The 144,179-nt window shown below is 35.1% G+C and overlaps 5 protein-coding genes across 12 annotated transcripts in view; all 5 read left to right on the top strand.

Moving 5' to 3' along the window:
* The window catches only part of LOC125664393 (uncharacterized), a 161,732-nt gene extending 149,077 nt beyond the window's left edge, over window positions 1–12,655 (top strand). For all 3 annotated transcript variants that reach the window (XM_056151057.1, XM_056151064.1, XM_056151063.1), the window contains exon 14: window positions 11,870–12,655. In XM_056151057.1, coding sequence (XP_056007032.1) covers window positions 11,870–12,423 — 554 coding nt within the window. In that variant the 3' untranslated portion in view covers window positions 12,424–12,655. The remainder of the gene's footprint in view (window positions 1–11,869) is intronic.
* A 33,507-nt stretch (window positions 12,656–46,162) lies between these two features.
* On the top strand, window positions 46,163–109,764 carry LOC130050753 (uncharacterized). Of its 2 annotated transcripts, XM_056151110.1 has the most exons (14): window positions 46,163–46,424; window positions 48,634–48,726; window positions 48,984–49,055; window positions 50,096–50,135; window positions 50,550–50,618; window positions 53,022–53,090; window positions 54,112–54,206; window positions 59,851–59,961; window positions 60,470–60,544; window positions 62,174–62,287; window positions 65,000–65,104; window positions 65,246–65,689; window positions 66,854–66,940; window positions 108,959–109,764. In XM_056151110.1, exons 1-14 carry the CDS (start codon window positions 46,205–46,207, stop codon window positions 109,516–109,518), a joined length of 2,154 nt encoding a protein of 717 aa, XP_056007085.1. In that variant the 5' UTR covers window positions 46,163–46,204; the 3' UTR covers window positions 109,519–109,764. The 2 variants fall into 2 exon arrangements, with proteins under 2 accessions (XP_056007085.1, XP_056007087.1); XM_056151112.1 differs by lacking the exon at window positions 50,550–50,618 and having other exon boundaries at window positions 46,164–46,424.
* On the top strand, window positions 88,825–98,509 carry LOC125664401 (uncharacterized). 3 transcript variants are annotated; one of them, XM_056151459.1, is made up of 5 exons: window positions 88,825–88,901; window positions 93,302–93,552; window positions 94,707–94,823; window positions 95,726–95,789; window positions 98,020–98,507. In XM_056151459.1, exons 1-5 carry the CDS (start codon window positions 88,894–88,896, stop codon window positions 98,198–98,200), a joined length of 621 nt encoding a protein of 206 aa, XP_056007434.1. In that variant the 5' UTR covers window positions 88,825–88,893; the 3' UTR covers window positions 98,201–98,507. The 3 variants fall into 3 exon arrangements, with proteins under 3 accessions (XP_056007434.1, XP_056007439.1, XP_056007442.1); XM_056151464.1 differs by having other exon boundaries at window positions 88,873–88,952; window positions 98,020–98,509; XM_056151467.1 differs by lacking the exon at window positions 88,825–88,901 and adding an exon at window positions 89,049–89,149 and having other exon boundaries at window positions 98,020–98,509.
* LOC130050774 (uncharacterized) lies at window positions 98,586–105,125 on the top strand. The gene is made up of 2 exons (XM_056151316.1): window positions 98,586–103,514; window positions 105,015–105,125. The coding sequence occupies exon 1, from the start codon at window positions 98,598–98,600 to the stop codon at window positions 99,582–99,584; it is 987 nt and encodes a 328-aa protein (XP_056007291.1). The 5' UTR covers window positions 98,586–98,597; the 3' UTR covers window positions 99,585–103,514; window positions 105,015–105,125.
* A 12,694-nt stretch (window positions 109,765–122,458) lies between the features above and the next one.
* On the top strand, window positions 122,459–142,049 carry LOC125664403 (uncharacterized). Of its 3 annotated transcripts, none has more exons than XM_056151133.1 (9): window positions 122,459–122,534; window positions 124,587–124,837; window positions 128,724–128,840; window positions 129,716–129,779; window positions 130,868–130,942; window positions 131,484–131,572; window positions 137,389–137,880; window positions 138,220–138,306; window positions 141,440–142,049. In XM_056151133.1, exons 2-9 carry the CDS (start codon window positions 124,606–124,608, stop codon window positions 141,994–141,996), a joined length of 1,713 nt encoding a protein of 570 aa, XP_056007108.1. In that variant the 5' UTR covers window positions 122,459–122,534; window positions 124,587–124,605; the 3' UTR covers window positions 141,997–142,049. The 3 variants fall into 3 exon arrangements, with proteins under 3 accessions (XP_056007108.1, XP_056007111.1, XP_056007105.1); XM_056151136.1 differs by having other exon boundaries at window positions 122,464–122,585; XM_056151130.1 differs by lacking the exon at window positions 122,459–122,534 and adding an exon at window positions 123,238–123,548.
* The last annotated feature ends 2,130 nt before the right edge of the window (window positions 142,050–144,179 follow it).

Genomic DNA, 144,179 nt, shown 5'->3' with positions numbered 1-144,179 from the left:
TTATTAGTTTGCGTGTGTCACCACCATACTAACACCCACATTTTATTAACACCACATACCACCACTTGTACACCACACACTACCACTTATACGGTAAATAACACCTACTCCCCACTATTGCCACACCAGTTCCCATGACTTAGGGTTTCTTTAACACTACTCACACTATCACCTATGTAGGTCCTTAATTTTGCATTTCTTTCCATAATATTAATTAGAGATTGATTTAGCGTTATTAGTTTGCATGTTTCACCACCATAACACCACTCAAATTTTCGTTAACATCATATACCACCAATTATGTACCACATACCACCCCTCACATTCTCATGAACACGACTACTGGCACCGCAGTTGCCACCACTCATATTTACTTTAACAAGGATCCGTGTTTACCCTACTCTCAATTGTGTAATCATTATAAGATTGTTCATTATCTTCACTTTTTCATGAACAATTATGAGACTTCCTATATTTAAAAAAAGAAGAAGATAATTGATATAGTAAAAACCCAGATCTATAGAGAGAGCAAGTGCTCCGATAAAAGGAAGTTTAAAATGCATCTAATGCAGGATACTCTTTTTCATTTTCAAGAGTATGTTAGACATAATCAGATGGGGAAAGGGGGGTTTCTTTAGGTGTCAGAAGTTTGGCCTAACCCTTCCTTTGGTAACAGGAATATAAATATATACACTTTATACACCACCATACACCGTATATCGTTACCCCTTTACACACTGCTCGCAATAATTATGTAAATTAGATTTCCTTACATAACGTAGTGATGATCGGGAGAAAATAGAGGGGCGATTTCAAGGTCACAATATGAATTATGACCTTCGCGCAAATATAAAAATGTTGAGCGATTTGATACGAAATTGAAATAATATATTATTTGACAAGAATTTTTTTTCACGTATACGGCTTATCACTTGATAACACCTGTCAATATAACGACAACATATAGACATGAATTGTAAGATGTACGTCGTGACGTACTTTTTCGTTGTGATCTCATAGGGTGCGAAGTGCACAGATAGTTGTTTTCATAACTATAAAACTGTTCTGCTATATCCATAATAGAGTTTAGGTCCAAAGTACTTCTAGAGTAAAAATGAATTATATTTAAATATTTAGCGTAAAACTATATGGGATCCGGGTTCGAATAAGTCCCCACTTCCCCTTGCTTGTCGTAAGAGGCGACTAAATGGGGCGGTCTTTCGGTTGAGATCGCAAAAACCGAGGTCCCGTGTCACAGCAGGTGTGGCACGATAGAGATCCCTCCCTGCTCAAAGGCCGTAAGCGCCGAGCATAGGCCTAAATTTTGAAGTCCTTCACGGGCAGTAATGACGTCTCCTTATGAGTGAAACATTCTCCAGTTCAACAATAAAAAATCAATCAATCACATAAGATTCAATACAAAATAAAGGCCTAATGCAGAAAGATCTGACTCAAACCACACAATTTAGTGAACATATGCATAAACTCTTTGCATGTTATATAGAACTACCGAATTGCTGAGCTCATTGTTTACAAAACAAAGTCAAAGCGATTTTCAGAAAATAGCCGCGTTTCCGAGAAATGAAAACGAAAGTGCTGTGTTTCTAGGGACTTTATAAATTGTTGATTTGATAAATGTGTGTTCATTTAATAAATGTGTAAACTTTCAACCACTGTTCTTCTTTAGTGGGAGCCCATTTCTGCTATTCCGTAAGTCGTTAGGTATTCGCTCAGACATGGTGATGAAAGTGAAAACGCGAATTGTGTATTGCGTTTATATACTTATTGTGACGTCATAGAAAAGCAGGTTTTTCTACAACGTCAATAACACTCTAAATTAATTAAATTGTTTATTTAATAAACATGTCAACTTAAAACCTTGTGTTATTCTTTAGATTTAATACACAGGAATACATAGAAATACACAGGAATACACAGGATTTCACAGGATTTTATACCGATTTTCAGAAAAATACCTCCAGGTTCCTTTTCCAGGAACTCAAAGCGAAAGTACCGCATAATAGAGCTAAAATTAGACCAGCGGCAATAGGCCAGCCTATTAACCCGACACCCGGCCTACAACCCCTGCTGGGGTCCGCAAGTTGACCCCGTCCTAGATATTGAACCACTCCGTTGACCCCGACACCGCTTGACCAATCAAAAGCCACCCTTGCTTGACCTCATTTGCATAAAAAGTGCACTCAGTTGAACCCCCTATCGGGAGGCCTTATACTACTCCTATTGTAAAAGCACTGTTAGTATTTCTCTTTTAATTCACGATAATTATGGTGAGTGAAAAATTGAGCAGTAATTTTCCCTCTCCATTAAAAAGCTACAAAGTTTTTTTTACATGTAGAAGATATTTTCCCTTTAATCACACCTATGGTCATCCTTAATCTGCATAATTTTCTTTAAAGGAAAAATTAAGGGTTCAGTATTTTGATCCCCCCCCCCACCACACACACACAAAATGAAAAATTCAACCTATTTTCCATTGGAACAGAATGTATCAGGCAATGAGAACATACCAATAATCCCTGGGTTTTTTGTTTGTTTGTTGTTTTTTTTTTTTTTACGCTCACTTGAGCCAAAGACTCAATAATGTGAGCATTTCTTATCAAAACTTTCCATTGTTGTAAACTTTTCACATTTTCATCATCTTCTTCAGAACCAAACTTGGCACAAAGCATCCTTGGATGAAGGGGATTCAAGTTTATTCAAATGAGGGACAATGCCTTACTCCAAGGGGAAATAATTATAGCGAAATAGTTAAATACACTGACAAATTTTAAAATTGTTCTTCTCCAGAACCAGCAGGTTAATTTCAATCAAACTTGGAACAAATTATCCTTGAGTGAAGGGGATTCAAGTTTGTTCAGTTGAAGGGCTATGCCATCTTAAAACGGGAGATAATCACAAAAAATGCAACAATAGGGTGTATATTCATTGAAAAATCTTCTTCTCAAGAACCATGCACTGGGCCAGAAAAGTTCAAATGTACATGGAAGCTTCCGGACATTGTGCAGATTCAAGTTGTTAAATTCATGGCCCTTGGGGATAGAGTGGGGCCACAATAGGAAATCAAGGTTTCACATTAAAATATATAGGAAAAAGTCTTTATTGCAGATTCATGTTTGTAAAAATCATGGCCAACAGGGGTAGGTGGGGTGACAATAGGGGATCAAAATTTTACATGCAAATATGTAGGGGGAAATTTTTAAATATGGGCCAAGGTGACTCATGGGTCCCTTATTTTCATATTGCTTTACAAATTTCACATTGGTCAGGCATTCATGTCTTAATTATGGACATATTTCTAGTCCTAAAAGTTATAGTGGATCTAAGAGGGGTGGAGGATGTAAAATAGCTTGTGAACACTTTTCTGCATATATAGGGCTTATCCAATAGACTTGACAATTTGTATAATGTTTCAATGACATTTGCAGATGTGCATATTGTAGGGACAGTAGGACCCAATTGTTATCCTTAAAGTTATAGTGGATCTGAGGGGTGGAGGGTGTAAAATAGTTTGTGAACGCTTCTCCTACTATATGGCTTATCATAGTTCACAATGTCTATGTTCCTGCCCATGCTCTCTCCTGGATCTATACCATGCAGTACATCAAAGCGGCATTGGATTGATTTGAGTGGAAAAATTTTGTATTTCCATATCAATAATAGTAGTACAAAATTGGACTCTAGACTCTCTTTAAAGTGAGACAAAGACTCAGTTGCTAAAAGGTACAGCACTGGGGTCACAATGCTGAAAGGTTCAATTGCGGCAATATCCACCTCCAGTCGACCATTTTTAATATTTATACATTTGCCAATGTATTTCGGTATATGACAATACTAATGAAATTGACGTTCAATTTCATATAACATGAAGATGATCATGTGATCAGTCTTTCTTGTGTATGGATACAATCACCGCTTCAAAAGTCAGGTACTTTCACCTGGCTTCTTGCTTATGCAATGCAGTGGGGATTTAGAGGCCCTCTCCCTTTTCACCACAAATTTGAAAAAAATAAAAATAGTGCGAGTAAAATCCATATTGGCACCAAAATGGCTGGGTAATATGGCTAATACTCTACTTTCCCACCCCCTTCCTTTCAGAAATCCTGGATCCACCACTGCAATATGATATAGAAGGAAAAAATGCATCAGAATAGTTATACATAGTTTATTTTGTAAACAGACAAGAATTTCATCAAATTGAATTTTAAATAAAACAGAAACATTAAACAAACCATTCAGAGTTAGATCTATAGGACTTTATGATGATGATAACCTGTTGTTTCCAGGCAACAGCCATTACGGACATGACTCGGCATGGTCCATGTCAGGGCTCCTCTGCGAGTCTTCATTAAAATCCTACAATAGAAATCTCTCAAGTGAACAAAAACTATCTGTTAGTTCGTATTTATTTTTTCTTACACATCCAGGAGGTTAAAAAAAAAAGAGCAACCTACCTGCACTTCATCTGGATCTGTCCTACATGGCTACAAATACTATGTTTAGTGTTGTGTGATTGTTAATTCGGTCATCTGCTACATAAGTATAGCAGCTTGGTTTGGACACAAAGCAAACTGGAAATATTGATATAAGAAATGTTATTTTTGAGTGTTATTGGGATATGTCACGAAGTTCGTACGTGGTCAAATCTACTGTAATGCTCTTTGGATTTGATCACATGACTAACTTCATGTCATATCCAAATAACGCCCAAAAATGATATCTTATTTCTGAACAGCATGTCACCAGTATTTACCTTGGATTTCATCAAACCCTACTTCTCGGTTTTATAATTTTAGTTCGGGACTGCATTTTCCTGTACAAGTATTCATACAATAAATACATAATACATGATATCTCCCTTATTTAACATGATGTCTCCTTTGTTTAACATGATGTCTCCCTTGTTTAACATGATGTCTCTTTTGTGTTTAACATGATGTCTTTTTTGTTTAACATTATGTCTCCTTTGTTTAATATGATGTCTTGCTTGTTTAACATGATGTCTCCCTTGTTTAACATGATGTCTTTCTTGTTTAACATGATGTCTCCCTTGTTTATCATGATGTCTCCCTTGTTTATCATGATGTCTCCCTTGTTTAACATGATGTCTCCCTTGTTATACCCCCCGCAACAAGTTGTGTGGAGGGGGGGGGGGGGTATACTGGAATCGGGTTGTCCGTCCGTCTGTAGACGCAATGGTTTCCGGACTCTAAAGCATTATCCTTTCCACCTACCGTCACCATATCATACATATGGACTACCCATGAGATGAAGATGTTCCCTATCGATTTTGGGGTCAAAAGGTCAAAGGTCAAGCGCACTGGACATCGAAGTAGTAATATGGTTTCCGGGCTCTAAAGCGTTATCCTTTCCACCTACAGTCACCATATCATACATATGGACTACCCATGGGATGAAGATGTTCCCTATCGATTTTGGGGTCAAAAGGTCAAAGGTCAAATGCACTGGACATTGAAGTAGTAATATGGTTTCCAGGCTCTAAAGGGTTATCCTTTCCACCTACAGTCACCATATCATACATATGGACTACCCATGGGATGAAGATGTTCCCTATCGATTTTGGGGTCAAAAGGTCAAAGGTCAAGCGCACTGGACATCGAAGTAGCAATATGGTTTCCGGGCTCTAAAGCGTTATCCTTTCCACCTACAGTCACCATATCATACATATGGACTACCCATGGGATGAAGATGTTCCCTATATATTTTGGGGTCAAAAGGTCAAGCGCACTGGACATCGAAGTAGCAATATGGTTTCCAGGCTCTAAAGCGTTATCCTTTCCACCTACAGTCACCATATCATACATATGGACTACCCATGGGATGAAGATGTTCCCTATCAATTTTGGGGTCCAAAGGTCAAGTGCACTGGACATTGAAGTAGCAATATGGTTTCCGGGCTCTAAAGCGTTATCCTTTCCACCTACAGTCACCATATCATACATATGGACTACCCATGGGATGAAGATGTTCCCTATCAATTTTGGGGTCAAAGGTCATGCGCACTGGACATCAAAGTAGCAATATGGTTTCCATTTAAATTCTTTAATGGCTTTTTTCATCGCATGGAGATGCTGTGTTCCTAGATACCTTTTGGATCATAATACTGAAGTTTTACCTATTACCAACACCCTTTGGGAGATTGGGGTAAGCGGGGGGTATTCTTAGTGAGCATTGCTCACAGTACCTCTTGTTTAACATGATATCTCCCTTGTTTAACATGATGTCTCCCTTGTTTAACATGATATCTCCCTTGTTTATCATGATGTCTTGCTTGTTTAACATGATGTCTTGCTTGTTTAACATGATGTTTCCCTTGTTTAACATGATGTCTGCCTTGTTTATCATGATGTCTTGCTTGTTTAACATGAAGTCTCCCTTGTTTAACATGATGGCTTGCTTGTTTAACATGATGTCTCCCTTGTTTAACATGATATCTCCCTTGATTATCATGGTGTCTTCCTTGTCTAACATGATGTCTCCCTTGTTTATCATGATGTCTTGCTTGTTAAACATGATGTCTTCCTTGTTTAACATGATGTCTTGCTTGTTTAACATGATGTCTCGTTTGTTTAACATGATGTCTCCCTTGTTTATCATGATGTCTCCCTTGTTTAACATGATGTCTTGCTTGTTAAACATGATGTCTTGCTTGTTTAACATGATGTCTCCCTTGTTTAAAATGATGTCTCCTTTGTTTAACATGATGTCTCCCTTGTTTAACATGATGTCTCCCTTGTTTAACATGATGTCTCCCTTGTTTAACATGATGTTTCCCTTGTTTAAGATGATGTCTCCCTTGTTTAACATGATGTCTCCCTTGTTTATCATGATGTCTCCCTTGTTTAACATGATGTCTCCATTATTTAACATGATGTCTGCCTTGTTTATCATGATGTCTTGCTTGTTTAACATGATGTCTCCCTTGTTTATCATGATGTCTCCCTTGTTTAACATGATGTCTCGCTTGTTAAACATGATATCTTGCTTGTTTAACATGATGTCTCCCTTGTTTAACATGATGTCTTGCTTGTTAAACATGATGTCTTGCTTGTTTATCATGATGTCTCCCTTGTTTATCATGATGTCTCCCTTGTTTAACATGATGTCTTGCTTGTTAAACATGATGTCTTGCTTGTTTAACATGATGTCTCCCTTCTTTAAAATGATGTCTCCTTTGTTTAACATGATGTCTCCCTTGTTTATCATGATGTCTCCCTTGTTTATCATGATGTCTCCCTTGTTTAACATATCTCCCTTGTTTAACATGATGTCTCCCTTGTTTAACATGATGTCTCCCTTGTTAAACATGATGTCTTGCTTGTTTAACATGATGTCTCCCTTGTTTATCATGATGTCTTGCTTGTTAAACATGATGTCTTGTTTGTTTATCATGATGTCTCCCTTGTTTATCATGATGTCTCCGTTGTTTAACATGATGTCTCGCTTGTTAAACATGATATCTTGCTTGTTTAACATGATGTCTCCCTTGTTTAACATGATGTCTCCCTTGTTTAACATGATATCTCGCTTATATAACATGATGTCTCCCTTGTTTAACATGATGTCTCCCTTGTTTAACATGATATCTCCCTTGTTTATCATGATGTCTTGCTTGTTTAACATGATGTCTCCCTTGTTTAACATGATATCTCCCTTGATTATCATGGTGTCTCCCTTGTCTAACATGATGTCTCCCTTGTTTATCATGATGTCTTGCTTGTTAAACATGATGTCTTCCTTGTTTAACATGATGTCTTGCATGTTTAACATGATGTCTCGTTTGTTTAACATGATGTCTTGCTTTTTAAACATGATGTCTTGCTTGTTTAACATGATGTCTCCCTTGTTTAAAATGATGTCTCCTTTGTTTAACATGATGTCTCCCTTGTTTATCATGATGTCTCCCTTGTTTAACATATCTCCCTTGTTTATCATGATGTCTCCCTTGTTTATCATGATGTCTCCGTTGTTTAACATGATGTCTCGCTTGTTAAACATGATATCTTGCTTGTTTAACATGATGTCTCCCTTGTTTAACATGATGTCTTGCTTGTTAAACATGATGTCTTGCTTGTTTATCATGATGTCTCCCTTGTTTATCATGATGTCTCCCTTGTTTAACATGATGTCTTGCTTGTTAAACATGATGTCTTGCTTGTTTAACATGATTTCTCCCTTGTTTAAAATGATGTCTCCTTTGTTTAACATGATGTCTCGTTTGTTTAACATGATGTCTCCCTTGTTTAACATGATGTCTCCCTTGTTTAATATGATGTCTCCTTTGTTTATCATGATGTCTCCCTTGTTTAACATGATGTCTCCCTTGTTTAACATGATGTCTTGCTTGTTTAACATGTCTCCCTTGTTTAACATGTCTTGCTTGTTTAACATGATGTCTCGTTTGTTTAACATGATGTCTCCCTTGTTTATCATGATATCTCCCTTGTTTAGCATGATGTCTCCCTTGTTTAATATGATGTCTTGCTTTTTTAACATGATGTATCTCTTGTTTAACATAATGTCTCGCTTGTTAAACATATCTTGCTTGTTTAACATGATGTCTCCCTTGTTTAACATGATGTCTTGCTTGTTAAACATGATGTCTTGCTTGTTTATCATGATGTCTCCCTTGTTTATCATGATGTCTCCCTTGTTTAACATGATGTCTTGCTTGTTAAACATGATGTCTTGCTTGTTTAACATGATGTCTCCCTTGTTTAAAATGATGTCTCCTTTGTTTAACATGATGTCTCCCATGTTTAACATGATGTCTCCCTTGTTTAACATGATGTTTCCCTTGTTTAACATGATGTCTCCCTTGTTTAACATGATGTCTCCCTTGTTTAACATGATGTCTCGTTTGTTTAAGATGTTGTCTCCCTTGTTTAACATGATGTCTCGCTTGTTTAACATGTCTCCCTTGTTTAACATGTCTTGCTTGTTTAACATGATGTCTCGTTTGTTTAACATGATGTCTCCCTTGTTTATCATGATATCTCCCTTGTTTAGCATGATGTCTCCCTTGTTTAATATGATGTCTTGCTTTTTTAACATGATGTATCTCTTGTTTAACATGATATCTTGCTTGTTTAACATGATGTCTTGTTTGGATAACATGATGTCTCCCTTGTTTAACATGATGTCTCCCTTGTTTATCATGATGTCTTGCTTGTTTAACATGATGTCTTGCTTGTTAAAGATGATGTCTTGCTTGTTTATCATGATGTCTCCCTTGTTTATCATGATATCTCCCTTGTTTAACATGATGTCTTGCTTGTTAAACATGATGTCTTGTTTGTTTAACATGATGTCTCCCTTGTTTAAAATGATGTCTCCTTTGTTTAACATGATGTCTCCCTTGTTTAACATGATGTTTCCCTTATTTAACATGATGTCTCCCTTGTTTAACATGATGTCTCCCTTGTTTAATATGATGTCTCCTTTGTTTATCATGATGTCTCCCTTGTTTAACATGATGTCTTGCTTGTTTAACATGATGTCTCCCTTGTTTCACATGATGTCTCCCTTGTTTAACATGATGTCTCGTTTGTTTAACATGATGTCTCCCTTGTTTAACATGATGTCTCCCTTGTTTTACATGATGTCTTGCTTGTTTAACATGTCTCCCTTGTTTAACATGTCTTGCTTGTTTAACATGATGTCTCGTTTGTTTAACATGATGTTTCCCTTGTTTATCATGATATCTCCCTTGTTTAGCATGATGTCTCCCTTGTTTAATATGATGTCTTGCTTTTTTAACATGATGTATCTCTTGTTTAACATGATATCTTGTTTGTTTAACATGATGTCTCCTTTGTTTAACATGATGTCTCCCTTGTTTAACATGATGTTTCCCTTGTTTAACATGATTTCTCCCTTGTTTAACATGATGTCTCCCTTGTTTAACATGATGTTTCCCTTGTTTAAGATGCTGTCTCCCTTGTTTATCATGATGTCTTGCTTGTTAAACATGATGTCTTCCTTGTTTAACATGATGTCTTGCTTGTTTAACATTATGTCTCGTTTGTTTAACATAATGTCTCCCTTGTTTATCATGATGTCTCCCTTGTTTAACATGATGTCTTGCTTGTTAAACATGATGTCTTGCTTGTTTAACATTATGTCTCCCTTGTTTAAAATGGTGTCTCCTTTGTTTAACATGATGTCTCCCTTGTTTATCATGATGTCTCCCTTGTTTAACATATCTCCCTTGTTTATCATGATGTCTCCCTTGTTTATCATGATTTCTCCGTTGTTTAACATGATGTCTCGCTTGTTAAACATGATATCTTGCTTGTTTAACATGATGTCTCCCTTGTTTAACATTATGTCTTGCTTGTTTATCATGATGTCTCCCTTGTTTATCATGATGTCTCCCTTGTTTAACATGATGTCTTGCTTGTTAAACATGATGTCTTGCTTGTTTAACATGATGTCTCCCTTGTTTAAAATGATGTCTCCTTTGTTTAACATGATGTCTCCCTTGTTTAACATGATGTCTCCCTTGTTTAACATGATGTCTCCCTTGTTTAATATGATGTCTCCTTTGTTTATCATGATGTGTCCCTTGTTTAACATGATGTCTTGCTTGTTTAACATGATGTCTCCCTTGTTTTATCAACCAGAAAAATCTGAATGTTGAAAGAGATATCAAACATTTATTGACTTGTGCAAGGTGAAGATAACGAACAGTGATCAATCTCATAACTCCTATAAGCAATACAAAATAGATAGTTGGGCAAACACGGACCCCTGGACACACCAGAGGTGGAATCAGGTGCCTAAGAGGAGTAAGCATCCCCTGTTGACCAGTCACACCTACCGTGAGCCCCATATCCTGATCAGGTAAACGGAATTAACCGCAGTCAAAATCAGTGTGCCAAGAACGGCTTAACAATCGGTATGAAACACGTCAGACAGCATTTAACCCAATGCGAGGTTGTACTGATGAACTAGATCGTTATAACGACCATAGAATTTGCGAACTGCTGACTTCAATCGAGACTGTTGAAATCCCTGTACCATCAACTTGTTTGTCAGTAGCTTACCTCGATTTAAAAATTAATTTGTACAATACTAATTTTTTAATCAACAAATTCAATACTACTTTTTCTGCAGAAAATTCTGATAGATTTTTAATGGTTTACGAGGGATGAAATCATTGTTACCCTCAACTACATGCAATATTTTGTTTTACACTCAATGTCTTACATTTATTAATGGTATCTGTTAAAGAAAGCAAACCACTGGTTATAGAAAGTTAAACAAGCAAAAGGTTTTGATTGTGACTTAGCAAAAATAAAAGTCAAGCATAAACATTTCGTAACGGATTTCAAAACAAGATCGTAAACATACAAGTGAAATGAAAAAATGTATTGAATAGGAATAGTTTTCTTCTCATTTGAAATTTTGACTGTTCATAATAATGTTGACACAGAAGTCGCAATTAAGATCTATTGATTAATGATCCCGCATATTATTAATTAGTTCTTAATAGAACTATCTCACCTGTGCCAAAAAAAAAAATTCTTCTAAAGGGAGAAAACACAGTTGTCACTTTGCATGTGAGGGAGACATTACAAATTTTCTCCCTTCATGTGACAAGCCCTTGACCAATGGAATTGACTGTATTATTCTAAAGGATAACATTACCAAATAGTATTTAGACAGTGACTCATTTAAACACTTTAATACTCACAAATGTTGATTTTGCACTCATATTCCAGGCTACATTTTGGTAATTGCTATTTGTATGCATGGGTTGAATACTGCCCGTGGGCCTCTTGCCTAACTCTGTGTTAGGGTTAATTTCAAATTTTGATTTTTACAGAAGAGGGTGGCCGGAGTGAGTTACAGGATCTTTTGGAATATATGTGTACAGGACCAGCGAGGAAGATACTGTTTAATGTTGTGAAGATGTATGTGGATAATCCAGACAGTTATTTCAAAGATGAATCAAAAAAAGCTTTATTAAAATCAGCATTACCACCAGAGTTCCATTCAGCCCATGATTTTGAATCCGAATACAGACATTCTATCCCTGTTATGTACGCCATTCTACATGTGTCACTCAGTGAGAAACAACCAAAATCTGGTTGGGGTCAAAAGGTCAAGGACACAGACACTGGGGTAGGAGATGATGTAGAGAGAGTGTATCGAGCTCACACACTGAGTAGAGAAATTCAAAATGCAGAGAATATATCTGTAGATGGATATGTAAGGCTATTTGAAATGTTGATAGGAGCTGTAGAGAGACTAGATATAAAGGGGAAATGTAGCGAGGATTACAGGGAGATTGTGAAGAGATGGGGAAACATTCAGAGGAAGCTGTGGGTGAAGGATAAATTGACAACATTCACAAACTTTATCAAGAAATGGTCATAATGTTGATACATGTCACTTGTAAGTATTTTATTGAGAGAGTTTGATGTAGTGGGGTGATACAATAAATCTAACAGTGATTAATTACACAGGATCACTAAATGTCCAGTAACATACTCCAGCTACTGAGCTATCTGGTCACTGATGATCAAACCAGGCTGATGACCACAAGATAGCGTTGATACCGGTGCTTGTCATAAATGTAGAAGTGAAATCACAGATCTAACACCCCCCCCCCCCCAAAAAAAAACCCAACCCGGACCCTGAGTCTTAGTAGCATGATAAACAACCCACATACTGATACGTGTATTGATACTGTTGTGTGGTGATGCTGTGAACTCGTGTTTAGTACATTTGATCCACTTTTTTACAGCTGATTTTTTTCTTTATTAATTAGTCCCTGTATGAAGGCAGCTCTAATCATAAGTTTGCAATATATGTATATATGATTTTATTCAACTCTGATTGAAATTGATATCCTGTTGCCTGTCTGTTGTATGTGTGTTAACCTACTCTTCACACAATTACTTTTCACATTATATATGAATTTACTTTTCACCTTTTTAAAACCATATGAGTGACTACTTCTAAAGTTAGATTACTGAGTCAATATCTAAAGAGAATTCTATATAGTGAGTACTTCTAAAGTTGGATGTAAAGAGGATTCTATATAGTGACTACTAAAGTTGGATTACTGAGTCAGTATGTAAAGGGGATTCTATTTTGATGAAATCATGGTCAGTGATGCCTTCGCCAGCTTGGAGTGATTTAAAAATGTGTGCTATGCTGGGGCGAGTAGAACATCTGTACGATATATAGTGTGGACATGTTCTCCAGTTAAACCAGAATAATATATATATATATATGAGCATTTAATGAAGATAAATGAAATGGACCTTTGACAATTGTAAATGTTTTGTATAGTGTAGTTTTAATGGAGTTTAGTCCATGCTTTAGTGTCGGAAAGGTAATGATCATAATAAAGGTTTCCACATGATTTGTGTCAGTTTTCTCATCAACAACTTTACACTACAATTTGACAAACTATATCCAAGTATGTTAATGTTGTATATATTCTGATTTGTAGGAGAGGTGACAGACTGAGTAGACTCTAGAATTCAAAGCAAGCATTTTAGAATCTGTATATTCACAAGTAATTGATTACAGTTTATTCATGTGTATATAGTTGTCTAATGACTGACCTTGACTTTTTATTGGGGATTCTTTGAGTGTTCCAAGTTTGTGAGTTACAGCTCTGTATGTGTTACACAGGTGAGCATTGTGGCCTGTAGTCCTGGTGTTATTGTAGTTCATGGTGTGGGGTTTACTGTAGTTTGACGTAGATTTAATAGATACATATAACTATCTTAGAATAGAGCTTATTGTAGTTTAATGTGAATGTAGATTTAATGAGTCAGTGTGTGTTTGTTGTATGTCCAGATAGAATGTAATTAGGAACATGGTGGAGTCAATGATCACTTTCAGGTGCAAAGAAAGTAAATTTAATCCAGGGGAAATAAAATGGGGTAACACTGATAAATGCAAGTTAATGATGTGTGTCCTCCAAAATGGACCTGTTATTTTCATATTACATGTATCTTTATCATGTATTTAAATATTTATAATCAGTGAGTTTTTATACTGAAAGTGACAATTGCCATCCATTACCAGTAATCTTATTTCAGAACCTTGAAAGTTGTTGGATCCTGTGTTCGAACCTTTTTTGTATTATGGATTTAAAAATTTGTGTAAATCAAACTTGTTTAAAGATATGTATATTTTGATTTTTCATAAATTGTCCAGGTGTAATCAACCTTTATTTTTATTTATATTTTTTGTCATGAATATGATCATATTCTAAAATTAAAGAAAACTAGTTCTAATTGTAACGGGGACCGTTACATATGTTACCCAAACCTCCTCCAATTAAAAACTGATGTCATTGTAAACCTATAGCAAAAATTCAATTTATTTTAGCCTTTAATTACACGTAGTACGTTTAATATGGTCATTTCAGTACCAACAAATGAAACAAAGTAATGGACGTGCATACACGCGCACGTGTGTATGATTCTGCACTTTTGTTGATGTCATTCAACAGGCATTTGTATCATATACCCACAGTATGAATTTCATAACGTTTCCATCAAATATAAGGAAGTTATAGTGATTTTAAAATCGTCCAATCAGAATTCAGAACACGTGCATGCACGTGCTGAGCAGTAGTTCTAATCAGGAGCAATTTGGAAGGAATACCAAGACACATATAGAACCTAAAAATCAAAAGAATTTGATTAAAAACAAAAACGTTATCGTCCTTTAAAAAAATAAGTTTTTAAAGACGATGCACGCGCATGCGCGTTTGCGTTGACATTTTTCATTACACTAATATATAGATTTTCATATTATCTACCTATGCTGTGAATATCAACTCATTCGCTTCTTTCATAAGAGAGTTACAGACGTCTTAGTATTATCCAATCAAAATGAAGCGCACGTGTATGCGCGTGCAGATTGGTAATTTTCACCATACAGATCAGTTAAGGATCTCAATACCTACCTATGATACGAATATCAAACCATTTCGATGAACAACAAAGAAGTTAGACTGATTACAAAGTTAGTATATGAAAAATTGTGATGCACGTGCATGCGCATGCACGCGCGTGCAGACAAAATGAATATCATTTTTCACATCTACAAATGATATACTATCATCCTACCAAAGTTTCATATCGATCCCGTGTGAATTTCGATTTCGTAAATTTTGTACCAAAATTGCAATGCACGTGCACGCGCGTGCATGCACGTGGGAAAAAAAAGACTATCGTTCTGCACATCTACAAACGCTATATTATCATCCTGGAAAGTTTCATATTGATCCCTTTTGTACTTTCTGAGAACACTCCCGGACAAAAAAGTCCGGAGAAAAATAAGAATAACTAGACACCCATTACTAGTAATGAGTAGGTCTTCCGTTAGACCACTTCCGCTAAAGAGCTTTCTATTCCTACGAAAACCATTTAAATGTATCAGAAAATGTGCCTTGACAATGAATGAGAAATGTATTATCAAATTTTTTACTCCTTTCTCGTAACTTCCGGTGACGACCGGAAGTACTATTCAGATGCTTTTTCCTATAAATGACAGCGACTCTTTACTGTCTATATTCCCTGAAAATTTCACTTCTCTATCTGAAAGAGTTCTCAACAAAAAGAAGTAGACTAAAGAAAGAAAAAGTAGTAGGTTACTACCGACCGGAAGTCAATTTTGAAAAACAAAATTATCAAAACTCTAGAAGTTGATACTTTTTAACACATGTGAAAATCATATGAATTACTTCAAATATAAGCGAGATTTATAGAGACAAAGAGACGAAAAGTAAAAAGGTATTTTATCAAGAAACCGGAAGTAATTGTTTTGACTACCGACAGAGTCAATATTCTTTTGACACTTTCAAAGAGAGTTAATAAACTAGTATAGGTTTCAATTTAAAAGAAGAAGTTTGAAATTTGCGATTCTTTCCATCACTTCCGGTGAAGACAGGAAGTGACGGTCGACATGTTCAACCCCCCTACTGCACGCTTACAAACGGAAATTGATCATCCCTGAATATTTGATGAACCTATATTTTACCTTTTCCAAGAAAAATATTGGACAATCGGCCATATTTTCCGACCGGAAGTAAATTTTGTAAAAACGAAAATAATTATAGCAAGGTCATTTCATCAGACATTATTCCTGAAAATTTCAAGAAAATATATCTAGCCATCTCTGAGAAATCACTAGAAGAAATCGGAAATTCGAAAAAAAAAATACTTCTGGTATAGACCGGAAGTGACGGACGAAAAAATTGAATGTATATGTACACTGGACTAATGTTGGTTGATCAACTCTACAAGTTTCAAGCGTCTATCTATATTCATTATTCAAAAACTGAAAAAACAAGGTCTGAATATGTCCACCCCATATCTCACGACCGGAAGTGAATTTTACAAAAATATTTAAATATACTCTAGACATTTATAGTGTCTATAACATATGTAAAATTCAAATCATTAACTTGTTTTATGACCGAGATTTATGGCACTGAAAAATGAGAGAATGAATAGTCTTTCTTTAATATAACCGGAAGTTGGAGATTCAACTTCCGGTGGGGTCAGCATTTTTTTGAGAATCAGAACGAGACCTAATAAACCAATATAAGTTTCAATTTGAAAGAAAAAAGTTTGAAATTTATCCGGTGACGACCGGAAGTGACGGCCGACATTTTTAACCCCCTACTGCACGCCTACAAAGTGAAATCTATTTACTCTGATAATTTGATGACTTTATCTTTTACCGTTTCTGAGAAAAACGCTCGACAACGAAAACAGCTAATAAGCCGTATCTGCCGACCGGAAGTAAAATTTACAAAAATATTTGACGTTACTTTAGACATTTATAGTGACTATAATATATGTAAAACTCAACTCATTAACTGGTTTCATGACCGAGATTTATGGCACGGAAAAATGAGAGAATGAATGGTCTTTCTTTGATATAACCGGAAGTTGGAGATTCAACTTCCGGTGGGATCAACATCTTTTGAGAATTAGAACAAGACCTAGTAAACCGATATAGGTTTCAATTTGAAAGAAAAAAGTTTGAAATTGATGATTTATTTAATTACTTCCGGTGACGACCGGAAGTGACGGCGACAAAAAATATTACGTGCATGCACCATAGAGAAAATAGATCTATCATCCCTGAAAGTTTCATTAGATTATCTTTAGTGGTTTTCAAGTTTACCCCCGGAGAAAGTTTCTTTCAAAAACCGGAAAATCGGACGTATCTGACGAACGGAAGTGAATTTTGAAAAAATGAAAAAAATGCCTCGAGGTATCATCGTTCTCTATGACCTGTGAAAGTTTCAGGAAAATCCATCCAACTGTCTCGGAGACGAAAGGGAAAAAAAAAAAATAATAACTAGACACTCATTACTAGTATTGAGTAGGTCTTCCGTTTGAACACTTCCGGTACACAGATTTCTGTTCTTACGAGAATCATTCAAATATATCAGAGAATGTGCCTTTTCAAGACATGAGAGGACTGTTAATGAAGTTTTCACCCATTTCTCGTCACTTCCGGTGACGGCCGGAAGTAATATTCAGATGTGTTTTCCTATAAATGACAGCGACTCTTTACTGGCTATATTCCCTGAAAATTTCACATCTCTATCTGAAAGAGTTCTCAACAAAAAGAAGTAGACTAAAGAAAGAAAAAGTAGTAGGTTACTACCGACCGGAAGTCAATTTTGAAAAACAAAATTGTCAAAACTTTAGAAGTTGATACTTTTATTAAGACATGTGAAAATCATATGAAAGACTTCAAATATAAGCGAGATTTATGGGGACATAGAGACAAAAAGGAAAAAAGTATTTTATCAAGAAACCGGAAGTAGTCGTTTTGACTACCGACAGAGTCAATATTCTTTTGACACTTTGAAAGACAGTTAATAAACTAGTATAGGTTTCAATTTAAAGGAAAAAGTTTGAAATTTGCGATTCTTTCCATCACTTCCGGTGATGACAGGAAGTGACGGTCGACATGTTCAACCCCCTACTGCACGCTTACAAACGGAGATTGATCATCCCTGAATATTTGATGAACCTATATTTTTCCTTTTCCAAGAAAAATGCTGGACAAAATTCCTTTTGAGAAACAGAAAATCGGCCATATTTTCCGACCGGAAGTGAATTTTGTAAAAACGAAAATAATTATAGCAAGGTCATTTCATAAGACATTATTACTGAAAATTTCAAGAAAATCTATCCAGCCATCTCTGAGAAATCACTCGAAGAAATCGGAAAATCGACATTTTTTCAAATACTTCCGGTATAGACCGGAAGTGACGGACAAAAAATTGAATGTATGTGTACAATGGACTAATGTTAGTTGATCAACTCTACAAGTTTCAAGCGTCTATCTATATTCATTATTGAGAAACTGAAAAAACAAGGTTTGAATATGTCCACCCCATATCTCACGACCGGAAGTGAATTTTACAAAAATATTTGAATATACTCTAGACATTTATAGTGTCTATAACATACGTACAATTCAAATCATTAACTTGTTTCATGACCGAGATTTATGCCACTGAAAATTGTGAGAATGAATAGTCTTTCTTTGATATAACCGGAAGTTGGAGATTCTACTTCCGGTGGGGTCAACATTTTTTGAGAATTAGAACGAGACCTAGCAAACCGATATAGGTTTCAATTTGAAAGAAAAAAGTTTGAAATTTATGATTCATTAATCACTTCCGGTGACGACCGGAAGTGACGACCGATTTTCTTAACCCCCTACTGCACGCCTAAAAAGTGAGATCTATTAACTCTGAAATCAACTCTACAAGTTTCAAGCGTCTATCTATATTCATTATTTAGAAACTGAAAAAACAAGGTTTGAATATGTCCACCCCATATCTCACGATCGGAAGTGAATTTTACAAAACTATTTAAATTTACTCTAGACATTTATAGTGTCTATAACATAGGTAAAATTCGAATCATTAACTTGTTTTATGACCGAGATTTATGGCACTGAAAAATGAGAGAATGAATAGTCTTTCTTTGATATAACCGGAAGTTGGAGATTCAACTTCCGGTGGGGTCAATAGTTTTTGAGAATTAGAACGAGACCTAATAAACCGATATAGGTTTCAATTTAAAAAAAAAGTTTGAAATTTATGATATATTAATCACTTCCGGTGACGACCGGAAGTGACGGCCGACATTCTTAACCCCTACTGCACGCCTACAAAGTGAGATCTATTCACTCTGAAAATTTGGTGACTCTATCTTTTACCGTTTCTGAGAAAAAAGCTGGACAACGAAAACAGCTAATAGGCCGTATTTGCCGACAGGAAGTGAATTTTACAAAAATATTTGACGTTACTCTAGACATTTATAGTGACTATAATATATGTAAGAATCAACTCATTAACTAGTTTCATGACCGAGATTTATGGCACTGAAAAATGAGAGAATGAATAGTCGTTCTTTGACATAACCGGAAGTTGGAGATTCAACTTCAGGTGGGGTCAACATTTTTTGAGAATTAGAACAAGATATAGTAAACCAAAATAGGTTTCAATTTGGAAGAAAAAAGTTTGAAATTGATAATTCATTTAATCAATTCCGGTGACGACCGGAAGTGACGGCGACAAAAAACATTACTTGCATGCACCATAGAGAAAATAGATCTATCATCCCCGAAAGTTTCATTTGATTATTTTTAGTCGTTTTCAAGTTTACCCCCGGACAAAGTTGCTGACAAAAACCGGAAAATCGGACGAATCTCACGAACGGAAGTGAATTTTGAAAAAATGAAAAAAAGACCTCGAGGTACACTCTTTCTCTTCAATCTGTGAAAGTTTCAGGAAAATCCATCCAACGGTCTCGGAGACGAAAGGGGAAAAAAAAAAAAATAATAACTAGTAATCCTAATTGTTCGCGAACAATTAGAGGTCTTTCCACCTTTTCAGACATTGAAACAATGTCTCTGAATACAAAAAAATGTGTACTTTATATGCTTTAGATGGTATAAAAATTGCTTATTTTGAAATTTTCTAGATGACCTTGACCTTTGACCTTGACCTAATTTTCAAGGTCAAAGGTCAGGGATGTCACTTCAGTTGGTTCTGTCTTCCTACAACAAATACTTTAGGAGTTGTAAATTTCTACGCTAAATTTAAAATTTTTAAGGGCATTAATTCCCGTTAGGGATCAACGAATCATCAAAAACAGGAAGTCATCTTTTACAATTGATCAGGCAATAAGTTTAGTGAACATTTCGTGTTCATCCCATTTACGGTTTCCATACTGTAGTGATAACAATGGTTTTTACGCAAGTCGCTGTAAATCGAAGAAAGGTCAAAGTTCAGAGTCGTAATGCAATGCATTGACTTAAGTTGGTTCTTGACTTATTGTGCATATTATACCTAATCTGTACTTTATATGCTTTAGACGGTCTGAAAATTGCTTATTTTCAAAGTTTCTAGATGACCTTGACCTTTGACCTTGACCTAATTGTCAAGGTCAAAGGTCAGGGATGTCACTTCAGTTGGTCCTGTCTTCTTACGACAAATACTTTAGGAGTTGTAAATTTCTACGCGAAATCGAAAACTTTCAAGGGCATTAATTCCCGTTACGGATCGAGAAACCATCAAAAACGGAAGTCATCTTTTACAATTGGTCAGGCAATAAGTTTAGTGAACATTTCGTGTTCGTACCATTTACGGTTTCCATACTATAGTGATAACAATGGTTTTTACGCAAGTCGCTGTAAATCGAACAAAGGTCAAAGTTCAGAATGGTAATGATATGCGTTGACTTAAGTTGGTTCTTGACTACTTGTGCATAGTATACCTTATCTGTACTTTATATGCTTTAGACGGTATGAAAATTGCTTATTTTCAAAGTTTCTAGATGACCTTGACCTTTGGCCTTGACCTAATTGTCAAGGTCAAAGGTCAAGGATGTCACTTCAGTTGGTCCTGTCTTCCTACGACAAATATTTTAGGAGTTGTAAATTTCTACGCGAAAGCGAAAACTTTCAAGGGCATTAATTCCCGTTACGGATCGAGAAACCATCAAAAACAGGAAGTCATCTTTTACAATTGATCAGGCAATAAGTTTAGTGAACATTTCGTGTTCGTACCATTTACGGTTTCCATACTGTAGTGATAACAATGGTTTTTACGCAAGTCGCTGTGTATTCAAGAAAGGTCAAAGTTCAGAGTCGTAATGCAATGCGTTGGAATAAGTTGGTTTGTGACTACTTGTGCATACAACACTTTTTCTGTACTTTCAATGCTTTTAACTGTATGAAAAGTGCTTATTTTTAAAGTTTCCAGATGACCTTGACCTTTGATCTTGACCTGATTTTCAAGGTCAAAGGTCAAGTATTCCATTCCAGTTGATTCCGTCTTTCTACAACTTATATTTTAGGAGTTTTGAATTTTTCCGTAAAAATCGTAAACTTTCAGGGCCATTAACTCCCTTTAGGGATCACCGAAAACTTAAAAGTAAACACTACAACGCTTCAGCTTGATCGACTAAACAATTTAGTGAAAGTTTCATGCTCTTATCATTTACGGTTTTCGAGGTGAACCGATAACAAGGGTTTTTTGCGTAAAGTCCCATAAGTTCGTTAGGGGTCAAAGATCAAATACGCAGGGTGAGATCTGAGCATGTTTCGAGATGTCAAATATGATGGTCTAAATTGTTTTTCGATAAGTCTTAAAACGTCAAGAGCTTCTCGCGGCGGAAAGAAAAGAAGACAAATAATAATAATAATAATAATAATAATAATAAACAGAACAATAACAAAAGGTCTTTCCACAGAAAGGTGGAAAGACCTAATAAACAGTAGAATCACTAGAAGGTCTTCCGTTGGTAACGGAAGACCTTAATAATAAACAGTAGAATCACTAGAAGGTCTTCCGTTGGAAACGGAAAACCTTAATAACTAGAAACTCATTACTAGTAATGAGTAGGTCTTCCGTTAGACCACTTCCGCTAAAGAGCTTTCTATTCCTACGAAAATCATTTAAATGTATCAGAAAATGTGCCTTAACATTGAATGAGAAATGTATTATCGAATTTTTTACTCCTTTCTCGTAACTTCCGGTGACGACCGGAAGTACTTTTATGATGCGTTTTCCTATAAATGACAGCGACTCTTTACTGTCTATATTCCCTGAAAATTTCACGTCTCTATCTGAAAGAGTTCTCAACAAAAAGAAGTAGACTAAAGAAAGAAAAAGTAGTAGGTTACTACCGACCGGAAGTCAATTTTGAAAAACAAAATGATCCAAACTCTAGAAGTTGACGGTCGACATGTTCAACCCCCCTACTGCACGCCTACAAACGGAGATTGATCATCCCTGAATATTTGATGAACCTATATTTTACCTTTTCCAAGAAAAATGCTGGACAAAATTCCTTTTGAGATACAGAAAATCGGCCATATTATCCGACCGGAAGTGAATTTTGTAAAAACAAAAATAGTTATAGCAAGATCATTTCATAAGACATTATTCCTGAAAATTTCAAGAAAATCTATCCACCATCTCTGAGAAATCACTCGAAGAAATCGGAAAATCGACATTTTTCAAATACTTCCGGTATAGACCGGAAGTGACGGACGAAAAAAATTGAATGTATGTGTACAATGGACTAATGTTAGTTAATCAACTCTACAAGTTTCAAGCGTCTATCTATATTCATTATTCAGAAACTGAAAAAACAAGGTTTGAATATATCCACCCCATATCTCACGACCGGAAGTGAATTTTACAAAAATATTTAAATTTACTCTAGACATTTATAGTGTCTATAACATATGTAAATTTCAAATCATTAACATGTTTTATGACCGAGATTTATGGCACTGAAAAATGAGAGAATGAATAGTCTTTCTTTGATATAACCGGAAGTTGGAGATTCAACTTCCGGTGGGGTCAATAGTTTTTGAGAATTAGAACGAGACCTAATAAACCGATATAGGTTTCAATTTGAAAGAAACAAGTTTGAAATTTATGATTTATTAATCACTTCCGGTGACGACCGGAAGTGACGGCCGACATTCTTAACCCCCTACTGCACGCCTACAAAGTGAGATCTATTAACTCTGAAAATTTTGTGACTCTATCTTTTACCGTTTCTGAGAAAAAAGCTTGACAACGAAAACAGCTCATAAGCCGTATTTGCCGACTGGAAGTGAATTTTACAAAAATATTTGACGTTGCTCTAGACATTTATAGTGACTATAAAATATGTAAAACTCAACTCATTAACTAGTTTCATGACCGAGATTTATCGCACTGAAAAATGAGAGAATGAATAGACTTTCTTTGATATAACCGGAAGTTGGAGATTCAACTTTCGGTGGGATCAACATCTTTTGAGAATTAGAACGAGATATAGTAAACCAAAGTAGGTTTCAATTTGAAAGAAAAAAGTTTGAAATTGATGATTTATTTAATCACTTCCGGTGATGCACCATAGAGAAAATAGATCTATCATCCCTGAAAGTTTCATTCGATTATCTTTAGTGGTTTTCAAGTTTAACCCCGGACAAAGTTTCTTTCAAAAACCGGAAAATCGGACGTATCTGACGAACGGAAGTGAATTTTGAAAAAATGAAAGAAATGCCTCGAGGTACCATCGTTCCCTATAACCTGTGAAAGTTTCAGGAAAATCCATCCAACGGTCTCGGAGACGAAAGGGAAAAAATAATAATAATAATAACTAGATGCGATCTCGTTGCGAGCAACGAGTGGGTCTTCCGTCCAATTTTAGATGTGATGAGATAAGAATTTGACAGAGATTTTTGTTCATAAATAATGATACAAATATATTTTCTAAACGTACATTTTAGCTTCAGTAATGTTTTACAAATATTAATCATTTAAGTGTTATAAATTAAAGACTCTGCCCCTCTCTGCCACTAATTAAAGAGGTCAGCCTTTTTTCGAGAAAAAAGTTAATAATGTTATTTACTGCGATACAAATTCGACTGATCAGGCGAGTCATGTCGTCCGGAGGCCTATTTTTTTTTTTTATATATCATTCTAGATATATCTCGCAAAACTGAACAAATTTTGCTCTACATGTCCTATGGAAATTTTCTTGAGAAAAAAGTTATTGATTGCGACATTTATCAGATTGTTAAGGCGAGTCATAAGGCCCGTGGGCCTTTTTCTTGATGTCTCATTAAAAGCTTCTAGACTGAAATGTTATAGATTGCAACAATAACCCAACTGTTCAGGTGAACCATGAGACCCGCAAGCCTATTTCTTAACATCGGTAGTTAATGCTTGCGAAACTGAACAACTTTTGTTCTACATGTCTTGTCAAAAGTTTGTCGAGAAAAAAGTTATTAATGTTATTAATTGTGATACAAATTCCACTGTTCAGGCGAGCCATGACGCACGGAGGCCCTTTTTTTATATCATTAGATAGAACTTGCAAAACTGAACAACTTTTATTCTACATGTTTTATCAAAGTTTCGTGAGGAAAAAGTTAATCATTGTAACAGAAATTCAATGGTTCAGGCCAGCCATGAGGCCCATTGGCCCATTTCTAGATACGGCAAGAAGGACCTCAATAAACTGTACAACTTTTGTTATATATCTCTAAACAAAATATTTACGAGTATAAAGTTATGCGACATTTATCAGACTGTTAAGGCGAGTCATAAGGCCCGTGGGCCTTTTTCTTGATATCGTTTGAAAGATCTTGCAAAACTGAACAACTTTTGTTCCACATGTCTTATCAAAAGATTCTCGAGAAAAAAGTTAGTAATTGTGACACTAACAAACTGTTCAGTCGAGTCATGAGGTCCATTGGCCTTTTTCATGATGTTGTTGGAATTATCTTGCAAAACTGAACAACTTTTGTTCTAGATGTCTTATTAAAAGTTTCTTGACAAAAATGTTATAGATTGCAACAATAACCCAACTGTTCAGGTGAGCCATGAGACCCGCAGGCCTATTTCTTAACATCGCTAGTTAACGCTTGCGAAACTGAACAACTTTTGTTCTACATGTCTTATCAAAAGTTTCTCCAGAAAAAAGTTATTGATTTTGACACTAATCAAACTCTTCAGGCGAGCTATGAGGACCGTTGGCCTTTTTCATAATGCTGTTCGAAAGATCTTGCAAATCTGAACAATTTTTGTTATAGATGTCTTATTAAAAATTTCTTGACAAAAATGTTATAGATTGCAACAATAACCCAACTGTTCATGTGAACCATGAGACCCGCAGGCCTATTTCTTAACATCGTTAGTTAACCCTTGCGAAACTGAACAACTTTTGTTCAACATGTCTTGTCAAAAGTTTCTCGAGGAAAAAGTTATTAATGTTATTAATTGCGATACAAATTCGACTGTTCAGGCGAGCCATGACGCCCGGAGGTCTATTTTTAGATATCATTAAATAGAACTTGCAAAACTGAACAACTTTTATCCTACATGTCTTATCAAAAGTTTCGTGAGAAAAAAGTTAATCATTGTAACAGAAATTCAATGGTTCAGGCGAGCCATGAGGCCCATGGGCCCATTTCTTGATATGACACGAAAGATCTCAATAAACTGTGCAAGTTTTGTTATATATGTCTAAACAAAATATTTACGAGTAAAAAGTTATGATTCAAAACGTGGAAAAAAATTGGACACTTTTTAAAACTCCATTTTCGACCCCTACCGAGCTTCCATACTAGGCACTTCCGGAAATTTTGAAAACCCAGGTGCACAACTACAGCATGTCGTCTAACATCACTGAAAATTTCAGCACTCTAGCTTTTATCGTTTTTGAGTTTTTGTCTGGACAAAATGGTCATATGAAAATCGATAAAAGGGGGATAACTTCCAACCGGAAGTGATTTTTCAAAAATTGAAACGGCGGTACAAACTTCAAATGGCACCGCATCAATCCTAAAAATTTCAAGCAAATCGATCCAGCCATCTCCGAGAAATCTTCTGCACAAAAATCGGTAAGGAGAAAAAAAAAAAAAAGAATAATAACTAGATTCGATCTCGTTGCGAGCAACGAGTGGGTCTTCCGTCCAATTTTAGATGTGATGACATAAAAATTTGACTGAGATTTTCGTTCATAAATAATGATACAAATATATTGTCTAGACGTACAATTTAGCTTCGGTAGTGTTTTACAAATATTGATCATTTAAGTGTTATAAATTAAAGACTCTCTGCTACTCTCGGCCACTAATTAAAGGAGTCAGCCTTTTTTTGAGAAGAACGTTAATAATGTTATTTACTGCGATACAAATTCGACTGATCAGGTGAGTCATGTCGCCGAGAGGCCTAAATTTGATATCATTCTAGATATATCTCGCAAAACTGAACAAATTTTTTTCTACATGTCCTATGGAAATTTTCTTGAGAGAAAAGTTATTGATTGCGACATTTATCAGACTGTTAAGGCGAGTCATAAGGCCCCTGGGCCTTTTTCTTGATATCGTTTGAAAGATCTTGCAAAACTGAACAACTTTTGTTCCACATGTCTTATCAAAAGATTCTCGAGAAAAAAGTTAGTAATTGTGACACTAACTAACTGTTCAGGCGAGCCATGAGGCCCATGGGCCCATTTCTTGATACGGCACGAAAGATCTCAATAAACTGTACAACTTTTGTTAAAAATGTCTAAACAAAATATTCAGGAGTATAACGTTATGCGACATTTATCACTGTTAAGGCGAGTCATAAGGCCCGTGGGCCTTTTTCTTGATATCGTTTGAAAGATCTTGCAAAACTGAACAACTTTTGTTCTACATGTCTTATCAAAAGATTCTCGAGAAAAAAGTTAGTAATTGTGACACTGATGAAACTGTTCAGGCGAGTCATGAGGCCCGTTCGCCTTTTTCATGATGTTGTTCAAAAGATCTTGCAAAACTGAACAACTTTTGTTCTAGATGTCTTATTAAAAGTTTCTTGACAAAAATGTTATAGATTGCAACAATAACCCAACTGTTCTGGTGAGCCATGAGACCCACAGGCCTATTTCTTAACATCGTTAGTTAACGCTTGCAAAACTGAACAACTTTTGTTCTACATGTCTTGTCAAAAGTTTCTCGAGAAAAAAGTTATTAATGTTATTAATTGCGATACAAATTCGACTGTCCAGGCGAGCCATGACGCCCAGGAGCCTTTTTAAAGATATCTTTGAATAGATCTTGCGAAACTGAACAACTTTTATTCTTCATGTCTTATCAAAAGTTTCGTGAGAAAAAAGTTAATCATTGTAACAGAAACTCAATGGTTCAGGCGAGCCATGAGGCCTATGGGCCCATTTCTTGATATGACACGAAAGATCTCAATAAACTGTACAACTTTTGTTATATATGTCTAAGCAAAATATTTACGAGTAAAAAGTTATGATTTAGAACGTGGAGAAAAATGAGACACTTTTTAAAACTCCATTTTCGACCCCTACCGAGCTTCCATACTAGGCACTTCCGGAAATTTTGAAAAGCCAGGTGCACAACTACAACATGTCGTCTAACATCACTGAAAATTTCAGCACTCTAGCTTTTATCGTTTTTGAGTTTTTGTCTGGACAAAATGGACATCTGAAAATCGATAAAAGGGGGATAACTTCCAACCGGAAGTGATTTTTTGCAAAAATTGAAACGGCGGTACAAACTTCAAATGGCAACGCATCAATCCTGAAAATTTGAAGCAAATTGATCCAGCCATCTCCGAGAAATCTTCTGCACAAAAATCGGTAAGGAGAAAAAAAAAGAATAATAATAATAATAACTAGATTCGATCTCGTTGCGATCAACGAGTGGGTCTTCCGTCCAAATTTAGATTAGAATTTGACTGACATTTTCGTTCATAAATAATGATACAAATATATTGTCTAGACGTAGAATTTAGCTTCGGTAATGTTTTACAAATATTGATAATTTAAATGTTATAAATTAAAGACTCTCTCTTCCTCTTGGCAAACAATTAAAGGGGTCAGCTTTTTTTCGAGAAAAAAGTTAATAATGTTATTTACTGCGATACAGATTCGACTGATCAGGCGAGTCATGCGGCCCGGAGGCCTATTTTTTGATATCATTCTAGATATATCTCGCAAAACTGAACAAATTTTGTTCTACATGTCCTATGGAAATTTCCTTGAGAAAAAAGTTATTGATTGCGACATTTATCAGACTGTTAAGGCGAGTCATAAGGCCCGTGGGCCTTTTTCTTTATATCGTTTCAAAGATCTTGCAAACCTAAACAACTTTTGGTCTACATGTCTTATCAAAAGTTTCTCCAGAAAAAAGATATTAATTGTGACACTAATCAAACTGTTCAGGCGAGCCATGAGGCGTGTTTGCCTTTTTCATGATGTTGTTTGAAACATCTTGCAAAACAACTTTTGCTCTAGATGTCTCATTAAAAGTTTCTTGACTAAAATGTTATAGATTACAACAATAACCCAACTGTTCAGGTGAGCCATGAGACCCGTAGGCCTTATTCTTAACATCGTTAGTAACGCTTGCGAATCTGAACAATTTTTGTTCTACATATCTTATCAAAAGTTTCCCGAGAAAAAAGTTATTAATGTTATTAATTGTGATACAAATTCGACTGTTCAGGCGAGCCATGACGCCCGTAGGCCTATTTTTTGATATCATTAGATAGATCTTGCAAAACTGAACAACTTTTATTCTACATGTTTTATCAAAGTTTCGTGAGGAAAAAGTTAATCATTGTAACAGAAATTCAATGGTTCAGGCGAGCCATGAGGCCTATGGACCCATTTCTTGATATGACACGAAAGATCTCAATAAACTGTATAACTTTTGTTATATATGTCTAAGCAAAATATTTACGAGTAAATAATTATGATTTAAAACGTGGAGAAAAATGAGACACTTTTTAAAACTCCATTTTCGACCCCTACCGAACTTCCATACTAGGCACTTCCGGAAATTTTGAAAAGCCAGGTGCACAACTACAACATGTCGTCTAACATCACTGAAAATTTCAGCACTCTAGCTTTTATCGTTTTTGAGTTTTTGTCTGGACAAAATGGTCATCTGAAAATCGATAAAAGGGGGATAACTTCCAACTGGAAGTGATTTTTCAAAAATTGAAACGGCGGTACAAACTTCAAATGCCACCGCATCAATCCTGAAAATTTGAAGCAAATTGATCCAGCCATCTCCGAGAAATCTTCTGCACAAAAATCGGTAAGGAGAAAAAAAAAGAATAATAATAATAACTAGATTCGATCTCGTTGCGAGCAACGAGTGGGTCTTTCGTCCAAATTTAGATGTGATTAGATAAGAATTTGACTGACATTTTCGTTCATAAATAATGATAAGAATATATTGTCTAGACGTACAATTTAGCTTTGGTAATGTTTTACAAATATTGATCATTTAAATGTTATAAATTAAAGACTCTCTCTACCTCTCGGCAACTAATTAAAGGGGTCAGCTTTTTTTCGAGAAAAAAGTTAATAATGTTATTTACTGCGATACAGATTCAAAGGATCAGGCGAGTCATGCCGCCTGGAGGCCTATTTTTTTTTTTTTATATCATTCTAGATATATCTCGCAAAACTGAACAAATTTTGTTCTACATGTCCTATGGAAATTTTCTTAAGAAAAAAGTTATTAATTGCGACATTTATCAGACTGTTAAGGCGAGTCATAAGGCCCGTGGGCCTTTTTCTTGATATCGTTTGAAAGATCTTGCAAACCTGAACAACTTTTGGTCTACATGTTTTATCAAAAGTTTCTCCAGAAAAAAGCTATTGATTGTGACACTAATCAAACTCTTCAGGCGAGCCATGAGGCCCGTTCGCCTTTTTCATGATGTTGTTTGAAACATCTTGCAAAACTGAACAACTTTTGTTCTAGATGTCTCATTAAAAGTTTCTTGACTAAAATGTTATAGATTACAACAATAACCCAACTGTTCAGGTGAGCCATGAGACCCGCAGACCTTATTCTTAACATCGTTAGTAACGCTTGCGAATCTGAACAACTTTTGTTCTGCATGTCTTATCAAAAGTTTCTCGAGAAAAAAGTTATTAATGTTATCAATTGTGATACAAATTCGACTGTTCAGGCGAGCCATGACCCCCGCAGGCCTATTTCTTGATATCATTAGATAGATCTTGCAAAACTGAACAACTTTTATTCTACATGTTTCATCAAAGTTTCGTGAGGAAAAAGTTAATCATTGTAACAGAAATTCAATGGTTCAGGCGAGCCATGAAGCCCATGGACCCATTTCTTGATACGGCACGAAAGATCTCAATAAACTGTATAACTTTTGTTATATATGTCTAAGCAAAATATTTACGAGTAAATAATTATGATTTAAAACGTGGAGAAAAATGAGACACTTTTTAAAACTCCATTTTCGACCCCTACCGAGCTTCCATACTAGGCACTTCCGGAAATTTTGAAAAGCCAGGTGCACAACTACAACATGTCGTCTAACATCACTGAAAATTTCAGCACTCTAGCTTTTATCGTTTTTGAGTTTTTGTCTGGACAAAATGGACATCTGAAAATCGATAAAAGGGGGATAACTTCCAGCCGGAAGTGATTTTTCAAAAATTGAAACGGCGGTACAAACTTCAAATGCCACCGCATCAATCCTGAAAATTTGAAGCAAATTGATCCAGCCATCTCCGAGAAATCTTCTGCACAAAAATCGGTAAGGAGAAAAAAAAAGAATAATAATAATAACTAGACACGATCTCGTTGCGAGCAACGAGTAGGTCTTCCGTCCGATTTGTTGATGCACTCGGAGTTAAAAAAAAAAGAAGAAGACAAATGAGTCCCAATTTAGTTTCCGACTTTAAGACACTTTAGATATAATCAATTTTTCATATCATAAGCTTCTGAAGCAAAGTTGGGGTGAAATTCGTTTGAAATTCGACTCTCCAGGCGAGCCATAAGGCCCGCGGGCCTATTTCTTGATGTCATTTGTTAGCCCTCTATAGACTCAACAACTTTAGTTCTATATGTCTTTACAAAATATTTACCTGTAAAAAGTTATTGAGATCGACCGATATCGACAAAAAATCGACTCTACAGGCGAGCCATTAGGACCATAGGCTTATTTCTTGATATCAATCGATAGATCTCGATAAACTGAACAACTTTTGTTCAATATGTCCTTACAAAATATTTACCAGTTACAAGTTTTTGAAATCGACTGATATCGACAAAATTCGACTCTACAGGCGAGCCATGAGGCCCACAGACCCATTTTTTGATATTGATCGATAGGTTATGACACATTGAACAACTTTTGTTCAATAATGCTTTTCAAAAAATATGTCGTTTTAAAGATATGAGGCGTCAAATATTTACGATTTTGGCCCTTAAAATCTCTAATTACGTAACATATGACCTACTTTTTGATTTGATAAGATCAAGCTCCTTGAGATGAACATTTCCGCTTCTACAACTTATTATAAAATATAAATAGTTTCTGAGATATTCTCAAAAACATTTGGACCCTTCTGAACCCCTAATTTAAAGGGCCAGCCCGTTTTGCTTGATATCGTAAGAAAGGCCTTGTCATTTTAAACCTTTTTTGCTCAACAAGTATTTAGAAATTCTTTACCGTTCTCGAGTTATCTCTACAAGAAATATTTAGGGGCCAAACTGTAGCTCCCTAACATAGGGAAAAAACGAAATGTACATATTGTTTAGATTATCATTCTGAACAACTTTTGTTCAATAATGCTTTTCAAAATATTTGTCGTTTTCAAGATATGAGGCGTCAATTATTTATGATTTTGGCCCTTAAAATCCCTTATTACGTAACATATGACCTACTTTTTGATTTGATAAGAACAAGCTTGTTTAGATGAACATTTCCGCTTCAATGACTTATTACAAAATATTAATAGTTTCTGAGATATTCTCATAAACCTTTGGACCCTTCTGGGCCCCTAATTTAAAGGGTCAGCCTCTTTTGCTTGATATCGTAAGAAAGGTCATGACATTTCAAACATTTTTTGTTCAACAAGTATTTAGAAATTCTTTACCGTTCTCGATTTATTTCTAGAAGTAATTTTTAGGGGCCAAACTGTAGCTCCCTAACGGGGCCACATAGGGTAAAAACGAAATATGCATATTGTTCAGATCATCATTCTGAACAACTTTTGTTCTTTATTGCTTTTCAAAATATTTGTCGTTTTCGAGATACAAGGGGTAAAAAATTTATGGTTTTGGCCCTTAAAATCCCTTATTACGAAACATATGACCTAAATTTTTATATGAATAGATTTGGATTGTTGAGATGAACATTTTTTGTTCTTTGACTTTTACCAAAATATTAACGATTTCTGAGATATTTGATCTAGACTTTGAGCCCTTCTAGATCCCTAATTGAAGGGGCTAGCCCCTAAATCTTGATATTTTCGAAAAGATCTCGTAAATGTGCACAACTTTTGTTCTACATGTCTTAACAAAATATTTGCAAGAAAAAAGATATTGGAGATCAAAGGTCAAAAATCGCCGAAATCGGCGAAAAATTTTGGCATCCATTTTTTCAGGTCCAGGCGAGCGTTTAGGCAAATCGCCTCCGGTAAAATCGAATCCCCCACAAATCTTCTAAAATGTTTACTCTATCTTGTGTAGAAATTTCAAGACTCTAGCTTCAAAACTAACGGAGGAGATGTGTGGACAACAAGGCCCTTCAAAAAGTCACTAAAAGAGAGATAACTCCTGACCGGAAGTGACGTCAAGCACGAAATTTTGCAAGCAAAGTCTCGTCACCAAAAGACATCTTTCCTGAAAATTTCGTGAAAATCGATCGAGAAATGGCTGAGAAAAACGCGTGTACTACCAAGGAAAATAATAATAATAATAATGAAGAAGAAGAACGCGAACAATAATAGTAAGGTCTTCCGCAGGAGACGGAAGACCTTAATAATAAGAAAAGTGAAAAATCAACAATAGAATAATAGAAGGGTCTTCCGCTGAAGACGGAAGACCCTAATAATAAGAAAAGTGAAAAATCAACAATAGAATAATAGAAGGGTATTCCGCTGAAGACGGAAGACCCTAATAACTAGACACGATCTCGTTGCGAACAACGAGTAGGTCTTCCGTCCGATTTGTTGATGCACTCGGAGTAAAAAAAAAAAAAAAAAAGACAAATGAGTCCCAATTTAGTTTCCGACTTTAAGACACTTTAGATATAATCAATTTTTCATATCATAAGCTTCTGAAGCAAAGTTGCGGTGAAATTCGTTTGAAATTCGACTCTCCAGGCGAGCCATAAGGCCCGCGGGCCTATTTCTTGATGTCATTTGTTAGCCCTCTATAGACTCAACAACTTTAGTTCTATATGTCTTTACAAAATATTTACCTGTAAAAAGTTATTGAGATCGACCGATATCGACAAAAAATCGACTCTACAGGCGAGCCATTAGGACCATAGGCCTATTTCTTGATATCAATCGATAGATCTCGATAAACTGAACAACTTTTGTTCAATATGTCCTTACAAAATATTTACCAGTTACAAGTTTTTGAAATCGACTGATATCGACAAAAATCGAGTCTACAGGCGAGCCATGAGGCCCACAGACCCATTTTTTGATATTGATCGATAGGTTATGACACATTGAACAACTTTTGTTCAATAATGCTTTTCAAAAAATATGTCGTTTTAAAGATATGAGGCGTCAAATATTTACGATTTTGGCCCTTAAAATCTCTAATTACGTAACATATGACCTACTTTTTGATTTGATAAGATCAAGCTCGTTGAGATGAACATTTCCGCTTCTACAACTTATTATAAAATATTAATAGTTTCTGAGATATTCTCAAAAACATTTGGACCCTTCTGAACCCCTAATTTAAAGGGCCAGCCCGTTTTGCTTGATATCGTAAGAAAGGCCTTGTCATTTTAAACCTTTTTTGCTCAACAAGTATTTAGAAATTCTTTACCGTTCTCGAGTTATCTCTACAAGAAATATTTAGGGGCCAAACTGTAGCTCCCTAACGGGGCCACATAGGAAAAAAAACGAAATGTACATATTGTTTAGATTATCATTCTGAACAACTTTTGTTCAATAATGCTTTTCAAAATATTTGTCGTTTTCAAGATATGAGGCGTCAATTATTTATGATTTTGGCCCTTAAAATCCCTTATTACGTAACATATGACCTACTTTTTGATTTGATAACAACAAGCTCGTTTAGATGAAGATTTCCGCTTCAATGACTTATTACAAAATATTAATAGTTTCTGAGATATTCTCATAAACCTTTGGACCCTTCTGGGCCCCTAATTTAAAGGGTCAGCCCCTTTTGCTTGATATCGTAAGAAAGGTCATGACATTTCAAACATTTTTTGTTCAACAAGTATTTAGAAATTCTTTACCGTTCTCGAGTTATTTCTAGAAGTAATTTTTAGGGGCCAAACTGTAGCTCCCTAACGGGGCCACATAGGGTAAAAACGAAATATGCATATTGTTCAGATCATCATTCTGAACAACTTTTGTTCTTTATTCCTTTTCAAAATATTTGTCGTTTTCGAGATAGAAGGGGTAAAATATTTATGGTTTTGGCCCTTAAAATCCCTTATTACGAAACATATGACCTAAATTTTTATATGAATAGATTTGGATTGTTGAGATGAACATTTTTTGTTCTTTGACTTTTACCAAAATATTAACGATTTTTGAGATATTTGATCTAGACTTTGAGCCCTTCTAGATCCCTAATTGAAGGGGCTAGCCCCTAAATCTTGATATTTTCGAAAAGATCTCGTAAATGTGCACAACTTTTGTTCTACATGTCTTAACAAAATATTTGCAAGAAAAAAGATATTGGAGATCAAAGGTCAAAAATCGCCGAAATCGGCGAAAAATTTTGGCATCCATTTTTTCAGGTCCAGGCGAGCGTTTAGGCAAATCGCCTCCGGTAAAATCGAATCCCCCACAAATCTTCTAAAATGTTTACTCTATCTTGTGTAGAAATTTCAAGACTCTAGCTTCAAAACTAACGGAGGAGATGTGTGGACAACAAGGCCCTTCAAAAAGTCACTAAAAGAGAGATAACTCCTGACCGGAAGTGACGTCAAGCACGAAATTTTGCAAGCAAAGTCTCGTCACCAAAAGACATCTTTCCTGAAAATTTCGTGAAAATCGATCGAGAAATGGCTGAGAAAAACGCGTGTACTACCAAGGAAAATAATAATAATAATAATAATGAAGAAGAAGAACGCGAACAATAATAGTAAGGTCTTCCGCAAGAGACGGAAGACCTTAATAATAATAATGAAGAAGAAGAACGCGAACAATAATAGTAAGGTCTTCCGCAGGAGACGGAAGACCTTAATAATAATAATAATAAAAACAGTAGAATCACTAGAAGGTCTTCCGTTAGAAACGGAAGACCTTAATAATAACTAGATACTCATTACTAGTAATGAGTAGGTCTTCCGTTAGACCACTTCCAGTAAAGAGCTTTCTATTCCTACGAAAACCATTTAAATGTATCAGAAAATGTGCCTTAACAATGAATGAGAAATGTATTATCGAATTTTTTACTCCTTTCTCATAACTTCCGGTGACGACCGGAAGTACTATTCAGATGCGTTTTCCTATAAATGACATCGATTCTTTACTGTCTATATTCCCTGAAAATTTCACGTCTCTATCTTAAAGAGTTCTCAACAAAAACAAGTAGACTAAAGAAAGAAAAAGTAGCAATTTACTACCGACCGGAAGTCAATTTTGAAAAACAAAATTATCAAAACTCTAGAAGTTGATACTTTTATTAAGACATGTGAAAATCATATGAAAGACTTCAAATATAAACGAGATTTATGGGGACAAAGAGACGAAAAGTAAAAAGATATTTTATCAAGAAACCGGAAGTAGTCGTTTTGACCACCGACAGACTCAATATTATTTTGACACTTTGAAAGAGAGTTGATAAACTAGTATAGGTTTCAATTTAAAAGAAAATGTTTGAAATTTGCGATTCTTTCCATCACTTCCGATGACGACAGGAAGTGACGGTCGACATGTTCAACCCCCCACTGCACGCTTACAAACGGAGATTGATCATTCCTGAATATATGATGAACCTATATCTTACTTTTTCCAAGAAAAGTGCTGGACAAAATTCCTTTTGAGAAACAGAAAATCGGCCCTATTTTCCGACCGGAAGTGAATTTTGTAAAAGAAAACTACCTATAGGAAGGTCATTTCATAAGACATTATTCCTGAAAATTTCAAGAAAATATATCCAGCCATCTCTCAGAAATCACTCGAAGAAATTGGAAAATCGACATTTTTTCAAATACTTCCGGTATAGACCGGAAGTGACGGACAAAAAAATTGAATGTATGTGTACAATGGAATAATGTCAGTTGATCAACTCTACAAGTTTCAAGCGTTTATCTATGTTCATTATTGAGAAACTGAAAAAACAAGGTTTGAATATGTCCACCCTATATCTCACGACCGGAAGTGAATTTTTTCAAAAATATTTAAATTTACTTTAGACATTTATAGTGTCTATAACATATGTAAAATTCAAATCATTAACTTGTTTTATGACCGAGATTTATGGCACTTAAAAATGAGATAATGAATAGTCTTTCTTTGATATAACCGGAAGTTGGAGTTTCAACTTACGGTGGGGTCAACATTTTTTTGAGAATTAGAACCAGACCTAGTAAACCGATATAGGTTTCAGTTTGAAAGAAAAAAGTTTGAAATATATGATTCATTTAATCACTTCCGGTGACGACCGGAAGTGACGGCCGACATTCTTAACCCGCTACTGCACGCCTACAAAGTGAGATCTATTAACTCTGAAAATTTGGTGACTCTATCTTTTACCATTTCTGAGAAAAACGCTGGACAACGAAAACAGCTAATAAGCCGTATTTGCCGACCGGAAGTAAATTTTACAAAAATATTTGATGTTACTCTAGACATTTATAGTGACTATAATATATGTAAAACTCAACTCATTAACTAGTTTCATGACCGACATTTATGGCACTGAAAAATGAGAGAATGAATAGTCTTTCTTTGATATAACCGGAAGTTGGAGATTCAACTTCCGGTGGGGTCAACATTTCTTGAGAATTAGAACGAGATATAGTAAACCGAAATAGGTTTCAATTTGAAAGAAAAAAGTTTGAAATTCATGTTTCTTTTCATCACTTCCGGTGATGACTGGAAGTGACGGCCGACATTCTTAACCCCCTACTGCACGCCTACAAAGTGAGATCTATTAACTCTGAAAATTTGGTGACTCTATCTTTTACCGTTTCTGAGAAAAATGCTGGACAAGATGTCTTGTAAAAAGACGGAAATTGGACATATCTTGCGACCGGAAGTGAATTTTGAAAAAATGAAGAAAAAAAAACCTCGAGGTACCATCCTTCTCTATAATTTGTGAAAGTTTCAGGAAAATCCATCCAACGGTCTCGGAGACGAAAGGGAAAATAATAATAATAATAATAAACAGTAGAATCACTATAAGGTCTTCCGTTGGTAACGGAAGACCTTAATAATAAACAGTAGAATCACTAGAAGGTCTTCCGTTTCCAACGGAAGACCTTAATAATAAACAGTACAATCACTAGAAGGTCTTCCGTTGGAAACGGAAGACCTTAATAAACAGTAGAATCACTAGAAGGTCTTCCGTTGGAAACGGAAGACCTTAATAATAATAATAAACAGTAGAATCACTAGAAGGTCTTCCGTTGGAGACGGAAGACCTTAATAAACAGTAGAATCACTAGAAGGTCTTCCGTTGGAAACGGAAGACCTTAATAGTAATAAGAAGAAACAGAGTAAAAACAATATGTTCCCAAACTTTGTTTGGGGAACATAAATATGAAGAAAGTGTAGAGGTCAATATGACATTGGAATAACGAAGCTGTGATGAAACAACTTTGAACATGATTTATCATTCGGTCGCCTAAATTATTTCTATTTACGGTAATCATTCACTATATGTTGATTAAAAATATCTGAATATGTATAGTATCGATATAAATTGGTGGCAGGGGTAGTGGTTAATGTAAAATTTACCTTGATTTTTGTTGATACATGTTTACACCCCCCCCCCCAATAGATATTTTTCAGTTACACCATAACCAATTTTGATTATTTGTTTTAGTTACACAATGTGACTAAGCTTTTGAATACAATTTCTGATATTTTACAACTTATCGACTTTGTACATATGAAATTTTAGTCTCGTATGTCATTTAAACATAGTATGTAGCACATTTTACTAGTTACGAATCTGAGACTAACACAACATACTGTACTACATGTGTATATACTAAGTTGTGTGAAATGAGATATATAAAGTTTTGAAAAACAATTTTAGACTTATCTATACAATATTAATCCCTGTGTAAAATTAAGGCAGTGTTAGATTGATAAATGTGAATCTTCTATTGTAATATAAGATATATTAGCACAACAATCTGAATTTGATTTGAAGCGGGGGAGTATTTTAAATTTCCACATGGCATTGGAATGAAGTGTTTAAGCTATATTCGTATGTTTTGTTTTTGTTTTGTTAGAATTTCTTTTGGTGCCATACAGTGTTTGATTTATCAACATTGAGCTTCGTTTTGTGAATATTATAATTCCACATGATTTTGATGAATGCATTAGGAAACCTCTATGTGAAGGATTGCATTTAAGAGTTTGGGAAATAAATAATTTCATCATTACGTAGTTGGTTTGTTTTTGTTCTTGTGTATGCAAGTTATGAGATTGATCGCTGTTTGTTATCTTCACTTTTCATTGATCACTGTTCGTTATCTTCATGAATATTTGGTTTTTTTTTGGTCTACCTCTGAAGTCCGTAAGAAACGTGCCAGTATGCAAATTTTGAGATACATCCAATTCCCTGGAGAGAATTGTCACACATAGTCGTGAATCATCACCTGAATTCGACTGATACATACTTAGATATTTTATTGAAAGTAGATATTAATGGCAAACTGACAACTCAACTGTATGACAAACGGGATGATTTCAGCTTCTCCATCGTCAACTTCCCACATTTATGTAGCAATATTCCATTATCACCTGCATATGGTGTTTATATATCTCAACTGATTCGATATGCAAGAGCTTGTTCTGGGTATAGTCAGTTTTTAAATCGAGGTAAGCTACTGACAAACAAGTTGATGGTACAGGAATTTCAACAGTCTCGATTGAAGTCAGCATTTCGCAAATTCTATGGTCGTTATAACGATCTAGTTCGTCAATACAACCTCGCATTGGGTCAAATGCTGTCTGACGTGTTTCATACCGATTGTTAAGTCGTTCTTGGCACACTGATTTTGACTCCGGATAACTCCGTTTACCTGATCAGGATATGGGGCTCAAGGCGGGTGTGACCGGTCAACAGGGGATGCTTACTCCTCCTAGGCACCTGATCCCACCTCTGGTGTGTCCATGGGTCCGTGTTTGCCCAACTATCTATTTTGTATTGCTTGTAGGAGTTATGAGATTGATCACTGTTCGTTGTATTCACCTTGCATACACAAACTAAGTAGATGATTAGTATTCGGGGAGCAATTAAGTACATGGAATTCTTATTGTATCACTTTATTCCGTTGCTCCTACGTTTCATATCTATGGATATTACTTGCAAATATGATAATATTTTTATTCATTTCATTTTCCTCAATGGCAGTAGGCCCCCTTTGTTAAGGAGGTACTCTACATCGTCATAAAGGTCGACTTTCTTTTAAAATAGATGAAAACATAGATATTAACACTATCTGCCTATTCAATGTAAAAATCATCGCCTGGTTGAGTAGTTCAGTAGGTTAGCAGGTACACGACTGAATAGTAGATCGCGGGTTTGAGTCCAGCTGGCGTTTTAATTTTTTTTCCAGATTGCTTTCTGCTAAGACTGCATTTTTTAACTAAATAAAGTAATTTTGAAAGTTTGCGATTGTACATATCCATCACATGTCATGAGTATCAAACATTCTATAGAATGATCCAGTTTTCAGTTATGATACAAGTTATTGAAGCGTCCAGATAAAAATGGTCATTTTGCTTTTATCATTCACGTACGCACTGTATGCATATTTGATTATACTTTTTGCATACCCCTTTTAACTGTCATTGGCAGTCATAAATCAGGTACAACTAGATAATTCTAGGTTTTAATTTATTATACCTGAGACATATGCTGTGAGGGCGTGTGTGTATTTCATTATTATTATTATTCTAATACGCCCTGAAACTGGTGTTTATTCTTATCTAGGATATTTATGGTATCTTGTGTTTTCATGTTTTATATGTACAATCAGGATAGGTACAGCTTTTAATGTTTTATTTATTTTCTATGTATTATGTGTATAACATTCTGTTGTAAGGTATATATGCATACATAAAGCACCTTTCAGCGTACATAGCGTATGAAAAGGGTGCTATATAAATATGGTATTATTATTATTATGTCTACATACATATAGTCACTGGTAAATGAACACCTTGTTTGGATTGTATTTTACTCTCCAACATAGTGTTTACTCTTGAAATTGTTCATTTTGTCAAAATATGTCACTACAATAATATTCTTCCACAAGAACATGTATGAAAAGTTTCGCACATTACTTGATAATTTTTGGGCTTATTCTAATTTTTTCCCCTACAATTCATCATGAATATTGATATGGTGTACATTACTAAACGAATCCTCATTGATTAAAATGCAAGGACTTGTACTTAAGCCTAAGATATTTACTTATCACGTATCTTTAAAATTGTGTATGAACTTACTTAAAATTTGAAATTCAATTCTTTCAGCTTTAGGCAAATCATCTAGGAAAATATGTACGTAACTCCGTAGGCATCAACAAATGACAGTAAAACAGTTATCATTTTTTTTCAACCTACAAAAAATCTATTTGGTCTTACATGAGAAAAGGTGAAGACAAGAATCAGTGATCAATTTCATAACTCCTAAAAGGAATTGAAAATATCTTAATCAATTAAACGCATACATATTTGTGCACAGGACTCCAGATATCATTTTTGAATGATATTTCGGGTGTATTTTTGATAGAATATTAAACTTCAGTGGCTCTTATATAAATGGAATACACAAATTTCGCATAGAAACCGGTTTTGAAATGTCATATTACCGATCACAAGAGATGAATATGGTGTGGAAGTCAGTCTGCGACATTTTGAAAAAATCTGCACTCCGCTAAGAAATCCTATCGAACGAGCAACTACCAACTGAATAAAACGATCATTCTAAATCTACTGATGATTCTTGGATTAAATGTAATGCTAATTGGTGCGCAATAATTTCTTCACGCCGTTCAGTTGCATCGGTTTAACCTCACCATCTACGGATAAGACCGAAAAAACCGAGGCTCTGTGTCATAGCAGGTGTGGCACGATAACGATCCCTCCCTGTTTAATGCCCATAAGCACCGATCATAGGCCTAAATTTTGCAGCCCTTCACCGGCAATGGTGACACTTCCATATGAGAGAAAAATTCTCGAGAGGGACGTTAAACAATATTCAAATAATCCATCAACACCTATGTTCGAACGGAGGGTGTGGTGTTATATCGTTCTGTGTCGGCCCATTATCTTTAGAACGGAGGGTGTGGTGTTATATAATTCTGTGCCGGTCCATTATCTTCAGAACGAAAAAACCAAGACGAGGTTTCTGAATACCATTAGCTGCAAGAAAAGGTAAGAGAATATCGATGATAGTAAAAAGACGCTATTTTTAGCTCTTCTGAGCCATAGGCTCAAAGAGCTAATGCTATGGCCATTTGTGCGGTGTGCATAAACTTTTTAGAAAAAGGGCTATAACTCAAGAACTGCTTGGCCAATTTTTTTCAAATTTGTTACAGGGTATCATTGGCTCAGGGGCTTTCATACATACTAACTAGAGGGATATGACCCTTTAACAAGGGGAGATAATCAGGAAAATACAAACAAAAGTAATGGTTGCTAAAAAATCTTCTTCTCAAGAACCACTGGGCAGATTATCACCAAACTTACACATAAGGATGAGGATATGTTGTAGATTATAAATTGTTCAAGGCATTACCCTGGGGCAAAGGGCGTGGTCTCAAGGTCACTTCAAAGTTGACCTAAATCTATATATCCTTAAATCTTTGATATTTTAGTCACTATAAGAACTAGGATCATCAAATTTTGACAGTTGATGCATCTTAGGACCTTGTGTCAAGTTGTCTCAAAAGTAGGTCACGGTGACCTACTTTTTGAATTTTGCAGGTATTTATTTTAAAATTAATTTTGATGCATATCTTGGACACTTTGAAGCCTATGATCATCAAAACTTGTCAGTTGGTAGATCATGGGACCTTGAAATGCGTCAACTGAAAATTAGGTCACCGTGACCTACTTTCTAAATTTTATGGCTTATCATTTATAGATATATTTTAAGTTGTTATTTCAAATACCGAGAGGTTTAGAATCATCAAATCTTGTAAGTTGATGCATCTTGAGGCCTTGAAACATATTTATAAAAAAGTAGGTCACAGTGACCTACTTTTTGAATTTTGCAGATATTCAAATTTCACATTTTCAATTTTAGATGCATATTTTGGGCACTGTAAAACCTAGGATCATCAAATTTTGTCAGTTGATGCGTCTTCAGTCTTCGGTTTGTGTCGACCAAAAAGTAGGTCACCGTGACCTACTTTTGGTATTTGACAGCTAAATTACTATATTTCAGACACTATTTGACCTACAATCATCAAACTTTGTCAGTTGATGCATCTTGAGTCTTCGTAGTGTATCAATCAAAAAGTAGGTCACTGTGACCTACTTTTGGCATTTGAAAATTATATTTATATATTTCAGTCACTAATTGACCTACAATCATCAAACTTTGACAGTTGATGCATCTTGAGTCTACGGAGTGTGTCGACCAAAAAGTAGGTCACCTTGACCTACTTTTGGAATTTGAAAATTATATTTATATATTTCAGTCACTAATTGACCTACAATCATCAAACTTTGACAGTTGATGCATCTTGAGTCTACGGAGTGTGTCGACCAAAAAGTAGGTCACCTTGACCTACTTTTGGAATTTGACGGCTATATTTATATATTTCAGATACTATTTGACCTACAGTCATCAAACTTTGTCAGTTGTTGGGTCTTGCATGTTCAAAGGGTTTCGACCAAAAAGTAGGTCAACTTGACCTACTTTTGGAACTGGACGGCTATATTTATATATTTCAGATACTATTCGACCTACAGTCATCAAACTTTGTCAGTTGATGCGTCTTGCATGTTCAAAGGGTGTCAACCAAAAAATAGGTCACCTTGACCTACTTTTGGAATTGGACGGCTATATTTATATTCAGATACTATTTGACCTACAGTCATCAAACTTTGTCAGTTGTTGGGTCTTGCATGTTTGAAGGGTGTTAACGAAAAAGTAGGTCACCTTGACCTACTTTTGGAATTTGACGGCTATATTTATATATTTCAGATACTATTTGACCTACAGTCAACAAACTTTGTCAGTTGTTGGGTCTTGCATGTTCGGAGTTCGTTGACCAAAAAGTAGGTCACCATGACCTACGATTGGAATTTGAGTTATATTTCAATATTCAGATACTAATTGGCTTAAAATCATCAAACTTTGTCAGTTGATATTTCTTGGGTTCTCAAAATGTGTAAACCAAAAAGTAGGTCACATTGACCTACTTTTTTGAATTCTTAGGATTTAACTAAAGATTTAGAATACTAAGAGGCTAAGAATAGAAATGGTGGGGTTGTACAATTTATCAGAAGAGCGATTCTAGGCCCTTGGGCCTCTTGTATTGTTTAGAAACAGTCGGGTAAGTTTAGACTTAGAGTATGGGAATATGAGGAATTTCTCTTTGGTGCCCTGAGTGTCAGAAAATAAAGTCGGAATGGTCATTTAGATTTGGATATAAAAGAACAATTTAAATATCCAATGTGTGGAAAAATTATTGGAAACATATCGAAATATCTGATCATCGTTGACTGTTGCTTATGATTTGGAGCAGATGGTGGTGACAAACTGTATACACTGTACCTGAAGGTCAGATCAAGACGGAACAATGTTTGATTATGCTCTAACATGAATGGGGTTGGGGATTGGAAGAGGGTAGTTGTTTTTTATCATTATTATGCGCACTGTACACAGGAAACGTGCGTGCGATGCATGCACAAGTGCTACTTTATGGCATATGTGTTTAATCTTGTAACATAAAGTTTTAATTCTTTTTATCAATTACCCAAAGAAATGATGCTATTTTATTTTTATGATCGAATTTGGATCTGAACTCATGGAACGATAAGGCTTGGTGAAATATTTTTTTCAAATAGAGTCACGCCTTTTGAAAAAGGAATATAATGTGGGGATTGTCAATTGTGTTTTCATGGTTCTTTCGGATTTCCATGAAAAAATACCTACCAAAAACAGCGAAATGCTCTGGAAGTTTTAATCATATTAGTGAATATATAAGTCTTTCCACAACCGACTTGGTCAGTTATAATGAAATGATTGTCTCTTTGGCCTGGTTAAACGCCTTTACTTGGTCTTCGTCCATGTTTATGATTTAACGATATTCTCTTACCTTTTCTTCGTGAAACTAATTGTTTATGGTATTTGCATGAAAGACCTCGCTTCGGGATAAATAGTTGACTGCGACTATTTGTTTTCATCTATTTAATTCGTAGAAAGAATTCAATTTGTATTTTAAGATGTGATAAATCAATGACTTTGTAGGAAAACCACACTTTCAGTAGTTATAAACATTTTTCATATCATTCAACATGATGAACAGAATATCAAGAAATTTATTTTCTTTAATTCCCTCTTTTTCTTATTGAACAGTATTGAGTAATTTTAACTAGGTAAATGATGGGTTCAACTTTGTGCATAAATAATGAAGATTACGTGAATCGACAGAAAAGTGCATATATAGAATACGAGTGCAAGGTGAAGATAACGAACAATGATCAATCTCAGAACTCCTACAAGCAATACAAAATAGATAGTTGGGCAAACACAGACCCCTGGACACACCAGAGGTGGGATCAGGTGCCTAGGAGGAGTAAGCATCCCCTGTTGACCGGTCACACCCGCCGTGAGCAAGTAATTATACACAATGAATAATGCAAAAGTGTAATTGAACATCAATTTATTAGATATGTAAAGTTATTTCACCATTATGAATATAAAAGGCAAAAAAAAAAAAAAAAAACAAAAAACAAAAATTAAAATCATTTAATCTCTATATTTAGCAAAGGAACACTAAATTGAAATTTTATCCACTACATGTACGGATTTTCTAGTTTCTATTGTTACACACGAGGTACACGTGCTCTATCTGTCACTCAGGTAACGTTTGTTGTTTAAGAATTTGGTTGCAGCCCACGGGAAAAGTGTATTAAAATGCGTATTTTAAAAAACTGGAATTCTATGGCGAGTGTTTTTATTCTCAAACTTATGACAAATTGTCTTGAAAACAATATATCTTCTTTATCGCTATTTGCTTAAATTTCCAACTGAAAGTTTGAAAAAGTTTAAAATGTATGACTCGTTGTTTATAAGCTGCAATAATGTAGCCCTATCCGATTTGTTTTATTCTGACGTTTTCAGTCAGTTTTGTCTGCGTGTAGGAATTTTTGAATTGTTTAAAAATATCGCTGTTGACATAAGATTGTATTTCTAGTGTTGATTTGGTCATTTTTCATTGTACATACTCAATTGACCGACGTTAGAAAAGTGAATTTTACAGAAACTATGCATTTAAACGTGTAATGCGTAAATGGTTTACGAACTACATGTATTTGCTGCTAGCACTGAACATTATAGCTATTTGTAAAGAAGTGCTAAGGTCCACACCACTTTCAGCCGAGTGGCTACATAGAAGAGTTGATAAAATCAACTCCCAAAAAATAACTTTGTGGCAGTAATCCCACATTGTAGTATGAATCTCCCTAGAACCAGTGAAGCGATGAATTGAATATCAATTAATTGTTAAATGTTAATATCGTGTCTGCTGTATGAGATCTGTTTGAGGTTTTATTCATATTATACTATAAGCATTAAAGTGTTTCGACACTTCATGCATGGAGGTGCGTTTGATGCATGAGCTGATATGAATATGTATTTCTACTTTCGATTTAGAATACTTTGGGAATTTCTAACCCCTGGTTCGTCTGGTGTGTCCAATATGATTGTTTTGGTGACGTTATTGTGTATCTTTAGTTTACATACTTCACAATGTGTATCCTTCAGACACACCACCACATCGTGTTTGGAGACTTATAAACTGGACAGAACAAACATGGATAAAATAACATGCACGGGTGAACATGTCGTTAATCACTGCATTCCTGATGATCAACATAAGGAAATGGAAGTTTGTGTACAGTGGAAATGGATTACCCCAGGTACAAAATTAATAAATCTCAAGAACCATGATTAGTAAATCATGTAAATTATGATAAAGGTATCTTTCTCTATAACGTTATGTAAAAGTTTCATCGCACTTTCTATTTTTATGTCTAATAAATATATTGACCTCTCTTCAAATATGCAGATTTGAGGTTAAATACATTAAAATAGATAGTTGACAAGTCGAGAGTTTGCTTATATCATATAAATATCAATTATAATTGTAAAGATAACGAAATGAAAAGATAGATAAAATTAATGCAAATGCTCTACTTTCGTTTTGTATCTACTTGGATTTCCTTCATTAAACTTTCATTTAAAAAACGAAATATTGCTAATTGCCATTCAGGCCATCATTAAAAAAATGTTTGGTGTACTCCGACGCGCATTTTCAAGTCGGGTAGTTAGGTCGGTATTTTAATTTTTTTTTAATGTCATGAAAATCAGATTTACAAATTAACTGATATTTTCATTAAACACATAACGCTGCCAGACAGAATAGAGTTTAGAACATTAATGTTGTACACTTTGTATATAATACACGTACATCTTCCAATAGCTTTTGAAATTTTCTCAGGACGTTTTGTATTCGTCGCGGATGAGGGCCTCTACAGTTGTTAGTAAATAAATCAATATCCTTTTTTATTACCATCGATTGATTCTTCTATTTGTGGTTTGACATTCATAATAGTAATCACTTAAACACTTTAGTGTGATCCATGAATATCCAAGTGAATTACATGATGACGGCAATTTACAATCAGTTTTGATATTGCCCAATATAATTTTGATGTCGAATTCTTCGCATCGTTCAGTTTGTTGTGACGATCATGTTCCATTCGTGTGTCTCAGTTTAAGAGCAAAGTAAAAGTGTCTTTCACTTATTAAATCGTCATAACATTTAAATAATCCCATATCAAAATATTATGCGTGCTTTTTCAGAAACATATATAGACCATCAACTTGAACTTAGACTCGTGGTCCTCCATAATTTTGGTGCGCTATCTCACGTGATTTTTTATTTAAGTAACATGGTTTTCAAACTTTTGTACACAAATACGATCAAGCCTCGACGGGGGAGTTAGTAGCCTCTTCCTCCATCTTGTTGGTAGATAATGTGTTAATTTGGAGCAGGGATGCGGTATATTTGATCGTTCAGTGTTTGAAAAGTTCCGGGAATAACAAATGGTCATTATCAAAGTGAAAGTAGAACCGAAAGACGCCCAAAGAACATTTTGATACAGTGTAACGAAAATTCTGTAAACAACTAGCCTCCCCCCAAAGGCATCAAGTTTAAAACTAATTTGAAGAATGTCTACTTTCCAGGGTGCCAAAAGAATGTTAAAATTTCGAAGTGTGGAAAAAACGATTGGGTCGGGACAAATTTCACAGGTCGGTTGGAGTACATCAGACAAATCAATTTTTATTTTAAGCCTCCGTATGGCGCCGCGGTGGTCTAGAGGTAGAGCGTTTGCCCCGCATTCGGAGGGTCGTGGTTCGAATCGCGGCCGCGACAGACCTAAGTCGTTAAAACAGGTAGTGACAGTTCCATCTCCAAACGCTCGACACCAGGAGTGAATGTCACGGTCCTAGGAAATGATCTTAAAAACGGATGTCCTGTGTCACAGTAGATACGGCATGCTAAAGAGTCCTCCACATCTGCAAGGATAGACATAATTTGAAGCCCTTCACCGGTCTTGGCTATGTCTCCATATGAGTGAAAAATTATCGAGAGGGACGTTAAACAATATACAATCAATCAATGTATCTTGGTGATCTTGCATGGACAAGTGAAGATAAAATGCAATGACAAATGTCACAATTCCTATAAGGAATACAGAATTAAGAGAGACGAAAATAGGAATCCCTTTGACTTACCAGAAATGGGATCAGGTGTATAGAAACGTTGTAACGATTTTATTTCAGTCAGCTCTATGTCTAGCCCTCCTGATATAAACACTTATACAGTCGCAAAGTTAGACCAAAAGCGACATAACAGATATATGTGTATCGATACAAATAAGTTGATGTTATAAGAGTTTCAACAGTCTTCAAATTTTGAATAATTAAAAATCAGCATTATGCAAATGCTGTTATCGTTATAGGTTAAATGCTTTCGGACAATTTTTAGGACATTCTTTACATAATGCTTTTGACTACGGATCACTCTGTTTATCTAACCTTTTCACATTGACTTTCCTTGAGGTTACTGTCCATATTACGATAAGTTCTCGGATGTTATAAAAGAAATGCGCTGTTCCTTCTACTGCCTGTGGAACGAGGATTTGCATGACGTTTGTGAGTTGGAAATTCATACATGTAAAACTGCATAAAAGTTAAAAAAAAACCATTGCTGTATCTTTAACAATTGTGGATATTACAAATTGTATTAAAATTCACCACTTATACGGGTATTTAGTAGTTTATACTCAACCTATTTAAACACTATATCTTCCTGTCAGTTTGTTTATTCTCTTCATAACCGAATTTAAGTGTTTGTTTGACTACAGCTACATGTATTTGTGCATATATTGTGTCGCTTCTTTATGTATAAGGCACCTGTCCATCAAGACTGAATGATGATTCCTGCGATAAGAAATGTAAAAATGATTTTGGATCTGACAAATGTGAGTATTATTTAACTGTTCGCTGTACGCTTATATCATATTTGTTAAGGTCAAGTTGTGCTGTTTGGAATTTGAGTAGCATCAGTTAACGGAACAACTACATTATGATTTACGGGGACATGTTTTATCGAATTGTTTTGTCTTATTTTATTAATGTTCCTTCGAAGGAATTTTAAGTTATGTTGTATATAGAAGTGAAGATAACGATCAGTCCCATAAAGAATACAAAAATAAGAGTAGGGAACCACGGATCCATAGATAGGAACAGGTGCCCACAAGAAATAAGTATCCCTTGCTGACCAGCTAAACCCATCACGAGTCCTACATTTTTATGAGGCAAACGGAACAATCCTTATAACAAAATTAGCATGCAAAGACCGGCCCAACAACAGTTACTGGCATGAAACGTATCAGAGAGTATCCGACCCAAGAACAGGTTTGTATTTGTAAATCAGAAATTCATAACGACCACATAATTTGCAAAATGCGGACTGAAACGAAACCGACGAAACCTGGCAACACCAACCTACCACAAATTAATCAAGTCTATCGCTTCTACTTTGTATATTGTGAAACAGCGCATTGGACGCATAAGACATGTCCTAATTTGTTCCATATACAACATTGATTAGCAAGCTAAAAACCAGGAAGCATGTGATTTACAGTGTAAATGTATTGTAGATTTAGTGTAGTTGTAGTACTCCTTTTTTCTTTTCTATCGTTAGCCATCTTATGTCAACTTGTTTGTTTTTATCCCGAAGAAGTTTCGTTTGACCTGTTCGTGGCGTTGGTCAATTTAGTGCTCTCCCCCTTTTTACTGATTTGACAACAAATTACTCCATATACCGATGAAGATATAGGACTAGCGGTTTGTGTGACGGGTCTTTGAAGGATGTTTACTTCTAGACACCCGATTTCACCTCTGGTGTTTCTGGTGGTCCTTGTTTTCCCTTCTCTTAGTTTTGTATTCTTTATAGGATGTATGCGATTTGTCACTGTTCGTTATCTTCACTTCATGTATATGTGTTGTATATCTTTAGACATCCTTTGTGAGCCTGACAAAGTTTCTACTACAATAAGGTAAGTTTTGTATTGTACCTGTCTACTTCTGATTGCACATGTACCGTGTAATTCTGTGTACTCGCTGTTGCCATTTTCGATCATTCTACTGATAACAGTATTGAAATGATATTTTCATCGGCATAATGGTCTGACAAGCAGTGTAGTATAGATAATTTCTATCTTTAATATGTTTCCAGTAAAGGTCAGATCGAGAGTTTTGTTACATTGATTACACCAATTGATGTTTAGTAGAAGAATGCAAACCAAAACTAGTGTAAAAACTTGTCTGTCTTACTATTGCAATTTGAAAATCCCGATGACTAAAGCGAAGAAGATTCATGGTATTTTTTAAACAGTTATAAACAGACAAATAAGGAAATATGATCTCGGAAGCTCTTGACTTATGCTCTCAGTGTATTCAAACCATTTCAGCCCAGCAACGCATATCATTTCTGGGGAACATGGGTCAAGGGAATCGTTAGATTCGAAAATTAATGTCAGGTCAGTGTTAATAATGCACCTCCCCGTGTCACTCAATGATAATAATGAAGACTGATCGTACGTATGATAATATGTTACTGAATGATTGCATACATGATTAGATATTACTGAATGATTGTCTGCATGATTGGATGTTACTGAATGATTGCCTACATGATTATATGTTACTGAATGATTGCCTACATGATTCTGTATTACTGAATGATTGTCTGCATGATTAGATGTTACTGAATGATTGCCTACATGATTAGATGTTACTGAATGATTGCCTACATGATTAGATGTTACTGAATGATTGCCTGCATTATTAGGTATCACTGAATGATTGTCTGCATGATTAGATGTTACTGAATGATTGGCGACATGATTGGATGTTACTGAATGATTGCCTACATGATTAGATGTTACTGAATGATTGTCTGCATGATTAGGTGTTCCTGAATGATTGTCTGCATGATTAGATGTTACTGAATGATTGCCTACATGATTAGGTGTCACTGAATGATTGCCTACATGATTAGATGTTAATGAATGATTGCCTACATGATTAGATGTTACTGAATGATTGCCTACATGATTAGATGCTACTGAATGATTGTCTGCATGATTAGATGTAACTGAAGGATTGCCTACATGATTAGGTGTCACTGAATGATTGCCTACATGATTAGATGCAAGGTGAAGATAACGAACAGTGATCAATCTCATAACTCCTACAAGCAATACAAAATAGATAGTTGGGCAAACACGGACCCCTGGACACACCAGAGGTGGGATCAGGTGCCTAGGAGGAGTAAGCATCCCCTGTTGACCGGTCACACCCGCCGTGAGCCCCATATCCTGATCAGGTAAACGGAGTTATCCGCAGTCAAAATCAGTGTGCCAAGAACGGCTTAATAATCGGTATGAAACACGTCAGACAGCATTTGACCCAATGCGAAGTTTGTATTGACGAACTAGATCGTTATAACGACCATAGAATTTGCGAAATGCTGACTTCAATCGAGACTGTTGAAATCCCTGTACCATCAACTTGTTTGTCAGTAGCTTACCTCGATTTAAAAACTGACTATACCCAGAACAAGCTCTTGCATATCGAATCAGTTGAGATATATAAACACCATATGCAGGTGATAATGGAATATTGCTACATAAATGTGGAAAGTTGACGATGGAGAAGCTGAAATCATCCCGTTTATCATACAGTTGAGTTGTTAGTTTGCCGTTAATGTCTACTTTCAATAAAATATCTAAGTATGAAGCAGAAGTGAACGACTCTGTGGTGTCCTTTATTTCCAGCTCACAGGGATATATCAAATCGACATATGAATGAAAGCTATCATTGTTAATAGACAAAACGTCATCGATATATCTAAACGTCGAATTGAAGGTCACAGCGAGAGATTTTTTCTTCTCACGTAGAAGTTTTTGAATAAATTCTGCTTCATATGAATATAAAAACAGGTCAGCTAACAAAGGAGCATGTTAATGAATGATTGCCTACATGATTAGGTGTTACTGAATGATTGCCTACATGATTATATGCTACTGAATGATTGTCTGCATGATTAGATGTAACTGAATGATTGCCTACATGATTAGGTGTCACTGAATGATTGCCTACATGATTAAATCTTACTGAATGATTGTTTACATGATTAGATGCTACTGAATGATTGTCTGATTGATTAGGTGTCACTGAATGATTGCCTACATGATTAGGTATTACTGAATTATTGCCTACATGATTAGATGTTAATGAATGATTGTCTGCATGATTAAGTGTTACTGAATGATAGCCTACATGATAGGGTGTTACTGAATGATTGTCTGTATGATTAGGTGTTACTGAATGATTGTATGATTAGCTGTCACTGAATGATTGCCTACATGATTAGGTATTACTGAATGATTGCCTACATGATTGAATGTTAATGAATGATTGACTGTATGATTAGGTGTTAATGAATGATTGCATACATGATTAGGTGTTACTGAATGATTGTCTGTATGATTAGGTATTACTGAATGATTATAATAAGGTATGATTGTCCGTACGACGTAGTGCTTCAGAATGTCAGTGGAGAACAATGAAAAGCAAAGGTTTAAAAAAGAGAGTTGTAGTGAGTAAGTATCTGGTGAGTGTATCTCAACATCAAATCAAACCAACGCTTCTAAAATAATTGTGTCACATTTATGACGTCATTATCTCAACAAAATCACTAAATGATGTATTTGTAGAGTGCTAGCTATTATCGCAAACGAATGTATACTTCAATGAGGTTTGATACGAATGCAAAAACCTGTGTGTGTGTGATTAATAATTTTTTTTAAATACGCAAATGCAGGTTTGCTGTTTATAGATAGTCTTGGATACTAATATGAGTTTTCAAATCATTTCAGCCTAACATTCAATATTACTTCCGGGAGAAATGGTACAGAGAATTCACCAGAATCAGAGTTTAATGGCAGGTTAGTGTTGATAAGCGTGTTTGCCATTGATAATAATGGCTCTGCGAGGGTTACTAAATCAAAATCGCCTGAAAATACATGTTTATGTCGAGTTTAAAAGGTTACTTGCACGTCAGAGTCCATAGTGCCTTGGGTAAAATTGAGACAGGTAAGATTTATAACAGTCAAGACTGGTGAATATAAATATCGTTTTGGACATAGCAAATATAGATCTTTTAAAAGTTTTGAAAATTCATTTGAATTCAAAAGTGAAATCGTACCATAACGAGTTATTCTTTGTCTGTTTGAAAAGGAAGTTCTATCTGTACATGAATATATTAACTTTCGTTTTCCATATCTATATATTTGATTAAAATTATAATGTATTTTAAAAAATGTTTACTTTGCAAATTAATTTTTCTCAGACAAAATCGGGGTGACCCTACTGTGCATGCACTCGATACATATAGATCTAAAGTTTTAGGTACTGAACATTTAAAGACATACATGAAAAGTGAAGATAACGAATAGTGATCAATCATATATATCCTACAAGCAATACAAAATAGATAGTTGGGAAAACATGGATCCCTGGACACACCAGAGGTGGGATCAGGTGACTACGAGGAGTAAGCATCCCCTGTCTCCCGGTCACACCCGCCGTGAGCCCTATATCCTGATCAGGTAAACGGAGTTATCCGTAGTCAAAATCAGTGTGTCAAGAACTATTTAACAATCGGTATGAAACACGTCAGACAGCATTTTACCCAATGATAGGTTGTATTGTCGAACTAGATCGTTATAACGACCATTTATAGTTTAGATTCACAGAAATACATTATAATCGATCTGTTTCACATTATTATTATTATTATTATTATTGTAGGGATTACCTTTGGTCTAAGCGTCCCGGTAAAAAGTCACAAAATACAATTTAATATTATAGTTTTCATATTTTCAGTGCTGTGTTAAATACATTTGGTGTAATTGTACCGCTGAGACATCGTGAAGTAGAATGTAACATTATAGTTTTGATTTTCAGTGCTATGGGAATTACTCTTGGTGTAATCTTGCCGCTTATCCTGCTGGTTGTTGTTCCAGGAATTATTCTGTTCAATAAAAGACGTCAGACACAAGGTATGGGAGATTTTATAATCATCATTACTATCATATTCTGTACTTCCCTTATTCCACGCACAAGTACTCTGAAGCTGAAATAAAGAAAACTTGCTGGGGATCCTCAATGACAATATCTTCGTGGTATTTTGTGATCAGGTCTTCCAACAGTCTGTTGGGGTTCCAAATTGGCACGAATTGTGCTCCTTTGTTAGCTGACCTGTTTTTATGTTCATATGAAGCAGAATTTATTCAAAAACCTTTACGTGAGAAGAAAAATTCTCTTCCTGTGACCTTCAATATGACATTAAGATATATCCACGACATATTATCTATTAGCAATAATAATAATTTTCATTCATATCTCGATTCAATATATCCCAGTGAAATCGAAATTACAAAAAAACATCACAGAGTCTGCTTCATACTTATATCAAAGGCAAACTCAACTTGATGATAAACGGGGTGATTTCAGCGTCTCCATCGTCACTTTCCCATATTTATGTAGCAATATCCCATTATCACCTGCATGTGTAAAATCATCATTTCGCAAATTCTATGATCGTTATAACGATCTAGATTGCCAATAGATTCTAGGATTTGGTCAAATACTGTCTGACGTGTTTCATCCGATTGTTTTGGCACATTGATTTTGACTACGGATAACTCCGTTTACCTGATAAATATAGAATATCACACTCTAATGTTGATCTCGGACCTGGGATTGGCCCCGAGAGTTGATCTCGGCCCGAGCCCGTAGGGCGAGGGCCGAGATCAGTCGAGGGGCAATCCCAGGTCCGAGATCAACATTAGAGTGTGATATTGTTTATATCATATACCTAAAACACAACAAGTTGATAAACATTTTTTTTTTAAATTGGGGGGGGGGGGGGGGGGGGGGGGGGTATTGACCCTAACATATATACATGGTATACTATACAACGATATTTGACTATTTTATTCCTTCGGTGAGTTTACTTTAATGGTTATGTTTCCAGTACTATTGGCATTGTGAAACATGCTAAAGTCTGGGTTTTGTAGCTTTATTCCACTGTTGGTCACAATAATTGGATGATTAATCATGGACATCCCCTCATGTAGTCTAGAATCTGGACGTTTCAATTAACTGAACTGCTTGGCTGAGAAACTCGTCATATCTATCGCTGTGCTGTTCATGTACATGTATATACTATTAAGCAGCTCCTAGGGGCCTGCTAATGAATACTAAAATTGGAAATAAGTGAATTATTTTTATTTCTTTTTTCGGATTTACCAAACTCGCCCGTTTTCATATAATTTGTAAGAGTTGTAGAACTTTGTTTACGTGGCGTCATCGTATGAACGGGAATGTTTACAGATCTGATGCTGCTATTTATTTGCTTAGGGAATGTTACCTTATACTGAAGTAAGTTTTTTTTTTACCGTTTCCCATCTGTTTAGCATCTATAAGTCGTTGAAAAACGTCGGAAGATATTGGTTCTGCTTTTCTCGTTTTATTGCCAAGTCCTCGGGATTTTAGATTTCAGAAATCGTTTTAAAGCAGTTTTCTACATCAAAATTACCGTAAATTAACATTTTGATCTCCATTAGGACCGGGAATTTCTAATAATGCTTTAGTATCACCCTCCATAATCCTCCTACTGTTTTCTGTCGCCTAGAACGTTGATTGTTTTTAAATGAAGTTAAACGTGTTATTGTTCTAAATAAACAATTGTTACTTGGGTTACCCCCCTTTGCTTAGATACTCGCTACAATTTAGCGCTGTTTTTGAAAACGTTTTTATTTAATTTTTCTGCTTAAATTAAATTTTGTCGTGGAAGAAAGTATTATATTTGAAAAAAATTGTGTCTAACATCATTTTTTCATGTAGTTATGTTAGATTTCAAAAGATTAAAGAAGAAATAGCCATTTGAAATTTGAGGGCGAGACAGCCCCTTGACAACGGGCCGAGACAGAGATATCTCGGCCCTTAGGGCGAGACAGCCCTACCTACTTGCAGCTGTCTCACCCTAGCCAAGATAGGTGTATCAGGGCTGATACACTACTAGGTATATGATATGATATAGGGTTTATGACGCGTGTGGCCGGTTGACAGGGGATGCTTACTCCTCCTAGACACCTGATCCCATCTCTGGTATATCCATGGGTCCGTGTTTGCCCAATGATGATTTTAAACGAGACTGTTGAAACCCGTGCACCATCAACTTGTTTGTCCGTAGCCTACTTTGATTTAAAAACTGATCATACGTAGAACAAACTCTTGCCTATCAAATCAGTTGAGAAATATGATTTCATGTGCAGGTGATAATGGAATGTTCTACATAAATATGTGAAGATGAGGATGGAAAATCTGAAGGCTGATCCCTTTTGAACATTATAAAGTACAGAGTGCCAACTTTAATCTCTCCAGAATTTGTGAGAAAAGAGATTGAGACCAAATATAACTGCAGTCCTTTTTAGCTCACCTGAGCTGAAAGCTCAAGTGAGCTTTTCTGATCGCTTTTTGTCCGTCGTCTGTCTGTCTGTCTGTCCGTCTGTCTGTTAAATATTTACATTTTCAACTTCTTCTCCAAAACCACTGGGCCAATTTCAACCAAACTTGACCAAAAGCATCCTTGGGTAAAGGGCTTTCAAGTTTGTTCAATTTAAGGGCCTTGTCCCTTTCAAAGGGGAAATAATCACAAAAATGCAAAAATAGGGTGGAGTCATTTAAAAATCTTCTTCTAAAGAACCACTGGGCAAGAAGAACTGAAATTTACCTGAAATCTTCCTGACATATTGTAGATTCAAGTTTGTTCAAATCATTGCCCACGAGGTAGGATGGGGCCACAAGGGGGATCAAAGTTTTACATACAAATATATAGGGAAAAACTTTAAAAATCTTCTTCTCAAGAACCACTAAGCCAGAAAAGCTGATTTTTTACATGAAAACTTTCTGACATAGTTATTATTATTATTATTATCAAAGTTTTACATACAAATATATAGGAAAAATCTCTAAAACTCTTCTTCTCAAGAACCACTGAGCCAGAAAAGCTGATTGTTTACATGAAAACTTTCTGACATAGTGCAGATTCAAGTTTGTTCAAATCATGGCCCCCCCGGGGGGGGGGGGGGTAGGATGGGGCCACAAGGGGGATCAAAGTTTTACATACAAATATATAGGGAACAACTTTAAAAATCTTCTTCTCAAGAACCACTAAGCCAGAAAAGCTGAGATTTACATGAAAGCTTCCTGACATAATGCAGACTCAAGTTCGTTCAAATCATGGGTCCCGGGGATTGAATGGGGCCAGAATAGGGGATCAAAGTTTTACATACAAATATATAGGAAAAATCTTTAAAAATCTTCTTCTTAAGAACCACTGAGCCAGAAAAGTTGCTTTTTACATGAAAACTTTCTGACATAGTACAGATTCAAGTTTCTTCAAATCATGGCCTCCGGGGGTAGGATGGGGCCACAAGGGGGATCAAAGTTTTACATACAAATATATAGTTAAAATCTTCTCTATAACCACTGAGTCAGAAAAGCTGATATTTACAAGAAACCTTACTGACATAGTGCTGATTCAAGTTTGTTCAAATCATGGCCCCCTGGGGTAAGATGGGGCCACAAGTGGGGGGGTGTCAAAGTTTCACATACAAATATAGGGAAAATCTTTAAAAATCTTCTCAAGAACCACTGGGCCAAAGAAGTTGACATTTACATGAATTTACATGAAAGCTTTCTGACGTAGTGTAGATCCAAGTTTGCAAGAATCTTGGCCTCCAGGGGTAGTTGGGGCCATAGTAGGAACTAAAGTTTTACATACAAATATATATGAAGAGTCTTCAGATATGGGCCAAGGTGACTCAGGTGAGCGATTTGGCCCATGGGCCTCTTGTTACAGTCTGCTTTTGTGGTTTCTTTGATTATTTGATTTACGTCGCATGGGGTGTAAACACACAACTATCTACTCATGACGTAACAAAACCAAGGCGAGCAGTCTTTATAAACTGATAGGAGAATTTTCATTTCAAATTCTATTTCAGTTGAAATTTATCATTTTGGCAGTCTAATTAGATTTGGATCCTTTGTTTAAATTGATCGGGTTTTTTTTTTTTGCATAAAAGTTTGGCTTGATTAATGCATTCCGAGAGACGCTACTGAAAAACACAACTACTCAAGCTTATAGCTGTACATATTTTAATACCTTAGTTCACCTGGGTCAAGGACTACAATTCAGAGGGAAGGTTATCATACCGATGAAATCCAAAACTCTTTTCTAACGAAGCATTTTTGAAATAATGTCCGAAGATCTAGTTCAGTTGTTCTCATAGTTTACATAATTAACATCGGACCTAAAAAAAAAAAATGTTTTTTATGGGTAATGTGCCAAACGTTGCACATATCCTAAATTGTTAGGTTCTCGTTCTTTTTTTTTTTTTTTTTTTTTTTTTTTTTTTTACACAAAATGCTATGTTTGGAGGGGCGGAGAGGAAGAAAATGGAGGACATTAGTTTTTATTATTCACTACTAGACCTCTTTCTTGTCCATGTAAACTATGTACTATATTATTGGATAGTGTGTGAAACTAAGTTTTTAATCCTGTAGACATTCGATCAACGATCATTATATTTCCTATAAACCACAACAAATTCCTATAAACCAAAATAAAAACACAAAAATTAGCACATGAAAACTAATAGCTGAAGATACACGATATACCTTGCAAATATTACAAACAGTGATTCTTCAGCATTCTAAAAGAACAGGTAAAGCCCAAGAAAGTTTGCACTCAGTGGGTCCCCTATCTTACAGAAGAGATCCCTGTGGGATCCGGAATAGAATAGTACCTCAGTACCCCTTGCTTGTTATAAGAGGCGACTAAATGGGGCATTCCGTCGGACTTGAGACTGCAGAAATTGATGTCACTTGTCACAACAGGTATGGTACAATAAGATTCCTCCCTGCTGAAAGGCAATAAGCGCCGATCATAGTCCTAAATTTTGCAACCCTCTATAGGCAATGGTGATGTCTCCATATGAGTGAAAGATTTTCAAGAGGGACGTTAAACAATATACAATCAATCAATCCTGCGCAGTTGTGCTCAAAAGCCGAAGAAAGTTCAAGATTTCATCGACAATCAATCAATAGCTTCTTAAATACTGTAGAGGTGTTTAATTCCACAGTTAATGATTTTTTTGGTTTATTCCATATACTAGGTAAGAAATTCTGTTGAGTTGCGTTGTGGCTTACATCACAATATTGTAGCTTAATACAAGCTTCAAGTCTGCTGGTATGCGATTCTGCAGATGTTTTGTGACCTCGGACATAGCAGAAATAAGTATCTCATGTAATAATGTACAGTTTATCGAACTTACGATAGTTGTTGATTAACTTTGGTAGACATCAGTAATATTCGAAAATGGGGCATATTCAGCATATTGCGATGCTGTCTCCCTGGCTGATGATGTTCCATTTTCACATGAAACTGATTGAGCTCTGTAGTAAATGTTGGGGAAGTTTGTAACGCAGACAAGACTGTTTTTTGCTGGCCCTGGAGTTTTACTATAACAGTTACCATTTTTCATTATGATACATTTTGATAAAGGAATTAATTTGAAGTCCTGTTTTAAAACCCGAAAAATTTCATACAATTCAATTTCACTTCATTTCTAACAGAGACAAATCAGAGAGAGACTGCAGTGGAGAGGGGTGAAGGTGACGCCTTAATGAACACTGAAACAAAATGTCTGGCGGAAAACGAACAGAACCAACAACTAATAAAAAAAGGTAATTCTAGTGTTTATGTGTCTCATCCCCAATGCTCCTCCTCTCTCTGCCCATTAGGATATTTGATTCTAAATTTACATCAATTCTTCGGAATCACTAGTGCAAAACTTGAGCTCTTTGAGAAAAAATCCGGAGAATTCCAATTCTACAGCTACTGAATCAGGAGAAGCAAAAGGGACAAAAAGCACAATAGTTTACATATCAACAGTAAATGTTACAGAATATGAAATTAGGTGTGATTGAAATTGACAAAATGTTGTCATTCAAAATAAGCATTCACCCTTGGGACTAAGTTGAAACTACAAAAGAAAAATGGGCCCAAATAGATTAACTAATTAATCTTTTTTAATAATCTTTATTTCAAATTCGGACTTGCATAATCAACAAAGAACATTAACTATATATACTAGCTATTTACCGACATTCATAGATGTTTGCGCTAGGAGGTCTTTTTAAGCATGATTTTTGTTAATCATTGATTGAAGCGCCTGTGTTTTACTCACTGCAGATGAAGGAACATCCACAGAAGATAAGGAATCGTCACCTCTCCTGGCAGAGAATAAAAACGCAAACCAAAGTGAAGGTCAGCTCGGAGTTAAGATTAGCATTTCTAATCTGTCATCCTTCTGTCCGTACCTCTGCACTTTCACATTTTAGACGATATTTTCTTATCCGGTAGTTTTATTCAGCTCACCTGAGGTGAAAGGTCATGTGAGCTTTCTGATCGCCTGTTGTCCGTCGTCTGTCTGGCCCTCTGTCCGTCTGTAAACGTTTCACATTTTCGAATTTTCCTACAGAACCACTTGGCCAATTTAAACCAAAATTGGCACCAAAAAAAAGTCCTTGAATAAAGGACTTTTAAATTTATTCAAATGAAGGGTCATGCCCCCTTCAAAGGTGAGATAATCACAAAAATGCAACAAATAGGGTGGGGTCATTTAAAAATCTTCTCAAGAACCACTGGGCCAGAGGAGCTGACATTTACATGAAAGCTTCCTGACATAGTGGAGATTCAAGTTTATTAAATCATCGCTCCCCGTAGGTACATGTAGGGTGAGGCCACAATAGGGGATCAAAGTTTTACATACAAATATATAGATCAAATCTTTAAAACTCTTCTTCTCGAGAACCAATGGGCCAAAAAAGCTAAGATTTACATGAAAGCTTCCCGACTGAGTTCAGATTCAAGTTTGTTCAAATCATTCCCTTTACCCCCACCCTCGGTGGTAGGATGAGGCCAAAATAGGGGATCGAGGTTTCACATACATATCCCTGTGAGCTCGAAATAAAGGACACCACAGAGTCATCCACTTCTGCTTCATACTTAGATATTTTAATGAAAGTAGACATTAACGGCAAACTGACAACTCAACTGTTCGACAAATGGGATGATTTCAGCTTCTCCATCGTCAACTTCCCATATTTGTGTAGCATTATTCCATTATCACCAGCATATGGTGTTTATATATCTCAGCTGATTCGATATGCTTGTTTTGGGTATAGTCAGTTTTTAAACCGAGGTAAGCTACTGACAAACAAGTTGATGGTACAGGGATTTCAACAGTCTCGATTGAAGTCAGCATTTCGCAAATTCTATGGTCGTTATAATGATCTAGTTCGTCAATACAAACTTCGCATTGGGTCAAATGCTGTCTGACGTATTTCATACCGATTGTTAAGCCGTTCTTGGCACACTGATTTTGACTGCGGATAACTCCGTTAGCTGATCAGGATATGGGGCTCACGGCGGGCGTGACCGGTCAACAGGGGATGCTTACTCCTCCTAGGCACCTGCTCCCACCTCTGGTGTGTCCAGGGGTCCGTATTTGCCCAACTATCTATTTTGTATTACTTGTAGGAGTTATGAGATTAATCACTGTTCGTTATCTTCACCTTGCATACACATACATCGGGAAAATCTTCAAAAATCTTCTTGTCAAGAACCACTAGGTTAGGGAATTACAAATTTACATGAAAGCTTCCTGACATAGTGGATATTCAAATTTGTTAAAATCATGGCTCCTAGGGGTAGGTTGGGGCCACAATAGGGATCAAAGTTTTATATGCGAACATGTGGAGAAAATCTTCAGATGTGGGCCAAGGTGACAAAGGCAAGTAATGTGGCCATGGACCTTTTGTTTAACATATATAATTTTAACATGTAATAGTTATGTAAGAGTGTACCTATGAAAAATAATGTATATTTATACAGAGAATTCCATGAAGAATGAAAGGATCAGTGTATCTCAAAACTATGATTCACCTCAGAAGAATGAGTCATTGAAAACGCCACCTACTACTCCAGCAGTTCAGACAGAACCTGACAGTAAGTAAATGTAAATTGAAGAAATACAGATATCAATCTGCTTATTGTTGAGCAGTCTGCTGATTAGCTCTCCCACCAGCAAAACCAACAAGGAACCACGTTATATTAGTTTTCTCTCTGTCTATCTGTCTGTCAAAATTAAATTTTGGGACTTTTTCACCATGCTTTGATTTAGGAAGATGTTTGGTTTGTGATTTGCTTACGTATGTTTAGAGATGAATTTGAAGTTTTGTCACTGTTGACTTATCTTTTATCAGGTTTATGGAACTTTTGACTGTAATGCAGTTTTCTAGTTTCTCTGTATCGATTTAATTTAGGAAACTGACATTTGAAGTATGGTTATCTAATAAGCTTTTACAGTTTTTCATAAATCTTTTTCTCAAGAACCGCGCATGGGTAAGAACAACTAAATGCTTGGTGATGGAGAGCAGGAAGGCCTCTACCAAATTTTGTAAATTTCATGAACCCCGGGGTAAGGGTAATGACCCAAGGGCGGGACCAAACTTGGGATATAGTGTTTATGTGTAAAATACTTAAATAACATCTTCTTTTGTGCTTTTGATACTAAATTAAAACTAAATGGATAGAGCAAGTAGTCTTTTACCACAATTGTAAATTTGATGATCCCCAGAGTAAGGATTCTGACCCCGGGGTGGGGCCAAACTTAGTATATAGTATTTATGTGTAAATTTGCTGATACTGATGGAATCTAAATGTATACTTAGGAATAGCAGAAAAGGATGCACAAAAAATGGTGAATTTCAATCAAAACCCAGGGTTATGACATAAGGATGAGTCCAAATTAGTCATATGTTTTGATGTTTTAATGTTAATAACCTATTATTTAGTTTTTAATCAGTGTATGCACTTTTGAAGGCAGTGAAGTTTTAAGAACACATCTTGTTTTATACTGTTGCTGAACATTAAAATTTAGCTTCGATATTCAGAACAGGAAATTTTTTCTAGATGTCATAGCCCATGGAAGTAGTGATACTTTTTCACTAGTATTCAGGTGACTGATAAGGCCTGTGGGTCTCTTGTTCAGATAAAAGTTTAACTTTTATCATGCTTTGCTCTTCCGTTTACAGTGTTTGAATGAATGTGAAAATTTTTCCTATATGACTGCGTAATATATAGACGAACGTGTTTTGTGCAATGTGAACTTTACATCTCAACATTGGTCAGTAGACGTGCTTTAACAAAGATGATGTAATCAATGCTTCTGATAATTCACCCACTAGGCGTTGAAACATGTTTTACTTCTACTTTTTTAACTCTGGCTTTAATGTGAGCTTTTCTGATCATTGTTTTGATTTGATAATTTTATTATTTATGAAATGTACTTTGTTAATTGCCGAGTTAATAGGGATATCAATCAGACAGCATGGCTATTGTTTCTGCTGAGAAATTTTGCGTCATACCCGGATGAATCTTTAAGCAGAGTTATTGTCAATTATTATGTTTTCTTTTAGTTTCTTTCTATGTATTTGATGGCATACGATATTCAATTAAAGCACAGCATCACTATTTATTTTGTTTAACATTACTTTTTTGTTATCTTCAAACTTTCCATATATAATGTAATTCTGTTTACTCGGAAAAATATATGTTCATTTGTGGATTCGAACCCAGGGCAACATACTTGCTTAAGGAACATGCAGTTTTACATACAAATATATAGGGGGATTCTTTAAAAATCTTCTGAAGAAAAATCACTGGACCAGAAAGGTTTCCTGTTCTTTTTACTTGGCTGTAGTATGAGTAATTTTTAATTATATGCTTATATAGAATAAGCAATGTCATTTTTATTTCTATGAAAAATAACTTCACATATATAATTATTTGCTATTGAATTTACACTATTATTTTCAAACACTTGCACATAAATGAGTATGCATTCAATAATTATTTGATAAAATATATGCCATTAATTTCTTTAAAACCTTTTGAAAGTTTTACATAAATATATATAATTCCAATGCTATTTATTACAATCGTTTTGATTGGACAAAAATAAAGCAAAGGGAGAATTTACACATCAATAAATCCAAACACGCTATGAGTATATACACACCTGAAAACAAATAACATAGTGCGGGGAAACTATTCAAATTGTTTAAATTGATAATACAGGGAATGAATTGAAACTATAAGAATCAAACATTCTTTTTGAAGAATCTATCGATGTGTAAACTCTGGACTTAACATAAAAGTGCTTTGCACTTTGATTCATTTTGTGAGTAAAATGTCCAGAGTTTACACATTGATAAATTCTTCTAAATGAATGTTTAAACCTATAATAACGGAAGAGTTACCTCATTTATATGAATAAACAAATATAAATTGAAATACATTTCATGCGGTACCTTTTTAATGGATGCGGCGGGGCCTGAGACACTAATCTTTATTATTTTTTGGCCTAAAATTTAATAACTACCAAATTGATTTTATTCACAATGATTAGTTATTCTTATTTTTGATGATTATATATGTAGGTATTAAACTGTTGACATAAGACTGGTTACCCATAATACTAGTATCATGCACTTAACGTAGATTTGGGCTGGTAGGATATATTTATCACTAGACTTACATAATGATTGTTGACTCTGTCTGATTCTATTCTAGTTTTGTTTAGTTACATGAATAGAAGTAATGTTTCCTGAAAACATACAATGAACTTTGATTCATGGAATTTATTCAATATCAAAGCTTACAAAGGGAGGACAGAAAACAAGAATGACAAGAAAAACGAGAAGAAAGAAAGGGAAGGATCCCCTGAAGGACGCAACTCTTCAGAAGATGTGTCACCTGGTGGTTAGTGATTGATGAATTTTGTAAGATAATAGTCGCCATATTTCTGTGCTAATGGACTCTTTAAATAGAAGTTGAACTAATCACTCTTGAAGACATTGAATCTTTGATTTCTAATTTCAATGAATAGTTTGTAATTTACAGCTGGTGAAGAGAAAAAGACAGAGGAAGGATCCATTGAAGGACATCCCTCTGTAGTTGAGGTGTTGCCTGATGACAGCGTGAAAGTTGATTTACATTCGTCTGGTGACAATGGGAAACAAAAAACGGAGGTTACTGAGGGGGATCAAAGTGAGCAAACAGGTATCGAAGATCAAGATGTAGAACTCCATGCTCCATCAGTTAATGATAAATCATCGAACCAAACTTTCAAAACCGACTCAAATGATGAGAATAATAAAATAGAGAGTACCTGTATAATGCATGATGATGGTAGTTCTGAAGAACAAAATTCAGAGCAGAAGGATGTCTCAGTAGATGCTACCCAGAATAGTGATAATCAGAATGATGAGGGAAGTGGAACTTCTGATAATACAGCAATGAAGCATGTGAATGAACAAGAAAATGAACATCAAAGTAATTTAAACGGTAAGTCAAATACTCACAGGTTAACCTGTGAAAAAGTAATAAATGTTGTAATCATTAAAAATAAGGTCATTACTTTTATCAAGTGTTATAAATCAGAATAAAGTTAGAGATTATGTGACCATAAAAATAACAGCTGATGTCAATTACAATAACTGTATTTTTCTAAATATATCATGACTTTGGAACACGAAGTACATTTCAATGACAAGTATGTGTGTGGTTGTACATTTGCGTACATTTAATAAGCAAGACTAGCACAAAATATCTTACATATATCAACTGCTAATGTATGTTTACTTTAACTCAACACAAAAGACTATGATGTTGCAATGAATGTTTTTGAGATTTGAACATTAGAAAGGTATGTATGGTGTCAATGAAATTAGCATCTATATTGTTAGGTCACCTGAGTTATTCTTACTCCTTTGGATCACCAAGGCAGGTAGTCAAAATGAAACAAGATGGTAGCTTATAACCTTACAGTGTGTTTCATGAATGAGCCAATGTCATTTGTCAGAGTTTAAGGTCACTAAGTGAAAAACGATAGAAATATTTGTATTTATATTAGCTTTTAGGAAAGGTGGCCATGTGATATCTGAGTAATGTTGGAGGCATTTAGAATTGATCTTCACATGGATTGTGTTTGGGGATTCTGTTGTATGTAGAGAAGAGTTGAGTTTGAAAATGGCAGTTATGGCAGTTAATTTGATGGGCAGTGTGAAAAGTGGTCATGTGAATGCCATTGATGAACAAAAGTTTGAATATGTTATTTCCAGGAATGTATGATGTCACAACTCTAAAACAATAAGAAACCTACAGTGATATTTTAATTTGGACACAAAAGAACAAACTATGACATGCAGTTTTCAGAGTCTGAAAAATACCCACTTGCACCATTAATATGCAAAACTTAATTAGATTGTTTTGTTTTGTTATATTGATTCAGGTGACTGTTAGGACCACCGGGTTCATGTTAAAAAAGCTCAAGATTCTGCTCTAATAGGCAAAATAAATGTATAGTTAGAAAAACAAGGGAGTCTCATCTCATGACTGGTGTGTTTTATACTGAATGAATGATACATGTATATAAAAATGTCAGTTTAATTTAAACACAGTTGTGATTCTTAGCTGCTAGTGAGGATGATAATTATATTTGTATTTCAGCCAATGCAGAAAATGCATCCGATGAGATTAAAGATGCTGTAGGAATATTTGTCGACTCCTTGGAATCTATAACTAAGGAAGATGATGGTAATTATTATTGTAAAGTATCAAAAGTTAAAGAAAAATTCTTGAAAAAACTTTATTCCTCTATTAAAGTTTTGTATTTCTTCATTTAGAATGGAAATTGCTGTGATGATAAATGAAAGTTTTTTACAGTGTATTTGTTGTGCATATATATTTATGTCTCTCTCCTTACGTCTCAATTGGAGTGAAATATTTTCGAGTGGGACGTTAAACCATATACAATCAATCAATCTCCCAGGGGGAGACATATTGCTTTTATACGCCCGTCTATAGATGGAACATATTATGGTACAGCGATATCTGTATGGCCGTCTGCCTGTCCATCTTACCATCTGTCTGTTTGGGGTTTTCTGTTTCTAATTTCATTTCCCTTTCACATATCAAGATGAAACTTGCTATGTACATGTAGCTTCTATGTGGATTACTCTAAATCTTGTTTCAGCTTTGATCCATTTCGAACTCTGGAGTTTTTCCCCTTTATTTGAAAATTATTGATTATTTGGAGGTTTTGTAATTTGTCTGGCTAACTCCTCCAACAATTTTCAAGTGAGAATCATCTTGTTTTACAGAGTGTTTGTATAAGTATTGACGATATGCATGTGGCAAGGATTTTGATTTTCTTTAATTTTTAAGAAAATTACAGATTATTGAACTTAGTCCATGTTTAGGAAATATTCATATTAGGCAAAGAAAGTATGTCACAGCCTGATGATGGCTGATACTACCTGTAGCAAAGTTCTACAGATTATGGCTTAAGAAGAACACCCTATGTAAGCATTTTCACCCGTGTATTATGTACTGTTTGCGGTAAGCTTGTACTTTCTGTTTGTTCATCTGTCTGTCTCAAAATCTAGTGAACACTTCTCCTATATGACTTATCGGAGAGACTTTAAACTTGGTACAATGCTTCATTGTCATTTGCAGATCTGTATGTTGTCTGGACAGAAAGGTCCAATTATTTTCCTAAAAGTTATAGTGGATTTAATAGTGGTGGATGATGCTAAAATAGGTTTTTTGTGAACGCTTCCCCTATATAGCTTATCGGGTAGACTTGAAACTTTGTACAATGCTTCTTTGCTGTTGCTAGATATGCATATTGTCAGGAGGATCAAATTATTTTTCTGTCCTGCGATGAGCATGGCCAGGGCATATAGTGTTTGTTATGTCTGTCGTCCGTCCTTACGTCGGTCCTTTAGTCACACTTTGCATTTAGCTCTATTCAAGATATTTTCATCAAACCTTACATGCTGATACATATTGTTATCATCTATTCAACTGCATCAATATTTTTTACCTTGACCTTTCCTGTGATCTTCACCTCACTTTTCTATGTTTGATGTTTAGCTCAGTTTCAAAGCAACTATTGACAATATATTTTTTGGAAAGCTCTTCCACTGATACATATAAGTAGTAGCAATTCAACTGTGGTATTATATTATGACCTTGACCTTCCTTGTGACTTTGACCTAACTATTTCCTATTTTGGTGTTTAACTCAATTTCAAAGCAACTATTAACAATATTTTTTATGAAAACTCTTACACTGATACATAATAGTGATAGCAATTTAACCGTGATATTATTTTATGACCTTAACCTTCCCTGTGACCTTGACCTCACTATTTCCTGTTTTGGTGTTTAGCTCATTTTCAAAGCAATTATTGAAGAATTGTTGTGTCCCTTTCTGAATATGGCCAAGGCATATAGTAGAGGAGCAGATTCACAAGTCAAATTTTAATTGAATTGGTGTTTGTCATCCATGTATGTAAATAAGGATCAGCATTTCATGCGAGTATATTTTTATGCCGCCTTCAAAGAAGAGGGGCATATTGCTTTGCACCTGTCGGTCGGTAAGTATGTCGGTTGGTCGGTAGACCACATGTTGTCCACTCAATATCTTGAGAACCATTCACTTGATCGTAATGATATTTCATATGTGGGTTGTTTATGAGTAGAAGAGGACCCCTATTGTTTCTCAGGTTAAAAGGGCAAAGGTCAAATTACTCTGGACATAGGAAGACATTGTCCGCTCAATATCTTGAGAAGCCTTTGCTTGACAGACATTAAACTTGGTACACTGGTACATCCTAAGGAGTAGATGACTCTATTGATTTTGAGGTCATATGGTCAAAGGTCAAGGGTTAAACGGGACATAGGAATATACTGACCACTCAATGTCTAGTGAACCCTCTGCTTGATAGACATCAATCTGGGTACACTGGTACATCTTAAGAGGAAGATGACCCCTATTGATTTTGAGGTCACATGGTCAAAGGTCATGGGTTAAACTGGACATAGTAATATATTGTCTCCTATATTTTTGAATTAGTTGCTTGATTGACACCAAACTTGGCACACTGCACCCTCTTTAAAGTGAGACAAAGAGTCAGTTGCTAAAAGGTACAGCACTGCGGTCACAATGCTGAAATTTTCAATTGCGGCAATATCCACCTCCAGTCGAACATTTTTGAATATTTATACATTTGCCAATGTATTTCGGTATATGACAATACTAATGAAATTGACGTTCAATTTCATATAACATGAAGATGATCATGTGATCAGTCTTTCTTGTGTATGAATACAATCACCGCTTCAAAAGTCAGGTACTTTCACCTGGCTTCATGCTTATGCAATGCAGTGGGGGATTTAGAGGCCCTCTCCCTTTTTCAACACATATTTAAAAAATAAAAATAGTGCGAGTAAAATCCATATTGGCACCCAAAATGGTTGAGTAATATGGCTAATACTCTACTTTCACACCACCCTCCTTTCAGAAATCCTGGATCCACCACTGCAATATGATATAGAAGAAACAAAAAAGGCATCAGAATATTTATACAGAGTTTATTTTGTAAACAGACAAGAATTTCATCAAATTGAATTTTAAATAAAACAGGAACATAAACGTTAAACAAACCATTCGGTTTCATTTTAAATACTGTCTTCAATGACTAGAACGATATGCCTAAAACTGTAACATGGCAAATTGATACGATGACTTTGATATTGAAAGCAAAGAACTGGAGACAGAGAGGCCACTTTGAGGCCCCCAGCGGGTCTAGGGCAGTGCCCTAGACCTAATGGGACCCAGGGGTGAAGCTCCACAAATATGTGCGATTTAAGCGTGTACAATGCAATCTCCGAAAGTAATTTACGTACATGTATTATTATCTCAGAGAACTAAATATTTACTAAATGTGATGCTCATACAGATGAGATTAAAAAACAATCTGGATCTCTCTCTCTCTCTCTCTCTAATTTGTTTTTACTCATTTAATTTTTTTGGAACAAAAATGTGGATGCTTTGGCATACAAGCATACATGATAGCTATACCACTGTAAATATCGACAAATTGTGGAGTATGGGATATATGTAATATACATGTGAAGCATTGAGAATTTATTGATTTTGTTGATTTCATTGATTGACAATTTTGTTTAACAAACAAACCATTCACTTTACATGTCGATCCGAATTTTCTCTGTCACACTGAAATGAAACATTTTCTTTAAAAACAAACCTGCATAGCATCAATGTAAAATCTAAAACATAGGCTAGATGGTTTCATGTTTAAAGTAGGGTGTCAAAATTTGACATACAAATATATAAGGAAAATCATTAAAAATCTACTGAAAAATCATTATGCCAGAGAAGTTTATGTTTACATGAAAGCTTTCTGACTTGGTGCAGATTCAAGTTTATAAAAATCATGGTCCCCGGAAGTGGGTTGGGCTACAATTTGGATCAAAGTTTTACATGCGAATATATAGGAATATATAGGAAAAATCTTTAGATGTGAACCAAGGTGACTCAGGTAAGCGATGTGGCCCATGGTCCTCTTGTTGATAATACCAAGTTAGATGGGTTATTATCCAAGGGCGTCTATGGACTCAATGGTGATAACATGGCCGCCTACTCAGACCTGATAATTCATGATGTATCCCTTGTTTAACATCCCATAATGAACCTGAAGAATCTGAATGTAAAAAAAGATATCAAACATTTATAGACTTGCACTATACTAATTGTTTTATCAACAAATTTATTACAACTTTTTCTGCAAAAAATTCTAATAAATATTTAACTCTTTGCCTATCACGCCGCCTATGACGTAACAGTAGCATTTGCTTTCGCCGCTGAATGATGACGTTACCCTTTTCCCCACAGCGCTTTGGAGTTAATTTGTGAAAATTTGGAATTTTTAACACATTTCTTCACTACGTTTTCCATTGTTATATATTCTGTTAGTTTATCGCGGATAGTTGTGATAAAAGCTCATACTTTAAAACTATCGAATCGGGAGTGGAAGCAAGTGAAAAATTACGATAAATATGGAACAAAATATGTTTGTATAACAAAGAAATACCACGAATTAATACTTTTTTATCTACTAGTATTTTTAAAAATCACATCAATATACATGTATCTACATTTCCAATGGGGTTTTCCCCTTCGATATGTTCTGTATATATTATTTGTTTTAATTCAAACAATCTTATCATAAAATTTCATCTTGATTTCAAAGAAAAAACTGACGACTGATTCAAAGTTTACTTAATAAGAATAAACGAATATAAGTATATTCATATAAGTATATATAAGTACTACATCTTGTTCTGTAAATAAGAATTATCCTATGTAGTTGAATTTTTTTTTTACGCATTAGAACAGAAATTACAAAATCTATTAAAACTGCCTCAACTTCCGCCCGATTGCGATTAATTAGATAGTGTGTGTGTATGTCAAACATGTTAACGTCTCGAAAAAATGATTGGTCTGAACATGTCGTAACTTATCACAACATTTGTAATTCTATTAAAATGAATTTAAAACTACACTTATTTTCCTTCTATTATAAAAATTGTGGATGAAACGGCCCATGTCAAGCAGTCATATTGTGATAAAAGAAAATATAAAATTTTGGTATAATAATCATTTGATAAATACTTACATGTACACATTGTACTTAACAACTGATCCAGTGAAACACTTAATTTATAAGCAATTTAAGTATATTGTCTCTCTACATTTAACATACATATCAGCTAGCTAGTGTACCCACTCTTAAAATTGGTTAAAAGTAATGATTACATAAATCTGACCCAAAACCCAGTCTGTAGATGTTTGATAAATGAATCATCATAATTTAGTGACTTATGAGAAAGATAATTCAAATTCTCGATGAATCTTCTCGTGTTTATTTTGACACCATTCATTTTGCAAATCATTTTATGCGCTGGAGGATGCGCATTTTACTGGTAATTGTATCTTAATTAAATGGTAGAACATTTACATATGTGTATTTGCCTTGTTACAGTGTATCTATGTATGATTGTGCAATATTTCCCGCCTACCAGTGCGCCCCAGTCTTGATAATTATATTATCCCGCGGTTCGCTAGTAAAAGCGGGAAAATTATGTATTCACATTATAGTAGCGTGTTTTGATAAAGTTGTTTTGGTCCATTATAATACCGAACAATATAGGGGATAGTATACTGTCACGGGGAGTAAGCGGGTTTGTTAGGCTGGTCACTTCATGCGGATAGGACAACTTTTGCTATTTTCAGTTTTCATCTAGCATTTTATATATTTGTAAAGTGTGAGGTCCGTCACACCCCCCTTCATCATGGAGCAATGGCATCAGATACAGGTTTCCTAGAGTTTTTCACGATTATTATCGTTTTATTTCTAGGTTTATCCTGACCGTCTCCGGTGTTCACAATGGGGGTTAATGTGCTATTAAATGCAATTGTACTAATATATTTATAGGAACAGTATTGTGTATTTTCACTCACATTTGTGTATAAGTCTGAATGCTAAATGTGCACGTTCTCCAACGTACACGGCTGGCTGTATGCTTTGTACTTAGGTGTTGAGTTATGTTAAACAGTGTTAAATACATGTAGGTAGTAAAGTTAATACTTACACGAGCTTTATTAACAATCGATACACTACTTGTGGCCAGATTGGTAAATACATTTTATTGGGATTAAAATTGATGGGCTGGTGTTCTTTTCCTTAAACATATATTTCTTTTTATTGAATCTTCAATTAAAAAAAAAATAATTGCATAGATCTTAACAAAAACTCGACTAGTCTTACTTTCGTTTGAATCTTCTCTTGTCTTTTATAGCAGATGCTGTTGCATAGATCGTTTTATTCTTTGGAATATGTTCTGACAATGGTAAATGTAATTTTTCTTTAAAAATTTCATCCTTGGCTTTACTCTTCTCGTTACATGTAATTTTCATTTTATACATATAATTAAAACGTCTAGAGCCTGTGTTATATAAGCAGTGTGGTTTTATGGTTACGTAATACTTCCTGTCTTCACGCCTGTTCAATTGGAGTTTTGAAATGCACGGGTTCTACGACGAATTGTCAGTTCGAAGCGGCATGGTTTATCTGCAAATTATACCTGAAACTTGGCCAAATTGAAGGCGCACCCCCCCCCTCTTATATTAAGAATTGCTACTTATTCTGTCATTCATCTTTCATTTATTGCAAAGTAAAAAAAAAAAAAAAAAATGAAATAAAAATTGCTTAGATCCAAGCCTGCGATAAATCAATGAATTCACTTGCGAAAAATAACGATAAACAAATAGAAAGATTTTGGGGCGAGATCAAAAGTTCAATGTCTGACAAAAAACTAAGTTCACATAGGTTTTACCAAGACACCCCCCCCCCCATAAATTAAATATGATGACTGTTGAAACTAATTGATTAACAAGTAAGGACAAACTAGTATAAATAACACTCTGTATACCTTTTCCACTGTTTACAAAAGAAAGTGTACACTAAAACTATTTTAAAATGTTCATTTAAATGTGATATTATTATGTAGTTTTACCAGACACTTGGTTTTTTTTGTCTTTCAACTAATATGTAATCGATGTCGGATGACAGAAACTTACGGAAGTTTTCATCCCCCCCTTCCCCCTAAGCTAACTATTTGAATTTAGATTTTTATCCGACATCGATCTTTAAATCTCGCCCCTTACATATATACTTCATTTTGCCAATCATTTCATTTAAAATCTAATAAAATGTTAGATTTCGTGTCCATTACTGACTTCATTTGTTTGGGTAAATTTTTAAGTAATATGATGTTTTAAGGTTGCGTAATCTGTGCGTCCAAGTTTTGAAAGGCATGGTTTTGACTAGGGTCTCTTTATCAACACTACAAATTACCAAATTGAAAATTTACACACATTTCCTCTCGCGTTTAAAATAACAATGTTGTTGTGTCAACCTCGCAGGAGAATACATATACATATGTCTTTTAAAAAATAGTTTCCCCATTTTTTATACTTTGTTTGATATACATAACTTATGCATACCACGAAATTCATGATGTAATTTGTGTTGGATTTTTAACCTCCACCCCCCCCCCCCACCCCTTCTTTCTGATGCTACTTTAAAATAAAATTATCATTTTCCTGACGATCAGTAATATTCATAACCCTGTAGGTTTATAATAAATTGAAATAATCAAATAAAATAATAAAACCAAACATGAATAATTCCTCTACAATACCGCGTTAGATTTTCCCGTCAGTAAACAATGGAGCTGCGTTGCAGTTGTGTATCCCCTAATATATCTCTTTGTTACTGTTGGAACTATCAAATAAATCTGGCAAATGGCTCATTTTATCATTATTTTGTCTTACAACCCAAAATATTTTAATTTTTTTTTTTTACACTTTTCGCTGTATCAACGATAAAACGCAGTAAAAACAACTGCGCATTGAAAGTGCGTTAAAGTGAGTGATTGTGGGGCAAAGATATATGGTTAAAGTGCGTGATTGTGGGGCAAAGGTATATGCGTTAAAGTGCGTGATTGTGGGGAAGGGGGTTAATGGTTTTCGAGGGATGAAATCAACTACATGCAATACTTTGTTTTATACTCAATATCTTACTTTTATTAATTGTATATGTTCATAGTTATTTCGGATTTCAAACATTTCGGTTGAGCATCACTGAAGAGACATTATTTGTCGAAATGACCATCTGGTGCATCAAAATTGGTACCGTATAAGTTTTACATTATGACTCCTGGGTCGGGGCCTCTGCTGGTGGACTGTAAGTCCCCGAGGGTCTCTACAGCCGAGTAGCTTAGTACTTCGTTACTAGCTTGAAAATACGGAGGTATATTTAATTGCTGTTATAAAATTTAGAAATTCATTTCAAAATTAAGGATTATCTCCCTCTTGCATAGTTCTTATCCTTGGATGAAGTTGGCTCCACTTTTTTGGCACGCTGTTTTTGGCTATATTTAGCTCTAAAACTTCATAGTTATTTCGGATTTCAAACATTTCGGTTGAGCATCACTGAAGACACCTTATTTGTCGAAAAGTGCATCTGGTGCATCAAAATTGGTACCGTATAAGTTTTACATGTTAAAGAAAGCAAAACACTGCTTATAGAAAGTTAAACAAGCGAAAGCTTTTGATTGTGACTTCACAGTAAAATGAAGCAAAAATTTAACATCAATTTCATAACGTATTTCAAAACAAGAACGTAAACATACGAGTGGAATGAAAAATTGTATTAGAATTTGAATAGTTTTCCTCTCCTTTGAAATTTTGACTGTTAATGTTGACACTGAATTCGCAATTAAAATCAATCGATTAATGATTCCGCATATTTTTAGCTAGTTTTTAATAGAACTATCTCACTTGTGCCATTAAAATTCATCTTCTAAAGGGAGAAAACACAGTTGTCACCCTGCACGAGAAGGAGACATTATGAATTGTATCCCTTCATGTGACCATCCTCTCGACCAATGAAATTGAGTGTATTATTCTAAAGGATAACATTGCCAAATAATGTTTAGACAGTGACTCATTTAAACATTTACTCTGTTTTCCCCTAAAATAGGTCTAGCAAGTTTATTGTTATTTCGGATTTCAAATATTTCGGTTGCATCACTGAAGAGACATTATTTGTCGAAATGTGCATCTGGTGCATCAAAATTGTTACTGTATAACTTTTACATTAATACTCACAATTGTTGATTTCGTACTTACATTCCTTGTTACATTTGGGTACATCACTATTTGTTAGTCCTGGTTGAATACTGCCTAACTCTGTGTTAAAGTTAATTTCAAATTTTAATTTTTACAGAAGAAGGTGGCTGTAGTGAGTTACAGGAACTTTTGGAATATGTGTGTACAGGACCAGCGAGGAAGATACTGTTTAATGTTGTGAAGATGTATGTGGATAATCCAGACAGTTTTTTCCAAGATGAATCAAGAAAGGCTTCAGTAAGAACAGTATTACCACCAGAGTACCATTCAGCTGAATACAGATTCTCTGTCCCTGTTATGCACGCCATTCTACAGGTGTCACTTAGTGCGGATCATCAACCAAAATCTGGTTGGGGTCAAAAGGTCAAGGAAACAGACACTGGGGTAGGAGATGATGTAGAGAGGGTGCATCAAGCTCACACACTGAGCAGAGAAATTCAGAATCCAGAGGAAATATCTGTTGATGGATATGTAAGGCTATTTGAAATGTTTATAGGAGCTGTGGAGAGACTAGATGTAAAGGGGAAATGTAGCGAGGATTACAGGGAGATAGCGAGGAGATGGGAGAATATCCAGAGAAAGCAATTGATGATGGACAAATTTACAACATTCAGAAACTTTATTCAGAAATGGTCGTAATAGATATTTATTTTTATGTTTTAATGCATACGTACAAATAAATATTGTCAAGTACTGAGTCTGATTGAATGGAGTGATAGCAGATAAAATCCAACGGTGAATAAAACTCAGGTTTACTAAATGTTCAGTTATATACTCCAGTTACTGAGTTATCTGGTCACTGGCGATCATACCAAGCTGACCATCACAAGATGGCGCCGATATCGGTGCTTTTCATGTATTATACAGATGTTGTCAGGAAGGAGATAAAAATTACAGTAAAATATTGTTGTCTTCTTAATGTTAACATTTAATGTCATCAAAAAACCTCTGCTAAGAGCCTTGTCAAACTCTGAAAGGTCTAACATATATTTATCAGTGATGATCAAATTCAAAGAGATAGATGTGATGACGATGAATAGATGCAATATCATAAGTGAATATTTTCCTGAATTAGTAACCTGGCTATATATAGTTTTGATAATAAACAGCACTAGATCCACTAAGACATAGTTTGGAATTAAACAGTGACAAAAGAAAGGTGAAGATAACGAACAGAGATGAATCTCTAAAAGCATTACAAAATATAGAGACGTTAACATTACCGGTGAAGGGCTACACAATTTAGACCTATGGTCGGCGCTTACGGCATTTGAGCACGGTGGGATCTTTATCATTCCACACCTGTTGTGACACAGGGCCTCGGTTTTGCGGTCTCATCCAAAGGACCGTCCTATTTAGTCGTCTCTTAAGTGCTTGTCTCAGAGAGAAACAGGCAAAATCAGAAAAATATTCCAGAAGGGGGGGTCAAAACTTTCCAACAATGATACTATTTTTTGGATGTATGGTCTAAAGTGAGTCAATCGTGAGACCAAAATATAGTCGTGAGACCAAAATATAGGTCAAGTTCATTCTATTTATAGTAACACGAGCAAACTGCATTTCGGTCAATCCCTAGCTTCCCTACAAAGAAAATGGTTTAAAATTACCCATTTTTGCGATAAATTGAATTAGTTAATATCAGTTTTATGAATTAAAACTTATTGATATGGTGAAATATACAGTCTAATGTATCATTTGCGACTGTTAGATGATTTGTCATGTTTGACGCATTAAAAGGGGGGTGCGACAAACATGGCTTACTATTTGAGATGTTCATTGTTAGTCAACTTTGAGCACCTGTATCGTGTGAGGTAGACAACTATTTTAATTGGTTGTATTTCCATATTTTTTTTTTAGATACTTAGGATATATTAAGAATTATATTATGGAGCTTGGCAAATAATGAGAAGTAGCTGAAAATTGCAATAAATAGTAGCTATATTCCGACTTATTTGAAGAAAATTAATTTGGTTGTAAAACCGTTTCTTTTAATGATTTCTAAACATTTTTTTTATAATACTCACGAAAAAACATTTATATTATCATTTCTAAGCTCGGAAATAATAAAAAAAAAAAAGGTCGAAAAAACATGATAAATACACTTCTTCTGTATAAATCGAAATGGGGATTCCCCGTGTAACTCTTCAAAAAAGGAGTCTCAAAAGGTATACGAGAAATGCTGGCATCGTCTGACTTGTAATTTTTGCAAATGTTTTGGAGATCATAGCTTTATTTGTGGAATTTTTTGTCATAATTTCGAAGATTCTGACACTTCATCGTTGATTGATTGTAAGAAAGATACTTCTGCACACCTATGTTCATCAAACGGTTCGAAATATCCTTATTAATTCTGTACCGGACCAGAGTTTTATGCGTTACCGGACAGTTAAATATGTCAAAAACAACGAGACCATTACGGCATATATTGGAAAAGAACACGGACAAATGCAGTGTTCTAGACAATTGCTCTTCCAGAAAGGCGAAGGCAGATTGAGGTGCATCACCAATGATTTGATATCGGTCAATGGAGGCAATTCAGGTTGAAACTGGTATGGAAACTTTACATAAATTTGTGTAATGTCCCACTCCCGGCTCCGGCTCCCCGAAAAATATTAGCTGGTTTTTTAAATGTTTTTTATAAAGCGTGATGCCAAATCTGTGGGTTTTGTAGCAGTAATTAGGTGGTGGAAAAATGGATATTTATGTCTACACTGAGGAAATGTTCATGTAGTGTTATTCAGTATTACAGAGACCTTCCATAGGAACTATAAAATCTTAAGAGCCAGGGACGTTTTTTGTCTAATACTCAGACAGTAAGAAAAGGAGATTAAAGATCTGTAATTTATTCCAAATTTTAAAAGCCAGTCACATTCCATTATTTCAATAGTGATTGGGGGTGGGGGTGGTTGAGAAAGAATAGAGAAAAAAATTCCAACTCCCACAGAAGGTGGAAAAAAATCTGAATAGGAGATATGAGTAATTTGCTTTCGGTCATTGAATAATACATTCATTCAAGGACAAGTGTAGTGTAAACCTTTTTAATGCACTGCTTTTGTTTGAACAATTAATCCGCCATGAAACATGATACGGAAAGTAGGTAAATTCCCTAACTGAAAATATGTCAGGATCAAGGAACAGTACCAGTATATCATCTGATCTGAACACCTGATATCAAATTCATATTGGTCCTGCACACTACTAAAATCATTCAAATGTATGTAGTCAAATCTAAAGGCATAAATTATAATAACATAAACCTACAAACATATATAACTATGTCATATACCAATTTTGCTACAACCTACCATTTATCACAGTACTGTATCCCTTTTTGTAAGAAAATTCTTAATGAAATTTGTTACTTTATTGCAGAGTATAAAGCAATGCAGCATCATGCTCAAGCAAACTGAGGAATTCTTTGGCATGTTTGAATGTACCTACCAGTATTGAGGATGATATACAAGTAGGTAAAATAAATGCGTATCCTGTACTAATTCTACATTTATAAAACTGATTTTCAATCTGATGCCCATCTCATCAAATAAACCTGAACTAGCATATACATGTATGGTCTGAAAATGATAACTTATTTTGCCTTTGTTTGTTGCTTATTAATGAACCTGTTTTCAAATACTTCTTGTGTTTGATAGTCGAAATATATTTTTACATTCAGAATGTTGTAAAAATAAATTACATGTGAATTCTAATTATTAATCATGATTATCCAAGAATTTGTTTTTAACATGTCTGACTGTCTTTTTGCCCTTATTCTGACAATGAAAGCCTTACAGAGTGTTTTGTATGTATATATATAATATCCCACCCCACCCCCCAATTTTATCTTTTCATTAAATGTATGACTTTTACTTATAGTGTAAGAGAATGAACCAAACAAAACAAAGAAACTGTGAATGAGTGTCCAAGGTGTCACGTTAGAAGCAATGGAAAATCTGCGCAAAGATGAACATTATCTGAAGTATAGTTATGCATCTGATAGCAATGTTCAGTATCAGAAGAGACCTTGTCAACGATGCACATGTATAATGCTGTGTACATCAATATTTCTTAATTCTACAATATTGTTATAGATTATGGTATAATACATGATGGGGTTACATCATATTTGTCTATTATATACACATTGCATGTATTTAATTTTATGAATCAAACAAAAAATGTAAATTTTTGTGTTTCTGTTAACATCTAAGTCAAAACTGAAGTAGGCTGGTAGAATATCCATTATATTTTTTTTCTCAAACTTTTATTTTCAAAAGAACACTAAGAGACAATCTAATCACAATCTATATTTTTAAATGTACAGGTACATTAATATATTTGATTTGAGAGGCTCAGGTTTTACAGTTAATGGTATTTTAAATATGCTTGATATTAATTACTTTGAAATTAGTACAAGTGTGAACTTCAAAACAATGTTTATTGAAAAATCTCTTTAACAATATATATATTATTTTAAATTCTAGGGTAGGAGGTATAATTTCAAAACAGTGGAAACACAGTAATTTTCATTTTAGGCCCCATTGTCATTAAACATAATGCAAGGATTTTGTAAATAACTGAATTTTTCTCTCAAAATGCTCCATATAGATAGGTTGAAGGTTGTTAAAACTTAGTGGATGAAAATTTGGGTTGTTGTTTTATATCATTGCTTTATTTTTTACCTTCAAAACATAAAACTTGTCGTGAAGGACTGAAATTAAATCAAGATAAATACAATTTAATGAAAGTAAAGGCCATATTCAAAGTCACTTCTTTTTTACAAATAGGTCGATAGAAACCCAGTGAATGAAAGTCATTTTTAAGGTCGCATTTACATGTAAGGTCAAATACATTTCATGCAAATGATGTTTTTATTATGTTACACATGTTAAATCTTGCACAAAAGTCAATCTCATGAAATTATAATCATTCTGTCCATTTTCAGGGATGAGGTTAAATTTATATATTACTATACTGTATCTATTTCTACTTCAGTAATTCTACAAGATCCCTCAAACATTTAGACAGCTTTGATTGTTATGGATTTTTAAATCTTATGTACATTGTTAAAAAAATCTTTGCAGATTGTTTCATCTACGAGATATTTAAGGTAGCTCACTACACCAAGGCTCATATCACAAGTTAGCAATTTGAATGTTTTGTGAAATTGTTTTTTATCGATTGATTTGGTTGCATGTCTATCATTGTGGCTCAGTGAATAAAGCATTAGGCTGGTGAACCTTAGATCCTGAGTTCAAATCTGCCATAGGCTGTTTTTCATAGTTAATGATATTAATTTTTAAAATCATGTTATTTTTATCCAAAATTGCATATCGTATGCCTTTTTGACATATATACTTATGATGGATCATATCCTTCATGATGAAATCATTTGTGTGCTGATTTGAAAAACTCTTTAAGTTGTAGTGAGCCACCTTCACTCTCCTTGAAAGAAGATTGATGTATTGCTTTGCACATATTGGTCTATCTCTCAGTTGGTTCATAGACAGACATGGTATTAGAAAAGACTTTTCTGGATAGGTTTCTTAAGGCAGGCTGATGTATCTTCGTACATAACCCCTATTCAATTTTAGTACACTTGGTTAAAGGAGTTGGAGTAACATAAATATCTTTACGATCAGGATATCAGATTTATGTGGTCAAACATGTGGATTATTTTGAAATTGTGCATATTAATACAGTTTTGGTGTATAATTACTATGATTTGTATAAGATATTTTGAATTACCAATTTCAAAATTAGTATTTATTAAAAATTTCTTAAAATGAGAATGTTTTTTCCTTTGGTATTGATATAATTGTTGGTATGGCATGTGAAATTCATTGTGTGGTGGATTTTATCGACTTTGTCAGATTTCCTAATGGTAGTCTCTTCGCATCCCTTGTCGAAATGGACAATATTATTTGCCGAGCTCAATATTTTTATGAGTTGGCCATATATGACAGAGTTTTTACTAAATGAACACAAAACCCTCAAACTTGGCTTACCTTGGAAGACTGATGGCTCTGAACATAAGGAAAAAATGCTGAATCAGCTATTTTTGGGGGGTACCCATAATAAAGGCATCGGTACTCGATTATGATAAAATATCTTCACCTCATTTTTAGTTTGATTTATAGCATAGAGGAGGTACTTTTTTAAGTCTGTCCAGAATTGGACTGCCTATCTCAGTTATCTATATTTCGGGTATCAAAAATAGCTGAAAAAGCTGTATTTTGGCTTGATGATTGAGACCAATATGCCTGTAATATGTGGCGCTGTATAAAAAAAACATGCATGGATATTTCACTGAAATATTTTGTAAATGGAGATAGAACCCATAGGTGATTCTCCATGTAAAATATCACAAGGATTGGTAACATGTGCTTCTGGACTGTTTTGCATGGTTATAACTGAGACAAACACTTAAGACAAACAAGGGGTATTGAGGACCTATTCTAACCTGGATTCCTACGAGACCCCGACTGATATACGTTTTTGGTGTAAAAACACAGTGAGCTTAGCCCATGTGGTTTACATGCGTTTGAAAATAGTGACATGGAGTGTAGTATCTAAACCTTTTTGAAATTTTCCTTCCATTTGGAACAGTTATAATTTACGTCGCATATTATTTGATGAACAATGAAGTTCAATATTCGAATTTTAAAAACAACAGAAACGCCACAAAACACATTAAAAAAAACCCATCAATCTTTGCTAATTGCTAATGTATCTTACGTTGTATCCAGCATTATATCTTAATTATCAATAATAATCATTTTAATTGCAAAGTTTTCCACCTGACGTTTATTGTATATGTTTGTAATGATATTGTCGTTTGACTGATGAAATATAATTTTAGGTGGGTTTTCTGTTTTCTAAAAAATGAAGAAAACGAACGACTGAGACCAATCTACATGAAATTTTCTAACAGTGTGGTAAGAACAAGTGGAAGGGATCTGACCAAATGCTGTACATCATTCAACCCAGAATTCATGGTGTTGCCTCAGATTAGGAATTGAAAAAGACAGTGAATTATCTACCTTTGACCATGTAATTCAATCAATGTACATATTGTAATTAATATGTGTATTGATTAAATAAGAGTTAACAAAAATTATATATTAATATTATAAGACAATAAAACAAACAATATTTATACATGTCGTGAATAGTCAGGAAGACCTTTGAGTCCCTAATAAGGTTAGACTACGGAAAGTCTTATAGCTTGTTGATACGGGTATATATACACACACACACACACACACACACACACACACACACACACACACACAATGGTTCTTCAAATGCTGGAATAGATTGTAGAGGGGCAGATGGGATTTTCTATTTAGGTTCACCTACCATTTGGCAAACACTGACCACAACGTTTTGGGGTTACATTTGTTCTCGTCTATTTCGTCGTTAAAGTACTCGGATTTGGTATTGCAACACTGTCTCTGAACTACATTTCTAATTTTACAATAAGATTTGTATCTTTCATGCATTCCAGACTTTCTAAAATTTAATAGATACTGATCTCAAAACGTCGTCGATAATTTAAATGTCGAATTGAAGGCAACAGCAAGATATTTTTCTTCTCACGTAGACGTCTTTGAATAAATTCTACTTCATATGAATATAGAAACAGTTCAGCTAACAGAGGAGCACAATTCGTGCCCATGGGAATTCCAACAGACTGTTGGAAGACCTGATCACCAAAGGCCATGGAGATATTTTCAATGATGAACTTTAGCATATTTTTTATTTAAACTTTAGCTTACTTATGCGCGGAATCAGAGCGGTGTTTCACAAAGTAAGATTTGGATGACTAATCACTATATACGAATAGTTCCGTATTCTATTTTTGTTGAAGAAGCAACTGTATATGGTGTCAGAAAGTCTAGTCTTTAATTTATCGTGAGAAATGGTCTTGTACAGTGTTGAAAGGTCATAGGTTTTGATGATATTGATTTGGGAAGAGTTTTGCGATTTCAAGTTTACTAAAAGTTCACAGCGAGTCCACAGTTGATTAACACCACTTCTGGCATATATAGTTGCACAGAAAGTTTGAAGTTTCTCCTTCACAGCTATTAATATTTTCGTGAGGGGCACATATAGGGGCTTGGTAGAGCAATTACTGGATCCAGCAATGTATCTTTGTTTTGTAGACAAGTGCAAATTGATTATTTTTATATTAATTTCCAATTTTGTCAGAACGTGATTGTTTTGGTATTTTTCGGATGTAGTTATAGTGCAGACGAGGGCTGACGTCATTCTTACTTTAAGTTGCAGCATAGACCACACCGCTACTCTGCCTTTTTCTTTATACCATGTTATACTATTAAAAACCTTTGCTGTTATACAGGTGTGTATATTATGTACAGTTGCTACTTGTTACTTAGTCTGCAATAATGTAAATTATGATAATTGTGCATTTAATTGAATTCCATGATTTCGTCCCGAGTTGTGTATTCGGTGAACTAATTTCCCGCCATACACAGTATGTTCGTTCTGGTAGATTATTTAGGTTGACAGAATTGATAGGACAATGAAGTAGGCAATTATATAATTTACCTTTCAGCTATAGTTATTCATAACGATATGAATGTCAATGTCACAACTTTATTTTGAGTTGCAATGTAATGAAAACAACCTCGTGGAATATTGTATGTAGTATTCCGGAACGATTGTTTCCTCAGTTCGGAATTAGGTCGAGGTTCTGATTTTAGTGGGCGATATCAGTTACCTGTTTGTTTGTTTACCGATTAGTTGTTTTCATTTGAACACCATAAGAGGTAATTGGATGCATTAACTGCATGAATAAGACTTCACAAAATGTAAATACTTATGACCTTCATTACATTTTTATGTAATCTTTGTTCTTAATAAGGGAGTAGCTTGTCTTGTAAACATTGACTTGTGACCCTCCATATGATATATCAGTTTGATGGTGATTATGTTGATGGATAAGGCTATTACTTTTCTTGGCTGTATACATGTAGAGGTCTGCTTGTTGGTAGCGACTATGTATATTATTGATTTGAAGCAGTCAAGTTAGGTCTTAAGACGATTGTATATCATAAGAGTCAGTATCTGTGTCATGTTAAGTTGACTAGTTTGCGTGTATTGGTGTTTACACTTTATCATGAGTACATAATAGTATCATGTGTTATATTTAGTGTTACTCTCGCTATATATACTTACATATGACTCTAGTGTTGAGTAGTTTGACCAAAGGTTGTGTGCACACATTACTTAAATAAACTACATGTATTAGGTTACTTTATTACATCACCAACCAACTATCATTCGATATACCTTTGTACATAATTCATAATTGTTGTTTACTGATTTGTACTTTGTTCTTTTTAGATCACTGCTGCCTTTTGGCATAATAAATTAAAGAAACGGACAAAAGTCTTGTCACTTGGCTACAGTTTTTAAGGGTTTTTATGTAGTTTAGGAATCAAGTATATGTACGGTAACTCATATTCATTCGACCCATTCGCTTGAATATTAAATGTGTCTAAAACTTGAAGCATGGTTTTGAAGAATTTCATCGTTTGAAAAGGCAGTTAGAATATAAGTACGATTACCAAAAGTGGAATCAATGCCAAGTTCGTTTAAAATACAGTTGTGATAATGAACCTTAAAAACAAAGACAATGTTGTTATTAGCTTTGTCAACTGGAAACAAAACATATTCCTCATGTAACATATTGAATTCTTTTACCACTTCTGATTTACTAAACACAGAATGATATATGGTACGTACTTTTGTTTTAATATATCTAATGCATAATTTTGATATTCCTCTTATACTTTTAACCCAATCTGACAATGTACCATTTTTTTTCATATTTAGTCCATCTCCTGGCATAATCTTCGACAGAATTCATAGCAGAGATTAAGTTCTGTCACCAATTAAAAGACTGAGGTTCTCTGTATTTGGGACCTTTTAGAATAAGTGATTTGAGGTCCTCATTTCCAACTATATCAACATCACCAGTAATGACATGTCCAGCTTGACTATAGTTGAAAGAAGATGAAGAACAAGAACACGCTGTTGGATTACGTATAAAATGATGTAAAACTTATACGGTACCAATTTTGATGCACCAGATGCGCATTTCGACAAATAATGTCTCTTCAGTGATGCTCAACCGAAATAATTGAAATCCGAAATAACAATGAAGTTTTAGAGCTATTATAGGGGAAACAGTGTGCCAAAAAAGTAGAGTCAAATTCGTCCAAGGATAAGAGCTATGCGTGAGGGAGATATGATCTATATCAAGGCACTGCAAAGTTTGTTTATAATTAAAAAGGTTGGATGCAACAGTAGAAGCATAACTGTAGGAAATACAGGGTGTAGACTTCAACTTGAAATCAGTTGGAATACACGACTGAACCCTTTTATGACAAAGAATGTTGCTTATGTTGGCGGCATCTATTCCTTTGTTTGTAAATTTGAGCTTAATGAACTGGCGGCAGAATTTACTAACAAAAGACCATTAACAATTAATAACATTCATTTACAATCAATAATTAATAGAATATTGTAACAATAACAAAATACTAACGTACAGTAGGTGGATAATAAATCCAAACAGAATTTACAAACACAAAACATAAAATTAATAGTTCCAAAATGGTAGTTCCCAGTATAATAATCCAAAATGCATTGAGAATGTCTAACCAGAACCGCTTTTATCATAATCATTTCAATGTATATCTAATAGGAATGAATTTTCTAGTACAATATTGAAAGACAATGATGGAACCATTACGTCATCTTTCTACTAAAATTAGCATGAGGTCTGGAACAATCTACGTCACAAGTGTCTCATGAATTGTTTTATTTAAAAAAAAACCACACGAATGTAATACGTTATCTACGAACGTTACAGAACAACCCTCGTATGTTAAACTCTAGGGTTTTCCCAGGACTTTATCTGGTCATGCAGTCTCTGAATAAACCGTGGATCCAGGATGGATATTTTTTTGAGGTGGAAGAATGTTTTGAAAGTTAGAGCAAAATAACGCTAAACATCAATTTATAGTCCTATTGCACATCTTGGGTTCAATTATTATTTCATAAAACAAAGGTATCAGGTCAGCGTCATGATTAGTTCCTTTACTTGCAAACACTAATTATCAACAGTTGACCAAAGGCTACAAAATCTACATACAATTCATGAAAGAATAATATTTTCCTCTACATAAAACTATGTATAAGAGTTGGATTTCTAATTTGGATTGTCACCAAAATGTTAGGAATCCTGAAATAAACTGTAGCGGTCAGTAGGGTCCGATTGGCAGTGGCTAGATAGCTCAGTTGGTAGATTGCCTGACTGGAAATTTAGGGGGAGCGGATTTTAATACCGATCTGATATATTGCATTTTCGTCCTTCCTATTACATTTGATCCTGGTCAAAAATGTAACAAGAGGGAAGAAAATGCAAGAGCAGACCGGGACTAGACCACGGCCCAGTAAAGCTCCAGTCAGGTCTCTACCAAAATGAACTATCTGGCCATCAACTTAGGATCGTTATCCCCTAGCAGACATTTTCACCTGTCATGCCCAGGAGCTGGTCACGGCACCAAACATGTAATCGGAAGACAGTAAATACTGGGAATGAAATAAATCTAGCTTCTCCCAATGTACACATTATATCGTCTTTATCTAAAACTACACATTGTCAATAATACTTGGGCTCAGAATTGTTGGTTGTATATCGATGGACGTCAAGCTTGAGAATTTTTTTATTTGTATGGACATGTCACCCTTGCCGGTGAGGAGCTGCAAAATGTAGACTTATCTTCGGCGATTGCCATACCTGCTAGACCTCTGTTTTTGCGGTATCATACGAATGACCGCCCCATGTACTCCGTTTTTACGACAAGAAAGATGTACTGAGGACATTTTCTAACCCAAATCCCCACTGGACAGGCTCAGAAGGCGTCACAATATTACGCACTACAAAGTCGTTCTTTGTTGTAGCAAGGATCCCAATTTATCTTCAAAACCTTGTATGAAATGAAAAGTCTTGTAAAAGTTTACGAATTTATTATAACATAAGTAAAATATTGTTTTAGAGTAGTTGATAGCAAATAATAAGTTTTCCAATGAAAATGAAGGAGGATGACCAAAAGGGGGTGTAAGATTTAGAATTAAGAAAAATGAATAATATGTGAAATTATAAGAACATCTACAGTTTAGTTACCATAACAAACTTCCATACACTTTGAGAAATATAGAGTTATAACACTAACAGGCTTCCAAACACCTCAAAATTTAGATATAAACTCTGGGATAGCCTGAATATACAGCTGCTAACTCTGAAAAATTCTCAGGTAAGGAATATCTAATTCTACCCTGAACCGAAGTAAATTGACTCTACTGAAGCATCTACATTTTAGAACTTTTTAACGCTACGTTATCAGGTTATTGTCCATTACTGGACGTGTCTAGTTCGTCATAACACAGGGTATGCAGTATTCTAACTCTGATTCCCACTGGACGGGTTTTGAAAGCCTTATCATATTACATAAATAATGGAACATAATGTCTCTGTGTTGTAATTAGGTTCGGTTGTGATTCCCCAGATTATGTTTGAAACCTTGTATGAAATGAAAGGATTTGTAAAATTTACAAATTTGTTATAACAAAAGTGAAATAACAAATACGTTTTCCAATAAAAATGAAGGAGCATAACCAGGAGGGATATAAGATTTACCCTAAACAAATCACCAAAACTAAAAAAAAGTATGAACTGATATGATAAGAAAATTTAAAGTTTTTACAGTAAAGAACTCTCATACACTTTGAAAAAATATAGTGTTATAACATTAACAGGCTTCCATACACCTCAAAGTTTAAATATAAACTCTGGGATAGCCTGAATATATGACTACTAGCTCTGACAAATGTTCAGGTAAGGAATATCTAATTCTACCCTGAACCAAAGCTACTTCACTCTACTAAGGTATCCATTTTATAAGGAAACATCGAACTTCTTAACTTCTTAACTCAAGATACTCTAGATAGGTTATTGTCCATTACTGAACTTAACACAGGGAATGCCGTATTATACGTGTTAACACAGGGAATGCAGTATTATACGTGTTATTACATATTGATATATCTTCAAAGAATGTGACGTATTTGCGCTTCTTGGGATAGGTAATACGACATTTAATCGGAAAATACTATTATCAACTTACATGTTATGACGTTAATTGTTAGATAGGGCAATATCGAAAACGAAAGTAGAAGACCCGCGCCATGTTCATATCATTCTTCATTGTCCATGTGAATGACGATTAGTAACACGTATAGCGTGGATACATATTCTCTGACTAAAACTTTGCTAAATGAAAAATTTGTTAGCCAGCAAAAACTTTGATCTCTAACCCCCATTTTTTAGTTCCATTTTAATTTCTAAGACAAGACCTTGAAAATTATGGGAAATTTTAGAAATTGACATTACTCCTAACATATCATTTTAAATTTCTTCGTATATTAAGTGGGAAAAGGGTAATTATCTATTTCCATTACTTGTATTAAAGTTTTTTTCTGCATTGTTAGAAGACATGATTATGTATCTATTTTATGTAATGATTGATTTGTTTTCCTTATATTGTGTTAATATTCCAACAGACAAATCAAGTTTAATTGAATATACCTTGTAAATTTTAAGTGCGAAAAGGTCAGGTTTAGAACAGTGTTTACTACAGATGCCAAAATAGCTTATAATTCAAATGATGGACATCTTTAGAAACCTGTATCAAATTATGAAGAATGAAATGATACATAAAATGATAACACTGTATCTAATATTTTTTTGTTTCGAATCACGTTTGTCAATACAACCTATCATTGGATTAAATGCTGTCTGGTGTGTTTCATACTGATTGTTTGATCGTTCTTCGCACATTGACTTTGACTACGGATAACTCCGTTTACCCGATCAAAATATAGGGTTCACGACGGGTATAACCGGTCGACAGGGGATGCTTATTTCTCCTAGGCACCTGCTCCCACCTCTGGTTTGTCTAGGGGTCCGTGTTTGCCCAACTATATATTTTGTATTGCTTATAGGAGTTATGCGATTGATCATTGTTCGTTATCTTCATCTTTCATTGGATGAAACAGAAACTGTGATATCATGCAGATATAGAGCTTTTGATTAATCAATCCTTCTGTCACAGAATACAGTTCCTGCCACACACTTTCAAAATTTAAATTGACGCGATTTTTTTTAACTGAGTCAGGTTCATTAATAGATGCATAATATGTTTGTACAAATTGGTTTAATATTGAACCAGTAAATACTTAGTTTTAGGATACTGTACAGTTGTGCTCAAAAGCTCGGGAGCTATCTTCTTTAAAAACAATATTTGTATTCCTCAAACACAAATTGCCATACAGTTAGTGTAAAACTTAAATGATAAAGCTCTCATTCGAATTAATGATACCATTAAGAAGAAAAGGTGATCATTTAAAGTATGAACTGAGTTTTATGAGACAGAACCGTTGATTCAGAAAATTACGCATCTAGGAATCAGAACACTTTATATCAACACCATTTCATTTCAAGGTAATGGATTACAATCTTATATGTTATATTCCTAGGCACCTGATATGTACAGGGGTCCGTGTTAGTTCTACTCATAATTTTGTATGCTATATATCAAATACGTGAGTGTTCACTGTTCGTTATCTTCACCTTTTGACATATTTCTATCACGATAACTATGTATGTATCAAATGTTATCGTATAAGATGTGTATACTTCTAAATAAAAGACCTTAGATGTACTATCCACTATTCTCGAAGCCAAGATTTGATATTGACCAAGTCGTTGATGAAAATAGGAAGATAACGAACTGTGATGAAATATGATGTTGTATTTCACAGATTCTATGAAGCATACGAGAGCGAGAGTAGGGCAAATACAGACCCCTGGACACACCAGAGGTGAGATCAGGCGAGGAGTAAGCATAGTCTGTTGATCAGTCTAACCCATCGGGAAGTATTGAAGGAACGTAAAACAAACATACAACCCAGGTAGTCAAACTCATCATATGAAGAATGTCCTATCAAGGGTATGAAACACATTAGACAACATTCAATAGCCCGCCTCAATTTTAAAATAGTAATAGATAATGGAATATTGCCACACAAATGTTGTAAGATGACGATGTAGATGGTAAATTCATCTTGTTTGACTTTTTAGTTTACGATTGAGGTCCTTGTTCTATGAATTGATATGAAGAAGATATGGACATTTGTCTTGTCCTTTATTTTTAGTTCCCTGAGATGTTTAGTTGAAGGCCACAGTAAGATTGTTTTCTTTTCATGAGGTATTTTTGGAATAAATGTGCATCATAAGAATGGAAAACAGGTCAAGTTTAGACAGTATAATTCGTAACTATGGGAATTCCAACAGACTGTTGGAAGATCTGATCACCAAAAAATACGAAGATATTGTTAATGATTATCTTCAGCATCTTTTTGATATCAACTTTTGAGTACTTGTGTGTAACGTTAGAGGTTGACTGATCACTAGAATCACAAGACAGGGATTTTTCTGTGTTCTATTTTTGTCGAAGAAGCAACTGTCGATGATGTCACGAAGCGTCCTCTTTAATTCATAGTAAAGTGTTCAAATCATGTTTTGATGTTGTTGAATTTGGGGAAAATAGGATTTCAAATTTATTGAATTGTTTAGATGCTATATTTGAATTACACCATTTGATGCATACATCTATGTTTTCTGCTCTGTGGTAAAAGGTATATAACACTTATCAATTTTGCATAGTAGGATACCCTTGATTTAACTTTCTCTTGGCTGATGATCGAAACAAACGATATAAGTATATGTAGCCTAATAAATATACAAAACGATCAAAGTGAGTTTCCTTACAAATATATGTGTAGTATTTATGTATCGTTAGCATAATAATAATAATAAATTCTTTTATTTAGACAGGATAGCACAATTAGTACAAATGACTAGTTTACATTGTGGTCCTGTATAAAACATATTCACAGACAGATAAATGAGAGAATAGAAAAATAGATAACACAATATAAAATATCTACATAAAATACACACACGATTTCACTGGGGGGAAAATAAACATATACACACATACACACACACATATATATATGTAATGGAAAGTACATTTATATATGTGAATGTAGAGCGTTGCAGTTCATACAATTATGAATTTCAATAATGAAACATATTTCTTATATTTACATGCTACTTTCATTTATGTTGGAATTCCCAGCCGTTAAAATATACATATAATATAGTAATCTGTACTCATACAAAAATTATACAACACTGCAAGTCATTTAGAAGGAAATGGCTATCAGTAATATTTGTGAAAATATCAAAGGCAAAATATAAATATTAGTTACAGAACTGCAGCTTCTAGAATAATATTGAGATTTTCCAGCGATTTAAAGATCCAACAGTTCTAACACATTTTACTTGCAACGCAACTTTTTAAGTGCACAATACAAAACATATTCAAAAATAATGTTGTCTCCCATTCCAGTGTGGTTTTACTATTTAGTATATTCAACGAAATCTCTTTTCTGCGTTAACTTGGGTAATTTTTCACCACGGAAATACACAGGGGTTTAGGCAAACAGCAGTGAGATGTGGATGGGCAGATTGTTCGTTGTTTTTTATGTTTAACGACCCTATTGGGAATCTTTCACTCACATGGAGATGTCACCATTGCTGGTAGAGGGCTGCAAAATTTAGGCTCATGCACGGGCGTTTACGGTATTTGGGTATCAAAGGATCTTAATCGTGCCACACCTGCTGTGACATGCAGTCTCGGTTTTGCGGGTTTAATCCGAAGGACTGCCACATTTTGTCGCCTCTTACGACAATCAAGGGGTACTGATGACCTATTCAAACTCGGATCCCCACGGGAAAGGGGCGGGCGGGGAAAAGTGAACATAATAATTTTGACAAGCAAAAACTAATTTTGCCCTTATCTTAAAATCATATAGGAGAGGGGTATTCTTCGGTACACATGATACGCGAGTTCAATTCGTTGGTTAAACCTTATATTCCATTACCAATCGCCAACACTATGGAAAGTGACCAGACAGTAAATCAATTTTTCCATGTTTCATACTAAATAACACAGTCCCTTCTTGATAGGTAAATTCAAAGGTCAGAGTTGATGCTTTGGCAAATAAAACAAAGGTCATTTAGAAAGTGCACTGTGGGAGGACTTTTCCGTCAAACTCATTTTGTCTACCATGGTAATGCAATTTTCACATATCTTCTCACAATTTTAGATGGGACTACAGCAGGAGGGTGTGTAGAGGGATGATGTGGATAAAATGGATACTGCTTATCACCGCTTCTCTATGCACACTCGGTATTAGACAGCCATATCGACCTGTTAATGAGAACACCACGTGTTTGGAAATTAAAAAGGAGTCGCGCCTGAGTTGTAATAATAAAGATCAATTCTATCACTGCCTTCTTGATGAAAATTACATCAAGGAGTTTGAAGTCTGCAGAGACTGGAAGTGGATCCCAGGGGGTAAGTCAGTTTTTGTCTTTGGTGTGTCAATGAAGTATCAGGTCTATGTTTGCTAACACCCCTGTCCGTTAACTTGCACTTGCCTATCAGTTTAGCCATTTTAGGAAAGAAAATCACGTGGTACAAGTTCGAAATGGACGATCCTTGTTTTTGAATCTTTCGACATAATAATTTCGTTCAATTAGTATGACTTCACGGTATACACAACGTAGACATGATGGCAAGGGCATGTTTCCTGGACGTACGTTATTAAGTTAACATAATTTTACATGTTATATATCACACACCTGGTAATTCTTCCATTGATTATGACAACATGCAAGATAGTTCTGTTGACATGCTCTTTAATCATGTTGTCATTCAAGAAAAATGTGATTGGATGTGTAGTAGAAAAACTGTCAGATATTTAAGTATAACTAACAGGAAATTCAACATGCGACATGTAACTTACATTTGTTGACATCCAACGTAATTATGATGACAAATTATGATGATATAGTCCTTAATTATGTTGGCATGGAACTTGATTATGCTGATATGCAATGTATTGATATTGACGTCACATAGGGGAAATATTTTGTCTGTCGTATGTTTGTTCGTCTGCATCACATCTTAGAACCCTGAGACTAAGTGACAGAAGTTTGATTCCATTACATGTGTATTACCTGCTGGAAAATCTTCTGATGTACACAATAATCACCCATGCCGTAACTTTAGGATACTCTTACAAGCAAATGGTTTTTATTGGAAGGTTAGTTTTGACATTGCGATTCTGTCGTTGAAGGATATTGACAATCAAGCAAAGATCTATTTAGAAATATATTAAGATAGCTAGTGGAAAGATGATACCCTAAATCAAATAGAAAATATTCCAATCTGCATGAATATAGTATCTGGACATAAAATGACTAGATATCATAGAAGACAGATTTAGAGAAACTTTGAATCCATACATATACCATAGCTTTATCTTTTAGTAAATAATTTGCATATTTGATGTTTCTAGATATGAAAACATTTTATATGAAAAGGAGACTACAACGGACAGTGAACGTGTAAAAAAAAAACAACTTCAGTTATTGTGGAATTTAGTCGTGAATCAAAAACATGGCTGGGAGTTTTGAGGGAAACTTCTTTCGTTTGATATTTTGTAGGCAAATGTGCATATCTGAACTCTTATGGAGTTGGTAATATTGATGAGAGAGATTGTACATCATCGTCAGCTCTCCAATGTGCAACAGACCAGTACCGATCAGATCTGAATACACGATGTGAGTTATCTTTGATATAATAATACAATATAGTGCAGAAATATTTGTGTCCGCTATATGTAGATGTGCGACTTAAATCTAAAAGAAAGATATTCATAAATACCTGGTTGGGTTGTACAAACAGAAAACAACAGATTTACTCTTGAAAAAAAAACACCACAACACACAATTTGACAACTCACAAGCAGGTCTCCCTGTGAATCTAGAGTCCTGTGTCATTCGTTTACAATGAGAAAGTAACGATAACAATGAGCGATCAATCTTACAGATCTCATAAGAACACAAGATTACAAACATGGCCACATCCCATATCAGAGTTGTTATCACGTGTCTTTGAGGAGTTAGCATTCTCTGTTGAGATTGATCACTGTTTGTTATCCTATAGTTTAAAGGATATCGAATATGGAAAGCTTCTATTCGACATATTAATCTAACTGTACATCATCATATTTTCATGAGAAGCCCTTTTTGTTCGCTGGTAGTTAGCTCTTTTGCACATATGGAAAGTAGGATTTTTTCTAAAATTTGTTCAAGTCTGTCAAGTTTTAAAACAGTATAATCCAAATCTCACTTCTTTCCTGAGATTTATCATGATAAGTTTCTATTGTAAGGCTTGTAGACAAATGGAGTGTCAAAAGAACGGAAAACGACACGAGGAGATGGCTATGAACACATAAACTTCAGAGAAGAAATTGAAAGTGCTTTTGAACAAAAATCGCACAAACATTTCTGATGAGTGACCCATGACTTTGATCGACTTTGAACGTTAGGGCTTTGGCAACCAAAAGTTCCAAGTCTTAGTGTCAAGCAACTATATCCTAGAGTCAATAAATTGAAATACATATTTTAAGGTAATCTGCCTGATGATACAGTATTACAAAGTTTACATAATCATTTTTCAGATAATGCTTGCTATGTGAAGAAAAGAATCGGAATCACAACCCCAATCATCACAGTAACTGTAAGGTATTGTATATTAATCACTGGAATCTGTAGATACACTTAGGACACTTGCTACAAAAATTAATGCATGGGTTGATATACGTGTGTATATTTTTTGGCTTATTCTGGACAAGATTAGTACTATATTCAATTTTGATTTTGACTGTGCATAACTCCGTTTACCTGATCTGGATATAGGACTCACGGCGGGTGTGACCGATCGACAGGGGTCCGTGTTTGTCCAACTATATCTTTTGTATTGTTTATAGGAGTTATGAGATTGATCACTATTCGTTATCTTCACCTTTCATTTGTCTGTGAGGTACGGTCCTCAGAGCCTATCTCTGATTTATCCTTTGACAAATTTCTTTTTTCTGACTCGCTTTCACTCGCCAACTTCATAAAAAATCTTACATCAGAGAATTAAGGACCTGCCAACAATATTTTATCATATTTTAGCAGAGTCGATGAAATGATAATATTACTTATGCAAGGTATTACTTATACTGACCATGATGTGACTAAATTGTGATACTTTTCCATTCGTATATTCATACTTATTTTAGAATTACTGAATAAGGAAAAGTAGCCCAATTTAATGTTCTACAATTAGTATGAAATGATATGTGATAATAAATTAATACTTGAAATAGGAGTTTCAAGTGATTCATTTGTTAATCATATTTACTGTCTAACAAAATGTAACTCGATGTACACAGCGAGATTGTATAAACCGAGTTTTTTTAAGGTAGGAATAAGCCTTGAGTTTCAAATAAAGGTCTGAATTTGAAACCCTACACCGGCATCGGTGCTGTCTCTCAAGTGAGATGTACGTTTAACTCCAAATTTAAACAATTATGCTCTGTGTGACATCTATATGTCACCGCTGCCTGGCTATGGGAGGTATATACTTTTGGCAGGCTTTATTCTTGCCAAATAGCATGCAATAAATCGTCAAGGTCATTTGACTAAATTCAAGGATATTTCAATTCGAGGGAATATCGTATGCTGAACAATCGCATTTGCTTCAAAATTTGAGGCATTGATTGTAATTCAGATATAATGTCCTATGATTAATTGTCTGTTGTTCTATGTCCCTCTCGAGAAAAATTTCAATCATATGCAGACGTCACCAATGTCGGTGAAAGAGCTTCAAATGTTGACCTTTACTTGATACTCAAGGTCACTGAGCCGTTACACCAATAATTCTTGGTAGCTGCATGTAAATAGGTTACATATGCATTTATGTTCGGTATTATGCATCAATTTGGGTGATGATTTCTACAGTAGAGGTTAAAGACGTAGAAATCCTAGAGTTTCCAGACTTCCAACCTTTTGCCCACCTCCTGAAAAAAAAACCTGGCTCCACACCAGAGTTGATATCCGTGAACATTAAGCGAAATATTTATAAATAGATCCAGTATATCCCGCCATCTCACCTTTTTTGTCAGCAAAAGCATGTATGCCTAGTCTGTTTCAGAAGTTGGCATGACATCACTAAGTGACGGAAATTGTAGCTGTATAGTTAAACGATTGGTGTAGTATTTCTTAGCCCTAGTAGATTAGAAATAAAGTTCTTTTTTTGCATGATGCAGTATAACCTCCTTGGTCTCGTAATGTTGTTTGAAATATACAAGTCTCAGTTTAACCCCTCAGCTCTTATATTTCAAAACAACATTTCTAGACCAAGGAGTTTATTTTGCAACATCCACGAAAACGCCAACTTTATTTCTTAATGAAACCCAAAGTGATGAAATTTATTCATTTTCCTTAATATGTTATATAAACATCAATTTTCATCATTTCTAAAAAAGATTGTTTGTAGCAAGTGACATTAATTACCATGGCAACCATCTGCAATCAAGTCTTAAGTTTTTATATGTTCTTGGAGCCTGAATGAAATTAAAAGTCAGAAACAACTAATTTTTGGTATGTCTTTCTGTCTGTCTGGAACTTTTAAGAACTTTGTGAGATTTGAGCTAGACAAGATCAACATTAAATCTTTGGAAAAGTTCAGGTCAAAGGTATATGTGAAGGTCATATATCAAGGCCATTGGTCATTATCTCAGGTGGGGCATAATGTTTCACACGTTTCTTGTTTTCTTTAGAAAATTAACAATATTGAATTTATTAATAAAAGATTGACAAAGTTTTAAAAGCACTGGTACAATGTTTTAAATTACTGTAATTTGTTTGATTCTAATCATTAACAATGTTGCATGTTTATAACCCTGATATTTAATCATTATTTTAGACGAAGAGATAGCGGGACATCAGGTGTACAGTACACATCAGCCACAATACCACCAGAATCGGCGCCGCCAGAATCGCGGTTCGACGGCAGGTCAGTGTTACTATTTATCAGTACCACAAATACTACGTACGACTATGAATATCTTATCTTCAAAATATCGTGTTCTCAACAATTTACATGAATATGATGTTCAAACTAAAGTATGGTTTTATACTCATCTATAGACAGATAAAAAATGGATTGCAAACCTGTGGAAGCCTCCAAAATAGATATAAATCCTTATTTGGCTTTTATAAAATTTGCGATTCGAATTTTTTTTTAATTCAAAGGCTAGTGAAGAGTAAAATGAGTATCAAACAATTTTCACTTTGTTGCAACAAATCTGTTCTACCATGGCTCCATAAGAAAATGGTAAAAAAAATGAATGGCTAATATTTTGCTACAGTTGGTCACTTTATTGCAACCATGACTCCCCGGGCCAAGAAAAGGGTACAATAATCAATGACTAAATATTTTATTACAGTTGCTGCTCGGATGAGCAATGTGGCCCATTGACCCCTTGATATTTTTAACTGCTGATGAGACATACAATTTCCAGTCATTCTGGTAATGAAATAATATACAATGTTGTCTTTGTTTGTAAGGCTCATTATTACAACTGTATTTTAAACGAACTTGGCATTAATTCCACTTTTGGTAATCATACTTATACTCCAACTGCCATTTCAAAAGACGAAATTCTTCAAAACCATGCTTCAGTTTTAGACACGTTTAATATACCAGTCAATGGGTCGAATGAATATGAGTTACCGTACATATACTGGGTTCCTAAACTATATAAAAACCCTTACAAACAAAGATACATTGCTGGATCCAATAAGTGCTCTATCAAGCCCCTATCTTTGCTCCTCACGAAAATGTTAACAGCTGTGAAGGAGAAACTTCAAACTTACTGTACGACTACATATGCCAGAAGTGGTGTTAATCAAATGTGGATTCTAAAAAATTCTAAAGAACTTTTAGTAAACTTGAAATCACAGAATTTTTCCCAAATCAATAGCATTAAAACCTATGACTTTTCAACACTATACACGACCATTCCTCACGATAAATTAAAGACTAGACTTTTTGACATCATAGACAGCTGCTTCTTCAACAAAAACGGAAAACTGAAATACTCATATCTAGTGATCAGTCATTCAAAAACTTACTTTCTTAAACACCACTCTGATTCCACGCACAAGTACTCTGAAGTTGAAATAAAAAATATGTTAGAGTTCCTCATTGACAATATCTTCGTGGTCCTTGGTGATCAGGTCTTCCAACAGTCTGTTGGAATTCCCATGGGCACGAATTGTGCACCTTTGTTAGCTGACCTATTTTTATATTCATATGAAGCAGAATTTATCCAAAAACTTCTACGTGAGAAGAAAAAATCTCTCGTTGTGACCTTCAATTCGACTTTTAGATATATTGATGACGTTTTGTCTATTAACAATGATAGCTTTCATTCAGTCGTCCACTTCTGCTTCATACTTAGATATTTTATTGAAAGTAGACATTAACGGCAAACTGACAACTCAACTGTATGACAAACGGGATGATTTCAGCTTCTCCATCGTCAACTTCCCACATTTATGTAGCAATATTCCATTATCACCTGCATATGGTGTTTATATATCTCAACTAATTCGATATGCAAGAGCTTGTTCTGCGTATAGTCAGTTTTTAAATCGAGGTAAGCTACTGACAAACAAGTTGATGGTACAAGGATTTCAACAGTCTCGATTGAAGTCAGCATTTCGCAAATTTTATGGTCGTCATAACGATCTAGTTCGTCAATACGACCTCGCATTGGGTCAAATGCTGACTGACGTGTTTCATACCGATTGTTAAGCCGTTCTTGGCACACTGATTTTGACTGCGGATAAATCCGTTTACCTGATCAGGATATGGGGCTCACGGCGGGTGTGACCTGTCAACAGGGGATGCTTACTCCTCCTAGGCACCTGATCCCACCTCTGGTGTGTCCAGGGGTCCGTGTTTGCCCAACTATCTATTTTGTATTGCTTGTAGGAGTTATGAGATTGATCACTGTTCGTTATCTTCAACTTGCATACATGTACTAAAGATTCATGAATTTATATGACCAATGCACAACTGTTTTTAAAAAAATGCCCAGAAATGAGAAGTTATGAGATTGATCACTGTTCGTTATCTTCACATTGCATTATTCTGTTTACTTGATCAAGGTATCATTGGATCAAATGCTGTCTAACGTGTTTTATTCGAATTGTTAGGTCATTCCTTACATACCCAATTTGATTACGATTTACCTGATAAAGATATTGGACTCATGGTGTAACCGATTCACAGGGGATGAGTGTTCCTACGTTGCACCAGATCCCACTTCTGGTGGTTGCAGGTGTCTGTGATTGCCCAACAATGTATTTTGTTCTCTTTATGGGAGTTATAAGGTTGAGCACTATTCGTTGTTTTATTTAAATAGTATGGAGAACAAAGGACATAATATAGAGAACAAAGTACATAGTATAGAGACCAAAATATATAGTATAAAGAACAAAGTACATAGTATAGAGAACAAATTATATAGTATAAAGACCAAAGTGCATAGTATAGAGAACAAATTATATAGTATAAAGACCAAAGTACATAGTATAGAGAACAAAGTATATAGTATGGAGAACAAAGTACATAGTATAGAGAACAAATTCTATAGTATAGAGAACAAAGTACATAGTATAGAGAACAAATTATATAGTATAAAGACCAAAGTACATAGTATAGAGAACAAATTATATAGTATAAAGACCAAAGTGCATAGTATAGAGAACAAATTATATAGTATAAAGACCAAAGTGCATAGTATAGAGAACAAATTATATAGTATAAAGACCAAAGTGCATAGTTTAACAGACAAATATAGAGAACAGAGTACAGAGCTTAAAGATCAAAATACTTCGTGTGGAGAACAAAGGACATAGTATAGAGACTAAAGTACATAGGATAGGGAACACAGGACATAGTATAGAGACTAAAGTACATAGGATAGGGACTTAAATCTCCTGTCAGTTTATGGTATTGAGACCTGTGATAGGGTACTTACTTTGTGTAATCAAATCCTCTTACACCTCTTATTTGACGTTCCTCAAACATTGCGCAGTTGTTATGGAAACATTGAAAATGCGCATGTGTCATTTTGAAATTGATTTGACACATTTCAAAAACTTTATATGTAGTTGAACTGCGTTATTCTTAAGCATGTCTTGAATAAACAGTATATATTTTGTGTAATCAAATCTTCTCACATATCTAACTTGACATTTTTCGAACATTGAACAATTGTTATGGATCATTGAAGATATGTATGTGCCTTTTTGAAAGTGATCAGACATTTGTCGAGAAAATATCCATTTAGTTTAACTTTGTCATTTTTCAATCATGTCTGAAATAGACTGTACCTATTTTTGTAATCAACCCCTCTCACAGCATTTTTTAAACCCTATTTTCAGACCTTGTACATTATAGCTGTTATAAAACATTGAAAATACAATTACTTTCAAAAGGACTTCTGGTTTTTTTTAAAATATTCTACATTGAATTTGTTATTTTTAGTATGTTTTATACTGCTGACTTTATGATAGATAACATATTTCAAAGCAACCCGGCCATTTCTGTTCTGGAATTGATGTTGAAAAAATTAGATATGATACATGTAACACAATGTTGTAAAGCTAAACACCATAAGTGGAAATTCAGATAATAAGCCACAGCTATAAGTAAATAAGCCATGGATGACTCAAGATTTCAAGGCACTAATATCTTAACGCCAAGCAGCCAAATCTAGCGGTAACCAAGAACTATATCAAAAGTTAAGGAACTCAATTAACAGGAAATCTAAAGCCCTCAACTCAGACTTCTATAAAAAATTAATCGACGAAACATACAGATCAGACAACAAACAGATGAAGTGAAAGAACAGCTTTCCAACATCAAATTATCCAAAGCCACGGGGTCCGACGATTTCAAAGAACTCTCTAGTACCATCGAAAAGCCAATATGCACTTTATTCAACAACCCCCTTAGCGAAATTTTCCTACTGTAATCTGAAAGAGAGCAGATGTGGTTCCTATACCTAACATGACCAGTTTTTAAGTCGAGGAAGGCTATAAACAAACAAGTTAATGGTGCAGGGGTTCCAGCAGTCTCGTCTAAAGTCAACATTTCGCAAATTATAAGGTCGTGATAACGATCTAGTTTGTCAGTACAACCTTTCATTGGGTGAAATACCATCTGATATACTTTATACCGATTGATAGACAATTCTTAGCACACTGGTTTTTACTACGCATAACTCTGTCTACCTGATCAAGATATGGGGCGCAGGGCAGGTGTAACCGGTCGACAGGAGATGCTTACTCATCCTAGGCACCTGAACCCACCTCTGGTGTGTCCAGGGGCAAATGCTGTCTGACGTGTTTCATACCGATTGTTAAGCCGATCTTGGCACACTGATTTTGACTGCAGATAACTCCGTTTACCTGATCAGGATATAGGGCTCACGACGATTATGACCGGTCAACAGGGGATGCTTACTCCTCCCAGGCACCTGGTCCCACCTCTGGTGTGTCCAGGGGTCCGTGTTTGCCCAACTATCTATTTTGTATAGCTTATAGGAGTTATGAGATTGATCACTGTTTGTTATCTTCACCTTGCATTATTGAGACTGGTCTGCGAGTATGCGTACCTGGTGTGGTTAAACCTGCCAAACATCTAATCGACAACATTGAATCAGTTCTGCAAATAATCAAAGCTGCCATTAAAGACCTTCATCTATAATTTATTGAAGGACAGCTTGAAAATATGTGCATGTCATTGTTCAAACAGTTGGAAAATCCCTCAAATCAACTGCATTGGCTTTTACCAGCATGCAGTGATAATAGATACAACCTCAGAACACAAGCTACTTACAAACTAACAAAGTACAAGACTAGCCGTGGCAAAACAGAAAAGTAAAAAAGTCAGTTTGCAATATTTGTATATAATACTACAGGTTATTTTATTTATTATATATTTATTTTTAAAGTTTTCAGAGTGAATAATCTTATGCTTGTCTGTTGTAATATATTAATTATTTTATGACTTATTGTTCAATGAAATTTTACATCTAAATTAATTGTGTACGTTTATTGTCTAGTTGGCAAAGAAAACATTCTCATTGTCGCTATTACATACAAACTAGTTATCGTAAATAAATCATGAAATACAATGCAGCATTATAATTTTCATTTTTAATGCTTCGTTAATTACATTTGGTCTTATTGTACCACTAATAAGTCACGAAATACAATTCAACACTAAAGTGCTGCTGATGATTTTCAATGCTGTGGGACTTGCCTCTGGTATAATCGTGTCAGTTATTCTCCTGGCCATTGTTGGAATTATGTTGTTCAAGAAAAGACGTCACACACAAGGTATGGCATTTTCTGCTATATTCTGCTAAATTAGATACTAACGGCAAACTAACAACCCAATTTTTTAACAAATGGGATGATTTTAGCTTCTCCATCATCATTTTCCCAGATGTAGCAATACTCCATTAGTACCTGCATGTGAGTAATAATTGAATATTATATATTTTTTGTGTGACCGGTCGACAGGGGATGATTACTCCTTCTAGGCACATGATCCTATATCTGGTGTGTCCAGGAGTCCGTGTTTGCCCAACTATCTATTTTGTATTACTTATAGGTTTTATGAGATTGATCACTGTTCATTACATACACAATAGCTTGTTCTACGTATGATCAGTTTTTATATCAGGGCAGGTTACTCACAGTGACAAACAAGTTGATGGCAGAGGGGTTTCAACAGTCTTGTTTAAAGTCCGCATTTCACAAACTCTATGGTTGCTATTACGATCTATTTTGCCAATACAATTTGCGAATTGCTGACTTCAATCGAGATTGTTGAAACTCCTGTACCATCAACTTGTTTATCAGTAGCTTCATTGAGTAAAAAATGTTTCATCCTCATTTCTGTTCTGTGTATAGTCAGTTTCTAAATCGAGGTAAGCTACCGATAAACAAGTTGATGGTACAGGGCTTACAACAGTCTCAATTGAAGTCAGCATATCGCAAATTCAACGATCTAGATCGTCAATAAACCTATCGTTGGGTCAAGGGCTGTCTGATGTGTTTCATACTGATTGTTATGTCGTTATTGGCACACTGATTTTGACTATGGATAACTCCGTTTAACTGATCAGGATATAGGGCCCACGGCAGGTGTGACCGGTTGACAAGGGATGCCTACTCCTCCTCTCCAACTAATCCCACCTCTGGTGTGTCCAGGGATCTGTGTTTAACCATCTATTTATTTTGTATTGCGTATAGGAGTTATGGGATTGATCACTGTTCGTTATTTTCACCTTTCATGCTTATATTAAACACATTTATAATGGATTCTCCCTTAGCGATTCCCATATGAGAAGAAGATAGCGAAAATCTTATTGAATGCAAGGTGAAGATAACGAACAGTGATCAATCTCATAACTCCTACAAGCAATACAAAATAGACAGTTGGGCAAACACGGACCCCTGGACACACCAGAGGTGGGATCAGGTGCCTAGGAGGAGTAAGCATCCCCTGTTAACCGGTCACACCCGCCGTGAGCCCCATATCCTGATCAGGTAAACGGAGTTATCCGCAGTCAAAATCAGTGTGCCAAGAACGGCTTAACAATCGGTATGAAACACGTCAGACAACATTTGACCCAATGTGAGGTTGTATTGACGAACTAGATCGTTATAACGACCATGAAGGAAATTTGGTTAGAAGTAATTTTTTTTTCACTGGTCCTGGGGGTTTTTCTATAACAATGTTTACTGTATGAGGTGAAAGAATGGATTTAAAATAATGTTTTAAAACCACAAAACGTTCATAATAATTATATTTCACTTTATTTCTGACAGATACAAGTAAGAGAGAGACAACAGTGGAGGATGGGGAAAGTGAAACCCTAGTAAGTACGGAAACAAAATATACAGAGGAAAATGAACAGAGCCGACAACAAACAGAAAAGGGTAAGAAATGATAAATACTAGAAAATAATTCTCTATTGAAAAACCAAAAATTAGTTTAGAATAATTTTGACTTACTGACAGATACAAGGTTACAATAAAACTTTCATACTTTAAATGTCACTTTGTTTCACAGATACAAGTAACGGAGAAACATTAGTGGAAAATGGTGGATGTGAAGTAAATTCAGAAATAAAATGTCTGGAGGAAAATGAACAGACCCGACGACCAAAAGGTAATACAAGTCACAGTATAATAAGTTTCACCCTCAATGCCCATTAGCATATATATGTATTATATATTAAACATATTATGTGAAGTATTTCATCTATATAGGTACTTGATTATGACAATTACCTATATTTTGGAAGCTGGGAAAACATTGGATCCGCTGCAACGGGTACAGAGTACTCGTGTTCTTCTAGTTATGAGATCCTCGAAACGGAAACATATTTCCGATCCTGGGGGAAGTCCATTACCAACTTCAACTCAAAATTTCGATTAATTCATATTGTTCATCCCACAGATCTGCGCCGTCATAAATCGCAAGGTTTTTAATAAAAATGATTACAAGTCAAGTCGACTATTATGGTCTGATTCGAAGTCCCAACTTACGGTGGCCAAAATCAGAACAACAAAAATGCTGATAACGCCACTATAGATGGACAGCACATCTCATAAAGTTGAGTTCTTTGTCGTCACTATCTACCTTCAAATAAATATCTAAGCCTGAAACAGGAGTGGACAACGCTGTGGTGTCTATTATTTCAAGTTCACAAAAATATATCGAATCGGCATATCAATGAAAATTATTATTGTTGATATATCAAACGTCATTGACATATCTAAATGACGAATTGAAGCAAGATATTTTTTCTTTTTGTATAAATTCTCCTTCGTAAGAATATAAAAACAGGTCAGCTAAAAAGGAAAACAATTTGTGCCCATAATATTCCAACAACCTTTTGGAAAACCAGATCACCAACGACTACGAAGATATTGTCAAAATGCAACTCCAGTTTATTTTTTTTTTCGACTCAGATTATGTGAAACAGGATGCATTCAGCTTCTACATCGTCAACTTTTCATATTTATTTAACAATATTCTATTACCCTCTGCACATTGTGTATATATCTTTCAACTGATTCGACATGCAAGAGCTTGTTCTGCGTAAGATCAGTTTTTAAACTGCAGCAGACTACTGACAATCCAGTTGATGTTACACTGGTTTAAACAGTTTCATTTAAAGTCAGTATTTCCCAAATTATATGGTCATTATAATGATCTAGTTTGCCCATATAGTCTCTCATTGGGTCAAATGTTGTCTGACTTGTTTCATTCCGATTGTTAGGCTGTTCTTGGCACACTGAATTTGAGTAAGGATTACTCCTTTTCCTGAACAATACATAGGGTTCACGGGGGTGTTTAGGTTGATAGGGGATGCTTACCCCTTCTGAACACATGATCCCACCTCTGGTATGTCCATCGATCCATGTTGTCCAACTCTTTAATTTGTGCTCCTTGTGAGAGTTATGAGATTAATCAATGTTCGTTATCTTCACCTTAGACACACACACGCACGCACACACACGCGCACGCACACACACACACACACACACACACACACACACACACACACACACACACACACACACACACACACACACACACACACACACAGTGTAAACAGTGGAGTTTTTAGGGTTGACAGAGGAATCGTAGTGATGAAGAAAAGTTTTAATATGTTAAATCCAGGAGTATACAATGTAATTGAGCATGATATCTAAAATGTCTGATATTTTGATGACCACCACTTTTAGTCACAAATGAAGATAGTATGGCAGGCAATTTTCAGAGTGTAATAAATGCTTACTTGCACTATCGACGTGCAAACACTTGATTTCAGGTATTTGTTGTTTTATATTTAGCTGGCTGATAAGACCCACATGATTCATGTTAAAAAGGTTTTTCTGATGGTATAGACAGACTAAATGTAAGTTAGAGAAAGAATACAGCTATATGTCATGACTGATATGTTTATCAATTTCATTTCACACCAATTAGTTTAATTCAAGCTGTGATTCTTGGCTTCTTTTCGTATTTAATTCTAAAATTGTATATTTGTATTTCAGAAAATGAGAAAGATACATCGAATGAGATTAAAGTAACTAAAGGAATATTTGTCGACTCACTGGAATCTATAACCAAGGAAAATGATGGTAATTATTATTTTAAAATATCGTATATGGTGCGCACCATCAATGTTTGATGCGAAAATGTAATTCTGTGTATCGTACACATCCAACTAATATCTACATGAATAAACAATAACAGTCAAATTCTACAGGATAATTGAAAACTTTTCTCAATTTTTGCATTTGGAAACACAATTATGGTAGTGGTAATACCAACGTTCACTGAAAGCTATGTAGAGAAGAAAAAAATTATCGCTGTGGCCTTCAATTCGACATTTAGACGTTTTGTCTATTAACAATAATAGCTTTCATTCATATGTCGATTTGATATATCCCTTTGACTTCGAAATAAAGGACACCACGGAGTCGTTCACTTCTGCTTCATACTTAGATATTTTATTGAAAGTAGACATTAACGGCAAACTGACAACTCAACTGTATGACAAACGGGATGATTTTAGCTTCCCCATCGTCAACTTTCCATATTTATGTAGAAATAATATTTCATTATCGCCTGCATATGGTGTTTATATATCTCAACGGATTTGAGATGCAAGAGCTTATTCTGCGTAACAGTCAGTTTTTAAATCGAGGTGAGCTACTGACAAACAAGTTGATGGTACAAGGATTTCAACAGTCTCGATTGAAGTAAGCATTTCGCAAATTCTATGGTCGTCATAATAATCTAGTTCGTCAATACAACCTCGCATTGGGTCAAATGCTGTCTGACGTGTTTCATACCGATTGTTAAGCCGTTCTTGGCACACTGATTTTGACTGCGGATAACTCCGTTTACCTGATCAAGATATATGGCTCACGGCGGGTGTGACCGGTCAACAGGGGATGCTTACTCCTCTTAGGCACCTGATCCCACCTCTGGTGTGTCCAGGGGTCCGTGTTTGCCCACCTATCTATTTTGTATTACTTATAGGAGTTATGAGATTGATCACTGATCGTTATCCTCATCTTGCATGTATATATTGCATATATAATGTTTATTTCTATTTGTAATAAAATGTGACGATATTTATATTAGTATTTATGTATAAACATTTATAAATTCTAAGGAAACACACATATATATATATTGTGTATTTCAAAATGGTATAAGACATTTAGTTGTATGACCTGTTATGTTTCTACCAAAACATAAAGAATTATTTTCATGCAGCTGAATTACTTTAAAAGATTACTAACATTCCTTGAATTATGTTATAAAAGATGTACATTGAAAAGAAAGTGATAAAAAGATTATTATAGAATGGATAAAATGGAGAACACGTGTGGAGGTTTATTTATGATTGTCAGAACTTCCTGTATTGAATATCGTGTATTTTGCATCCAAAGTTTCCTATTTATCAACGTTCAATACATTATATATATATATATATATATATATATATATATATATATATATATATATATATTGAAAATAAAATTGTGCAATCCCTATCTGGAGTACAGAGATGTTTGTTCAAACCATGATCCTGCAACTATGATGATACTACTTGATTCGTTTTTTCAGTAATCCTCCTTCATCAGAGAATCATTTAAATCTGCACTGATGAAGTAAACAATGTGGTCATTTGTCTAATTGTTTCTTAAAGTAAATTTCAAATTTTGATATTTGATATTTGCAGAAGAAGGTGGCTGGAGTGAGATGCAGGAACTTTTGGAATATATATGTACAGGACCAGCGCGGAAGATACTGTTTAATGTTGTGAAGATGTATGTGGATAACCCAGACAGTTATTTACAAGATGAATCAGAAATTGCTTCAGTAAAAACAGTATTACCAAAGGAGTACCATTCAGCCCTTGACCCCAAATCTGAAGACAGACATTCTATTCCTGTATGTTACTCCATTCTAAAAGTGTCACTTAGTGCGGAACATCAACCAAAGTCTGGTTGGGATCAAAAAGTCAAGGACACAGACACTGGGATAGGAGATGATATAGAGAGAGTGATTCGAGCTTACACACTTAGCAGGGAAATTCATACTCCAGAGGAAATATCTGTGAATGGATATGTAAGGTTATTTGAAATGATTATGGGAGCGGTAGAGAGATTAGATAGAAAGGGGAAATGTAGCGAGTATTACAGGGAGATAGTGAGGAGATGGGGAAATATCCAGAGGAAGTGGTGGGTGATGGGCAAATGGACAACATTCACAAACTTTATCAAGAAATGGTCGTACTAAATACAAGGTGGTGTTTATATATTAATACATCCTATCTGACGGTGAACCTTGAATGATCAGTTCTACGCTCCACCAAGTTACCTGTTTGGACCCTGACGATAGAAGATGGTATTGATACCGATGCTTCTTGCCATAAATTGTGCAGATATTTTAGGAACATTGCTATAAAATTAGGATGTAATGTTGTAATTGAGGCAATTGTACAATAATATATGAATGGAGAAATCTTTATCAAAGTAAAACTTATACGGTACCAATTTTGATGCACCAGATACGCATTTCGACAAATAATGTCTCTTCAGTGATGCTCAACCGAAATGTTTGAAATCCGAAATAACAATGAAGTCTTAGAGCTATTATAGCCAAAAACAGCGTGCCAAAAAAGTGGAGTCAAATTCGTCGAAGGATAAGAGCTATGCATGAGGGAGATAATCCTTAATTTTGAAATGAATTTCTAAATTTTATAACAGCAATTAAATATACATCCGTATTTTCAAGCTAGTAACGAAGTACTTAGCTACAGGGCTGTAGATATCCTCGGGGACTAACAGTCCACCAGCAGAGGCCTCGACCCAGGGGTCATAATGTCAAACTTATATGGTACCAATTTTGATGCACCAGATGCGCATTTCGACAAATAATGTCTCTTCAGTGATGCTCAACCGAAAAAAAGGTTTTATCAATTTCTCAAAAGTTTTCATAATGGTTCCGTGTACCTGTTGAAATTTGAAACAAAATTCCTTGTTCTGCGTATAATCAGTTTTTAAATCGAGGTAAGCTACTGACAAACAAGTTGATGGTACAGGGGTTCAACAGTCTCGGTTGAAGTCAGCATTTCGCAAATTCTATGGTCGTTATAACCACAAATAAATATTTCTCTCTGATCTATGGTGTCTCTTTTTCATGTTCCAGGAAGCTTAAATACACGTGTCATTATCACAGAACACTAATTTATTCACGTTTTAAAAAAAATGTCTTATCCCACTGATTCATAATGTATAACAAGGCTTGCAACTCAAATCTACCCCTTTCCGTACCCCATGACAGGTATTTGTCGATTAAAAGTTATTTACACTGCTTACCAGCCAGTTTCAGGACCCCATTTACTCCCAGTAATTCTTCTTTAATAATTAAAATCCTTTATTAACAGCTGTCTATCCGTTGTATATTTTTAATATAAAAAAATCTGTCCAGAGTCATCTTCAAATCTCTAATCACGGAAGTGCGTGCAAAAGTACAAAACTCGAAAAGGAATAAGGGATATCCGAATTAATCTTGAGTTCCGAAAGATGCTATGGCTATGTAAATCCCAGAGGATATCGATAGTATTGGCGCTATTTGTTATTTGGTAATGCAGACATGAGTGCCCCCCCCCCCCCCTATTTTCAACAGTAGTAGTGAGTAGTATATAGTGATTTTTTAATGAGAGGAATGTATGCTTTGATGTTATGAAATAACAGTACAATCTCCACAAACGGATTATGAAAGTGAAGATTAAAGAACTTCTTTTATACATTGGAGGGGGACAACTTTCCCACTTTTCCTCCAATAATATTGTGGTATGTGCTAGCCAAATAACAAATTCTGTTCTCACTTCCATTAACCATTCATTATCTTTCAGTAATGTATCCTCGATTTTCCGAAATGGGGGTGGGGGTGGGGGTGAGGCAAGCCAGAAGATTGTTGGTTTTTCTGTTTTACTTCCCGTCGAGAATGTTATACTCACATTAAGACATCGCCATTTGTAGGTGAGTTAAACTGAAAAACTCGTGATTCTTACTTCTAAATGCCGAGTGTTTGGCAAAACGATCGGAGCTCGAACTCACGATCTCCCGTTTACAAAGCGGAAGCTCAACCACTGAACTCTCGCAACCGGTAGCAGCAGAAAGAATAAAAATCTTCACAAGCAAAGACAATAACAAAAGAAAAGAAAAGAAAAAAAATTAGATCAACAAAATTCCTAATTTGTGCGGGGGAAGATATGTTTTATAATGCCTCAAATAAAAAGAAATTCCCAAGTTATTAATTTCTTATACTCCGTGGGGAGGGGGGTGAGTAGAGGGTTTTACTACTATTTCAGGACTTGATTCTTCTTTCACTACTACTGTGAAAAATAGGGGGGGGGGGGCCTCACACAATATATTTGATTGTATAACAAACCACAAATAATGGTCATTATAAAAAAAAGGGTGGAGGCACCCCCCCCCCCGATTCTACGTGCCTGGGTTTTTTTAATAATCTCACCTAAACAACAATTGAGGGGAGGGAACGTATAAGACAGGTAGTGAAACTAATCGACAAATATCTGTCATGGGCTACAGAAGGGGGTTGATTGAGTTGCAAACCTTGTTGAACCATATATGGTTCAAGCCCAGTATTCCGACGGTCCGATAGTCCGACGGTTCAATATTCCGACGGTCCGATAGTCCGTCATGTTGACCATCACCAAAAATGTTAATTAATAGAGTTAAAATGTATTCATGTCAGGCATTATTTTAAGGAAATTACCAGAAACCGCCAAAATCAACACGACCTGATTATAAATCAGACAATCAATTTCTGACCAAAATCATTCAAGTGTGAACTTACGGCGGCGTAGAAAGACCATATATAAATTTCTTATTCGTTCGGACGAATTAGCTATTTGTTCGCACGAATTAGAAAATCGTTCGGACAAATTAGCAATTTGTTCGGACGAATTACCTATTTGTTCGAACAAATTAGCAATTTGTTCCGACGAATTAGCTATTCGTTCGGACATATTAGTAATTCGTTCGGACAAATTAGTAATTCGTTCGGACGAATTACCGATTTGTTCGGACGAAATAGAAAATCGTTCGGACAAATTAGCAATTTGTTCGGACGAATTAGCTATTTGATTGGACATATTAGTAATTCGTTCGGACAAATTAGTAATTTGTTCGGACGAATTATGGATTTGTTCGGACGAAATAGACATTCGTTCGGACAAATTAGCCATTTGTTCGGACGAATTAGCTATTTCTTCGGACAAATTAGTCATTCGTTCGGACGAATTAGCTATATGTGCGGACGAAGTAGCAATTTGTTCGGACGAATTGTTATTAGCTATAAGGCAACGCCAATGCCGTAGTCAAATACCGTAAAGTGTTGGCAGGAGAGCACAAAACTTAGATTGGGACACATGCTAAAATGGGATTCAATTCCAAAATTTTCCACATAAACATCATGAAGATGGCAACGGCAACCTACATAATCACCCCCAACCCCTGAAATAACAAGCTAAAAATGGTAGGAATCCCTACACCCTGCTCAGTCTTAAAAGTTTGAAGTAGGCCTCAAGTCACCCCCCCACCCCCACCCCCCCCACCCCCCACCCCCCATCCACGGGCAAAAATTCATTAAATGAAAATTTTCTGTATAACGGGGCATAACACAATCAATAAAGAAATCAATTTTTGTATGGAACGACAATAATGCAATTATGCGCCAATCAGAGCCTATCTAAGTTTTTCAACGGTAATCCGTATATCCGAATTTTATACCAATTTTATGGTATACCTTTCTTTATAGGAAATAATTTTTGAACAGAAATTTCTTGCACTAGAATTAAGGGGAGGATGATATCAAACAACATTTGATATAAAGATGAGGATCTCGTTTGGGGTCCCAGAAGTGTAAGGAGGGGGTACATACATACTCTTGTCTCCACTCCCTACTTTTGAAAGTGTTAAGGGGACACGAGCAGGCGCGTGGCATCGTTTTTGAAAGGGGGAAGCTGGGGGCCAGCCAGAAAGGATTAGTGGGAGGGGGGGGGGGGCAGCCGAACCAAAAAGAAAGGAATTTTTTTTTTAAAGTGGGGAAGGGATCAGCCCCCCCCCCTCTGTTGCTACGTCCCTAACGAGTATCCGCTGTCAGCCCTCCCTACAAGCCTATAGATATCTGTATATATGTATACCTACATTTATCTACATAGCTCTCTATAAAGACACGATGAAAATGTTCCTTAAATTCAGCATACAGACAGACAGACAGACATACATACAGACACACACACAGCAAGTAGGAATGAATGAACCCACGGGTGATGGAGAAAGGAACGAAGCGTAATCAACCGTGGGCTTCCGACGGTACCGAAATATATACATGTAGATGTAGGTGGTTACCTGTAAAGTGCGAAACGAAACGAAATCTACCGAAACGAAAACCCACCGAAATGAAATGAAACAGATTGCATAACCGAACTCTTTTATTAGAAATGGTATGTTAGGCCCCTGTGAAAATTACCACAAATAAATAAAATTCGCTTCCCCTTTGATATAGGCTGTCAGCTTGACTGATACACAGTTTTAAAAGCTGGAAAGGGGGGGGGGGGGGGGGGAGTAAGCAAAATGTACATATCCGAAGTTGATTAAGTAACATGTGCAATTAGTTTCAGATCAATAAATTTCAGAACGGAGAGTTACAGTCTCAGAGGTCTGGCGAAACACACTAAACAAGGGGTTGGGTCGCTGGCGTTGGATCCGCTTTTGGGTATACATGTAGATACATTGTTTTAAGAAACTGGTGTCTGAGAAATTTGAAAGCAGGAAGAGCTCTTAACCTTTTATTTTATCTCTAACTGCTGAGGTGCGAGTACTTTCAATAATGGAAAAAGTTAGATAGTATACCATATTATATGAATGCAATTCGGTAAAATATATATATATGTGTGTTATTAAAAATTATTATTGATATGTGGTGAGTCTAAATATAACTCTATACATTTGTTTTGCTGCTAGGACGGGGAATTGAAAACGGGACGGAAAGCAGAATTTTTTATGCAATAATATCAGGAGGAGGTCAGTATTTTGTAAACTCAAAAGGCTTATGAACAAGGGAAGCAGAAATTGCAAAGAGAACGGGAAGACCCACTCAGAATCCACCGTTTGATATACTACATACAAATACACAATATCCACATGTATACATAGATTTGACTTTAGAGCAAAAAATACTGAAACGTGTATTCATGCCGAACTGTAACCCTCTGTTCTGAAATTTATGGATCCGAAACTAATTGCACAGGGTATTCAATCAACTTCGGATATGAACTTTGTGCTTACTCACCCTCTTCCAACTTTTAAAACTTTGTATCTGTCAAGCCGAAAGCTTACCACAATGGGGAGGCAAATTTTATTTATATGTGGTAACTTTAACAGGGGCTTAAGATACCATTTTTAATTATTATAATTAATAGAGTTCGGTTATACACCATTTTTAATTATTATAATTAATAGAGTTCGGTTATACAATCTGTTTCGTTTCGTTTCGGTGGGTTTCGTCTCGTTTCGGTGGGTTACGTTTCGGTAGATTTTGTTTCGTTTCGTTTCGCACTTTACAGGTACCCGATGTAGGTCGAACCCGTTCAAAGTTTTCCCACTGTGCGATGTTTTGCTCTTGTGACGTAAAAAAATCGCTCTGGCACACGGCACTTAATCCTGTTTTCTGCTGCCTATTACATAGCGATCTCTTATATATGTGGCCACAAATTATCGGAGTTTCGGACTCTCGGACCGTCGGACTACCGTACCGTCGGACTACCGTACCGTCGGACTATCGGAGTGTCGGACTATCGGACCGTCGGACTACCGGACCGTCGGACTATCGGACCGTCAGACTACCGAACCGTCAGACTATCGGACCGTCGGAATACTGGGCGGTCACCGTTATGGATTATGAATCAGTGGGATAAGACATTTTCTAAAGCGTGGATAAATTAGTGTTCTGTGATAATGGCATGTGTATTTAAGCTTCCTGGAACATGAAAAAATGTATAAAGAGACACCATAGATCAGAGAGAAATATTTATTCGTGGTTCGAATTTCCTCCATTGTTTACATATAGGTTATAGTGCAATATCCTTGACCCAGGCGCCTATGCCCATGGTGCATATCCGAAAGAAAACGGACTGGCTTTAGCCGAAGAGAGTACCAGACATCAAATACACTCTAAAATCTCTAAAAGTAAGCACTGACCACCAGAAAAATGCCAACGCAGCAGTCAACACAGAGGAACATCACATTGGGTGATTTCGGTAAATCAATCATAAAATTACATTAGAATGAAAGTCAATTCATTGCTTTTTAGTGAGAGATACAAATTTAAAAAGTAATTCTGATATTTACATTATGAACATTGATACATCAGACATGTGTGCTCTTATGCAGTAATCCAAGAAATAGAAATATATGGTGCGATATGGAGGATGGATATCCATTTCAATATACATTAGTGGATTTGAGAGTGAGGTGATGAGAATTAAATAAAACATGTACCTTTGTCAGGGGGGGGGGGTGTTACGTGAAAGGTGAAGAAAACGAACAAGTATATATTATAATTTACATCTTTCATTTTATTGACAACGAACTGCTGGATAATACAAATCTTTTACTGACGGTATTATATATGGTAGTGAATTGTCAGAAAACCAATGACTTTTGTACACTTTAAACTGTCACTATTTCATTCAATGATAATGTATATGATGTGGGAAATTTGACTGGTCTACAAGGAAATAATGTGAACGTGATGGGACTCTTTCCTAGTGCTCGAGAAAAAGTCGCCAGATATGGATGACATTACTTTTGGTTAACCTTTGCCTATCGTTGACGGACAGTTGGGTCCACATAGTTTTCGTACAAAGCTTTGCGCTGTTCTCTTGAGGGTTTGTGTGCGTTGTTTCAGGGAAGCCGTGGCTGGTCTGTGCTAGGATTTTCGGCACTTAGACGTAAACTGAACTCTATCGTTGTGGGTGTTGCCGGTGGCGGGCTCTTTAAACCACTATGGTTCATGGATGATATTCCTTCCAAATCATGCCGCCAGTTCCTTAAATTCAAATTTACAAACAAAGGAATAAATGCCATTAACATAAGCAACATTCGTCGTTATGAAAAGGTCAGTCGTATGTTCTGGCTTGTTTGGGGTTCTGGTCTGCGCCCGGTGTTTCCTGCTGGTGTGCATCTACTGTTGCATCCGGGCTTTTTGATTTTAAGCAACCTTTGCAGTACCTAGATATAGATCATCCTATACTTGGTCTACTTACGTGTTCTTGTTCTTCATCTTCTTTCAACTATGGTCCAGCTGGATGTGTCGTTGCGGATTATGTTGGTATGGTTACAGATGGGGACCTCGGATCATGTATTATAAAGGGTCTCGATTATGAATTCTGTCGAGAATTATGCCAGGTGGTGGACTAGATATGAAAAGGGGGAACTTGATATATTCTCAGAATGGATTAAAGGTATAATGGGGAACATCAAAATCCCGCGTTGGACATATTGAAACAAGGGTGCATGCCGTCTGTCCGTCTGTGTTTGGTGAATCAGAGGTGGTGGGGGATTGGATAAGTGGCATGGGAAAAATGTTTTGGTTCCAGTTGGCGGGGCTTGAAGCGACATTGTCTTTGTTTGTGGGGTTCATTGTTGCAGCTGTATTTTAAATGAAGGTATTTTGAAAGCTCCACTTTTGGTAATCCTACTTATACTCCAACTGCCCTTTAAGGTATTCCAGGTATAATGAAAGGATAATAAACAATTCTGAAGGATTTAGATCAACGTAAATTTTATTGTTAAATAATGATGAAAGTGAAGCAGATGAAATTCTCATGACTGGTAAATGATTAGAACCTTACCTTTTTGCACTTAAGACTTTTTGGAAGAGTTGTCTGCCCTTTGTAAAAATACGAAAAATCAATTTTTCTTAAAATGTGTGTGGTCAATGATTAATTTTATTTCATATTTTCACTAAGAGAAAGTGTTTGTAACTTTCTACCAAGAGATTTGTATGAAAATATAATTTTTTTTTAAAATATTGTAATAAAACATGCTTTTCCCATATACTTCAATGTTAAATTCTAGGTGAAATAAATCAAGCAGTAAACAAAATTTTGAAAATCCCTATGATGGATTATTTTTATTTGATGAACCTTTCAAAATGATACCATGATTACAAAAATTCCACCATCCATTTATTAGATATGAAATATGGTCATTATACATTGAATACCTTAAGAGATGAGGTTCTTCGGGGCCTTGTTTCAGTTCGTGGCACGTTTGGTGTCTTAGTCGGTGGGTTGAGTGGGTGTGGGTTACCGTGTCTATACTGGATTCCTGAACTACATGATAGCCCTTGCAGGCAGGGATACATCGCTGGATACAATGGATGCTCTGCCGGGTCCATTTTTGCTACTCACGGAGGTGTTTACTGGAAGAAAATTCAGAATTGATGTGCGACCGCATGTGTCAGAGTTAGTGTAAATCAAATGTGGATTCTAGAAAATTCTAGGGAGCTTATAATTAACTTGAAATCGCAAAAGTTTTCTCAGATCAACAAAATCAAAAGCTATGACTTCTCGGCACTTTGCACGACAATTCCTCGCGATAGATTAGGGACTGGAATTTTTGGCATCGTGGATGGTTGTTTCCTCGGCAGGGAACGGGAATGTCCATGTCTAGTGGTAAGTTATCCAGGGAGTTGCTTTGTGAAACACCGCTCTGGTTCTGCGTGCAGGTGTTCTGAAGTTGAAATGAAAAATATGCTAGAAACAGCAAATGTTATTTTTAAATAAACTGAAAAAAAATCTAAACAATTCCCTTTCTTGTATTACTCAATTAGTGTCCTGATCAACACCATATTGTGTGAATGCAATGCATTAATACTCATGATGGAGATGGTTACTGTAACAATGTAAACATGATTGTGATTTAAAACAAATTAGGCATGTCCTCTTCAATGTCATCTGTTTCCCCTCCGTTTGAACAACTGACGAGTATTTAAGGAGAATGAAAATACAGTATAAGTTCTCCCAATGCTTTACTTTCCATAAATCCTACTATGAATCAATAAATGATGTAGGCATTTTCAAATGTCTAGTTGCTTCAAATCTTAATTATAGCATTGTAATTCTAGGAACATGTTATGAAATATGATACAGTATGTGCAGTGCAAGGTGCAAAACACAGAGGTTCGGTTTATAAAAAAAAAAAACATGGAACCGTTAACGACTATAGCATTAAACATTTATCGTTTGTTTTTACTGGAAATATCACTTTTCGGTAACAATTACATTCATTAAAAATTATCTTGAATTTAAAACCTATTCTCTTTACAGAAGCAACTGCCTCTTAAGATAGTACGGAAAAGAAACGTATAAATTTTCCTCAAATTTATTTTTTTAAAAACTTTAATTATTCCTTTTTTCTAAGGAACAAAACATCTTGTTTGCATATGGTATAAAAGAAATCCATCCAATCATTGATGATAATAATAATACGAAGAAAGAAAAATAACCCCCAAAATAACATAATAAACAAAACAATGCTGAAATTTATGTATCTCAAAATAAAAGAAAATTCAAACAAGGAAAGAAAATTCAACCATTTGGACGTTTTAGAAAACGTGATGCAGACAGAAATGACACATTCAGTAAATGAAATCATCAAATATTTGACCTATGACCTTTGTTATATTTTCAGACAGAAGACTACTTATACATGTGTCCAAATATTAAATCTATACTATCTACAAATTAAAAGTTATGCAATATCTGATAATGGAAAATTAAATCTCAAAAAAGATGGAATAAATGCATTCAAGATTTAGACTCCCAGACCTCCAATTAGATTGCTCAGGTCTCCATGTTGTTTTTATTACTTTATCATTTCGTTCAATTCTTTTTTGTGTTTCAGAAGTCTAAATATCTACTCTCTGCCATACTTAATGTCACCAAACATAGAATTGGCATTATTAAAAAGTATTAAAGAGAGCAATGATTATTAAACATAGAGACTTGAGCAAGTCTAACCTCCAATATATCCCATATTTTTTCAGAATATGTCAATTACATGCCATGGATCATATTTGTTGGTTCATAACATCATTGAATATTTGTATCATGGAGATTTCATTAATTAAATTAATGATTTTAAGAACATATTTATCTATAGGTGAAAAATTCATTTCAAAAGTGTTTTGAACTACCTTAACTCGTATGAGCATGCATAAAAATAACAATCATCGGAGGGGTGATAAACATTCTTTTCCCGGATAGAATAACCTTTTATCTCTACACATGACAAGTCCCTGTGCAAAACATCCTGAAACTGAGCCCCTGGTCTGTAAGTTGAAGATAACGAACAGTGATCAATCTCATAACTTTTAGAAGCAATACAAAATAGATATTTGGACAAACAAGGGGATATTAGGCCCTACCTTGTTCACGTGGTGGTGTCTATCAAGTTCAATCGACCGTTAGTGCTGATAAACCACAAATCTTTATCAACAACATGCAATCTTCACTACAACTTGCAAGCGTTGGCAGAAAAACGACTTGAAAATTGTCGGTATATTCACGGTATATTCACATTAGTTCTTTATAATGAGAACTTCGATCCCAATATGAATTTCTTTAAAAATCTTATTTTACCTTTTCGGTATAATCATGTACTGTACAATATATTGGTATCTTATCGTTTAAAATGAAAATACATTTATGCTGTCATTAATTTAGAATATAGATTTTATAAGTAAATGCACAATTATTGAACTAAAATTAATTTTGATAATATCCTGTTTTTCCATTTCCCCGAATGTTCCACCCTTTTGAAAAGGGAAAATGATTAAATAAAATCTCTCTTATTTATCTACAAATCTAATATAATTGTTAGTGTTTGTTGTTTTGAGAAACGTGATTTTATATATTTAATGGGTTTTTTCCATTAATATATATGTATGAAATAAAATCAATGGTTGCCATGGATACGTGAACGCCGCGGTGGTATAGAGGTCAGAGAGTTCGCCCCTCATGCGAAAGGCTTCGAACCCCGGTCGCAACAGTCCTAAGTTGTTAAAACCAGGTAGTGACAGTTCCATCGTCAAACGCTCGGCATCAGGTGTGAATGTCACGGGTCCTCGGAGATGACCTTAAAAATGGATGTCCCATGCCACGGTAGGTATGACACTTTAAAGAACCCTTACTGCTCAATGGCCGTAAGCGCCGAGCAAAGGCCTGAATTTGAAGCCCTTCACCGGTTTTGATGACGTCTCTATATGAGTGAAAAATTATCGAGAGAGACATTAAACAAGAACATGCATTCATGGAGACGTTTGAGATATGGTTACCATGGCAATGAATAAAGGAAAAATGGCTTTACTTACTATTTTGTATTTTTATTGGTCGAAAAGTAATGATAATTTCCCCTACATTGATTAACAATTTCATGCCTACTTTATTAGGTATATTGGGTTCAATATGGAGAAAATCTATTTTTAGTAACATATCTCTGTAGAGATGTGTAAGAGATAAAATAAAATCACATATAACGTTTGTATATCTAGGGGGGGGGGGGGGGGATATATATCAGTATCAGCCCAATCCATGACGGTTGATGTGCCACCCTTTTCATGATTTTTACATGGAACAGCACTTAAAAATTCATTTTGTCTAAGTTGCTTTTAAGTTTACAACAATAGTGTAATAAACCACCTCGCAAAATTAAACTATTTTACTTTCATTCTGCGTCTGATTGATCACCCCCACCCATTTTTGGCCATAAACATGGCTAAAGAAGGGAGATGTACATATGTGTAATTGATTCATTAAATATTATTTAACGACCCTCTCGAGAATTTTTCACACATATGGAGACGCCGATGAAGGGCTGCAAAATGTTGGTCTATGCTCGGTGCTTACGGCATTTGAGCATGGCGAAATATTTATCTTGTCACACCTGTTGTGACACAGAGCCTCGTTTTTTGTGGTCTCATCCGAAGGACCGCTCCATTTAGTCGCCTCTTACAACAAGCAAGGTGTATTTAGGACCAATTCTAACCTGGATTCCCACAGGGCTATGTTTATTTGATGATAATATTTATTTATCTATATATTTATGTATCTATATGTATCTATCTATCTATCTATTACTTTATTCACACTCCACTAAGGCTATTTCGTGTTGTAGAGGATGGACTATAATTATGTTGAATTGAGCATGCATCTGTCACATCTTTGACCAGGTAAAATACTGAGTAATATAAAGGCTACTAGCATGCAATGCATGTTAAACCCGGAGGTCTTCCCAGGAATCCTGGTCATGTAGTATCTGACTACATCGTCGATCGAGGGTGGACCATCTTTTCTGATTTGCATAAAAGTATTATATTAAAAAAGCAAAATGATGCTAAACATCATTTAGTTGCCCTTTAGCATATCTCGGATTTTAGTTTTTAATTAACAAGTTATCAGTTAGTTCCATTATTGGTCTTTTTACTCGCCAACACTCATTTCGTAGTAATATCTGAAGATACAGACATGTCATGAAAGCCTCATAGTTTCCTATATATGAATCTCTGAGTTTTATGAGTTGAATTTCTAATTTAACTAGTTCTTAAATGTTTTTTAAACCTTAAATATATCAACCCAGATTCTTTAGCCTCTGACAGGCATTTTAATCTGTCAGTTCCAGGGGCTGGTCAAGGTATGCTGGACCGGAATAAGTCTATCTTCTTGCAAAGTACAAGTTCCATCGCCTTTATTAACATATCTCACTGTCGATATTACTTGGGATCAAACGAAATCATTACACTACATGAATTATGGAACTCACTATTAATATGTTGTACCCAGGCTCGATTATAATTTCCAGATTAAGTTTAAAACTTTGCATTAATTGTAAAGTTTGTAAATTTATCATTATGTCAAAATGGATTTAGATTAGTTGATAACCAATGATGTTTTCCAAAAGAAATGAATGAGTTAAAGCAGAGAGGAATATAAAATTTATCCAACTCAAAATGATCAAAATGATAAAAAAAAAAAAGTACTAAAGGAATAAAAAAATTCTAACGAGATGACAGTAATAAACTTCCATACATTGTAGAAAATATAGCATCATAGCAATATCGGGCTTCCACACATCTCAAAGTAATATCGAGCAAGGCTAAATTTAAAAACTGGGATAACCTAAATATGAAAATGGCAAATCGAAAGAAAGATTAAGGTAGGGGATATCTTAATCTACCCTAATCGAAAGTAAATCGACTCTACTAAGGTATCAAAATTTCATAAGTAAAAAAGAAACTTCTTACAACTGTTTCCTTCACAACGTTATTGTTGAAAACCCTACTATATGTAAAACACAAAGTTTTTGGGGAAAGCACAGACCTCAAGTTCTTCACCATAGCTGAATGACTAATACATGATACAAAAGTTTGAAACAGCCTGATGATAGTATGTACAATGTATTCGTGCTTTTAAACTCCCTGACTATTTGTAATACTGATAACGTTTGTGATACTGATGGAGAACCCGGTCCATATTTCATAGCTTGTTTTAGATTCCTTTTTTTGCCCATTTTAAAAGTTGCATTCTACATGTGTTGGGATACAAATAGAAAAATACGAGTACCATTGTAACATGAAATCAATACCTTTTTCTAGTAATCTGTAGGGTTCACTATGTTAAGTCTTATTCAATATTTAAAGAGTTTAAATGTCTTTGTGCTCCGTAAAATAGACAAGGCGACATCTAATCAGGAAATACGGGGATCAACTTGCATGTCAATTACATCGTTAGATAGGACAATTTCGAAAACGAAAGTAAAATAATTTCCGCCATGTTTATGTCATTCTCATTTTTCTATGTGAATGACGATTAGTGACCAATATATCATGGATGCATATTCTCCCAATCTAATTAAAATTAGATGTTAGATCCGCTCACATACTCGCAAGACAAACATCTAACAACATCCCATAGAGGGTCACGTCAGAGGTCAAATGTGCAACAGCCAATCAAATTTCTCGCTTCATATCGATAGGGTATTATCCCACAAGTTCATGCATTGTTTACGTAAGGAAGAGAAAAAATGGCAGCACCCACGATCATGACTTATTTATCGCGTGTTTTGTTTAAATTTTAAACTATGGCGATATCGGGGGATCTTTTCATGTATACTTCAACAAAGAAGACATTTAAGTATCTGTGACTTCACATTTGTCGAAAAATTCTTTAGGTTAGTTTTTTTGTCTTTTACAAACATTCAACTTATGGAGGAGAGGACTATTATATAGTACATGAGTTCATCTCATCGGTTAAACCTTACATTGCACTGTTGTGACCAGGCAATATAAATCAATCTGCCTATGTAAAAGTTATGAAATTTCCATGCAATAAATCATACAAAAGATTCAGAATTCATAGAACATGCTTGAGGTAGGATCAAGTGCTAAAAGGAGTAAGTATGCATACAATTTTCGTTATTTTAGGGGGGTGAATAAATTCATTTAGACTTTTCCAAACATTATAATCATAGAGGGGAGTGCGGCTGCCCTTCAGTACATACAATAAGGGAGTTTAGCTCATCTTTTTGACTTTTTGTAGTGTGCGAAAGGATAATCATAGTTGTCAGATCACGTGGGATTAATGAAACTAAAGATATTTCATGGACTGTCCATGAGGTTGACGTTGCTGGTTAGATCGGGTCTGATCTATAAGTTTACTAAGCTCCTGATGTTATAAAACTGACAACAACTTCATAACTGTCTTTAACTTTGTATCATTGTCTCTTTTTGAAAATCCATGTCCCTTTGCTAATATTGAGGTTGATTTCCAGGGATCCGTGTTTGCCCATTTTTTTTAAATTTTGTAGTTTTTTTAATAAGATTTATACACCTGATCAATATTCGTTATTTTCACTTGTTCATGTGCATTCTCATGTATACATTTTACAATTCATCACGTAATTTTACTCCTGATCAATGAATGCATTCGATTTTGTCATAATATTATCTGAGATATCTATTTTCGATATCAAAAACAGGGAGTGGCATGTTTCTGTGTTTGTAACTTTAACTTTGGCCATGTCATTCAAAATAAATTAGGAGTTGATTTCTCACTACGTGGATTAAAATGTCAGGGCCAACACTTTGACAGATAACAAAGGTCACTCATCAAGATCGTAACAGAACGTGGACTGGGGATAGCTTTTCACATCAAACTCATTTTGTCTACCGTAGTAATGAAATTTTCACCTCTCTTCTCACAATTTTAGACGGAACGACAGCAGGACGATGGGTAGAGGGATGATGTGGATGAAATGGATATTGCTCTTTAAAGTTTGTCAGCATACACTCTGTATTGAGGAACCATACCGACCTGTCGATAGGGACACCTCATGTTTGGAGATTAAAGTGGAGTCTCGCCTGAGCTGTAATAATAGAGATCAATTCTATCACTGTCTTCTGGATGAAAATTACATCAAGGAGTTTGAAGTTTGCAGGGACTGGAAATGGATCCCAGGAGGTATCAAACTTCTATGAATGATGTGTTAGCTTTTTTGCTCAGCAAAGTATCACATCTATGTTGGCTTACATGTCCCGTTAACTTTCAGTATCAGTCCAGTCGTTTTAGAAACAAAACCAGGTGATACAAGCTAAGTTCAAAATGGACACTTCAATATTTCTATATAATGAAATGCATTCAATTATGTATTATATGATGCCATGGTATACTATGCGTAACGTAGAAATTTTCAGAACTTATTTTGGTGGAGCTTAGTTTTTCATTGTATATTTATCACAGACTGTTATGATATACAATGTACCTCTGCTCCATAAAAACAACGTATTTGTCACTGTTTCAGATTTTGATTAGCAACATAAATAAATCAACATGCATCTTCATTATATTGACATTCAAGAGTAATGTGATTGGGTATGCATTAAACAAAATTGGAGGGGGGGGGGGCACAAACCGCAAAACCTTTAATGGAAGTAAACATGAAAATGTGACAAAGGTTTTAGATATGTCCTTTTAATGTATATAATGAATTCTGAAAAACACTCAGATGTAGCTTCAGTAGGGATATATTTCATAAAGATTAACTAACCTTGGGAGCTGCAATATTGAAAATATTATTACCTGCTTGGTTATCTCTTAGCATCCACTAGAGGGCAGCGCTGATACTGACGTCAGTAGGACATATTGTGTATGTTTGTCACATTATAAGCATCAACGTTATAAGGTCATCAACAGAAGGTGAATTGAATATGGGATATCTGTTTGAACCTGGTGTTACAGAGGAAGAAATTGTTTCTCAGAATAATACTTCTTCACAAGCAGTTGATTTTAATGAGAGAGGAATTTTCCTTGATTGGTATGCCTGTGGAAATTGTAGCTATGTATATTCAACGGATGTCTTTGTTGTCATGAGTTTGAACATTTTGTGTCAGATTACATAGATATACATGTACGCATAAAGTGCAGTTCCCTACATTCATATTTTAACATGGTGTGTCGGTCCTGTTATAAATGATTCAGCTTACATTTATCCATGAATTCATGTATCCAGAGAGGAAGGGTCTCAAAGGACATGGATAACAACGTGTTAAACAAGTAAGAAAAGCACGAAAATGAAAAATACCTTAAGTAAGTATTTTTTATTTAAAGTCGGAACTATATACAGGTAACAATAAAATGAGCTAAGAGCTCTTTAACCGACTATATAGCAAAACAAACAAAACACAAGCACTAATGATATATAATTGCATGCATAGACATAAAAACAGAAATTTGAATAAAACAGGACGCATTCATGTATACAGACATCACAAGTCATACACAGGGACTAGCTATATTAAGATGCACATGCAGCACTGAAAACAGTTTGCAACACAAACATAAAAATATGGATATATATATAGACTAAATAAATATGCATACCTAAGAGACAGAGCAGAGTAAAAATAATACAGTTAAATGTGTACATGTTAGCTTAGAAGCATAGTTAGAAGTTAGATCAAAGCTTTAAGATTTAGGCAGGAGAGGCTGGAATCTGCATAAGCTGCATTTGCAATTTAATTCCCCGCACCAATTTTTAATATAATTTGAGAATAGATTATATGATGTAATATTTCTTGCTTCGTTTGGCAAATAGTTCCAGAGCTTCATATCTAAAAGATTTAATCCCGTACCCGGTTGTTCTAGGTACTTCCGCTGTATTTGTATATCTAAAATTGTATGAATGGTTTTTTTTATAACAACTAGATCTTGTAAAAAAAAAAGTGGGGACATTTTGTTGATAATTTTAAAAGTTTCTAAAGCTATTGTTCGCATTCTTTTTGTTTTTAGTGAAGGTAATTTAGATGGTTTTAATAAGTTTTCGTAAGTACTTTTATAGTCGGGGAGGGTGGGGGAAATCAGAGTAGTTTTACCCTCATTTGTTGTGACATAAATTAAGGGCGCATTTCATAAAGAGCATTGCAGATATGAAGGACTTCTTATAAGAAAACACCTCAGAGCCTTATACAGATTCTAAATAAGTATTTTTTTTTAAAATGTAAATAAAAAATATAATTGTAAATTGCATCTCTAAAATGTATCTGTTGTCCATGTACATCACTTATTATAAGATATATAAATTAGATGACTATATTGCAGTACTTCTATGACAGTCACGTACCTTAATTATCCCCAAATATTTTAAAATCTAATACAATACATTGAATTGAAATCTTGAAATATGCAGTACTTCTGAGTAAGTTCAGCAGTTGGAGGAGCTGGAAATATTTTGTGGGGGCGTTTTCTTCTTTTTTATAATACATTGTAATTAAATTTGATTTCAATTATATTTGCTCCAAATTCTTATCCATGAATTCTAATATGAATCCAAAAACTTCTGCTAAATAACAATGACCCAGTCAACACCAATGTCTCTCATCTACGTCAGAGCACAGATGCATACTGGGAAATAATGGATGACCTCCATAAACCTTTAACTTAGCGTATTTAATTGTAATAGAAACAAGCTAATTGAATTTAGGCCACATTATTCAGTTTCAGGAGGTCTTTTAAGTTTATTATGCAACAAATATTTTTTTCATGTTCACTTCCTTTAAGTGTCGCTAATATGTGACATCCAACATATGGCATTTATGCTGAGACACTAATTAATCATGCTGAGATGCAACTTTATTATGTCGCCATCACATAGCTCACCTTTCCGTTGTGTATATGTTCTTCTGTCATACCTTAGAATACCGAGACCGTGAGAAACAGAACTTGAATTTTCAGTATCATAAGCAAAACACGTGTTCCAAGGAATGCTAGATTTGACATTCCGAATTTGTCGCTGAAGCTTAATCAAGTAAATGTTTCATTAGCAATGAAGATATCTAGTGAAAAGATTCTTAGTGATTGCAAATAAAAAAAATGTACAGATTACAATAGGTATATAGAATAATATCTGGATAAAAAATGATTATTTTTCGTAGTTTTCCACATGTAGAAAGCATTCGACACAGGCGGGGAGAATGACTGTTTTCCGTAATTCTTCACATTCTGTGGTCGTTTGCCAAAACAACCTTTCATTGGGTCAAATCCTGTCTGACGTGTTTCATACCAATTGTTAGGTCTTTCTTGGCTCGCTGATTTTGACTAAGGATAACTTCGTTTACTTGATCAAGATATAGGGATCACGGCGGGTGTGACCGGTTAACAGGGGATACTTACTCCTCCTAGTCACCTGATCCTACCTCTGGCGTGTCCAGGAGTCGTGTTTCTCCAACAATCTATTTTGTATTGCTTATAGGAGTTTGAGATTGATTAAATGAGATTGGTTACTGTTCGTTATGTTCACCTTTCTAGAAAGCATTGAGCGCAGAAATGGCAAAACTTTGTATTTATACATATACCATAATTTTTATCTTTGTAGTGTGTAATTTTGTAGGTACACTTGATGTTTCTTGATTGGAAAACGTTAACGGATATTAGTATTTTTGTGTATAAATTATCCAAAGATTGAGGAATTGCGTCATTTTGATATAAGGTGAAGATAGATGCATTATATTCCAAATTGTATAGTTTTGTGAATATATACCGGATCGATATGACTTAAGGATAAAATATGAGTCATAGTCTCTCTGGAATGCACCCGATCTCTTCATAGACATAGTTTATTGTATCTGTAATGAATATATGCAAATTTCTAATTCACTTAATATCTAATAGATAATGTCCAGTAGATGATACATGTAGATACTTTGTTAAGATGTTATTCAAGAAACAAACTAACGGTACATTGACGTATAATCAATACTTGGAAAATATGAATATAGTAAAAATAGACCTTCAATCAGAAATATGGCTGGTATTTATTTATTGGAAACCCTTTTCCTTTGATGTTTTGTAGGCAAATGTGCATATTTCAACTCTTATGGAATAGGTAATATTGATGAGAGGGATTGCACAAAAAATTCAACTTTAAAATGTGCAACAGGGCAGTACCGATCGGATCTAAATCCACAATGTGAGTTCTTTTTGTTTTAAATGAAACAATATGATAAAGAAACCTTGAGGTTTGCTACGTATAGATGTGTGAACTTTGATCCAAAAAAGAGATAAATACATTCTTCAAACTGCATCCACAGATTATGCTCTGTCTATATTCAATTTATCCAAAATGCACTCTTATCAATGGACATATGAAATCGCATTTGCACTATTCCGTTTAACAAACTTTGACGGGAAAAGCCATGTTTATTGCATTCCTTATAGACTGAAAGATTGATTTACTAATATAATTAAACTTCAAAGACATTAGCAATTCAGGGCTCTTCCAATATATCACATGTTCCCGGGCAGGTGACACGAATAGGAAAACAAGAGATTCCTTTTTTTTTTTTTTTTAAAAAACATGAAATTTGACAGCACACAAATCTTCCTCAGATCAGATGATTCTTAATTTCCGTCACACTCCTTTACAATGAACAAATGTGAAGATGATAAACAGTCATCAATATCACAAATCCCATAAAGAATACGAAATGATGAGAAGGACAAAAGACCCTTGGCCGTACCAGAGGTTTGATCAAGCGTCTAGGAGGAGTCAACATCCCCTATTGTGATTGATCACTGTTCGTCATATTCACCTTTTCATTTAATAGATATTGAATATGGAATGCTGTATTAGACACAATAATCTACCTGAGGATCATCATATTTTCGTGAAAGGCCGTTTTTATTCGCTGATGGGTCTAGCTCCCCTGTATAAATAAAAAGTAGGATTTATTTATAATCCGCTGTAAAAATATTTTAAGTCAGTCAATATTTTCGTATTTTTGAACACCAAACGAGAAAGAGATGTTGAAATATATACCATAGGATTTTCATAATAATTTTCAGATAGTTCCTGTTATGTGAAGAAAAGAATCGCAATCACAACCCCAATCATCACAGTGAATGTAAGGTATGGTATATGAATCATGAAAATAACTGGAATCACTGCAATTCATTTAACTATATTTGTATGATAATCACGCTTTATTTTGTAAATGTCCCTAGACCTGGATTAATTGTCAATGAGCTATCATATTCGGACTGTCTACATGTCCGTCCGTACCTTTAATAAAGTCATAACTTTTGAACTATATAGGATCAAAACTAAATCTTTGTACTTGTTGAATGGACAGGTTAAGGTCACATTTAGTTATTGAGATCAGTGGTCACGATCTTAGGGCGGGTGTGACCGGTCAACAGGGGGATGCTTACTCCTCCTAGGCACCTGATCCCACCTCTGGTGTGTCCAGGGGTCCGTGTTTGCCCAACTATCTATTTTGTATTGCTTGTAGGAGTTATGAGATTGATCACTGTTCGTTATCTTCACCTTGCATATATTATTTTAAAAATATTTCTTGTCTTTTTTAGACTTTCAATAACATCAATTTCCCATATTTATGTAGCAATATTCCATTTTCATCTGCATGTGATATTTATATTTCTCAACTGATTCGATACACAAGAGCTTGTAATGAGTATGGTCAGTTTTTAAAATCGAAACAAGCTACTGAAAAACAAGTTGATGTTTCAGGGGTTCCAACATTCGCGTTTAAAATCAGCATTTCGCAAATTCTATGGTCGTTATAACGATCTAGTTCGTCAATACAACCTATCATTGGGCCAAATGCTGTCTGGTGTGTTTCACGTCGATTGTTAGGCCGCTCTTGGCACACTGATTTTGACTACGGATAACTCCGTTTACCTGATCAAGATTTTGGGCTAATGATAAGTGTGAGCGGTCGACAGGAGATGCTTACTACCTGATCCCGCCTCAGATATATCCAGGGGTCCGTGTTTGCCCAACTCTCTATTTTGTATTGCTTATATGAATTATGATATTGATCACTGTTCGTTATCTTCATATTTCATATCATCAACACTGATCAAATATCTTCATAGTTTGAAAGATATGATTAAAATGGGGAGTGGATCAAGGATTAAAAGTTTTTTTGGTCAGGTGTATATATTCATAAACCTGTATTCTGATCACTATTTCAGCCGAATAGATACAACAACATTAGATGGAGGGAACTCAATAGAACCGGTATTTCCAGAGTCACAGTTTAACGGGAGGTCTGTACTGCAATTCATCAGAATCATCAATACTACATTAAAATCTTTTGAAATCAATAAGATGTTAAGAAGGTCTGAATATTATAGACGAGAAGATTATCTGTATGGATTATTTAGAAGCTTTGACTGTTCAAATATTTTGTTTCATCAACAAAGATCGCAAATCTTACCGACGATTTTTTTCCCTTAAAATAAATACATACAAAATCTAAATTAAAAAATCATGACAGACTTTTTCACAAGACATGAATACAAAATCTAAATCGCATAATTTGTGGAAGCCCGTTTCAGAAGACATAAATGTATAATATAATTATCTTCTTCCCATAGTACCTTTCCAATTTACAAATGATATGGTTTAGGATTCAAAATATTTTCGCTTATTAAAACAATATGAAAAAGTGAAGTTCAAAAGTTTGATAGTGCTTGGCAAAATCTACTCCATTAGCAAACTCTGTAAGTAGGTAGTTTCAAAGCAGTGGATTTCCTTTGAACATAATCACATTCAAAGGTAATTGCTTTTCTTATATGATTTTTCCAGAGCCATAGGAACTGCATTCAATGTTGCTGTACCACTTGTGATAGTTATTGTTGTAATTGTGGTGTGGAAGAGAAGAAGGCACAGACGAGGTACATATCGGGTCATATACTCGTTAAAATACTATTTCTATATTGCATTGCTAGAAATTCTTCAAAATCACGTCTCCGTTCAGACATTCCACTCAATTGGACAAATGGCACACTGATTTTGACTACGGTTAACTCCGTCTACCTGATCAAGATATAGGGCTCATGGGGGTGTGACCGGTCGACAGGAGATGCTTACTCCTCCCCTGGTGTGTCCAGGTGTCCGTGTTTGCCCAACTATCTATTTTGTATTGCTTATGGGATTTATTGATCACTGTTCGTTATCTTCACCTTTCGTATGAGTTACCGTATCTATTCTACATTCCACATTCCAAACTTCATAAAACTCTTTATTTTGTTGTCTTTATAAGAGTTAAGGGATATATCACTTCGTTTTCTTCACCTTTCAAACAGTATATGTTTATTAAGTCCCTTTCTTTACTTCTTACATAAGTACATGTATTATCTCCTGTGACAAAGGAACTTTAAACGTATCATATGACGGAATATACCTGAAGTAATTTGGATTCTCAAAAACTCAACATTGCAGTGAATTTGAGAGATATAAAACGGGAATGAAAAACGGCATTAACAACACAGACAATTTATTTTGATAAAAGGTAACAAATTAGAGACCCCCAAAATACCGTACGTTTTCTTCAAGGATCACTGGATTCGGGCGGAGCTGATCTATGATCATTGTTATTTACCTGGCCAAGACATCAGGGTGTAGTTATAATTTTGATATACACAGGACGTGTCTCAGAGCCCTCTGCAGAGTTTCTGTTGTCATGGTGTTTGAATAATGATTGTATTCCTCAGGATAGCTGACAGACAATCTACATCCACCCCATATTTACTTATATAGCTCTCTCTCTCTCTCTCTCTCTCTCTCTCTCTCTCTCTCTCTCTCTCTGTTAGTCATTGACTCAATGAATAATTTTTGTTATCATAAATTGATGACCTAAATTTATTTCAATAAGTTACAAGTTTTAGAAATTAATGTGCAAATTATTGTATGATTTCTGACTGTGTAATTTATAACACATGTATATAGAGGGGAATTACAATTATATTGCTGAGGGGTCTTTTTAATATTTATACAAAGATCGGTTAAAAATTATTCAAACAATTGAGCAAGAAATTGAAAAATTAGAAGCTGGTAGACCTGAAGACTTAAATTACGGAAAATGTAGAATTCTAGAAGCAGAATTACATGTAGATTGTATTTATGATGGAAATCTAAAGGCGCACTAGTAAGATCAGAAGCTAAATGGATAGAAAACGAGAAAAAAAAACCAGTAATTCTTATTTTTTTAAACTTAGAAATACAGCATCAATCCTCAAATGTCATTATAGAAATTCTAAACTCAAACAACATCAAGAAATATTGGAGGAAACGGTTAACTTTTATCAAAATTCATATATATGTACTTTTAAATACATAGATGATGAAATCATTGACACTTATTTATCGGAGGTAAATATAGCACTATTAAGTGATGAAAATAAAGACATGTTAGAGCTTTTCCCAACATTCGAAGAATGTACGGAGGCGATTTCTAGTATGAAAAGTGATAAATCACCTGGTATCGATGGTTTGACTAACAAATGTTATCAAATTTTCTGGAATGAAATTGGACCGTATTTTTATGATGCTCTAAAAGAGATTTTTTTTTTTTACAATGAAACAATGACACATACTTAAAGATTATCAGTAATATCATTGGTTTTTAATAAGGGAGCAAAGAATCAACTAAAAAATTATAGACCGATAAGTTTGACAAATACTGACTATAAAATAATTGTCTTTTTTTTTTGGCTAAAAGACGGTAAAAATTTTTAACAGGTATAATTAATGAAAACGAAACTGCTTATATAAAAGGGGGATAATAAAAGGGGGATAATGCAAGATTCATACTTGACATTTTTTAATATTGTGAAACCAAAACTTTGTAAGGAATTTTCCTTTTTTAGATTTTGAAAACACATTCTTTTGGAAGTGTTAGATGATATTATCAAATGGACCAAAATTCTAGATACATAACCAATCTTTAAAATGAAAAATAATGGGTGGCTTTCTAAAATATACTCGATGACAAAGGGGATTAGACAAGGCTGTCCCCTATTAGCCTTCCTTTTTCTTTTTGTAGCAGAATTCTTAGCAATTAGAATAAAAGATAATAATAGCATCAATGATATTGTGATAAAACATTCTGAAATAAAAAGTATACAGCGCGCAGACGATTTAACAGTTGCGGTAAATGACATTTCTATTGCTTGGAAGATTGAAAAATCAGTTTGAAGACCTTTTCGGTATCAGAGTTACAAGTAAAGCGGCCAAATGTCTAGGCATTTTTAGGTTACGATAAAGAGGAATGTTACAATAAAACTCGGTTGAGAATATATAATGATATGTAAAAACTGTTTGAATCCTGGAAAAGAAGAAAGGTAACACTTTTTGGTAAAACATGTATAATAAATGCAATTGTCATTTCAAAATTAATATATGTATCGTCATATAAAAGATACCACAGAGTCGTCCACTCTGCTTCATACTTAGATATTTTATTGAAAGTAGACATTAACGACAAATACACACTGATTTTGACTACGGATAACTCAGTTTACGTGAACAGGATATAGGGCTCACGGCGGGTGTGACCGGTCGACAAGGGATGCTTACTGTTCTAGGCACCTGATCTCAACTCTGGTGTGTCCATGGACAGCATTTAATTTATATCTTAGAATCAGTCATACAAAGATTGCTTCGTTAAGCACCACTCTGATTCTCTGCACAAGTACCCTCATTTTGTTTTTGAAATGATGCTAAAGTTCCTCGGTTGACAATATCTACGCAGTTTTAATGATAAGATCTCCCAACAGTTTTTTGGAATTCCAAAGGGTAACAATTATGCTACTTTATTAAGTGACCGGTTTTTATATTTTTATGATGCAGAATTTATTCAAAAGCTTCTAGATTAGAATAATTCTTTTACGAAAGCATTTTACGCGATATCTATTACATCAAAGTTTTATCTTTCAAAATGCGCACGTTCATTTATATGTCAATTTGATGTTTCATGCCGATTGTTAGGCCGTTATTGGCACACTGATTTTGACTACGGATAACCCCGTTTACCCGATCAGGATACAGGGCTCACGGCAGGTGTGACCGGTCGACAGGGGAATCTTACTCCTCCTACGCACCTGATCCCACCTCTGGTGTACTCAGGGGTCCGTGTTTGTCCAACTATCTATTTTGTATTGCATATAGGAGTTATGAGATTGATCACTGTTCCTTATATTGACCTTTCATTTAACCATCGAGCTTTGTATCTTTGCTGGTGGACAGTCTGTCCCCGAGGACACTTGGTGTTGGATATATGTTCCTTCATGAATATACACAATAACGAAACAATACTGGCTGACACGTCATCCAGTATAAAAAGATGTCACTCTGTGGAGTTTATAAAGGACACAGGCTCCTACAGTTGGTGTCCCTCGGATTATCCATCGAGATATGTCTGATATACAATCGTCAAATTGTCAGCTTTTGTACAGAAACCAAAATATTCTTATACCCAAATTAAAGAATGTTATGCTCCTTTAAGAAATATTTTTGATGATTCCTTCTCATATTCCATGTGCATAATTTCAAACTATTCTGCAAAAAATTGTAAAACTTGTGATATACTGATCACTAGAAATTCATTTAGCAGTAATCTCAATGGTCGTAGTTTCTTTACGGAAACTTTCGATAATTTGATTTAAAAATCTAACGTTGTCTAGGCTATTGAGTTTAATTTGTGTGGCTTATAGGTTCACTTAATAAAAGAATATCGGGGCACAAATTTCATATAAATAATAATACAAGCATTCTAATGCACTGGAGAATTCCATTTTGTCCACGAGGGTAGGGATGTTGGGAAAAAAATACCATCACAGAAACAATCCAACATTAAGTACCCCTTCTCGTAAAAAACGATAAGATCACTGGATCAGGATCCTAGGCATTGCATTTTCATATGGATGCAATGATAATGTATATCATGTGGGAAATTTGACTAGTCCACAAGAAAATAATGTGAATGTGATGGGACTCTTTTCCCAATACTCAAAGCCGAAAACGCAGTCATAGACATCGTTCATATAAAAGACCCGGTATAAATGATGTCATATTTGGTTCACTTTTGCCTTACGGCAACAGACAATTAAGTTCACATCATATTCGAACAAAGCTTTACTTTATTCCACTGCGATTTTTACGTACCTTATTTGAAGAAGCTACAACTAGTTTATACTTGGATTTTTCAACACCTGAATATAGATTGAACTCTATGAGTATGGATGTTACCCATCACAGGCTCTTTAAACCAGCATGGACCATAGACGATATTCCTTCCAAATCATGCCGCCAGTTCCTTAAGCACAAATTTACAAACAAAGGAATAGATGCCGTCAACATAAGCAACATTCTTCGTCATAAAAGGGTTCAGTCGTGTATACCAACTTATTTCAAGTTCAAGTCTACATCCTGTATTTCCTACAGCTATGCTTCTATTATTGCATCCAAAAATTTTAATTATAAACAAACTTTTCAGTGCCTAGATATACACAATCTTATACGTAATCCACCAACGTGTTCTTCATTTTTTCTCAACTATAGTCCAGATGGACATGTCATTACTGGTGATGTTGATATAGTTGAAAATGGGGACCTCCAATGACTTATTCTAAAAGGTCCTAAATACAGAGCATTATGAGTTCTGTCGAAGATTATGCCAGACAATGGGCTAAATATGAAAACGAAGAACTTGACCTGTCAGTATCAGTCTGTGATCTCGAAATAAAAGACATCACAATGTCATCCTCTTCTGCAAGATCTTGTTATGCGTATGGTTAGTTTTAGAATTGCGGCAAGCTACTGACAAAGTTGATGTTGCAGGGGTTTCAAAAGTCTCATTTAAAGTCAGCATTTCGCAAATTCTATGGTCGTTATAACGATCTAGTCTGCCAATACAACCTTTCATTGGGTGAAATGCTGTCCGACGTGTTTCATATTGATTGTTAGACCGTTCTTGACACAGTGATTTTGACTATGGATAACTCTTGATCAAGATATAGGGATCACGGCGGGTGTGACCGGTTGACAGGGGATGTTTACTCCTTTAGACACCTGATACCAACTCTGGTGTGTCCAGGGGTGCGTGTTTCCCTGTCAACTCCCATAAGCAATACAAAATAGAGATTTGGGTGTCAAGGGGTCCAGGAGTCCGTGCTTGCCCAGCTTTTTTTTTTTTTTTTTTTTTGCTTACAGGAGTTATAAGATTGATCACTGTTTGTTATCTTCACATTTTATTAATCAATGTTCGTTATCTTTTGATTGTTTGTTTTTTTACGTCCCTGAGAATTTGTTACTCATATTGATACGTCACGAGATGCAAGTACCACAAAATTTTACGTACCCTTAAAAGTTAAGGATGCACCAGTGGCGATTCATTAAAATGCCAACGTCTGCCGCGAAACGGGAACTCAGTTTTACGGTCATATCATAAAGCCCCTCGATGGTCAGTTCTAGATACCGAGCGTTTAGCAAAGGAACAATTTCTACTTATTTTTACGTCATCGCTTTGACGAAGCTCTAACAACTTATTCATTGTGATCGGTAATAAATCACCTTACCAAACTGTCAAAGCTACTGATGAATCATCGAAACAAAGCAAAGAAATAGAAAGTTGCAATAAATCAAATAAATCATTTCTAAAAACATACTATAAGATTTTATTATCAATATTGAATGTTTTCTTAATCTATAGCTGAAGAAGTAACAAGAAGAGATACAGATGATGTAGAATGTGAAATACATTTGTTATCTGAGGAAAATCAGATTAGTGGCAAAGGGAAACAAGAAGTAATGAATGTTGTCGAAGATGAGCATGGTGAGAGGAAAGATAACGAGGATAGCGATGTGAAACCGCATGCTGATAAAACATCAAACAGGATTGTCAAATCTGCTGATGAATTATTGGGCCAAACTGCCAATCCTACTGATGAATCATGGAAGCAAAATGTCAACTCTGACCCAAATGATGAGAAGAAGGAAATACAAACACATGCTGATGATAATTCTGGAGATGAAAATGCGGAGCTGGAGGATGTTGTAGTAGATAACACACTTCGTGAGAGTGATAACGGGGGTGGGAGTTCTAACAATGTAACAATGAAGCACGTGGATGAACAGGAACATCAAAGTAATATAGCTGATACACACTTGAACAGCTCAGCAGATTCAGGTAGTGACCAGGAAGGTAAGTCAAATGCTTTCGCCCTAGTTCGTAAAATGTTAGACTTATGCGTGGATTTAAATCAAAACAGCTAATGTAATGCTCAATAACACTATAATACTTCCAACATAAATTAACTCCACAATCATGAGTTAGAATTTGTAAGAATGTGGTTGATAATATCTGAGTACCTTGGCATTGTAGATCGATTAGTGTAAAATGTCTAGTACAAAGCTTTAAAGTATGTTAACTTTAAAGAAGGTTTATTTACAGAACATGGTGGTAAATTACATTAGTTGAATGTATATTGGGACATTCGTCTCGTATGGATTAAACTTGTTAAAGAATTGTAATTTTGTTTAGAAAATGAAAAGGATGCATCCGAAGAGATTATAGTAACTGAAGGAATATTTGTTGATTCGCTGGAATCTATAACCAAGAAAGATGAAGGTAATTATTTTTTTACTTCTACATTAAATTTTAAATGGAAGTATTTATTGAATACATCATTATTTTTCACTACTTTATATCCATCCTGGTTTTGTTCCACTTGCTGATTTGATAATTCTGAAAATGAAATAGTACAAACTGTTTGATCAAAATATAGATATCACGGCAGGCATGTTTACTCCCCCTTGGGCATCTGATTTCGCCACTTGTGTGTCCATGGCTCCGTGAATGTTATTCTCTTAATTCTGTACTCGTTATGGAAGTTGATAGACTGGTCACAGATCGTTGATAATCTTTACGGCAACCTGTTATCATTCGAATTATTATAGTACGTAGCAGTCATCCATTATCTGTCAACCGATTCGATACGCAAGAGCGTATGATAAATTTTTAAATCAAGGTTGGTTACTGACAAACATGTTGTGACAGGAGTTCCAATGGTCTGCATATAACCAGTTTTCAAATCGAGACATTATGATGATCTACTTTATCAATACATCCAGTCAATGGGTCGCATGCTGTCTGACGTGCTTCATACTTATTGTTAGGCCGTTATTGGCACACGGATTTTTACTACGGAATACTCCGTTTTCCTGATCAAGTCATAGGGCTCACGGTGGGTGTGACCGGTCGACAGGGAATGCTTACTCCTCTTAGACACCTGATACAACTTCTGTAATGTTCAGGGATCCTTTTTGTTCAACTCTTTATTTTGTGTACCTTGTAGGAGTTATGAAATTGATCACTGTTTGTTATCTTCACATTCCATTAAGAAATTCTTCGAACTTTGTTTGAATAAAAACGAATGAAATTTGAAAGACGCCGTTTTATTTAATTCAAGACAGATTTGGGTGGTTAACCTTGTCACTCATATCCTATCTTAGGGTAAAATATAATTAGCCAGGCTTTCTAGGACATATATTTTGTTGAAGATTAACTTGAGTTGAAATTTTATCATTAGTATATGTACAGATGATTGTAACGGGATGAGCGAAGCTACATTCCAAGTACCAAACAAGAATCATTTAAACCAATATATATATATATATATATATATATATATATATATATATATATATATATATTCATTTACAAAGAAAAGGAAGAAATATAGTTAATTGATAAAGAAACAAACCGCACAAGCACTCGCAAGCCAATCACACACACACACACTCACACACACACACATATATATATATATATATATATATATATATATATATATATATATATACGCACACACACACACAGCTAATATTCACGATAACAGGACAACAGTACCTATCGTATATGCATAAAACAAAAGAAAACCCGGGAAAATTAAATTGCCAATAGAATGGATCGTTTTGTAGCACAAAATTCACACCAAACCGTAGATGTCACACCCAATCCCTCTAGGCCTTCCGGGCTTTATATCCAGACCTGGAAATGGTATAGGATGTCCGAGACGATCCACGTTGATATCGTCACCATCGTCATTTTCACAATCATCATCACCACGATGAAGTCACCATCACAATCATCATCGTTGTCATCATCATCATCATCAACATCATCATCACGATGAAGCCACCATTACGATCATCATCATTGTCATCATCACAGATATGACGCTAAAACATTGATCGATTAATAAATCGTATGATCCCTTATTATAATGGCAAAAATTCATTGAAGCTAGAAAATAGTAAATACATGTCCACTAATATAACATGGTTGTCTTGTGTTACGTTTCTAAGTAATATATTTACAAAAATGGCTGTTTATAAAATGGCGGATAAAACTTCCGGTCACTTACTTCCGTCCAGCCATTTACAAGAAAAGCAACACCCGACAACAACAATAAAATAAAGCAGAATAAGCATTCGTTTTACAGGTAGAGTATAGCAAAGCCATGTCAAAATATCTATATAGAAAATGCTTTACAAACACTCTCTCGCTAATGTCACACCTGAGAGCACATACAGGTAGAGTCTCCAGTGAATGACAGCCAAGGTGACATTGAAGAACAAAAGTTAAAAAGTGCATTTTTCCACAAAATATATACACTACAAATATCATGCAAAAATACTCACCACGGTCTGCTATCCGTGCCCAAGTCATAAGTTCCCTAACTAACATTGAATTCTTGAACGAATGCAGATATTAACCCGCTGTGACAATGTACCCGTCTGTCTCACATGACGGCTCTGCAGGGAATGATCCGGACACTATTGTTCGAGCGTCACTGAGCTATTTACAGAGAATTATGGGTAATTCGAATTTCAAGGCCGTATTCGATATGGCATACTCGTGATTGTTACAATGATATTCATGGAAATTTGTAATGCAGTGATTACAAATATATCGAATTATTACGCTTTATGTTACTAAAAATGCAACATAAATGTGAGAAATTCGTATCAATATGAAACTGACTACTGTTTGTTAACTTCACATCTTTGTGCCATTTCTTAGGGGAAAAAATATTGCAAAGTGGAAAGTGCAAGCAAAATTAAGATGCCACTCCGTGTATTTTTTACGAGAGAGAGAGAGAGAGAGAGAGAGAGAGAGAGTCAGTCACCTCATAGTTCCTAAGGAAAATGATATGTAAATTAGCATAGACCTTGAAACATTTTCGCTAAATCTTGTGATTCATTGCTAACTTTATTTTGTACAAGAGGTTGTCACCATGGTTCCACTTTATCGGAAGTATAATATTTAATGATACTCGCCATGTAAAAAAAAATCTTATACCACAAATGTTAAATTTCCCTTTAAATATGCTAAGAATCAATATGCAACACGCAACATAAATTTTTTTTATTTTCTTAAGTTAGAAATATCAATGATGAATTTTGAAAAAAATTCAAATAATGCTTTCAAATCTTGGACATGGCAATACTTGTCTTATAAAACATAACATAAACATGAAATTGTATGACAATACCGAGTTTGTGAGATTAAATATAAGTATAAACGTATATTTTGTACATATATTAATGGTATCTCAAACCTGGAGAAATTACCTCGTATTTTGCAGATCATGTTTTATCTTCATCATTAATTTGAGTATCTATCGGAAAATTTCTTGATGTGGGTTTATTCAATTTTGATGCATTATTAAGTATTTTTCATAATTCAATATTTACAGAAGAAGGTAGCTGTAGTGAGTTACAGGAACTTTTGGAATATATGTGTACAGGACCAGCGAGGAAGATACTATTTAATGTTGTGAAGATGTATGTGGAGAATCCACACAGTTACTTTCAAGATGAAACAAAAAGGGCTTCAGTAAAAACAGTATTACTACCAGAGTACCATTCAGCCATTGTCACTGAAGCTGAAGACAGACATTCTATTCCTGTATGTTACACCATTCTACAATTGTCACTTAGTGTGGAACATCGATCAAAGTCTGGTTGGGGTAAAAAGGTAAAGGACACAGACACTGGGGTAGGAGATGATGTAGAGAGAGTGCATCAAGTTCACACACTGAGTAGAGGAATTCAGAATCCAGAGGAAATATCTGTGGATGGATATGTAAGGCTGTTTGAAATGTTGATAGGAGCTGTAGAGAGATTAGATATAAAGGGGAAATGTAGCGAGGATTACAGGGAGATAGTGAGGAGATGGGAGAATATCCAGAGGAAGCTGTGGATGAAGGACAAATGGAAAACATTCACAAACTTTATTAAGAAATGGTCATAAGGAATTGAAGGTGATGGTCATGTATATTTGCTTGTATACACATTTTCATGATTTGATTTGATGTTTTCCGCCACACTCAACAATTTTTCAGTTATATGGTGGCGCCCAGTTTTTGTTGGTGGAAGAGAGAACCCAGATACAATGCACCTGGGAAGAGACCATCGACCTTCCGAAAGTAAACTGAGAAACTTTTTCACTTACCGGCGCGAGCAGGATTTGAACCCGCGCCGACAGAGGTGAGAGGCCGTGTGATTTTGAACGCGATACTCTAACCACTCGGCCACGGAGGCCCTCATTTTCATGAAGTATGATGTAGAAGGGTATGATACAGCAAATTTGACGGTGGTTGAAACCCTGAATACCAATTCCTACGCTCCATCAACTTAACAATCTGGACAATGGCGATCATTGATAGATTATACTAAACAATGAGACTAAAATGTCTTACAATTACACTGTCAGGTGAAGGAGATGATTAGTTCCTTTAAGAGTTAAGTTGATACATATTTTTTCGCAACATCTATTTATAAGCCTTACACTTGTTAAGTAGAGGTAATATACAGGGGAATTAATTACGTAATACATTACCTAAACAATGATATGTTTAGATGAGGATCGTCAGGATGAACAGTTTCACTTCAATGACTTATAACACAATATAGATATGTAAAACTTATACGGTACCAAATTTGATGCACCAGATGCGTATTTCGACTAATCAATTTCTCTTTAGTGATGCTCAAGCCGAAATATTGGAAATCCGAAATAGCAATAACCTTAAGAACTAAATTAAACAGAGTGCCAAAGACTGGAGTCAAATTCGTTCAAGTATCAGAGCTATGCATGAGGGAGATAATCCTTAATTTGAAATGCATTTTTAAATTTTATCACGGCAATTAAATATACATCCGTATTTTGAAGCTAGTAACGAAGTATTTAGCTACTGGGCTGTAAAGACTCTCGGGTACTAACAGTCCACCAGCAGAGGCCTCGACCCAGGGGTCATAATGTAAAACTTATACGGTACCAATTTTGATACACCCGATGCGGATTTCGACAAAAATGTCTCTTCAGTGATACTCAACCCGAAATATTGGAAATCCGAAATAACAATATCTCAAGAGATATGTTTAAAGACTTAACACTCTTCTGGACCTCTTATTCTAAGGGTCGGTCCCCTTTTCTCTAATATTAAAACCTTGTGTTTTCAAACATTTTTGTTCAATAAGTATCCAGAAATTCTTTATCGTTTTCGAGTTATTTACAGACCCTGAAGCGTACTACTAAACCATTTGAACCGTTCTGTTCCCGATAAGAACTTTTCTGTTCAAACCGTTCAGTGTTCCGTTCCCAGCCCAAAGTGTTTTGTTCTCGTCTAAAACTGTTCGATCCCCCAAACCGTTTGTTCCCGCATGGTTGTTTGAAACTCGCGTCAGTTCGTGGGTCAACATGGCGTTTGGTCGAGATGAAAAGAGAATATAACTCTAGATTCGCCACAATATTTTAAAGTTGTACATATTTTCATTTTGGGGCAATAACATATGTACTTTCACCAAGATTTTGAAAGGAAATCAACTCGCTGAAAAGGAAAATATGTGAAAATGGATTATTCAGTTTAAAACCAATAAATGAACAAATATATAAATGAATAACGACAATGTTACTGTTGATTTAAAGAAGTCCATGCAGTGGGGACTCTTTTATTGTATTTTATTTTATTTATTTATCTATTTGTTAAATATTCGTTTCTATTTTGTCGATATGGAATTTCAAAACAAGCAAAAGAAGTAATATCGTAAGATCTACTTTATGTATACGAATAAGTCTCAGATTAATATTAATTTGACATGATTTGATGAAAGTGTTGGAAATTTAAAATGAATTACTTTTTAGAATTTCAGCTTGTGTGGTGTCATTGTATGAAGTTATCGAGACACTGAGCGAACACGGAGTCCACACTATAGATCCCATTGGCTTTTTTTATATCCAACTTTAATTCTTTTCAATGTACGTGTACCGAATGGGTAAAATAAGTACTAACAGCTGGACTTGTAAAATATTAAACATTATCTGAACATCAAAAATTTAAAAAAAAAGCCAATGAAAGGTGAAGATAACGAACAATGATCAATCTCATAACTCCTACAAGCAATACAAAATAGATAATTGGGCAAACACGGACC

The sequence above is a fragment of the Ostrea edulis genome, chromosome 1, assembly GCF_947568905.1.
Source record: "Ostrea edulis chromosome 1, xbOstEdul1.1, whole genome shotgun sequence".
Classification (NCBI taxonomy): Eukaryota; Metazoa; Mollusca; class Bivalvia; order Ostreida; family Ostreidae; genus Ostrea; species Ostrea edulis.
Note: the sequence above shows the minus strand (reverse complement) of the source record. Positions and strands in the feature narration are given on the sequence as shown.

Coding starts and splice junctions, on each gene's coding strand:
- LOC125664403 (XM_056151133.1), top strand. CDS start 124,606: ATGGGTAGAGGGATGATGTGGATGAAATGGATATTGCTCTTTAAAGTT. Junction 130,943..131,483: donor GAGTCACAGTTTAACGGGAG/GTCTGTACTGCA, acceptor TGATTTTTCCAG/AGCCATAGGAACTGCATTCA. Junction 131,573..137,388: donor GAGAAGAAGGCACAGACGAG/GTACATATCGGG, acceptor CTTAATCTATAG/CTGAAGAAGTAACAAGAAGA.
- LOC125664401 (XM_056151459.1), top strand. Junction 93,553..94,706: donor CTGGAAGTGGATCCCAGGGG/GTAAGTCAGTTT, acceptor GATATTTTGTAG/GCAAATGTGCATATCTGAAC. Junction 94,824..95,725: donor ATCAGATCTGAATACACGAT/GTGAGTTATCTT, acceptor ATCATTTTTCAG/ATAATGCTTGCTATGTGAAG.
- LOC130050753 (XM_056151110.1), top strand. CDS start 46,205: ATGATTGTTTTGGTGACGTTATTGTGTATCTTTAGTTTACATACTTCA. Junction 50,136..50,549: donor AAAGTTTCTACTACAATAAG/GTAAGTTTTGTA, acceptor AAACCATTTCAG/CCCAGCAACGCATATCATTT. Junction 62,288..64,999: donor AGTTCAGACAGAACCTGACA/GTAAGTAAATGT, acceptor TCAATATCAAAG/CTTACAAAGGGAGGACAGAA.
- LOC130050774 (XM_056151316.1), top strand. CDS start 98,598: ATGAGACATACAATTTCCAGTCATTCTGGTAATGAAATAATATACAAT.